Source organism: Myotis nattereri (genome assembly GCF_964212035.1).
Source record: "Myotis nattereri genome assembly, chromosome: 4".
NCBI lineage: Eukaryota > Metazoa > Chordata > Mammalia > Chiroptera > Vespertilionidae > Myotis > Myotis nattereri.
The window spans coordinates 74,263,392-74,407,570 of record NC_138079.1 but is presented as its reverse complement, the minus strand read 5'-3'; the positions used below and the strand labels follow the sequence as shown (position 1 = coordinate 74,407,570).

Genomic DNA, 144,179 nt, shown 5'->3' with positions numbered 1-144,179 from the left:
GCTGGCCTCTGAGCTTGCAGTTTGAAACATTATTACAAATATAGAAGCTAAACAAAGCCCCAGAAACCTGCTTTCAGCCAGCCAGGATCTCAGAGCTGGAGTTGAAACAGTGTTTCGATTATAGAACCCAAATAAACCAGATACCTGCTTTCAGCAGCCGAGGCCTAAGAGCTGGAGCCAAGCCTCAGAGCTAAAGCTGGCCCAGAATTAAAAAAAGAAAAAGAAAAAAAGGAGCGGTTGGGAGCTTCAGTCACCCGCCAGCCTGAAAACAGCCCTCAGCCCCTCACCCAGACTGGCCAGGCACCCCAGTGGGGACCCCCACCCTGAAGGGGGAGTGACCTGATGCAAACAGCCATTATCTCCTCACCCAGGCTGGCCAGGCACCCAAGCGGGACCCCCACCCTGATCCAGAACACCCTCAGGGCAAACCAGCCAGCCCCCACCCATGCACTAGGCTTCTATTCTATATAGTAAAAGGGTAATATGCCTCCCAGCACCAGGATCAGCGGAACCTCGAGGCCTCCTGGCACCAGGATCAGCGTGACAGGGGGCAGCGCCCAAACCCCCTGATCGCCCTGCAGCTCTGTGTGTGACAGGGGGCGAGGCCACAACCTCCCTATCCGCCCTGCTCTGTTTGTGACAGGGGAATGAGCCCCAAACCCCTGATCAGCCCTGCTCTGTGCCTGATAGGGGGGAGCTCCCCAACCCCCTGATTGTCCTGCGGCTCTGTGTATGACAGGGTGCGGCACCCCAACCCCCTGATCGACCCTGCTCTGTGTGTGACAGGGTGCGGCGCCCCAACCCCCTGATCCGCCCTGCTCTGTATGTGACAGGGGGTGGTGCCCCAACTCCCCTATCAGCCCTACTCTGTGACAGGGGGGAGCTCCTCAAACCCCTGATCAACCCTGCTCTATGCATGACAGGGTATGGAGCCCCAACCCCCCTGATGGGCCCTGCTCCGTGAGTGACAGGAGGCAGTGCCCCAACCCCCTGATTGGCCCTATGCGTGACAGGGGGTGGCGCCCCAACCTCCCCATCGACCCTGCCTTGAGTGTGACAGGGGGTGGTGCCCCAACCCCCCAATCGGCCCTACCCTGAGCGTAACTGAGGGTGGCATCTCAACCTCCTGATCCGCCCTGCTCTGTGCATGACAGGGGGCGGCGCCCCAACTCCCCCATTGGCCCTGCTCTGAGCCCGACCAGGGGCTGCACCTAGGGATTGGGCCTGCCCTCTGCCACCCAGGAGCAGGCCTAAGCCAGCAGATCGTTATCTCCCGAGGGGTCCCAGGCTGTGAGAGGGCACTAATTTTTGTGCACCAGGCCTCTAGTCTATATATATAAAAGCCTAAGTGACTAAACGACCAAACAACCGGTTGACCAATTGCTATGATGTGCACTGACCACCATGGGGGAGATGCTCAATGCAAGAGCTGCCTACTGGTGGTTAGTGTGCTCCCACAGAGGGAGCACCACTCAGCTGACCAACAGGCACCAGATGTAGGACTCACAGCTGGCAAGTGCTGCTGCAGTGAGAGCCTCTTCTAATCAGGTCTGACTAGACACGAGTCTGCGGCAGGCGCAGCAGGGCTGGGATGAGCAGGAATGGCAGACAGGAGCAGCAGGCAGCATTGGACTGCCAGTTTCAGCCCAATCTCCACAGGCCACGCCAGGGACCCCACCAGTGCACGACCAACCTCCCACAGCCAGCCAACCTCCACAGCCAACCTCCACAGCCAACCTCCCATGGCCGACCAACCTCCCGCAGTCCTTCCCCGCGGCCAGCCAGCCCCAATCAGCCCCAATCACCAGCCATTCAAAGGACCCCACCTATGCACAAATTCATGCATTAGGCCTCTAGTAGCTGAAAAATAATCAGGGGGAAAAAATCAGCTGAGGTATATAAAGAAGATAGTTCCAAAAACCTAAAGAAAAGAATAGGGCGAGTAGAGGGCAGATTTAAAAAAAAAAAAAAATTCACAAGTCTACAACATAAATCAGACCAAAAAAAAAATAAATTACTATTTAAATAAAAGGAATTTTAAAAATTACAACCCTTGAAAACAAGAGTTCAGACAAGACATAGTAAGACACAAGGAAAAAATCAGAAAATAAACATAATAAAAAGTGATGTATCAGAGTTAAAGGATAGAAGAGAAAAATGAAACTATTATATAAATGAAGGTTACATTAGAGCCATCAATGGGGGGAAGGGAGGAGGGGAAGCAAGCCATTTATGAAAAGAAAGAAAAAAAAACAGAAGTATAGAAGAACAAAGATTTGTAAAGTAGTTGAAAGAAAATTATTGTTATGAAGCCAAAGGACATCCAACATTTGTATAATTGACATTGCTAAATAAGAAACATAAGAATATTCAAAGATGGAATAAAAGAAATTTTCCCTGAAATAAAGGAAGAATCACATGTACAGATAAAATGAGTACAATGCAGAGCAGGAAAAAGTTGTTATAGAATGATCAGCATATAACCTGAGAAACTCACTGGAGATTAATGATAGAGTACTCAGTGTGGGACAAGAAAGAATCAATTCCCCTACAACAAAGAATAAAATTTGGCTGACCTCAGACTTTTATAAAAAGCACTGTAGAAAGCAATAAAGCAATATCTACCAAGTCTTCAGGGAAGAAAAATATAAACCAAGGATGTTCAATCTGAACAAGTTATCATCTTATCTAATAAAAGAGAAACATGCAAATTGACCATACCTCTGCTACACTCACAAGCCACACAAACCAGCCAATCAGAGTGACTATATACAAATTAACCAAACCAAGATGGTGGCCGGCAGCCATGGAGCTGGAGCAAGCAGGAGGCTTGGTTGCCCCGGCGATGGAGGAAGCCAAGCTTCCCACCTGCCCTGGCCTGCTGTGGCCTCCACTCAAGGCAACAAAGTTTCAATTATAGAAGATAAATAAATCCCAGATGCCTGCTTCCAGCCAGCCTCCACTGGGAACTTGAGTAGCTGGGAGCTGTGGCCAGCCTGCAAACAGCCATCAGCCCCTCACCCAGGTTGGCCAGGCACCCCAGCAGGACTCCCCTCCTGAAAGGGGTGTGGCCAGCCTGAAAATGGCCCTCAGCCCCTCACCCAGGCTGGCCAGGCACTTCTGCGGGGTTCCCCACCTGAAGGGGGTGTGGCCAATCTGAAAACGGCCTTTAGCCCCTCACCCAGGCTGGCCAGGCATCCAAGCAGGACCCCCACCGTGATCCAGGACACCCTTCAGAGCAAACCAGCCAGCCCCCACCCATGCACCAGGCCTCTATCCTATATAATAAAAGGATAATATGCAAATTGACCCTAACAGCAGAATGACTGGGAATGACTGGTCCCTATGACTCACACTGACCACCAGGGGACAGATGCTCAATGCAGGAGCTGCCCCCTGCTGGTCAGTGCGCTCCCACAGGGGGAGTTCTGCTCAGCCACAAGCCAGGCTAATGGCTGCCAGTACAGCAGTGGTGGTGGGAGCCTCTCCCGCCTCCTCAGCAGTGCTAAGGATGTCCGACTGCAGCTTAGGCCTGCTCCCTGCTGGCAAGTGGACATTCCCCGAGGGCTGCCAGGGTGCCAGAGGGATGTCTAACTGCCAGCTTAGGCCCAATCCCCTGGGGAGTGGGCTAAGCCAGCAGGTGGACATCCCCCGAGGGGTCCCAGACTGTGAGAGGGCACAGACCAGGCTGAGGGATCCCCGCCCCCCCCCCCCCCCCCCCCCCGCCGAGTGCACAAATTTTTGTGCACAGGGCCTCTAGTTGCAAGTATAAAAGTAATTGATGGATAATATAAAACTTGCTACATAATATGAAACACTAGAGACCTGGTGCACGAAATACGTGCACTCAGTGGGGGAGGGGTCCCTCGTCCTGGCTTGCACCCTCTCGCTGTCCAAGAGCCCTTGGGGGGATGGCTGACATCCTTAGTGCTGCTAAGGAGGCGAGAGACTCTCCCACCACTGCCTCTGCACTTGCCAGCTATGAACCCAGCTTCTGGCTGAGTGTGCTCCTCCTGTGGGAACACACTGACCACCAGGGGGCAGCTTCTGCATCAAGCATCTGCCCCCTAGTGGTCAGTGCACATCATAGCAACCAGTCATTCCACTGTTCCATTGATTTGCATATTAGTCTTATATTATACTAGGGGCCCAGTGCACAAATTTGTGCACCTTAAAAGGAACTGTGGGCTTCCAGGCTGTGGTGGGCACAGGAGCGGGTCTCGGCCCATGCTCTGCACCTCTGCCTGGCCCCTCCTGCCACAGCCCAGTCCTCTGTCTGCTGGCAGCCCGCTCTTGCCACTGCCGCCACAGCTTCCACACACTGATGGTGCCAGCCCTGTCGTGCAGAGCAATTGGGACTGGTGCTGGGCCCTGGCAGCGGGTGTGAGCAGCGGCTCCAGCGCCAGCAGCGGGTGCAAGCGGGCCATCACCGGCAGCGGGTACAAGAGGCAGCTGCCGGCACTGATTGTCCCTTAGGACCAGGGGGAGGTGGAAAAACCCTGAGGGGCAATCGAGGCCAGCAGCTGCCACTCACACCCACTGACAGTGCCAAGCAATCGGGGCCTGTGCCAAGCGCCAGCAGTGGATGTGAGCGGGATTGGCACTGGCAGCAGGTGTAAGCACCCAGTGGGACCACAGTGCATGGGAGCAAAGAATTTTCAGTAACCACCAGAGGCTCACCCTGATGACAGCAACCATCGCCCTGCCTTGGCCTTGCGCCCCCACTCACCTGCTCCACCATCCCACCACGGCAGATGCCTACCATGTTCCACGCTCTGCCACCTGCTGCCAACGTCCACCATGTTCCGCATGCACCCCCTGGTGGTCAGTGCACGTCATAGCGACCAGTTGTTCGGTTGTTCCACCACTCGGTCTATTTGCATATTAGGGTTTTATATATATAGATAGGATAGTTCCTTTGAGCTCTTCTTTGAAACAACTATTGTGGTAGGATATCCCATACACTTAGAGATGAATGGAGAAATCACTGTAAAGACACTGCTCAATTGTGGCATTATAAGTAGAACAGTGCACAAATGTTGTAGATCACAGCAATTTAGAAATAATAATATAATCTGCCTCTGGTGATGAGAGGAAGTAGGATAAAAAAAGCATATTTCTCTCTACTGCTCTTTTTTCTTTTTTTACAGAGAGGAAGGGAGAGAGATAGAGAGTTAGAAACATCGATCAGCTGCCTCCTGCACACCTCCTACTGGGGATGTGCCTGCAATCAAGGTACATGCCCTTGACCAGAATCGAACCTGGGACCCTTCAGCCCGCAGGTCGATGCTCTATCCACTGAGCCAAACCGGTTAGGGCTCTCTACCTCTCTTAGAAAAAAAGTCAAATAGACATTGAGCATTAAAGTGATAATTCATTAAATCATGATTTAAATATATAAATACATGGAAAAATATAAACATCTCAGGCCACATAGCAAATAAAAATGACTAAAAACTAAAAGCATATTATAAAAAATGGCAATTTTAAAATTAAAAAATGCTTGTTAAAACACTAAATGCAAATGAGCAAAAAATTTACATTTAATCCCCTCAAATTAGATCAAAAAGAGAAAATCATCTGTTCTATAAGTATGATTCCAAAAGGCTTAAAGAAAAAAGATAAGCCAGTAAACAAACAGACCTGAAACTGCTGATCGAGGAAGAGCCGGGAACTCAACAAATGTCCCTGTGGAGATGGGAGACTGCTCTGTTCTTCCCTCATCCGCGGTGAGGGTGATGAAGCCCACGTCTGCCTGTAGGAGGTACACTTTCTAAAACAGGAAACCAAAATTCAACAAACAGTTATAATAAATCATAGCCCAATTTCAACACCTCTCACTGCCTCATTCACCATTTATTCAACAGCACCAGCAATTTTTTAAAATAAATTTTCATGGTGTTTCTATTAATAAGTCATTTGAAACTGAGAATGAGCCTATTCTGAATTTTTTTGAAGATTACTTCTTTCAATAGCAGTGCTTCAGGGCTGCTTTTGGAAAAACATTACTTCCCTTTTTTTCATTTTTTAAAAGCTATCTTTCACATGACTGGCTCAAGGGTAAAGAGAGGAAAGGGGAGTTCACCTAAGAGATGATGGCAACCCATTGAGTTTGATATGCTTCCTTTCACGTTTGCATAACTTCCACAATATGCTTCAATGCTTCTTCAAACGTGATTTGATGACCCCCAAAAGCTGTACTATAGTCCTCTAGGAAAAAGTACTCCATTTTATTCCAAGAGGCTTAGAAGAACTGTGAGACTCCTGGAAACTATGAGCTGTTCCTAACATTAAGAGAATCAAAAGACAACCAGAGACATCATTTTCCACTAACTTGGGTGTGACAGGTCTTCCTATTGAGGAGGTGATGACTAGAGGGGACAATCTAGGTCCTAACTTAGAGCGAAAACAGGAAGCCACCAGGAAACAGGCCGGGAAACTTTTCACAGAGATGGCAAGTTCAAGAGAGACCCTGAATGTCACAAAACTGGACAAAGAAAAAAAACCTTGGCAGAATATGCCAATATGGCCCTGACTGGTTTGGCTCAGTGGATAGAGCATCAGCCTGCGGACTGAAGGGTCCCAGGTTCAATTCCTGTCAAGGGCATGTACCCTGGTTGTGGGCACATCCCCAGTGGGGGGTGTGCAGGAGGCAGATGATCGATGTTTCTCTCTCATCGATGTTTCTAATTCTCTCTCCCTTCCTCTCTGTAAAAAATCAATAAAATATGTTAAAAAAAAAAAAAGAATATGCCAATATGCACAATGCTCAAAGAGAGGAACAAGTGATCTTGGTCGATTTACCTAAATAAATAGGTAAGTATTAAAGTTACCTAAATAAATAGGTGAGTATTAAAGTTATAGATACTTAATCATGAGTTCTGAAAATTACCATTTGAAAATAAATTCACTTTTAACCTTTCCACTAAAGTAGGTCCACCAGATTTGGGGTGAGTGCTTGAGCCAATAAAATAAGGATAACTCACCAAGAAAAGCTGTTATTTTAAGTCTCTCTAATAAAGTGGTTACACGATATTCACACCATTATGAGTTGATTGATCATATCTAAAAGAACTTTCAAAATGCGTATGTTGGCTGTTCCCATGGGTGAGATTAGCTGAGAACATTATGTCCCTTTTTCCTCTAGAACAACTGACACAAATGGTGTATGTGGAGGAGGAGGCGGCTACTTAAAGGGTAAGGCAGAGATGTCCCAGCACAAAAAGCTGAACACTGCATTTACAATACACTTTTCCTTATGGTCTAGATGTGAATGGGGCCAACAATTCAACCTTTATTGAACACTTAGTATATAAAGGCACTCTAATTAATCCTGTGAGGAGTAGGAATTATTATTTCCCCTATCTTCACCTTGGGAAATGGGTACAGAGAGCCTTAGTATCTTGTCCACTGTCACCAAGTGAAGGTAGCCATGATTCATATTCAAGTAATTTGGTGCTACAGTCTGTGCATTTAGTTTTTATATCCACACCTTTGAATGTGAATTAAATTGCTTGAATATGCTTAATCTGAAAAATTCCTAGTAACTTTAACACATTTTTATGTGTTCACTTAGGTAATCTAATAGGTTCATCATAAAACTGAACATACATCTGCTACCTACTTACCTTTAAGCAAATTAAGGTTTTTATCTAGACAACTACTACTAAAGAATACCTATTTGATCATTTGATTTCTTCTTTTAAAAAAAAATTGGAAATGTTTTCAGTTAACTAATTGAGGAAAACCAAACCAGCGATTATTCTGGGTCCTTTGAAGATGTTTTGCTTCACATAAAGCTGCTCTGAAGGAAAACTTTTCAATAAATAGAAAAGTTTACTATATTTTGATGCATTCACATTATTTCATTTTTAAATACATTTAAGTCCTAGGTATGCTTCTTCCTTCTGTTGATTTGTTAGCACTGACATATCAATTTCAAATAGTTAGAGAACCGACCAGGTCTCCGTTGGTTCACTCTTCCTTTGGAGCACAGCCTCCTGGTGTTTGGGTCTCTGACACATGACCATCATCTTCACACCCTTTTCTCTTCTTTGTAATTAAGTGCAAGCCCAGCAGAGTGACATCTCCCCAATATATGTGTGTGTGTGTGTGTGTGTGTGTGTATAAATATATATATAACCAAATTTCTCATGCTTCTCATTATATCTAGTTACTGTGACAAGCAAGTTCTGTTTTCTTTCAGTATTAGACTTTCTGATAAATAACTTTTCCTAGTAACTCCTGCTCTGGATGCACTAAATATAATGTCCGTCAGGGCAATCTGAGAAGGTGTGTAGCAAAGGTAAGCATCCGTCAACCGCAACTCTATTAAGAAAGTCATCAGCTGTTTTCCTCAAAATCTCTGGATTCCCCAAAATGCGATAGCAGGTCTTTAAATCGATGAGAAAGCCCTCAAAAGATCAGTAAGGATTGTGAGCAAAAAGGAGGAAATTAAGTTGCTGCGTACAAATCAGTTCATATTCCCAAACCTGCCCAAGAGGACTCTCCCGAAGGTTTCCAACAGTTTGTGGACTGGGTACATGGCATTCATCTACTTTGCAGGCCACAAATGTTTTATTTTCCAGGGGTGATGTTCCATTACTGAGTTAGTCAGATAAACACGCTTGGAATGCATGCAAGCTGGGCCCTCAACAAACCTTGGCATCGCTGGCTTAAACACTGAACAAAGTTCCAATCATCTTTCCTCAGGGAACCTGCAGAGGGTCCTTCTTCATGAGGCTCAAGAAAGACTGGATTGCCCTCCCGTGGTCGGCAAAGCACAGCTCGTGAGCCACATGCGGCTCTTTGGCCCCTTGAATGTGGCTCTTCCACAAAATACCACGTGCAGGCGCGCACATACAGTGCAACTGAAACTTTGTGGCCCATGCGCAGAAGTTGGTATTTTGTGGAAGAGCCACACTCAAGGGGCCAAAGAGCCTCATGTGGCTCACGAGCCGCGGTTTGCCGAGCCACAGTTTGCCGACCACTTCCCTACCCGGTTTGGCTCAATGGACAGAGCATCGGCCTGCAGACTCAAGGGTCCCGGGTTCGATTCCAGTCAAGGGCATGTACCTTGGTTGCGGGCACATACCCAGTGGGGAGTGTGCAGGAGGCAGCTGATCGATGTTTCTCTCTCATCAAAGTTTCTAACTCTCTAAACCTCTCCCTTCCTCTCTGTAAGAAATCAATAAAATATATTAAAAAGAAAGACTGGATCATTTGGAAGAAGCTTCCTGTGCCCCACTGCTCTGCAATTGAATTTGCCGTTGGCCGGAGGTGGTGCCAGCTGATACTCACTGGCCAAAGCCCAGGGCCACTTCTGGCTATTGTTGTGGAACATTCTTAAGTCCAAGACAAGGAAGTCTGGGAAAAATACCTCAAACGCCACAACACTGTGGTGTAAAGCAGCCAAGGTAGGGCAGCTGCGGGCATCAGGTTGGCCTAATTGGATTGAGTGGAATCAGCTGGTCGCTCACCACCTCAGCATTCCCATAGGACTCTGAATTGTAACTGGTCTGCCGGCTTGTTCCCCAGGCCCACCCTCTCTAAACAGCCCGGAAGGCGGTAACTATGCTTCATTTATCTCTACATCTCTAGAAGTGTAGCTGGCATATAGTTTGGGTTCAATAAATATTTATTAATGTAAGGATTAAGTAAATACAAAATTCCGCAAAGGGTGAGAGTTACTTGATGGCTGGTCCACCAGCCCAGATGTGATTTTAGAAATCTTCTGGTCCTGGTATAGGTTCTCATGGCCCCAGCCAGTCTTCTCACTGAGCAACAAAAGCCTAGATAATATACCTCAAAATTCAAGAATGAGGCAGGAGAGTAAAAAAAGAAAAAAAATAAGTCTCTGATTCTTACCACCACCAGTTGTTTTTAGCTAATACTGTGGTTTAAAATTATATAAATTTGTCCTAAACTATCCCATAAAATCTTTGGTGTTTATGTAAGGGAAAATATAACCATTTCTATATAAAGTACGTATGCTATTTTTTTTTACAACCTACCTTGTTGATAATGTTTCTAGTCATTAATTTCAGATTCAGGAAGAGGGAATTCAGTCATTTTTCATAGTCCTGCAGAAGTCAGGCACACTTCTGCCGAATCAAGCACAAGATGATGCTACAAGACCCGCTCATCAGAAACACATCACACCAGCCGCCGTACGGTAATATTAAAACAAAATGGGAATCCGTTTCCATCCCAATAGTTTACCTAGAAGTCTCTCTTCGGCAGGTTTGACCTTCACATTATGAATTTCATTTTGCTGTAAGCACTTAATTTATATTACTGCTTAACATGTACTCTCATAGAAATCTTCCCTAACAATTTCTAACTGCATTTATTCAAGCTGAGCATTCACTTAACTACTTGCCTAAAATGCAGTACAGTTACCAGAGAAATATTTCCTGTTATTTCAGAACTGTGAAGGTCAGACCAGTTTTATGCAAAGGGAAATGAAATGTTTTGTGTCTTTAGGCTGCGTAGTACAATTTCTATAATTTTCTTGCTGTTTATGTTGGGGCCTTTGACTCTTCCTCATGCTGCGTTCCCCGTTGTTCTCTCCTGCCTTCTCTCTCATGCCTTTTTAACTGAGCAAGGTGATTGCTAATGCTCTACCACCTATAGGAATTATACATCATGCACAGCATTGAAAATTTAAGGTAAAAACAGCCTTTGTTACTAGAAAGCAAGAATTATATTCATGAAGTAGTTCTACAAAACTGTTTAGTCAAGTAGTTAATACCTTGGATAAAATGATTTTTCATTCTCTATACTATTTTGAAGAGTCAGATGGTCTCACAGAGATTGCCTACTGTTAGGTTCCTATTAAAGTTGCACACAGTGGTGACATAAGCCCATCCTTGGTGTAAGTGGCTCTTTTCCAATGAAGCCTTACAGCATAGTGGCTAAATGCATGGGCTCTGAAGTCAGAAAGACCTGGACCTAAAACTTAGCTCCTACCAGTTATTTGCTGTGTGAACCAAGGCAGGTTGTATAACCTCCTTTGTTCTATATTCAACAAACTTAGTGCATATTGTCCTATTATTATTATTCCTTGCTTATGGAACTGCAGCAACATGAGCCTAGATACAGTTGCAGAAATTGCAGATATTTTCTTCACTGAAAACGCAGTGTGATGGAAATCACCCCCATGAAATGGCTGAGCGTGGGAGGGGAAGTTCTACAAGAACAGGCAGTGTGTTAAGAATTTGTGCCCACATAGGGTCAGCAAAATGAACTGCAAAAAGAACAAAGTGAACTTAGAAGGGGTTGGGACAAGTGAGCCCAATCTTGTGGGTGAGGCACAGCAACAGATAAAATAATGGCTGCTTCAAAGACAGCCATTAAGTGGCCTTAAAACCATCCATTGGTATTTTTCAACCACCACTGCATTGGTTCATTGTTGTGTTGGAGATCAGTGGGCAAGAAGGAGGTGAAGTTGTAGTTAATTCCTCAAAAATGTTATATAAGTCCCAGCTTATGACCTTCCTGTATATCACCTTATTAATGATGGATGTGTATGTGTTTCCTACATGAGAATGTTCTCTAATATGTGTTTTGCAAGTATAGTGGGTTGAATGGTGGCCCCCAAAATATACAGGGTGTCCCCAAAAATGTATATACATCTGAATAATGATTAACTCCAACAGGTTAAATCTGAAAAGAAACATCAATTGAGCTATCAGCTATTAAAGTATGTATACATTTTTTGAGACACCCTATATATCCACCCAGAACCTATGAATGTGACCTTATTTGAAAAAAGGGTATTTCTAGATATAATTAAGGATCTCAAGATGACATCATCCTGATTAAGCTGAACATGAGCCTAGATACAATTGCAGAATTGGTACCAGGTAGGTCCTAAATCCAGTGACAGTGTCCTTGTTACAGACATAAGACAGAGGCAGAGTGGAGACCACATGAGGACAGGGCACAATGGCAGGGGCCAGATAAGTAGTCAGATTTGAAGCCCGGCTCTAGTACTAGAAGGGAACTAAAGCATTCATTCATTCATTATTTTATGAAGGGCCAGGATTTGATGGGTATGGTCCAATAACATAAGGAAGGTGGGTACTAGGAAGGCATTTCTGTGATTTGTCACCTAACTACCTTGGGGTTACCCTTGATCTGACAGCACTGCTAATTCCAGGTCTTTACCAACCAATGGACCGGGACTGTTCACATCTTCCCTTGTCCAGGATGGTCTCAGAAACCAAGGAAGTTCAGTCATTCAGAAAAAAAACACCAATGGCCATCTCTGTGAGAATCAGTGTCTGGGGCAACATGGCAATACTTCTTCCCCCTTCAGCTTTTCCCCCCTGTAGGCAGCCCCTGCCGCTCATGCTTCCCTGGCACTATTCCATCACCTTCAAAATGTGATAGAGATAAATTCAGGTTCCAGTGTTTCTGACTTAAGTGTAATCATATCATTGACTCAGTATCTCCAGACTAAAAGGTGACTGACAGCGAGGGAGCAATGCTTAGTCTGAAGGAATGGCCTTCTCACACAATCATCACGCAACAGTCTAGCTCTATGGCAGGGCTTAGAATACCTTCTTTGAAACCAACACAAAACTATGAGGTGAAGAGAAATCAGAGATAGGAAATATGAATGTATTTGTGTATGCAGCCACAATGATGAACCACACTTTAAGAAGTTTGCGAAGGACAGTGAGTACTAGATCTCACTGACGGAGAAAGCTGAGCGCAGCCACAGGATGATGCAGATCTCCAGCCTGACAGACAAGTGAACAGATGAGCAGTGAAGTCAACAACTCCTTACTTGCAAAGCAAAGTCTAGATTCCTGGCAGAGCACTTGAGGGTCCTTATACCTATTTTACAACCTACTGTGGCAAAGGTGATAGAGCTAAGTAGTGAAAAACTGACAAATTGAAAGAAAAATTACCTTTTGGGGTGAGAGAAGAGAGGTGGAGGACAGTAACCTGTTATTAACATCAGAAGTAAATTCTGTGACATAGAAATTTTCAATGTGACCCAGAAAGTTCTATAAGACTAGAGACTTGGTGCTTGAAATTCATGCACTCGGGGGGAGGGAGGGGTCCCTCAGCCTGACCTGCACCCTCTCGCAGTTCGGGAGTCCTCAGGGGAGGTCCGAATGACAGCAGTTGGACATCCTTAGTGCTGCCGTGGAGGGGGGAGAGGCTCCCAATACCGCCACTGCACTCACCAGCCATGAGTCTGGCTCAGGGCTTCTGGCTGAGCGGAGCTCCCCCTGTGGGAGCGTACTGACCACCGGGGGCAGCACCTGTGTTGAGCATCTACCCCCTGGTGGTCAGTGCGCATCATAGCAACCAGTCACCTGCTGTTCAGTTGATTTGCATATTAGCCTTTTATTATCTACATATATAAAAGCCTAAGCAACCATTATGACTGGTCGGTCAAATGACCAATAATTGACCAGTCACTATGATGTACACTGACCACCAAGGGGCAGACGTTCAACTCAGGAGTTGCCCCTTGGTGGTCAGTGCACTCCCACAGCCAAATCCCACGGTCTCTCCCCACCCAGCCAGCTGAGTGGTCAGTGCGCTCCCACAGCCAATCTCCTACAGCCAGCCAACCTCCCACAGTTCCTCTCCAGGCTGGCCGGCCCAAATGACCCCGACAGAGACAGGGCTAGACAGCCCTGATTAGCCCAATTGCCGGCCAGGCCAAGGGACCCCATCTGTGCATGAATTTGTGCACCGGGCCTCTAGTATAGGATAATAGCAGACTCCAACCCACAAATGAGGTTTTTCTTTAATTTGTAATACCTGCAGACATTTAATTAATCCAGCTCAGTCTTACGGCCCTTCCACTATACTTCATCTTCAAAAAAATAACTGTCCCACTAAAAGATGGTGCCCAAGCCTGTTCTATTCACAAATTCTGTTTTCATGCAGTCTATTCTATTCTTTAAAGCATCCAATGTATTGACTTCGACTTAGGGCAGTGGTTCTCAACCTTGGCTGCACATTAGAATCACCTGAGAATCTTTAAAATCCTGATTTCTGGGCCTCATCCTCCAGAAATGCTGTTTCTTTGTTATGGGGTGGGGCCACAACATTAGTAACAAAGAAACAGAATTTCCGGAGGATGAGGCCCAGAAATCAGGATTTTAAAAAGATTCCCAGGTGATTCTAATGTGCAGCCAAGGTTGAGAACCACTGCCTTAGGGTTTTATTTTTCTCTCCATTTCTTTTTGAGCTCCACCAGTTCACTCTTTATCTCGTTCAGCTGTTTCATCATTTGCCCTTTGTGCTTTCTTTGTCTCTTCTCAATGCTCTAATTTCAAAGCTTTCCCTCCCCTTTTTTCAAAAGCCTTAGTTCTACAATGAGTAACAACTAGAAATGAACCAGCATGAAATATGTAAAGAGATACTCCAAGAAAAATAAAACCACCAAAATATATAAAGAAATACTTTAAGAAAAAAGTTTAAAGGACATCCAAATACTACACCAGAGAAACCATGCCACAAAGCAAATAAAGACAGTAGATGAAGGTCATAGAGAGATTTTATATAAAATTAGTAAGATAAAATAAGCAGAAAAAAATAAAGTGATTTCAATGTATGAAACGTTAGAAGCAAGTCATGATTAGGGAGTACCACAATGATAAAACTGAGCAAAATAAAATGAAAAAGAGAATTCTTCACAAATAATAGATAAAAAATGAAACAATTTGACAAACACACAAGAGTTCTAAAATAGCTATAACTGATGCTGCTGAAAAAGGAAACCCTGAAATACAAGATTCAAAAGGTACATTTTGTACCTCCAAGACTGATATAAAACAATCAACCCCAAGGTTTCAAAGATGGACTTCAAAATACTATGAGCATCCAGACAAAAACAAACAAAAAAACACAAGAAATCTCAAGTCACTGATGGGGGCAGTGTGCATAAAGAACTAAGTTCACTTCCCATGAGAACTTTTATTGCCAACAGATAGTGAAGTGGGTCTAGCAGGTCCAGGAGACAAAAGGGTGATGCAGAGATTTTATTTCCAGCCAAGCTATTTTACAAAAATAAAGGCAAATAACATATTCTCAACATGAGGGGACTCAAGAATAATTGAAAAAATAATAGTTAAATGGCTGGTGAAGTAAATTGATTTCACTCGGATATAAAAACTCTCATAAATATGTTGAAAAACAATCTAATTAATAAATATTGACAGGAAGAATTAAGGAAAGATTATGGTATCAGAAATGTAAACACATTGATTTTTCTAATTTTGTAAGCAGATATTGTTTAAGTTAATAAACAAAACAAGAGATCATCTTATTTTATAATATAAAGGGAAAATCTTAAAAGATATACAAATAATAACACAATCAGGTAAATTAAAATAATATGCATGTCCTGTTATTACATAAGAATACTCTTTACTGATTTTAATTCTCCATAAATCAATCCATAGATGGAGTCCAGAAAAATGTTTTTGTACACTAAAAAACATGAATTTTAAAAATTAGGTAAAGAATAGACAAAAATAGGTGAGTAGCCTAATCTTATATTAAAAGATATTACAAAGCTATGGTAATTAAAAAGCTGAATAGATTAGCTGACTGGACAGAAGTAACTATATAGAGGATTTAATACATATGGGATTTATATGTGGAATATGCACATGGAGTTTAGTATAAGATATATACTATGGGACAGTGAAGAGAAAATTCCCCAACAAAGAGTGCTGGGGAAAACCATCAGCCAACTGGAAATGGATCAAGCTAAACTTCTACCTCACTATTATCAAAATAAATTCCAAGTAAATAAAAAGTTTTTAAAAGTTGTAAATACACGTACTCTTTGACTCAGCAATTCCAATTTTAGGAATATACCCAATTGATATATTTCCTAATAAGTAATACTTGTGTCAATATTGAATAATTTCTACATCCATTTTTAAACAAAAAAGCAAGGTACAAAACAGTATGTGCAGTATGTTTGTAACGTCTATGTGTATTTGTGTATAACACATACATATAATACACATATATATACACACAAAGTTTACTCATCATAAAACATTTTTAGACAGGATTTGCAGGAAATTTAACAAAGGTTGCCTCTGAGGAGGAGGTCTGGTCAACTGCATACCTGGCATCAGAAGGAGACTTTCCTCTTGCCTTGTACAACCATCTGCACTATTTGGATTTCTATCATTGGCATAAATTATTCCTTGGATTAATGAAAAGGTACTTAAAAGCTCCAGTTAGCAGAAGTAACAACAACTGGGTGCTGGGCTGCACTTCCTGGGACTCTGGGACCCCAATAATGATGGACTTACTGCACAGGCAACAGGCGATGTCAATGAACCTTCTAAAATACTTGATTAATTAAAAGCATGAACTCAAAAGATACATGGAGTTATAGAGATACTAGAGGCCTGGTACATGGAAATTCATACACTGCGGGGGGGGGGGGGGAGGGGGCAGTCCTTCAACCCGGCCTGCCCCCTCTCACAGTCCGGGAGCCCTCAGGGGTGGGAGGTGATACGGCAATCAGGGGAAGGTGACACCCCCATCACATCTCTGCTGCTGCCACTGCCGGCAGTGCAAGCCTCAGCCGGACCTGGTTACCTGAGCCTTGGGCAGGCCTGGGTGGCTGGGGGGCTAAGGAGACTGGGGGACTCTGGAGGCAGGTGCGCAGAGCAGCCATGGCCACCTGGGGGCAGGCCCAGCCTTGCCGCACGCCTGCCACCCTGGTGGGGCTGAGGGGACTGGGCACCATCATCTTGTGGCTGTGGGTGCTGCCATCTTTGAGGGTGTGGCAGTAAATGAGCATATTCCCTCCTTATTGGCTGTGGGCACCATCTTTGCGATGGTGTGAGGGTCAATTAGCATATTCCCTTTTTATTAGATAGGATTACACTGCTGTAATATATTTATGCAAAAAGTGAGTTCTAGAGTCACGGGCCTAATACCTTAATACCAGGATGTGAAGATAGAAGAATTATACTCATTATATATATTCTAAAACACACACACACACACACACACACACACACACACACACAATATGGTTTAGGAAATTATGGACTTTACTTCAGCATCAAATATTGTCTCTTTTCCTTGAGGGCAGATGCTTTGATTTCAACGCACAATTAGAATAAACTGTGAAAACTATCTGGTGATGTCTGAGGCTCCCAAATACAAGGATCACAGTGAAAATCATTTCACCAAGTTTAAGTGAGAGCCAGACTCATTTGCTTTACTTCTAACTCCCCTATGTGCTGTGGTAAACATTTATCTATGGTAAGTAGTGTTCTTTTTAATACTGTCACAGTTGAATATGAAAATTTTATTTTCCTCATCAATTTACAGATACTTCATGGAACTCGAACTCAGTTACAGGACAGAGCCTGGTCATATTCTTGGTGATGATTCCTTGTTTCAGCATTCCAAGAGTGACTGGAAGCCATAATTGCACATGAACTTTAGTTAGGCCAGAAAGAAATTAAGGCTTACAGTGTAGTTCACATGAAAATGACATGTCCACTCACTCATGCCTTTTTGCTCTGAAAACATTTTGCAGCTGAAGGGCACATTTTTAAGACATATGATGAGAGCATATTCAACTTGGTGAGAGATAATTAAATAGGAGTTTGGGGCATCACTGTAATTTAGTTGTAGTTTAGCCATCAGGAAGGCTCTTGAAAACCTCACAAGTTAAAGACCTGTCATTTTCTAACTGGACTACAGGTTTCCTTTTCTATCCTTATAAAATGGAAGAGTCACTAGTTTCAGAAACATATTTAGTGTAGAGATTCTAGGGGTTAGAGGCTATAAAAATCTACAGAAATTTTAAAGCATTTCACTAAATAGTACTAGGTCTGCTCTTGATGTTATTTAAAATGTTTACAATATATATATTTTTAGTTACAGATATAATACAGAATATAAGTTCATTAAATTATAAGAGGAACATATTAGAGTCTAATTTAGCATCTGCTTTTTATTAGCCCAGCTCAACCTTATTATTAATACAAAAATCTTATTTCCTGTTTAACAGTCTTATATCAGTCTTATATGCTTTTCTTCCTCCCATATCCTGACAAAATAACTTGTCTCAGTTCTCACAAGTTAAGGAGTTAAGAATCAAATAAGTTTGTCTGATCCCTCATTCATGCTCTCTCCAAGATCATGCATTGCTTCAGCATCGAAGTTTAAGTGAGAGCCAGACTCATTCACTTTACTTCTAACTCCCCTATGTGCTGTGATACATTTTCTTTTACCACTGTCACAATTCTTGATGCTATTTCAAAACAGCCCTTCCATTTATAAAAGGAAGAAAAGTTATCTATGGTAAGTAGTGTTCATTCGGTACAAAATAATAATAATTTACCTCAAACATCCAAATCTTTCCAATGTCCAGAACAAAGTTTGGCAAACTATGGTCTGCAAGCAAATCTAGCCCACTTCCTATTTTTATTTGACTTACAAGCTAAGAATGATATTTATATTTATAAAATGTTTTTAAAAAAACTAAAGTATTTCATGATACATAAAAATGATATGAAATTCAAATTCCAGTGTCCATAAATAAAATTTCATTGGGACACGGCCATGCCCATTCATTTACATACTATCTCTGGCTGCTTTCATGCTACAAGGGCAGCGTGGAAGAGCTGTGACAGAGACCATCTGCAGTACACTCATCTTCACACTGCTGTGCAACATACTACAAGGCTCAGTGATGCAGGCATAATTCAACAGCATTTCAAGTGGCACACATATTGCCAAACATTTTATTATTCTATTACTCATGCATACTGACCTTGTAAAAACAAGAAAAGTGATTTTTGAGTGTTGCACTTATAAGGCACAGTGGCCTATGGATTATTTTGTTATACAATTGTATGGCAAAGTATCGTGTTTACTAGGCAACCACACATTAGCTGTGCTAGTACAGTTTTGACACTGCCACACTCAACACTCATCACAATATCTCCAACACACAGGAAAGCACCCTGGAACAATTAGAAAACTTAACACGGAATATCTCATTGGAGTAGAATTTATTCACACACAAACAGGGTGCAACCAACTACTTGCCAACTGGCTCGTTTGTTAGACAAGCAAAGACAGCTATTTATTGATGGAGAGTTGACGTTAATTGTGTGTCCAGAGAAAATAAATTTGTTTAAGCCTACTAGTTTTTTTAGCAAGGGCAGTTACTTGAAGACACCAATAGTCAACTAAATAGCAAGGCAAATGACTTCAAGTAGTTTCCCTTGCCTTTTGATGAGCCAGTAAATGCAGATGTAAACAACAAAACAAATGGAGCCACTTTAAAGTAGAGCAGGAGCTGTCATGCCAGAGGAACTGCTTCGCAGTCCTTTGCCTTAAATCTTTGGAATGTTAAAACAGGGCAAAATAACCTTTGGACTAAGTAAGCTTGTGTCCCAAAAACTGTTTGCAAAGGTAACAAAAAAGAGGTTATTAGGACTACTGGACTAATTACCATTGAACTTAAATTTAAAAACATTGTTTAGAATTATCACTAGGTTGTCTGCACCAATAGAAATGCCTTCCTTCTGTTGATATACTGTTTCCCTTCCCTTTCTCATAATTACCCATTTTTGCTTTCGTCTTATAATCAGAACATTATTTGGGCTTCTGCATGAATTAATGATACCTGAATAGCTATTCTTATTGATCTCAATAAAAACGTGTTGCTTCTCACTTTTTAGAGGCCTTTTATTTTTAGGTTAACATTGCCAATACTGCCCTGTTATTTTACTAGAGAAGTCAATGCTGAGTTTGAAGGGACTCATGAGTTAGCTCTGTGAATAGTCTTCATGCAACACTACAAGGAAGAGTGCTTTTAAAGAACTTGAGAAAACACCAATTCAGTGCAAACTGAAGTGGAATCTGCTACAATGTGAGGGTGGTAAAAATGTGTGTGAGCAGGAAAAGGTTTACTGGGCAAATTTACAAAACTTCTGAAAATGTAAGATGATTAAAGTCAATATTTATATTTTATATCATTCAACAGCAGCTATTTTGTGTAAAATGCTTAAATCTGTCATGTTATTGAACTGGTAAATTTCATTTACTCTTTTAGGCTTACCCATCATCACTTCCATTAAGCTTTATCAGAAATAGAAACTAAATGTGCTGACTTGTCCAACTACACAGCAGTTTGATGGCAACAAGACTAAAATTTTTCTGAATGAGGAATCACACACACCTTTTATTAACAAAAAGGTGAATAGAATAGCTTTGGAAATTAGCTTCTGCTACAGATTTGATGTTTCTTAATAAATTCAACTTAAAATTGTAAGGCAAAACACTTATATGTGAAACTTATTCTGCACTGGTCAATATGGTGACAACTAATGCTCTTTTACCTACTTCCCATGCTGGCAAGTTAAAATGAGCAGCAAGATCTCCATTTTCCACACGAATTTGCAGTGGATATATTTTCCAAACACAACTACATTTTTAGTTGTATTTTTGGATTTCAATTCAAGTGCAAAAGAAATTTCCTTATTTCAAAATCTAATCATACAATGGTGGAGCATGTAACTATCCTTTAATAGGAAGTGATTAATCTGCAATGGGATGATTTGCCAAAAGGCAAATACCTAGTAGAATTCTCTAACTACCTTCCAAATTATGAATATGCTCAATTAAAATCATACCCTAAGGATTGCTAACAGTATTTAGTAGTATCTATCTATCTGAAGACATTTTCAAGGATGAGATATGTAAAATTACATCACAGACCAGCAAAACAGACACATTTGCAATTGATTTTGAAACCCAATTAAGTGAAATATTATCCCCTCAAAAATAATTCAATTCTTATCAGTAGATTGCATTACAAAAAAACTTGTATTCAAGGATTAATATATATTTTAAATTTTGTCCATTCAAAATTAATGGAAATTTGTTTTCTTTCTCATTACACAAGTATATAAAAGCCTCAATTTTGCCTTTGGCCCAGTCTAAACTTTACCAAAAAAAGTTTGCCAACTCCAAGTCTAGAGCACTGTGGTAGTGTTTTTCTATTTAAGTAAAATCACAGTATGATAAACATCCCTATAATCACTCTAACAAAACCTTTTTCATATCCCAGAAATATTACCTGGTAATTTTTCTATATGTAGTCCTTTCTTTGGTTATGATCCATGTAGTCTTAGAAGTACATTTCCTAAGAAAATAACATGTGGCCCTGTATTAGAGCTGGGCAGAGAAAAAACCAGTTATCCTGAACATCAGCAAAGCTTTATAATTCAATTTATTTCTACTCTAGAAAAGTTAGCTTTAATTTAACTCTACTAATCCAATCCTACCACAAAATCCTTAAAAACTAAACAAGAGCAAAAATACATCAAATAAGGTACTTATGACCTCCATTTTTACCTGATTCCAAAATATTTTTCAAATGTACTGATTATAAGTGTACAGATTATATAATATATTCAGATTAATAAAAGCCTCAATAATAAGGTTTGCTAATTCAAAACAATTAGGTTTGGCTCTATGCTGTATTTTTTTTTTCTCATGATAGCAGGTATCTATTGATTTTGCCTGTGCAGTATCCATTCACTCACTTTCTGATAATACTGTTCTCATTTCCTTTTGGGTAACACTCCTTCTAAGCATTTCTCAGTCCAATGTGTCCTCTGAAAGTGGGAGAACAGCTTTCCTTTGGCCATAGCAACTGGCTCGGGGATGGGCATGTGCACCAATGAAGGAATAAATGTTAGTCTTAGGATTTTGTTGGAACTGATGAGAGAAACTGTATAGCTACAGGGGTCTGAAGCTGCTGGGTGGCTACTTTACATCACACATGAAAAATCCCCCTGACAATGAAAACAGCAAAACTGAGACGAACAGATTCCTGACTACACGGGGATCAAGCATGTCTGAAGCCAATTCTACCACTCGACTGTCCAGCTAACTGTGCTACTGCATCAGCCACGTCAGGTTTTTATCACTTGCAATCCAAAGGGTGCTCACTAATGCAACTTGCACTCATTCAGATTTAACCCCCTCTTAAATCAGATTCTCCTGCACGGGGCCTTTTATCTCCAGATCTTCTCGTTGTTCCTGAACGCTGGTGCTCAGTGTTGCTTTGCCTTATCTTGACCTGTAGCATCTTTCAGTAAACAGAGCACCATTAAACCCACTTTGTGAAACTCCTTAAAGCACACAGAACACGGATAAGCTGTGAGATATATGCCCCCCACCCATGAGGGCAAAGTTTTTCACCTAAAGTTGGAGTAATAATTTCATTTATGTGGACATAATAGAACTTCATTCTTAAAAAGGAGTAAAATGATTCAGTTTATTTTCCTTGGTTTACTAGTGGCATTCACTTTAATTGCTCCATTAAGTAGGTCATAGAAGTGTAAAAAAATTGTTTAAACTTTCATTAAAGAAAGCTTAGATACTTCCTGGTATGTGCTCCCTTGCAGGGGGTTCAAACAAAGCAAAACAAAACCAAAAGCATATTCCTATAGCTCTGTTTCTCCCATATACTAAACTCAGTGAGCTGTACTTTAAAAATTTCTATCTCAAATTAGTGAGTGGCATCATCTTACCCATGATGAGAGGAAAGGGTTAAGAGCAAGTTTAAAAAAACTACCTTTATTTTTTATTTCGTTTTCAGTTACATACTTTTAAACAGGGATGTGTTTCATTATTCAGACATTCAGGCAATGTTGACTCATTAGTGTTGACAGAAAAGAAGCATAAAAATGCAAAACGTTGTTGGCTTAACCTGAACATACCTGCATTACCTATTACTGACCAGTCTGTGTTGCCAAAAGATTTATTCCTTGGCATTAAAATGGAGCAATTAAAAATATTGCTAAAAAGCAAATGTGTACACACTGGTCTTTGCAGCAAATAAGGGTATTTATACTTTAAAATATTTTAAGTCCATAATTGGATTAATATACACACCTTCTTATGTATAAGGAGTTCAGATCATATAAACACTGTACAGTCCAAAAACCCTACTAAGAATAAAACTAAATAGGCTTATGATAAGAAATACAGATATCGCATGTATTTACAAATATCAGAGACACACATATTTGGTCAAATACTGTAAAGAAAGAAGTGGTTTCACATTATAATGGCCAAAACATCCATCTACCTTGCTCAAAGCAAACAAAAATAACAACTTAGTATGTGACTCCTGCAGTTTAAGACAACATGACAGTATACAAATAGATACGATGGAAACTGATGACCAAATTATACAGCAAATATTTCCTAGGCTGAGTGTAGGTCTTTAAAATCAACAACTTAAAAAGATCTTCATAGGATTCAGAGCAACAATAAACAACATCCAGATTTGCAGTATTTGTATGGGTGCCTAATTCATCAAAAACAATGCATTGAACTTTTGGCTAACGAGAAAAATAAATTACAAAGTACAATTAAATCCCTGTAAATGCAATAATGAAGTCAAAAATGTAGATTTATTTACTTTAATTACACATTTTAAATGTTACCTTGAGACAATAAAAATAAATAAGCGTGCCTGGAGGCTCGAACTTAAAGACGAAGGAGGGGCTGCAAGGAAGGAGGAAGTAACAATTTGATAAACAAAAAATGAGTATGAGATTTGAACAACGTAATTCTTCCTAGCCAGTCTTTTTGTTTTAACTCTTCTTGAAAATCCTGGCTGGAAAGATGTGACAAAAGAATACCTGCCTTTATGGCTTAAAACAAAGCATACTTGAAAAATGGAATGGGTTTCCTTTTTTACAGAACCGTAACTTTGTTCATATGCAGGCACTTTAACAGACTATGGAGGCAAAGCACCTGACCCATCCTCTCCAAACTAGTTTTCAATCATCAAAATTAGGCTAAAACGTCGGAAAACTCCAGAGAGCCAGCAAAGTGGAATACAAGAGACTAATGTGCACAGAGGGCAATAAAGTGACCCAGTTTTTATTGCTGGGGATCTTTTTTATCAAAAAGCAAATAATTAACAAATAGACACCATCGAGTGGCACATCCAAAGTTTTCTGCTCAAGGGAGAATGTAATCATTCAGCAGTGGGTTTCAATGGGATCCCCTTTGACTTCAACCTTATACATTGCAATGAGATTCACATTTATTTCTTCTCCTTAGTGTATTTAAAAAAAAAACAAAAAAAAAAACTCCCACATTTCTCATTTCTCAAAGTATTCATCTCTTGCTGTCTAACACACATTATCTGGAAGCATAAAGTTACATTATACAAATGTTGCATTTTTTTTAAGTAAGTGCTTTTGCCACTTCAGCAACACTGTACTTCACATAGTGGTGCCACGAAAGCTGAGCTTAACCCTGGCCGGGTAGCTCAGCTGGTTAGAGCATTGTCACGATATGTGAAGGTTGCAGGTTCGATCCCCAGTCAGGGCACAAACAAGAATCAACCAATGAATGCACAAATAAGTGGAACAAGTCAATGTTTCTTTCTCTCTCTCTCAAAGCAATAAATAATTTTAAAAATTTTAAAAAAGCAGAACTCATAATTACCACATTACTTGTTATTCATTTTACCACTACCATCTGCCAAACACATAGAGCTTTTTCCTCAGTACCTCTGGGCAGTGACTGTACCATGATTTCAGAGAGAATTTTAGTATGACTCACAAATAGCAGTACCATCAGTAACACTGGTATCAATGCAGATGTCACACCAAAAATGAACTTCTCAAGAATTACCTTCTTCAAATATTTGGGCAACTCTGTTTCCTTTGTTGTGTTACCATTGGGGAGAAAATTCCTGTTTGATTATGCTCTTACGGGAGTTATAAAAGACTAGATCAGGTATATTAACTGGCTGACATTTAAGATACTGTACTGCTTTCCGTGGCAGGAGGAGAGCTTCTGAAAATGTTCTCTAGGACTATTTTGACCAGTCCTACCTCATTGGTCCATTCCATTCACTGATGGGCAAAGCACTCATGTTTTGACAAAACGTTAAAGCTTCCATAATAGTTAAATTAGAAAAAAAAATGTGCATGTAAGACAACCACACAATGAAGTATGAAAGTATAACATTTTTGTTTCTAAGAGTGAGTCCTTGAAAACATATGTGGTCACTACAGAGATGATTTTCATCACAAGACAGAAGATGAACACGCAAGTAACTCCCCATGATCTGCCTGTCTCCAGAGTCACTTGTGGCGCTGTATGGTTTTCCTTTTCCTTCGTTTGAAAAAACAGCAGCACCTGCAGATGGAAGGAAACACTTTTTAATTATAAAAGTGCTAAAATGTCACAAAGTAAAGCTGACTCTAATCATATTACTTTAAATGGTCATAAAAAGCAATAGGCTAGTGCAAGATGAACAGTGAACATGCCAGTGAAGCATAGATATTAGTGAACTATAGCAGAATTATTGCTGTTGTTTTATCAACGTGTCTTTTAGAAAGAGCAAGACAATTCTAAGCAACAGTAAAAGGAGTCACTAAACTGAAAAGGCTTTGTACAAAGCTAAGGGGATCTGAATCCTAACTGCCCCACCATATTATTATTTGGGATATTCGTTAATCTCTGGCTATGGCATGCTTTTATAAAATTCATCTTGTGGATTCTCTCCCATTCTTCCTGGTATTTATACATGCTTGTTGAAACCATTGTTAGAAAAGCAATAATGATCCTCATATTGGGGATTTTGTTTTCACTAAGAATGTGTTTCAATCGCTAAAAACAAAAAGAAAAATCTAAAATACACTCTTCAGCAAACATTTCCCATCACACAAACTGGAAGAGAGAAAACATACAAAACAGAGTAAGAATGTCACTGGCACTTTTTAATTCTTTAAGGGTTAAAGGTCAAGTGTATCGTGTTATTTGAATTAAGGTAAGAATTATAGTTAACACTTAAAATAGCACAATCAATGTGATTCAGTTTTGTATTTGAAAACTGATTGTTTTGTAGTCTATGAAGGAAATATTGTACTGTTTTTTATTCCTAGGCAAAAAAATCTAGAGATGATCCCTGAGAGAACTACCTTTTCTGAGGGTGAATTTTCCTAGTCATGAGAAGATGAAACACATGCAACCCATGTAGGGCAACACTAGGCTGGTAGAAACTGAAGGTCCATGAGAATGAGAATCACTGGTCAGCAATCAATAAAACAATATATATATACATGAATATATGTATATATGTATATATATATATATATATATATATATATATATATATATATACACACAGTGTCTCCAAAAATGTATACACAATCTTTGAGTAATTATAAAAACAGTGTTTTTATTAAAATACATTTCATTTTCAAAATTGAGCTAACAGCTGGTAAAGTGTGTACACACACACACACACACACACACATACACTCATATCCCCAAAAAGTCTGGCATTTCTTTCAAATAAAGGTCTAGTTTTCCTCTCCCACACTTAAAAGAAATTCAACCTATCCAATCTATGGGAATATAAAGATGACAGGCACTACATAAAAAAGGGCTCTTTTTGTTTCCCCACTGAAGTTATGTGTGTGTGTGTAAATCACATTTTGTAATAAAAGTAAGACACTGGTATATATACATGGTGATTCCATCAGCAAAATGCTGCCAATTCAAAGCTACATTATGGTGACCTTACAGAGATATTCCTGTAATTCTTACCAGCCCACCTTCCTAAAGAGATATTAACTCAATATTTTCAAGCAACACATAACAGAGACCATGTAGCTTTATCTGTTCTACCTGGCAAAAGATTATGAAAGAGGAAATAATTGCTAGATATTTTTTATATTTTTTGGTGAAATAAATGTAAATAGAAATCTACCCTATCCAGTTATATTATACAATATCTCTACCCACATCATAAAAATTAATTTCAGAAGAGCGGGCATGGGAGGTCATGGTTTGCTTCCTGGTCAGGTCACATGGCCCTGTTGTGGGCTTGATCCTCAGTAGGCAGTGTGCAAGAGACAGCCAATTAATGATTCGCATTATTGATGTTTCTATCTCTCTCTCCCTCTCCCTTCCTCTCTGAAATCAATTTAAAAAGCCTATCTAATAAAAGAGAAACATGGTAATTAGCGTACGTCCGCTACTCTTCCCATTGGCTAATCAGCGAGATATGCAAATTAACTGCCAGCCAAGATGGCGGCCGGCAGCCAGGCAGCTTGAAGCTAACATGAGACTCGCTTGCTTCAGTGACGGAGGACTCCAACGTTACCCGCCTGCCTTGCGGGCCTCTGAGCTTGCAGTTTTAGAAACATTGTTACAAATATAGAAGCTAAAAAAAACCCCAGAAACCTGCTTTCAGCCCTCCGGGACCTCAGAGCTGGAGTCGATACAGTGTTTCGATTATAGAACCCAAACAAACCAGATACCTGCTTTCAGCAGCAGAGGCCTCAGAGCTAGAGCCAGAGCTAAAGCTGGCCCAGAATATAAAAAAAAAAAAAGAAAACAAGGAGTGGTTGGGAGCTTCAGTCACCCACCAGCCTGAAAACAGCCCTCAGCCCCTCACCCAGGCTGGCCAGGAATCCCAGTGGGGACCCCCACCCTGAAGGGTGTGTGACCAGCTGCAAACAGCCATCATCCCCTCACCCAGGCTGGCCAGGCACCCCAGTGGGGACCCCAACCCTGAAGGGTGTGTGACCAGCTGCAAACAGCCATCATCCCCTCACCCAGGCTGGCCAGGCACCCCAGTGGGGACCCCTACCCTGATCCAGGACACTCTTCAGGGCAAACCAGCCAGCCCCCACCCATGCACTAGGCCTCTATCCTATATAGTAAAGGGGTAATATGCCTCCCAGCACCGGGATCAGCGGAGCTGCAAGGCCTCCCAGCACCAGGATCAGTGTGACAGGGGGCAGCGCCCAAACCCCTTGAAGGCCTGCGGCTGTGTGTGTGACAGGGGGCGGGGCCACAACCTCCCTATCTGCCCTGCTCTGTTCGTGACAGGGGAAGGCTCCCCAACCCCCTGATCAGCCCAGCTCTGTGCCTGATAGGGGGGAGCTCTCCAACCTCCTGATCGCCCTGCAGCTCTGTGTGTGACAGGGTGCGGCGCCCCAACTCCTCCCCCTCCACGGGCCCTGCTCTGTGTGTGATGGGGTAGAGCCATAACCTCCCCATCGGCCCTGCCCTGAGTGCGACAGTGGCGGCGCCCCAACCCCCTGATCGGCCCTGCTCTGTGGGTGATAGAGGGCGGCACCCCAACCCCCTGATCTGCCCTGCTCTGTGTGTGACAGGGGGGAGCTCCCCAACTCCCTGATGGGCCCTGCTCTGTGCATGACAGGGTACGGAGCCCAACCCCCCTGATGGGCCCTGCTCTGTGCGTGACAGGGGGCAGCGCCCCAATCCCCTGATTGGCCCTGCTCTGTGCATGACAGGTTACGGAGCCCCAACCCCCCTGATGGGCCCTGCTCTGTGCGTGACAGGGGGCAGCGCCCCAACCCCCTGATTGGCCCTGCTCTGTGTGTGACAGGGGGGAGTTCCCCAACCCCTTGATGGGCCTTGTTCTGTGCGTGACAGGGGGGAGTTCCCCAACCCCCCTGAAGGGCCCTGCTCTGTGCATGACAGGGGGGAGCTCCCCAACCCCCTGATCGACCCTGCTCTGTGCGTGACAGGGTAAGGAGCCCCAACCCCCCTGATGGGCCCTGCTCTGTGAGTGACAGGGGGTGGTGCCGCAACCTCCCCATCGACCCTGCCTTGAGTGTGACGGGGGCGGTGCCCCAACCCCCCAATCGGCCCTACCCTGAGCATGACTGAGGGTGGCATCGCAACCTCCCAATCTGCCCTGCTCTGTGCATGACAGGAGGCGGCGCCCCAACTCCCCAATCGGCCCTGCTCTGAGCCTGACCAGGGGCTGCACCTAGGGATTGGGCCTGCCCTCTGCCACCCGGGAGCAGGCCTAAGCCAGCAGGTCGTTATCTCCCCAGGGGTCCCAGACTGCGAGAGGGCACAGGCTGGGCTGAGGGACCCCCCCCTCCCCACTAAGTACACGAATTTTTGTGCACCGGGCCTCTAGTATATTATAAAAAGTGTTTAAAAAATTAATGTCAGACCCTTTATTGTGATTTATGCCATGATTATGAAATCACTATGGGGCACAATCACACAATTGCATTTTTTAAGTATACTCAAACAGCACATAATGACTAGACCATAAAATGTGAATAATTCAAAATTGTATGTATCACCTGGTAAAGATTCAACTACAAATATGTGCAGTCATTAATCTTTATGATTTTTACTTTTATTGAAGTGAAATAAATTACCCAATCAAGGGCCTTAAAAAGAGCTACCACCATAAAAAAAGAATATGGGTACATTAGATTTTTCATGGACTTAGAAAAATAAGTCAAATTTATTTGTAACTGTTAGCTACCTAATACCTTCTCAAATTGGTTATATAAATTTTCAAAAATAAAAAGCAAAACAAAAAATCATTCAAGTCAAATTACTCTCTATAAAATAAAAATCATTATTCCAAAAAGAACCTTTCAATTAAAAACTTAAGAGTCAGAACATGTCCATACTTTAAAAAACAAAATATTAAAAAATTGAGAGTTAGAAGAAACAAACCAAATATTTAGGATATTAAAGAATATGGTCATATTTCAATGGAAATTTATTCATTGTTTAATATAAAGTCTACTAATAATGTTCACTGTTTCTAAATACTGTCACTGGCTACTGAAATTCAAAAATACATTCTTTTAAAAAATTTCCACTAAAAGGTGTCTTAAGCCTTTTGGAATAGGGAACTTAATGTAATACATGTTTTAATGAATAAGTCCAAGTCATAGATTTTCATGCTTATATTAGCAATTCACCTTGCTTGCTTTATTTTTCCAGTACCATTAATCACCTTTCAGTTCTGAGAGTTGAGTTCTTCCTACCTCTTAGGTATCCTTTCCTTCAACTGTGTAAGAATTATGGATCAAAAAAAAAAAAAAATTCCCAAATTTATTTCAGATTAAATAAGATTTTCAAATGAATTATAATTTTACAAAAACTTTAAATTCAAAAGCAATCTAAAGATGACATCTATTTTTCAGGAAGAAATCCCATTAAATAGAGTACTGTAAATCCTGAAATACATTTGCAAAAAGAAAGCTGGAATGCCATTAAACTTACTACCACCAGAGGGCAGCATTGCTTTATATAATATGAATACATTCCAAATAGAAACAGAAGAAAATTGCTATTTAACTTGTGGCTGATTTCTTAAAGTCATTACCAAAACAGCTGATTTATAGTCTTTGTGATTAAGAAATTAGGTATCATCTCAATTATCTCCTGTCCCTGAGCACTGAACCTAAAACACAGTGCCCATACCATCACTCTATCACATGACTGTTTTATTTTCCTGTCAGTACTTAGTACTAATAATCTACATGTATTTCATGTCTTTATTATCTGCCTCCACATCAGATAAAAGCTTCGTAAGATCTTGCTCACAGGTACATCTCACAAATGGGCACAAAACTGTTACTCATGAAATATTACTGAATAAATAAAGGATATGCCTCATAAATGCAACTCCTAGAGTAAGAATCTGGTCAATTATAGCATCTTCTAAAGCTAGAGTTTTTACCCATGGGCTGCGTACCCCAGTGAGAACTCATACAATGCAGATTTTAGTGCCTGTGGAAGTTTTTCTGGGAAAAGAATGGCTTGCACCATATTCTTAAAGGAGTCTGAATCTCAAGAAGCACTGTTCTCTAGAAGCAACTGCCCAGACCCCACTCCTGCTTCTCCATTTCCAATGAGGCCTTGGCCTGGGTGCTCAGGGCTGACCACTGGAGATACTGAGTGGACACCATGCCATCAGTTTATGAGTGCAGGCAAAGGAGTAAAAAGAGACAATGTTATTTTAACACTTGGTACAGCGGAAAGGGGGGGGGGAGCTATTGGTAATAACAACTGTATATAATAGCAGATTCTAGGATTTAGCACATACATTAGTTCTCACAGACGATGTGAGCAAGTTATTTTTATCAATAAATTCAATTATCTGTTCTTAGAAAATTATTTACATCTTTAAAATGTTAAAATATCTTTTCTGTCCTTGCTGCTCAGTGGCTACAATTTCTTATACATTAGTTTATACCTCACTTGGAGTCTTTTCTGATCTAGACTACGGACAACACCTAGGGGAAGCTGATTAAGCTAACCAGACATTTAAATCATGTTTTGTCAATGCTTCCCTTTTTCTTGGCTCTTTCTTGATTATTCCTTATGCTGTTCCAGTAAGACAATATAGTCTCACAAGTCAGATCCGTGCTTCGGACACGGTAATTTGGTAGCCAATCTAAAAGCTTTGCAGTCACATCTCCACTCTTAAATCCTTTGCAGATAAATGTTAAGTCCTGCTCCTAATGAATTCAAAGGTTGTTGTTTTAAATACTGTTTGGGTAGGAAACAGGGGACTATCATGACTCAAAGTCCTAAAATATGTAGAAAACATACTGGTAAGGGCCAAGGCTTTGCTACTAACATTACACCACCACTTCCTCTTTAGTCACTGCCTTTTCCTTCATCTAGAATTGGGCTTGTTTTCTTAGATTATGTCATATACTTCTTTCTCACAGATATACCAGAAACTGAAGCATGCTTCTCTGTTTGTATAAGTTCTTATTGGTCCCTTCTACAGTGACTCACTGGCTCATCCTTTGGCTGAGAGACTGTTGGCAACCTACCATACAGTTAGGACTCTGGAACCTGACCTCTGCTCATCGGGCGGAGCTGATGAGAATACAGAAAATACCTTTTATAGCATAATTCTTTGACAAAGGATTTTCCCCCTAAAATGTATACCTGATACATTTTAGTACCTCTGAATCTCTTGATTTTTAAATTATAAACTGTTTAGTTAGCCAAGAGGAGTTTAGATCAGAGGGCAAGACCATCCACAAACTATTCTAACTAGGAACCTGTACACCTATCCTCATCTTTAATTTCTTCCTCTCCATCTACATGCAATTAGTCCCTCAAGTCTGAAATGACTTTCAAAAACGTCCCATTCTCTTCTGCTGGCTAGTCTGGAACACTGTGTTCCCATCATTGCTAAGAGCCTTTTAACTGACTTCCCAGTCTGTCTCCCTCTCTCCAGTACGCCATCGTAGGTTTATAGTTGTGAGTACGCAAAACAGAGTTTGTTCTTGTATTATTATTTATTAATGACTGTATTATTTTCCATACGAACAGCTGTAAGCCTACTTTTGCCCACCATGTATGGCACCCTTTCCTTTGAAATCTCAGCAATGTCTCTACACAATCTATGGCATTAAGTCCACACAGCTCTTAGGTTTGGTTCCAACCTATTTCCACTCTCCTCTCAGTCTCATCATCCATCAGGCTTCCTTTCCAGGCAGCCTACACTGTGCGAGGAAGGAAGGTTTTCTACAATCTTATGAATCCCAGGAAGTGACATAAGCCTCAAAACTGTTGCCAAAAATTATTTCCTAAGGTTCAATCTGATTATACCATTTCTTGGCTTAAAACACACAGCTTTCATTGCTGTGCTGAGAAAGATAATGTTCAATTTTTTTTAACCTGGCCACTAAGTCCCTTTGAGACTGGACACTTAGCCTATCCATCCCAGTTCCCATTAAAGCACTCACGCATTATATAGCCTCGTGGGTTGCTCCTTGCTCAACCTCTTCTCTCTGACAACCACCCATCAACTTTGCCAAACCATACTTATCTTTGAGAACCAGTGCAAGTATATCTTTACCGCTGAAGACTTCTACATCTTCCCAGCTAGAAGTGAGTACCCAGTCTCTGAACTCCAACAACACTGTATCCTACATAGTGCTAATCCTCTAACACCTGTACTAGACCAATGATTCTCAATGCTGGCTGTTCCTTAGAATCAGTTTAGAAGCTTTTTAAAAATACTGGTAACCAGACCCCACCACAGAGCAATTAAATCAGAAATGCTGACAGTGCAGCCTAAGTATTATCTTATTGTTGAAACTCCCCAGAAGATTGTGAAATGAAGCCAGAGTATGGAACCACCATGTAAAAGTAACTGGGATAGTCTAACTTCTCTAATGGAATGTAAAGGCCTTGATTTCTCCTCATAATCATATTACCAAATCACAGTAACTGCTAAGTAAATGTTAGAAAGGGGAAAGAGGAACAAAGGAATAGGTGATTTCATACTACTTATAAATTTGATAACTAAACTATTGGAAGCCTTGTTTTAATTCCTGGAAGGAATGATGAGAGTGCTATTCTTTATTTCACCTGCCTTGAAAAAAAATTCTCAGCTACAGTAAAAAAGGCAAAACCTTGTTACTAATGAAGGAGTCACTTTATATTGGGGGAATAGAATACTTTCCATCATTCAGAAATCATATATTTATCCCATGAGGTACTATTCTAGGAAACTTGAGACTCTAAAATGTCCAACGTAAAATACATTCTAGTGGGATGCAATGAGAGGGATCTCTATCAATCACAGGTAAGAAGAAAGAGAGGAAGTCAGAAACAAATTCTGAAAAAGAATTTTAAGTAAGTTCCTAGCTACCTACACAATGGTGGAAGAAGCGTAAGATGCAATTTAGAAAAAAAAATCATGCTTACATTTCTGAATCACAAACTAAAAATATGAGGAATGCAATAGTAAACTTGTAGAAATGTAAGAATAATCCTGATGAAAGGAAAGGCAAAGTTTTATGTGTTTAGTTTTCAACTAGTGAAGGGTTAGGAAAGTTCTAAAGCTTTCTGTAACCTATCCGGAAAAAAGCTTAACTGAAATGATGGATTGATATTCATTTTTTAAAAATAACTGATTAAGATATAATTCACATATTATAAAATTCACCCTTTTAAAGTGTACGATTCAGTGGTTTTTATAGTACAGCAATAATCACCACTATCTAACTTCAAAACATTTTCATCACCCTAAAGGAAACCACACTGCCTATTAGCAGCCACTCCTCAACTCCTCTTCCCTGCCCTAGGCAACCACTGTCTGCTTCATGTCTCTATATACCTGCCTATTCTGGAAATTTCATCTAAAAGGAATTATATAATATGTGGTCTTTGTGTCTACTTCTTTCACTTATCATGTTTCCAATTTTAGTTTTTATACTGTTAACTAATAGTCCATTGTATGGATATACCACATTATTTATAGTCAGTTGTCCTATATAATAAAAGCCCAGAGACTGAATGGCCGAATGACCAGAACAAGCGGTCGACCGGTTGCTATGATGCGCACTGACCACCAGGGGGCAGACACTCAACACAGGAGCTGCCCCCTGGTGGTCAGTGTGCTCCCACAGTGGGCCAATCCCCAAGGCCACACCCTCCACCTGTGCACGAATCCTGTGCACCGGGCCTCTAGTTTAGTAATAATTTATTAAGGCATACTGTTTTAGACATTGGGATCTAGAGATGAAAAAATCCTTGTTTATAAGAAATTCAAGAAGTTTCAAGAAGTGGGAAATGGATAAAGAGAATAGTATATTGATGGCAGTATGGAACCAATAGAATATAAGCTTCAGAATGGAAAATGGAGCTGGGAAAGCCAGGCAGGGGCCAGACTATGAAAGGTGTGACAGGCCTTGGCGCCATGAAGTTCCAAGCACCAGAGAACCTTTCCTTTAGGAATAACCTTCCCACCATTTACTTCCTTTTTCTCTCATCTTCCAACACCTACATAAAGAAACCCAAACCCATAAACATCCACACCATCTCAACTAATTCAATTACAATGTCATTCTTCAAAGCCCCTTCCATAAAGCATTCTCTGATCATTCTGTCAGTAAGTAATCTTTCTCTTTATACCTTTTCCATAGCATTTAGTCATATACTGATGTATGCTAATACAACTACAATCTTCCTGACTGGTGTGTACTCTACTTAAGGGTAAAGGTGGTACCAGATATTTCTGAAATCCAAGCAGTGTAATTGTTGAAGGAATAAATGAAAAAATATATATAATAGCTTTGGTTGATAGCAGGTATCTAGGAAGATGTGAACACAGAAAGAGCCAGTTTCAGTGAAGAGATGTGAGTATGGAAGTAAAAATATGGGACAAGGAGGACAGAAGAAGCACAGCCTGGAAAAAGTACAGACGAGAAAGGTCACAGGCAACTGGAAGAGAAGAGATAAACCGGGGTGATAACTACAGAGTGCCTGCCATCTGCCAGAAAAAATACCAGTTTTATCACATTTAACTTTCTCAATCCTATGAGGTAGGTATTATTAGCCTCATTTGACAGAAAAAGAAATAAGCCTGAAGAAGGTAACAAAGAGGCAGAAGTAGGATTCTACAACCTAATTGCAAAGGACTTGTGCATTCTAATCGGCCACACTACCACCCTACTTCTATAACTGTATTTAGGATTGCACACATGAGCAAAACTGTTGTTTTTATTTCTGACATAAAAATGCACAAGGATGCAGTTGACTAATTATATCCCGCAATCCACTAAACCAAGTCATACCATCAATAAACCCCATAGCCCAAAGTGATTAAAATTGGATACTTAATCATTTTTCTTTAAAAAGAAGTATCTACAGCCACGGCCAGTGTGGCTCAGTTGGTTGGGCGTTGTTCCCAGCACCAAACGATGCCAATTTGATTCCCTGTCAGGGCACATGCCCGGGTTGCAGATTTGTTCCCTGGGGGCGGGGGGGGGGGCGGGGCATGCTGGAGGCAGCCAATCAATGTTGTGCTCTCACTACATTTCTCTCCCTTCCTCTCTCTAAAAATTAATAAACATTCTTTAAAAAAAAAAGAAATATCCACATAAATTTCCTCATCTTGTGGCCAGCAAAGGAGAATTATTTTGGAAATTATGTAAGGTTCGCTTTGGATATGAATAGAACTTTCCAAAATTTATTAATCTAAGAAGCAACTTTCTTTATTCACTCCAAGGCTGACTCAAAAATTGTCCTGAAACTGAGAGGGGCATTTTAACACAGCATAACAACTAAAGGCAAAGGTCAGCAACAGTTAAATTCAACATGACCTCAACTGATAGAAACATTACCTTTTATAATATCTGAAATTAGTAGAAAATATTTATATGAGGATTTTTCGTAACACTCTATCAACTATAGTTTATCATGAAATTTATCAATGCATACCATATGTTACCAATAGCAATATTATTAGTTAGTAAGTGAAATACTGTTTTAGTAATAGCATTGTGGTTGGGGTAGGGGGTTTACTATTTGTATTTAATAATCACAAACAGGAAAAAAGAAAGCGTATCTCAAAAGCCTGTCTTTCTATCTAAAATAGCAAATGAAGCCTCTGTGTTGTAAAACAAGTACACAAGCACAAGCAGGGTTGGTATATCTACTCAATTAAAAAGTGCACCCAAATCTATGTTACTTGAAGCAAAAGTTGCAGCAGGCAAAAGAGCTCCTCAAACAATGGTTTCTTGCTTTTCAGAGCTAATGTAAATGATATCAAATACTTTTGAACAACTTTTACAAATTATAATGTCTATGTTGAAAGGTATGTTTTTAAAAAACAAACATGGTGCTAAAAATCTTTGAAATTACAGACAACGGAGCTATTTCTGCCTGCCTACACTTGGGAACTCACCACATGTTCAACACTTTCTGGCAGCTATACACACACATAAAAAAAAAAATACAAGGAAAAAAGAGAGAGAGAGAGATCATCAGAAACAGCCCACATTGAAATTATCACATTGTTTTTCATGCTTAATTTTTTCCCCAAGCAGCATTATAATTTAAACTCACAAAAAACTAAATTAAAACTAATATCAATGCATGCAGCATACTATAAAATTTTTATTCTTATGCTTAAATAAAAATGAGAATCTATAATATAGCAATAATTTTCATGCATCAGCACTCGTAAAAATATGCTATTGATTATAAATAAGAATTTGAGCATAGTTCTTAAATAACTATTTTGTATTATTAAAATACTTACTGAAATAGTACAATTCTAAAGTGATTAAAATAAACATATCACTTATTTTATAGGCACCTATTCCTTGAAAAAATATTCCTGAAATAATTGTACATGACTATCAATGTCAGACATGCATAGTTTTAGAACAAAAAGTTACTTAAACAAGCAAAACGAACACATACTTGGTTTCATCCATCACTTCTACTTCCGTAGGGGCTGTGATGGGTGCATTTGAACGTCCTGCAGTAGGGTCATCTGTGTTTAACTCTCCATTTGTAGAACTTACAACCTGCAAAAACAAACAAAACAAAATTATATATGCGCAAAGTAATAGGTTATACGATGATAAATATAATTATGCTTAAAATAAATTAGAAAGTTAATATGAGGAACATAAAACAATATGTAGTTGTTCATAACTGAACACAGTAATAGGCCTAGCATTTTATTAAAGGTCAAGGTTTTCCAATATTTGCCTTTCAACTTCTTTTTTATCTTGAAATTTCTGTCTTCTGTCTCCTTCCTTCTGAATCCTACATTTATCTCTTCCTTCTTGTATGCTCACTCTTTGGTACCTTGCTTCATCATGAATTATTTCCCTTGCAAACTTCAATATTGCTTCTTTCAATAACTCCTTCATTTCAATGTAATCATGCTCAGGTCTCCCTCTCATATTGCCCATTCATTCACCCAGTTGTTGAAGCCCCAAATCCAGGAAACATTATGATGCCTCTCTTTAACTGAAAGACGTATCTAATTCATCAGACAGTCTTATTGTATCCTCCCCAGAAACACATTCAAAATCTATTCAGTTCTCCCCCCTTTATTACTAACTTCAGTCCAAGCCACAATATCTCTTGTGTGAATAAGGGCAGAAACCTATTAGCCAGTCTTCCGCTTTTACTTGTATCCCCTCCCCCATTAATGTATTTTCCACACAAAAGACAGAATGTACCTTTTAAGATGTAAATTAGGTCATGTACAATTACCTGCTTAATATTCTTTAAGCACCTGACATCCCACTTCATTTAGAATAAAGATCCATATTCTTTACATCAATTTACATAGCCCTATAATAAAAGATATGAACCATGCCTACCTCTGATAGCATACCACTTTCCCCTTTGCTCAATAGCCTCCATCTAATATTGTCAAGCTTATTCGTACTTTAAGGCCTGGGCATTATCTGTTCTCACTGCCTAAATTCCCTCCCTGGTTACTGGCTATCTTATCTTTTAGATCCTCAGATAATGGCTCTAAAACAGGTCTTTCTATCATACAATCTAAAACTTCCATGCAGACACTCTCTTACATATTATATTCTATTTTTAACTCTCTGTATAACATTTATACATGTTGATGTTTTTCTGATTGATTTTGTTTCTTGACAACCACATCCACCTCCATAAAAATTAAACTCTGTAACAGCAAGAAACCAGTGTTACTTCCTATTATATCTCTTTAATCTACCTGGCATAGAGTAGGCACTCAATAAATATTTGTTGAAATAAATGCAAATCCAAAAATAAGATAAAAACTGTAACAAAACTCCCAAATTTACTTGGTCCTACAAATTCACCATACTGTACTACTTTTTGCCTTCCCCCAAATTTCTTGAAAACAAGTCTTAAATTTCCATTTCCATTTTTAGAAAATTTTCCCGTTCACTCATTCCTTAACTCCTTGCAATATGGATTCCGCCCCTACACCAGAACTCTGTTTTCTTGCACAACGATTCCTAGAAAATATATTCAGTGGTCTTTGCTCAATCCTCATTTTCCTGTACATTTTTATCACTTGGCACTAGCTAGAGACTTTGGAATAAGATGGGTCTAGATTCAAAACCTAGCTCTACCACTTACCAGCTACGTGACCCCTGGGAAGATATCCTATCTTGCTAAACCTCAGTGTCCTCAACTATGAAATTAGAAACAGTAGTATCTATTTAGCAAGGCAAACTGAGGATGAAATGAAATCAGTATATAAAGTACAGTGACTGGCATGTAGTAGAGCTCAATAATTGGTGGCCATCATAATTACTGTCAGTTTCACCTATAATGATGGTTTCAACTATCACCTTTATATAAAGGATTCCCTGAGCCTAAAAAAGCTTGCCACTTCAAATTCAGTATTTCCAAAACCAAATTTATCATAATCTCTTGAATTTGCTATTCTTCCTATGTTTCCATCTTCCCAAACCTCCAGGCTCAAAATCTAAGAATCAGCTTTGATGCTTCCCTTACCTGATCTCTTTACGAGAAAAAAAATGTGAACATATCAAAGGCCTGGGTGCCAGAGTTGCAGCTGATGACTAGACTTAAAGTACTTTTTACAGAACCCCATATTTCTGAAATCTATTTCAAAAGTTCTCACTCAGAGGCTACAATATGCCAGGCACTGTTCTAAGAAATTGGAATAACATAGTTAACAAAACAGACACCCCAGCTCTTGTGGAACTCATTTTCTAGTGTAAAGAACAGGTCCCTCTCTCCCCAACTTTAAATAACTAGAAATCAACCAATATACCTGGATTAATTCAGGAATTATGGAAGTTCAATTTCCTGTATCCTATGTGGAACATGTACTTAGAAATGAACTCTGCAGCAGCAGTCGCCAACTGGTGGTCCGTGAGGTCCAAAAGGCTGGCGACCGCTGTTTTGCAGCATTTGCATCTACAGCTGCAAACACACAAAACTTGCTTGGTCATCTTTAGAGGCAGCCCAAGGATGGAAAGCCCTATGGGAAAGTCTGCCTCTCTGCTTCTGGGCACCTGCTTCCTCCTTTCTGTCATTCTACTGAGTTCTGTGTTGATTTTTTTTCTCTTTATTTTTCCCTCCTTCTGAAAATATTTTAAAATAATTACTTGCTCCAATTCTCGAGCACAATTTGCTTCTTTATTCTTAATTTTTAAATGTCAGAGCCCCTACACTGAATTGGAAAGGAGCTAGAAAATAGAATTCTTATACTTTTTGGATTCCCTGTATCTTTAACTAGCAGAGTGCCTTGCATGCACTAGATAATCAAGACAGTTCACTAAACAATTTCCATTGCTCTTCCCCTCAACATAATACTCAACAGGTTTATTTTCTTCCTTTCGCTCATTGGCCTTAGAGCAGTGGTTCTCAACCTTGGCTGCACATTAGAATCACCTGGGAATCTTTTTAAAATCCTGGTTTCTGGGCCTCATCCTCCGGAAATTCTGTTTCTTTGTTACTAATGTTGTGGCCCCACCCCATAACAAAGAAACAAAATTTCTGGAGGATAAGGCCCAGAAATCAGGATTTTAAAAAGATTCCCAGGTGATTCTAATGTGAAGCCAAGGTTGAGAACCACTGCCTTAGAGGGACCCAACCTCAAATTATAAATAGCTCTTCTAACATGCCTTCCCTTACTTTACCAGTAAGCAGCATAACTGAACATTTAAAACTCAGGTGTTCTAAATTTCCAGCAAACAGCAACTACATATGTACTATACTGACCAGAAGACCAGAACGACCAGAACAACAGAAGAGCTGGTCACTATGATGCACACTGCAGTGGCCAACCAGCCTGATGGGGGCCCTGATTGGCTCCCCCAACCTCCCACAGCTCCTCCACCCAGCCAACCCCACCCCTGATCGCCCCCCCCCCACCCCACCCAGGGGCAGGGCCGGCTGGACAACTGCCCACAGCCCCTCCCCCTGGCTGGCCCTGCCCCTGATTGCCCCCCCACCCTGAGCAGGGGCGCAGCTGGCCGGCCAATTGCCTGCGGCCCCTCCCCCAGGCAAGCCCTGCCTCCAATCGGTCCCCCAACCCTGACTGGGGGCAGGACCGGCAAGCCAACCTCTTGTGTCCCCTCCCCTCACCTGCCCGGCCCAAATAGGCCCCCATCGGGGCGGGCTGGCTGGGGCCCACCTGTGCATGAATTCATGCACCAGGCCTCTAGTAATTATATAATCTGATTTGCTTCAGTTCACACAAAGTCATGCCTAACTTTAATAAACTATATTTTACTGAAATGTTTCAAATCCCATTTCACCCGACTAATCAGAACCAGACATAAAGGAAGTAACATCTTCCTTTATGTAATTTTTTAATGTAAATATTCTTGGGCTTCCCAGATACCTTAACCCCCTGAATGAAGGCCACTATCCCAGGGTCAGAACAGAATCAATGTGGTAACAAAGTCCTATAAAATAACACCAGTGACTTGTGAGTGTATCATAGCATCAAAATTGTTTTCACTTAAGAAAACTAGTGGTCTTTTGGCAAATGGATTTATGAAAAAGAAACAAAGACAATATTATAAACTAGATACCCAGTGCACAAAATTCGTGCACTCAGAGTGGGGGGTCGCTCAGTCTGGCCTGCACCCTCTTGCAGTCTGGGAGCCCTTAGAGAATGTCTGACTGATGGCTTAGGCCTGCTCCTCCCGCCACTGCCACTGATGAGCCCAGCTTCTGGCTGAGTGGTGCTCCCCATGTGAGAGTGCACTGAACACCAGGGGGAAGCTCCTGCATTGAGCGTCAGTATGCGTCATAGCAACCGATCATTCCACCGGTCGTTGTGCCATTCGGTCGATTTGCATATTAGGGTTTTATTATATCAGATAATAAAACCCTAATATGCAAATCGACCAAATGGCAAATGACCAGTCACTATGACAAGCACCGAACACCAGGGACCAGGCGCTCAACGCAAGAGCTGCCCCCAGCCCACAGACCCCAGGCCAGCCAAGGCAGGTGCCAGTGGGGGGACCCCCATCACCCTGCCGGTTGCCCCACAGATCAGCCCTGATCGCCCGCCAGACCTAGGGACCCTACCCTGCTTGAATTTTGTGCACTGGGCCTCTAGTATAGGATAATGTGTCATCATATTCCTAGAAACCTAAATAAAACAAGCAATCAAACAAATATATACAAATTATTTTTATAAGCCAAATTCAAAAATATGATTCCAGTTAAGTGACATTTCTAGAATTTTAACTCAAACTAGAACATAAGTCTCTAAAATATTAGTGTTCATCAGGCTGATTTCCTTAATGAAAGTTTGTATAAAAATGACAGAAGCTTTGGGGTTTGACATTTGAAAAAATGATTCAGGTATTTTACAGGGTTTTTTGTTCTTGTTCTCAAAATAAATTTTCTCTGATATTCCCACTCTGATAAGAAACTTAGTGCAGTTCTTATTTTAAGAGATTTTAAAAAAAAAAAAAAGGCAACCAGACTTCCCTTAAACTCTACTATTAGAACATCAGAGTTTAAGGGAAGGGGGTGGGGAAACAGCCTGCAGCTAAGTGTGGGTGATAAATGATGATTCACTTAAATGGCTGTCTGCCCAATCAATCTATTTCCAAAAGAACTCATTCTCACAGACTGTGATATAATCAAAGATAACACATGGTATCTTTGTAGTCAATGAATGGAAAAGGCCAACTAATATACTTTCCAAATATAATAAATTCATACAAATTATTATAGTATCTTCCTAATTCTATTTGAGTTCTTGTAAGCATGTTATTACCAAGTGATCAGTAGAGGCTCAATATATTATTTAACCAGACCTCCATCTATCCAAAAATATATATTAGAAATATTAAAACATTATATATTTTACTTATGAACTCAGCTTTTTCTAAAAGTCATCTATCACCCTAGCCCAGCCGTAGGCAAACTATGGCCCGCGGGCCATACCCGGCCCGTTTGAAATGAATAAAACTAAAAAAAAAAAAAAGACCATACCCTTTTCTGTAATGATGTTTACTTTGAATTTATATTAGTTCACACAAACACTCCATCCATGCTTTTGTTCCAGCCCTCCGGTCCAGTTTAAGAACCCATTGTGGCCCTCAAGTCAAAAAGTCTGCCCACCCGTGCCCTAGCCATTTGGCTCAGTGGATAGAGTGTCAGCCTGCTTACTGAAGAGTCCCAGGTTCGATTCCAGTAAGGGGCATATGCCCGGGTTGCAGGTTCGATCCCCAGTAGGGGGCGTGCAGGAGGCAGCCAATCAATGATTCTCGCTGACCAGTGATGTTTCTATCTCTCTCTCCCTCTCCCTTCCTCTCTGAAATCAATAAAAATATATTTAATAAATAAATAAATAAAAATCATCTATCTATAAACTAGCTGGTTGAAGAAGCAATGAGCTAGCAAATCTGTCTGAGGTAGGGAGTGTCAGATAAAATATAGGACACCCAGTTAAATTTGCATTTCTGGTAAACTAGAGAAATTTCCAGAGTTTATCAAACCTGAGCTAGGGTGCACATGTACTATACAAAACCAACTTTCTTATATATCTTAAAAACTATAGCTAGAGTTATAATTGAAATTCTTCATATTCCAACTTATGACCCAAAGGCATAGGACATTCTCACTGTTTCTCAACAAATATAAACTAAAACAGATTTCCAGTCTAATTTTCACTTATGGAAGAATTAAGCAGAACACAATATTCTTTTAGTATTCCTGCTTTTCAAGATGTTACTGTAAATGTTACTATAAAAAATATCAAAATAAATTGGTAATGCTGATTTATCCCAATGATAACTAGACAAGAAATTTCCTAACCTAAACCTAATAGAGATGAGTTAGAAATTACTTATGTAATAAAAGCTATAACTACAGTAGTCTCTCCTTAGCCTTGGTTTTGTTTTCCATCATTTCAGTTACCAAGGTCTGAAAATATTAAATGGAAAATTCCAGAAATAAACTATTCAGAGTTTCAAATTGCTTGCCATTCTGAGTAGCATATAATCTTGTGCTATCCTGTACTGTCTACCTGGGCAATGAATCACCCTTTTACCAGCGTATCCACACTGTATACATTACCCATATACAGTAGCCGTCGTAATATCCCAATGCTTGTGTTAAAGTAACCCTTATTTTACTTAATAATGGATGCTGGCAATTTGGACATGCCAAAGAGAAGTTGTAAAGTGTTTGCTTCTTTTAAGTGAAAAGGTGAGTATAGTACAATACAATATTCTGAGAGATGACATTCACATGACATTTTATTACAGTATGATTGTTCTATTTTATTAATTTCTTGCTGTGCCTATTATAAATTAAACTTTATCATAGGTCTTTATGTATAGAAAAAAATAGTATATATAGGGTTCAGTAGTACCTCAGTTTTAAACATCCCCTGGGGTTTTGGAATGTTTCCCCCTCAATAATGGGTACTACTATTCTCCCCTACCACAATCTCTTTTGAAGATTTTAGTACCCCAGAAAACTATGAACAGAAAGATATGATTTTACTAATCACTCAATTTTTTCCTTGTTATTACCTTTTCAAAGATTTGATAGAGAAAACTGAAAATGTTTATTTGAAGTTTATTTAGAAAGCTCACTATTAACAATTAGCATAATAAAGAACTGAGATAAAACATCTAGTACTCCTCTGACTTTTAACTACATATGTTTTCTTACCATTTCAAGATACATTTTGCTCTTACCATCACCTGTTTTTGTTTCTGAAGATATACTGATTAAAATATCAAACTGCTTATTCATGTTATTCTTTTCTTTTCATCAACAGTGCCTGGCTGCCCAACACACTGGCACCATTATCTCAGTTTTTCCCCTAATGCTCAGAGTCACACTACCTTAAATGCAAATCAAAGGCTGTACAACTACAGAGTTCCAAACAATCAGGAAGTATATCATACCATGTAAAGGAGGTAGTGTCCTTAATATTTGTCTTCTTCCCTCTGCTTGCAATTACCTCTCAGCTTTATAGGATCAGGTTTTCAGTTAGCTTTGAGCTCAGTGGAGTTGTGCTACAGTGGAATTAGAGATTAGCAATATCTGCTGCCAGCTGTACCCTTTTCAAACCTAATTTTGGAGATCCTGATTTGCCAGGTAGAAACATATCAAAAAGGGATAACTGAGCCCTCCCTCTCCCCCAGCCTCCATATCCAACTGCATGCTATCTTCTAGTTATCTTTCATGTGCTTTTATTTCTTCTCATCTCCACCACCCTTTGTTTTCCCTCAGCTACAGACTTGATAGCTGTGTCCCTGCCTTACACGTCTGTCCCTTCAATCTAGTAAAAGAAATCTTTAGAGAACACTATATAATCAAGTTAGTTCCCTAATTCTCCTATGGCTACTCAATATCCTCAGAATAAAGTCCAAATTAAATAACAAGACCTGTTAGGAGCCTTCATGACTTGTCTCCTGCCTACTTCTCAGTCTCCTTTCTCAATATACACCAGCTTGACTGAATTTTATTTAGTTCTTCAATTTCTCTCTCTCCCCCCCCGCAAGTTTTCTCCACTTATCACAATGCTTATTTATTAGCCTCCCCCACTGACTAAAAGTTCCAGGGACAGGCACTATATATGTCATTCCTCCTTTTATTCAAAGAATCTAGCACAGTGCCTAGCCCCTAGTAGACATTTATATGTAGATATTTGTTAAATAATGAATGGACAGAAACTGAAAGTGGTAGGTCTAATTTTTCAGCCATATTAATTACCCATGATTCTAAGGAGAGCAGAGAGGGACACATTTGATTCCTCTAGGAGCTTCTCCATAACACATACAAGCCAAGAGCAGATTCATACATATTAAAGTCTTCAGATATCTGAATAGTATTCTTAGTCTCTTGAGTGGAAAAAATTATTAGATATATAGCTGTATCCCTGGTCAGTGAGTTAGCATGGCCTCACTGAAGAGACAGCATTTGACAATGCTTTCTTTTGGCTGTACCTCTACATTTTGCTTCCCAGAGATGAATAAAAATACTAGTCAAGTTTCTAAATTTGTAAAAGCAATAGATTATTCTACTCTTTAGCACTGCCTAAGCCCCTGCCTCTATGCTAAATACTTTTTAAAAATAATCTAAGGCACAGAATTTGAACTCAAATCTGACTCCAGAACTTGTGCTCTGAACCACAATGAGATCAACTTGGTAAGCTATGTCTGATCCATACTACACAGGGTGTACCAAAAGTAGGTTTACAGTTGTGAGTATGCAAAGAGTTTATTCTTGTTTTATTACTTATTAATTATTGTACTATTTTCCACAGGAACAACTGTAAACCTATTTTTACCCCACCCTTTATATGATAATTCTGGAAAGACAAGGAGCTCAAATTTAGACTCCATGATTCAGTTTCTATGAAAAGCACATCTGTAATAAAGAATATCTGAGGATCTTTCTGTAGGTCAAAATGACAAGAGGTTTAATCTTGCATGTCAACTGGAACCACCTTAGTGGTGCCACATTGAGAGCAACTCAATACATTGAGGAAGTTAATGAAAACAGTGTAAAATTTATGGTTTTACCTATATGTTACTAAAATTCCTGCAAGTAAAACTGATCACTTATTCAATATTAGAATGAAGCCAGATGTAGGCTCTACAGGCAGAACAGTTTTAAAGAGATGATGAGAAATGAGCAGAGTTCAAATATGTCTTTGAAAACATGTGAAAAAATAGAACATAAGTTACTGAAAAGATGAGCCAATATAATCAAACTCATTCACCCTCTGTGGCAGACTTCCCTGAGCATTCAGCAAGACACTTACTATAACATACAACACTTAGAGACATGCAAATGTATACAGGTACATACACAACCTAGCTTGTGTTATGCAAATTAAATATAAATTTTTCAATAACTTTTCCAATTATATGAATTGATCATTAAAAATTTTACAATTCAGGCATCCTTGCCTCTGAGTCCCTCTTTCTAAAGTTTTATAGAACTACTCAAATACTTCTATTACACGTAACTAAAAATTCCATAGATTATAAAGTCCTATAAAAATACTGATTATATAATTTAAATTACCTCTAAAATTTAATGATGAGAAAAACATGAGAACTTATACGATTTAATCAAGAACTAAATTTTAAATTCAAATCAAGAAAGAATAGTCCGTCACATAAATTCAGTAGGATGTGTGTGTGTGTGTGTGTGTGTGTGTGTATTTCAAATGGAAGTATGTAGAGGAAAAAATTCAAAAAATTTTAAAAGGTTCTATATTAAAATAGATTGAAATAACATTTATGATCTCAATTACTTTCAACCAGCATTTAGATTAGCTTAAGCCAACATTTTAAAAGCACTAAGAGGCTCAGTAATCTTTCCCCATTTCCATAATACACATAAAAGACTAAAACGTGGGGGGCATGAGAGGACAGAACACAGCAGCTATCTCTAAGTTTATAGAAAAGGGAAAGGAAACACATTAAAAAAAATGAGACTGCTTTAAATTTTCATAAATATCCAGAAAATTGAGGAGAATATTTAATAAATACTTGTCCTTGAAATTATTTTCTCCATCTGATATTTTCTACAAGCACAAAGAAAATATACCATTATAAAAAAAAATAGGGCATGTTTATTTGACTAATTAATCAGCAAGTACATTCTGAATATTAGGATGAAAAAAATTAGAAATCTAGTTAACTAGATTTTGAAGGAGGTATGTCAATAAAAGGAAAAAGATAAAAAATGTTCTATTACTTAAAGCTACTTAAAAAGACTGAGCTTATTGTTGAAAACTCAAGTTTAGCATATATTTCAAGTAATGCAGTTTGTTTTTCTAACCTGTAGTATGTACTTACAAAAAAAAACAAAGGCAAAATCTCAGTATCTCTGTTGGTCTTCCTAGATCATGTTAATTTTGCTTTTTGGTTAAATACAAAGGAATAGAATTATGGAGAGTTCAGCAACAAGTTTTTCATTAGGATATGAAATCATGCCACGAGCTCCAAAAAAGGGTTAGTGGTATAAATTTGGGAAATAATCACTCATGCAAAAATCAGAAAATACCTGTACCGAGCCACCATGTCTGTCTGCTGCAAGGTGAGCTCTCAAATGGTGGGGATTTGCCTGCTGGGAGTCCCAAGCTGCCCTGTGGTCTGCCGACTGCCATTTATTTAATGCATGTGGCATGGATGGAAGAAGAAAAACCCAATATGTTAAACATCTCATCCTTATAATATGGAAAACAAACGTATAAAAGGAAATTTTAAAATACCCTTACTATTCTGAGTCACAGATGCAATGATACTGCATGTGGAGAGATTTTAATTAAATTGCTACAATTATGTCATGATCAACCATAAAAATAAAATACAACCATAGAATTTTAGAAGTGAAAAGAATTTAGATGTCACAGACTCCACCCTTTAACTTTATAAATGAAATTAACAAAGAACAGGGAGGTAAAAATGATGTGCCCAAGAAAGCACACCGAATCAAGCATTAGCGACCTAAAAAACCATTCACTATATTTTCTATAGTAGCGGTTCTCATTAGTTTTCTGATGAGGAACAACTTCTAGCAAGGTAAAAAAAAAATAGTACTTAAATAGTTGTTCCTAATATTCTAGAAAACTTTTCTCTCCTGTTTCTGATTGTGTTGATAATATGAGAAAACAGAGAAGTTCTTTGAAAAGTAAAAAGGGCTATATAGAAGACTATGAGAATACGACAATTTTTTAAAGTAATAATCCTACATAAGCTTCCTTAATCTTCTTTTATCTGGTTCAAATTAAGGAACCCATTTCCCTGAAATAGACTGATAATTCTTGATGCTTTTAGATGATTTTGACAAATTTGCATGGCAATAACTTACAGACTAATAATCTACTAGCAGAATTAGAAGGGTTCGAGTCTATGTGTTCAGGAAAATGTGGACAGCACTAATAAAAAAAAGGGGGGGAGAAATAAATACAATATTTTAAGTTTCTATGACATGTTGGTTCTGCATGAGGTGCTTTATATATGTTATCTCATTTTGAGATAAATAGTATTATCCTTATTTTACTGATGAAGACGCTGAGATGTGAAACACTTCCCTAAATCACAGAGGTAGCAAGGAGTACAGCAAGATTCAAACTCAGAGCCTACTGCTTCTCCAATAACCCTACCTAGCTCCTTAACACAATTAGGTCACGTTCTAAAGCCTTTGGTGCTCTTTACTTTCTTTTTCAAAGTCAAGAAAATCTTGCCATAGAGGGCCAAGCACTTTAGTTTATAGGGAGCTGAAGAATATCAGTGGTGAGAGAAACCCTTTGGGAGGAGAAGAGATATTAAAATTCAAGTAGACACAATGAATAAAAGTTCAGGCACTAAGTTCCCTAAATTAAATTGCACAGTTCAAAATTACATACTTTGTGGCATGAAGTATGTAATCATAAAATAATGATGATAATTTTATAATATCTTTTCATTAAACCCTCCAAACTCATCAGCAGAATTTAGCAGATGTGTAGCTTAATTAAATAAATTAGATGAGATAAAAATCTGAACAGAATGGGAGAATGAAAATGATGTTAAAGTTGAGACAAATATCTAAACGTTGCCTCGGGACAAAAGGCAACATTTGGGGGTCACGGACCTCTTTAAGAAGATAGTAGAATAAACATTTACATGCACCTAACACTTTCTATAAAATATAGGATCCACTAAACTTCAAACATTGACTCTAGGTTACAAATTGTTTACCTTGGGACATAGCAAAGGTTTTAGCCATTTAAAGAATGAATTTTTCTTCTTTTGGGATTGTGAACTACGTGTTTCTCATACAACTTAAAACTATTTACTGCTTCACAGATATCTAAGAATTTTTTTCTAGATAAACAACTTCTATTATAATGACAGTCTGCATATCCAGGTTTCAAGTTCAATATGTAAGCTATATTAAAGGATTTCCAGGAAAGAAAAAAATCACTGACTCCCTACATTTAGCTGAACAAGGACAACATGAATAACATCTGGTTCCCACCCGCAGTGAGCTAACAATCTAGCTAGTAAGACATGTCTGAAAGTCAACCTCTAAAATATTTAAATTAAAATTTAATTCAACAACAAAAGAAGAGCCTCACTTACTATAATACCTAACAGTTCAAGTGGAAATATTCAGAGAATATGAATTATTAATTTTCTTCCAAAGTACATTTTAGAAATTAACTGATTTATTAAATACAAACTCTGAGTCTTGACTTCTGAGCCATTTCTTTCTATACACAGCATCTACCAGAGCACTTAAGCTATCAACAAGGTGTAATTTATATTTTGAATTAATTCACATGCAAGACCCTTTATTGTCCCAATTTTTCTAAGGCTAAAACTGAACTTTTTAAATTGGCTATACTTTAAAGAATACTGTTAAATATCCCCTAAAAATAGCATTTTATTTTGTGATGATTCTTAACAAGTTGTGTTTTTTCCTTTGATTTTTTTATCTCTTGTTTAACCCTCACTAGAACTCTGATGGGATGAAAGATGTGAAGGATAAACCATTATCCTTCTCTAAAAAGGGTTACAATCGAAAATACTAAACACACTTTTTAACTCAGAGAAATAACAAAATTTCTTATGCTAAAGGTGGCTCCAATAAAACTTTTTACAAAAAAGAGAAAGTGAAAACATTGCTCAAAAATTTCAACAGCTCTCAATCACCTTAACTCAGAAAATCCATCTTCTATGCATTATCTTGAACCTACTCCCTGCTCCAAGCAAACTGAACTGCTTGCTGTTCCTCAAAGTCTACATTTGTAAACTTCTGCTTCATATTTTATACTGCTCACTCTCTCTAGAGTGTTTTTATTCCTTTATCTGCCTTTGAAAATGTCATTCATTCTTGAAGTTCATCTCAAAAACCACATTCTCCTAAAATCTTTATAGTTCTTACATAGTTCCTTTATATTTCCTAATGATCTTCCATGGCACTTCATTAATATACTTAATGCAATGGAACTTATTCTGCTTTATAATGTAGTTATTTGTGAATTTATTGTAATAATCATGCTAACAATAACACCAAGCATGTGAGTTGAAATTTATTGAAGGCTTACTATATGCTAGGAATTAACATGCATTATTTCTCTTTTATCGATGACAGAACTGAGGTTTTGAGAGATTAAGTAATTTACCCAGGGTTAAACCATATCCAGGTATGAATGATTCCAGAGACTGAGTAAAATCTTAGCCACTCATTACAAAATATTTCTTATAGGTTATATTGTTTTACTTACTTCTGCATTTCTGCAACATGTAAAATAGTAACTTTCAAATACTAGAAACTTAGTAAATAATTTATTACACTAGACTATAGACAGAAAGATCAACTGCTATTACAATTCATTCCAATAAGATGCCCAAATACTTCTATTCTAACAGAATGTCAAATGTTGCTCAAAATTATATTAATTTATACCACTAAATTATATTATAATTAAATTAACAGTGAATATTAGGGGAAATATATATTTTTAATTCTTAGCACGTGTGTATGTAATATTTTATCTGTTGAAGAAGAAACATGCATTTCATTCTTTCAATATGTATATACATGTGTATATATACACTCACACACACAAATACACACACACACACACACACACACACACACACACACACAAAGCAGTCACCTGGACATGATAAAACACCAAATGCATTTATAAACTGTCAGAAGGTAATACAGAAGCAAACTAAGACATTTTTATCTAAAGGGGAAGCAAACCTGATTTTTGGATTGTTGCATCTTATCTCTGTGTTGATGTGCTTCTCTGTTTGATGATAGAGCAGGATCTTGCTGAACTGCCCCCACTGGAGTAGGCTACAACACAATAGCAATTAGCATCAATACAACCTACTTCAGAAGTTTTACTTAATATGATTCAGCTGTTTAAAAGACTCAAGGAAGAAAGTAAGGCCTTAAAAGACATCATTCTCAAAATATATTAAAGCTAACGAAGACAACACAGCTACTCTTTAAAATGTTTTGAGAATATTTAAATGCTTTATCAAGTATTTATTTTTACTGGTATAACAACAAAAGGTCTTCTAATGCTGTCATTTCTTTTAAATTACTTTTTCATATAAAAAAATATAGTCCTAACTGGTTTGGCTCAGCGGATAGAGCGTCAGCCTGCGGACTGAAAGGTTCCAGGTTTGATTCCGGTAAAGGGCATGTACCTTGGTTTCGGGCACATCCCCACTAGGGGGTGTGCAGGAGGCAGCTGATTGATGTTTCTCTCTCATCAATGTTTCTAACTCTCTATCACTCTCCCTTCCTCTCTGTAAAAATCAATAAAATATATATTTTAAAAAATATGAAAGTATATCTGTTCATTGTTTCTCATTTTCAAAGCTAATGTATAAACAGAATAAATTATTTTTAAGGGAATAAAAAAATTAAGGGAACAACTTTTTAAATAAACTAATAAAAATGCATACTATCACTCAGAAGAGGCTTATAAAAAATTTTCAAGTACAATCCAAAATATAAATCTGTAATCAAAGTTTATTTAGATTTCCACCATAGATAACATGTATATTCAAATCACTTTGCATTTAAGAAAAATATACATTAAACACTTAGTAAGTCAACTGTTCAAAAATACTTGAACTTGAAAGGTCAGTGGTTCCAAATATGGATAAAAACTTGCTAACAGTGAGCCACAAATAAAGAAAATTTTGTAGAACATTCTTACTTATTAAAAAAAGATTAGTGAGAATAAATATTTGATCTTTCAGAAATCGCCTCTTCAAAGAAAGAATATAACGACATCTCTTTAAGTGCTAAGCACCAATCCTACAGTTAAAATAATTTTTTTTAAGTTATGAAAACTTAGGTACAGTTTTAAAAACTTACTCCAAGTATCAACCTATTCCAAGAGATAACTTAGAACTGCTAGAATAATTAAAGCATTTTTAAATTACAAAGATTTTAAAAGATGGCTAAAGTAAACAGAAAACAAAACTAGCTAGCTGATCATTTAAAGTAATCACTAGAATATTAGACCAAAAATAGTATATTTGACACTAAGAATTAAATCAGGGATGAAAAGTTTGAAAAATCACTCGAAAAAGCAGAGTTCAAATGTAGGGTATTTATAAAATTCAAAGGATAATATATTAGTATGTTGTTACCTAAACTATCCCTAAAAAGGAAATAAAATGAACCCTTTTTCAAACGTATTTGTTTTCAACTCTTTTCACTTGAAGGAAAAAAAACAATAAAATATTTTATTATATAGTGGAGAAACTCACCAATTGTTTACCCATCCAGTCATATTCATAATCAAACAGATATCCCTTTCGATCAAACAAGTCAGTAAAAAGCTTTCTTAGGTAGTCATAGTCTGGTTTTTCAAAAAAATCTAGCCTTCTTACATAACGAAGATATGTTGCCATTTCTTCTAGAAAGGAAATAAAAATTATTTTGAATATACTTATCTACATACTCATTAATAAAATTATTTAAGTGTGTAAAAAGCATACAGTATTACAAAAACAGAAAAAATAAAATTCTATATTCAATTTAAATTTTTATAAATTTAATTACAATGACTTTTTTTTTTAAAGGGAGAAAATTCCTAACCTTGTTTATAAGCAGTATTTGAACCAACTGACCTAGCAAAATAATCCTCAGAAATATAACACAGAAGCTGCTTAATTCTTCTTTTAATTTCTGGTCATATAATTAACAATCATGCATTCCGTTAAAATTCTAAAATGTATTAGAGATTTGTACATGTTTAAAAGGTCATGCTCTTCAGGATGAAAAAGACATAAAAATCAATAGGCAAAATGGTAAGCAAAACCATGTTTCACCATGGAAGCACAAAAAAATCACTGTAGTAAGAGATAGTAGGTTGCACCTAGTTGCTTTTCTGATTTAATTCATTCCTGGTAGCCAATAAGAACAGGATCACGCTAAGCTCAATGGGCAGTGAAAGTGGCACCCAGTGACCTTGATCACATGGTGAAGCTCACTATCCCACTTTCTAGCTAATTATCTAGTTAATTTACTTTGGCACCACCATTTCATTTTTCTTGCAGAAATTTATATAGGCTTCTTAACTTACAGTCAATCTGCCTACACCTAAACTGCTAGTACTAGCAACGAATATTTTTTTTAACCCTCTAGTTTTAGATTTAAAAAGAAAAACATATAAAGTTTGCTGACAATGAATAAAATAGCAAACTTGGGAAAGAGCTACCAGAGATTATACTGCTGATATTATTAGAATAATAATGTCAGCATTGTACAGGCAAAGTTGTGAATATCAAAGTGAGATTGAATTCAGCCTTCTATCTTCAAGTTTGGTTCTGTTTTCTCAATGTTATTGCACATATCTCAGCAGGTATTTGAATACATTAGCAACACATTATTCTTATCTCTTTTTTATTCTTATTTCTTAATTGATTTAGAAATCTTAAGTTTCTGTTGGTTTGAGTTGCCTGTTGGTTTGAGTTGCCATAAATCTACATGAAAGCTAAACTATTTTCATAAAGCTCCTTAATATAAAATTAGCCTAAAGGTAATAAAGGTAGTAAGGTTTTACTGCACTTTGAAAACTGGACTAAATCATACATCATATACCTACGTTGAGTTGAACAATGAGACTCAAATGACTAACATTACACTGAAACTTTATAGTTGGTATTTCTTAGCAAATATTTTTTAATTCTTTATTGTTTAAAGTATTACATATGAATCCTTTTTCCTTCATTGACCTCTCCCTACTCGCTTTCCCCCGCCCCCCACACATGCCCTCACCGCCCCTACTGACTGTGTCCATGGGTTATGCTTATATGCATGCATACAAGTCCTTTGGTTGATCTCTCTCCCCGCTTCCCCCCGACCCCCCTTCCAAATATTTTAACTTCTTAAAAGTATTTTATTTAAGAAAATATTACTTCAGCTGGTATTGGTCAGCATTACTAAAGATGGGATTTTCTTCTTCTAATACCATCTTAACAAAGCAAATATGGAAACTGACCCTGTGGTCTGTGCATCAAATGCTGACATCTTTTAAATAATATTTTTAGTTCATTTTTTTAAAACATGAAAAAAGGTATTTATACACTTAAACAATGATTAACAGTCTGGTCTTCTGTGTATGAGTATATGGTTCAATGTGGCATTATTCATTACCTGGAAAATTTTCACATAACACTTCTATGGGTGTGGCTCGTTTTGTATCTCCAATTTTCTGATACCTCTCTTTTAATGTGTCAGCCTAAAACAGGGGAAGAAAAAAATCTTGAGAAAGTGGTAATTTTAAAATTAAATACTTGGAAGACCGGATTGTAATATATTAACAATTTCTAAAATACAATAAGGAAACATAAAAATGTTTACCTTTAAACCTTGCCAAGGAAGACTGCCTCTAAGAAAATACATGAACATATGACCTAAAGCTTCTAAGTCATCTCTTCTACTTTGTTCTGAAATATAAGAAGAACATAAATTACACTTGCCTCTTCCAGTTAAGAATGCAAGAATGAAGAACTAATTCTTCTGTTATATACCGATTAATTGCTAGAAGTTTAGTATATAAATACATAATATAGATCTAGTGCTTTATATATGACAAGGTCTTATTTAGTTAAACAATAATGTTTTTACATTAAATTTATTATACATATTTAAAATATGCTATACTTCCTGAGAATCTATTGATGATTTTTTTCTCTCCTGAGATATCTATTCATAGAAACATAAGGCAAGGGGGAAAAGGTTCCATGGTCAAATAGAATCCCTGTATACTAAAGCTCTGTCTTAAAGATTCAGAATGTAATATATGAAAGATTCTGGAAAAAGAACTAGAGTTTTTCCCTAAAAGATTAATCCTAATATTAACCTTAAACGTTATACCGTAAGAGTGTCTAACCCTGCATTTCCTAAATTTATAAGCACAAACTTCCATCCCACAAACATCATTGATTTTAAAAACAATTAGTATTCTCTGTAATGTGTTTTTTAAAAAACACTTGTGTTTGACACATTCCAACATGCATAACCCCTCCAAAAATATACTGCTAAAACAAATTGTCATTTTCAAATTGCTATTATTGTTTTAGTAATAAACTGTTGTATAGCACATAACCGAGTGACAATCAGGGACTGACTAAGGGAGGTATCTACAAATATTTGCTGAGTGCATTTTTTTCAGTTTTTTTTTTATCACTGAAGTTAAATGCTTAATATAAAAAATGCTGACTAACAAAAGAAAAAAATAATACTTTAATAATAAAAAGATGTTCATGTGCAAGATGTTTTATAAAAATGAATAAGCAGTACTAAATGCTTTTGAAAAGGCAAATGAGCATTAAAGCTTCAGAAAAGGTTTTAATTTTTGCTACATAATTTCATAACATTCTATAATTGTCTCCTGTAACATGTGCTACAGTTTAAAAATATATGTTTGTGTTATTTTTTAATCAATATCTATGCTCCCACCAAATAGCAAGTCCCAGGAGGCCAGATGTCTGTCTCTTTGGCTCATTATTCTCAGATCTGGTATAATGGCTGCCACAGAGCAGGCACTCAACACCAACTATTTAAATACATAAATGAATATTTGGAAATATATACTACCAGATATATGTCCCTTTTCTATAAGTACAGGAAAATATCTAAAAGAATATGCTTTAAATCATTAGTAATCAGGGGTATGAGACTGGAGAACAAGACAAGACATTTCAATTTCTCATTTCATATACTAAAAAATGTGGTATAATAGGAAATTTTTCTTCTATTTTGTATTATAATAATGTAAGCATATGCTATTGAAAACAGCAAACTTTCAAAATAAGTAAAATAGATTTAAAGTTCTTTGTAAAGCCATTAATGAATGTGGGATGTGAATAACAAAAAAAAATCATGCCTTTTATTAATAAAATTATATTTTATTAGGTACTGGAAGTATTAAGAATAAAAAGTCATGCCAAAAAAATTCTGAAGTCTTGCTGAGAATCGGAATCAACTCCAGAATCTTTTAAAAACCTTAAGTAAGCAAGCCTAATGCCAGAGATTGATTCATTGGGTACAACATGGAGTAGAAGAATGTACATTTTACATATATTTTTTAATTAATTTCAGAGAGGAAGGGAGAGAGAGTTAGAAACATCAATGAGAGAGAATCATTGATCAGCTGCCTCCTGCACACCCCGCACTGCGGATCGAGCCCACAAGCCAGGCATGTGCCCTTGACCGGAACTGAGCCAGGGACCCTTCAATCCGCAGGCCAATGCTCTATCCACTGAACCAAACCAGCTAGAATGTACATTTTAAAAGTTTAGCAGATAATTCTAAAGTAGACTCAGATTTGATAAGCTCTAAAAAGGAAACTTCTTTCATTGAAGTATTTAATTATTTAACATATAATAAAATACATACATTATAGGGGTACAGTTTGATAAACTTTAACGACACACACACCTAAGTACCATCTATTAAAGGACCTTTGTGTAACTTCCAGTTTGAGGCCATTGTGAATAAAACTGTTATGAACATTCTTATACAAGTCTTTTTGTGACATATGCTTTCATTTCTCTTGGGTAAATATCTAGGAGTGGGTTTCTGTGTCATATGGAAAGTATAGGTTTAACATTACAAGAAACTTCTACACTATTCTCCAAAGGGGTTGTGCCATCTTGTATTTCCACCAGCGATGTAGGAGAGTTCCAGTTGCTCCAGAGCTTGTTCAACATTCGCAAGTAGTATAGCCAATCTTTTAAATTTTAGCCATGCTAGTGGCCATGAAGTATGTGCTCACTGTGATTAAATTTGAATTTCACTAGTAACCAATATTTTTTAACATCATTTCATGTGTTACTGGTCATTCACACATCCTTTTGTTAAGTGTCTGTTCAAATATTTAACACATTTTTTAAGTTTTATTTTTTGTCTTATTCTAAAGTTGTAAGAATTGTTTGTATATTATTTTATGTCATTTTCAGATATAAATTTTACAAATACTTTCTCCCTCATCGATGTTTCTATCTCTCTATCCTTCTCCCTTCATCTATCTAAAATAAATTTTTTAAAAACCCACAAAACTAGAGAATTTCTTGAAGAAAAATTAGGAGAAAAGTCTTTGTGATCTTAGGGTAGTCAAAGATTTCCTACTAAATTGGGCTTTTTTTCAAAGAACAGAAGTGTGCATTTTGACACTGACCTCACTCCCTTCAAAAAATTAACCAAAATGGATCACATACCTAAGTGTTAAACACAAAATTATAAAATTCCTAGAAAATAACACAAGATGGCCTTGGTTTTGGCAAAGATATTTTACATATAATAACGTAAGTATAATCCATGAAAGAAATAATAATGAGCTATACTTCATTTAAATTAGTAACTTTAGCTCTGCAAAGACACCATCAAAAGAATGAAAAGATAAGCCACAGACTGGGAGAAGATATTTGCAGAAGATACATCACATAAAGGACTGTTATCCACAATACTAAAGAACTCTTAAAATTCAAAAATAAGAAAATAACCTGATTACAAGTGGGCCAAGACCTTAACAGATACCTCAAAAAAGAAGATATACAGTTGACAAATAAGTATATGAAAATCCCACATCATGTAATCAAAAAGTGCAAATTTCCATCCCTTAGAATGGTGTCTACAACACTGACAACAGCTAATGATGCCAAGAATGTGGAACAGAAACTCTCATTCATGGTTGGTGGAATTGCAAAATGGTATACCCACATTGAAAGACAGTTTGAGGGTTTCTTACAAAACTAAATATATTTTTACCATACAATCCAGCATTAAGATCCTCGGTATTTGGAGGAAACCAAGATGGCGGCATAGATAAACACCTGAAATTGCTGCCTCACACAACCACTTCAAAAATACAACTAAAAGACAAAACAGACATCATCCAGAACCACAGGAAGGCTGGCTGAGTGGAAATTCTACAACTAGAAGGAAAGAGAAAAGAACATTGAGACTCAGAGGAGGTGCAGAAGTAAAGTGCAGAGGTATGGAGGCGCGTGCGGAAAGGGCTGGTAACTGAGGACACGGCTGTCTTTTTCAATCGGGAAGGAGTCTCAAGCTCCCAGCTGATCTGAACTCCAGTTCCAGACAAGTCTCTGGGGACCCAGACTCCTATGGGGAGAAACTGGACTGTCTGGCATCGGTCAGAACTCAAGGTCGGCTTTCTCTCAGAGATGCTTGCAGCGATTACCACGGGACACTGAGACCCAGGGCCACTTAGGGCAGGACTGAGGACCAGCCATAGCTGTTTGCTCCGCCCTGTTGATTCCCTGAGACCCCGCCCCACCCAAGCTGTGTACAGAGGCTTTTGCATATGAATGGCATGGCCCTTTGCAATCTAAAATTACCTAACAAACTGCAGCTGGGTCAGAGAGACCCAGAACATCCAAAACAAGGCCCAAGACCCCACAGCAGCTTGCACTGATACACAGCTGGGCCTCATCAGGGCACCTCCAAACCCCAAACAAAGGAGAGGAATCTGCAGATCTCTCCGTAGCTCCTGCTGGGTAGCCTCAGGAAGAAGCTAAATTAGCACCTCCTTAGAGATACAAGTGCCAGTGTACCCAGTGGTCAGAGTCGGACCATCCAGATTACAACTCCTCAGATCCATAAGGGAAACACTCAGGGGGCAGAAGCGGTGAGCATCAAAGCCCCACTGAAGCAAGTCTTGCCCCAGAAGGGTGTCTCCAGCACAGAAGTTCTCCCACTGCAAACACAGCTGATTCTCACAGCCAATTGGTCTGGAGGTCAATTCCTTGCAGTGATACCTACAACAATCAAGACTTAACTACAAGACTGTGCACAAAGCCCACAAAGGGGTGCACCAAGAGTGTCCTCCTCAGGTAATTGGGGAGGCTGAGCCACTGGGCCCTACAGGACACCTAGCACACAAAGCCACTCTATCAACACAGGGAAGCAGCCAAAATGTGGAGACAAAGAAACAGGTCACAAATGACAGAAATGGAGGAAAGCAAACTACTGGATATAGAGTTCAAAACCACACTTTTAAGGTTTTTCAAGAATTTTCTAGAAATCGCCAATAAATTTAGTGAAACCCTCGATAAATCTAGCAAGACCCTCGAGGATATGAAAAAGGACCAACTAGAAATTCAGCATACACTGACTGAAATAAAGAATATTATACAGAGTTCCAACAGCAGACTAGAGGATCGCAAGAATCAAGTCAAAGATTTGAAATACGAAGAAGCAAAAAACACCCAACCGGAAAAACAAAATGAAAAAAGACTCCAAAAATATGAAGATAGTGTAACGAGCCTCTGGGACAACTTCAAGCATACCAACATCCAAATTATGGGGGTGCAAGAAGAAGAGAGAGAGCTAAATATTAAAAACCTATTTGAAGAAATAATGACAGAAAACTTCCCCTACCTGGTGAAAGAAATAGACTTACAAGTCCAGGAAGCGCAGAGAACCCCAAACAAAAGGAATCCAAAGAGGACCAGACCAAGACACGTCATAATTAAAATGCCAAGAACAAAAGACAGAGAGAATCTTAAAAGCAGCAACAGAAAAACAATTGTATGGGAATACCCATACAATTGTCAGCTGATTTCTCAATAGAAACTATGCAGGCCAGAAGGGAGTGGCAAGAAATATTCAAAGTGATGATTACCAAGAACCTACAACCAAGATTACTTTACCCAACCCAGCAAAGCTATCATTCAGAATTGAAGGTCAGCTAAAGAGCTTCACAGACAAGAAAAAGCTAAAGGAGTTCATCACCACCAAACCAGTATTATATGAAATGCTGAAAGGTATCCTTTAAGAAGAGGAAGAAGAAGAAAAAGTCATGGATAGTAATGATGACCCAGATGAAGACAATCTTACAAGTTATGATATTCAGCTCAGTATTCAAGAATCCATTGAAGCCAGCAAGACTGAATTTTATCCTGAAAGGTAACAATCAACTTGACTGTCCTCAACAAATTTCTTTATGACAGTCATTTGGTTGTAAGATGAAATAAATGCTGTTTCCTAACTCTTAGAAAAAAATTTCAAAATCCTTAGTATTTACCCAAAAGAGTTGAAAACTTATGCCCACACAAAAACACACACATGGATGTTTACAGCAGCATTAGTCCTAATTGCCAAAACTTGGAAGCAATGAAGCTGTCCACCAGTAGGTGGATAAATAATCTACAGTACTTCCAGACAATAGAATATTATTCAGCACTAAAAAGAAATGAGCTATCAAGCCATGAAAAAACATGGAGTCTTAAATGCTTATTACTACGTGAACTATACCAGTCTGAAAAGGCTGCATACTGTACAATTCCAACTACACGTCATCTGAAAAAGGAAAAACTATGGAAACAGTAAAAAGACCAGTGGTTACCAGGCATTGGAGGGAGAGAGGATTAGGTAGAGCATAGAGCAGTGATGGCAAAATTGTCCAAAACCACAGAATATACAACACCAAGAATAAACCCTAAAGTAAACTATGAACTCTAGGTGACAATGATGTATCAATGTATGTACTAGTATATCAATTATAACAATTGTTCCCTTCTGGTAGGGAATGTAGCTAATGCATGTTTGAGGACATGGGATATAAGAAAAATCTCTGTACCTTCCACCTAATTTTGCTGTGAATCTAAAACTGCTCTAAAAAAAAAGTCTATCTTAAAAAATACAATTTAAATTCATTTTCTCTAAACTTACTTAAAGTTATACATCCTAGCACTCTCCAACTGAAGTGTCACTATATAAAATAGTAACCATACAAAAATTATGACCCTGGCCTGGCCAGTGTGGCTCAGTTTGTCGACCCATGCATCAAGAGGTCGCCCATCCAATTCCGGGTCAGGGCACATGTCCCAGTTGCAGGTTCCATCCCCATTGGGAGCATGCAGGAGGCAGCGGACCGATACTTTTGCTCTCAGATCAATGTTTCTTTCTCTCTCTCTCTCTCTCTCTCTCTCTCTCTCTCTCTCTCTCTCTCAAAATCAATTTAAAAAACCATCTTTAAAAAAACTAACACTGAGCCATTGGGAAGTTATGAGTTCATGTCTCACAATAAAATGGTGATGAATCTCTGTTGGTTGTTATAAAGCAGCCTGTTATGGAAATGGAAATTTCTCACAGACACTAAATATAGGTGTGCTGGGTTTTAATAGAAGACACAGTCTTGAAAGTTGAGTATCTATCCAATTATATTTTAAATCTATTGAGAAAATGTGCTACTGAAAGGCACTCCACGCAAGCACTACCTAAACCCAACTTGTGCTTTATAATTTCAGGTGTTTGAAACTTACTTTTCTTAAAGAAGGGCAAATTTACATTTTTCAGGTATTTTCAGACATCTGTAAAGAAAAATACCATGAGCCTACTCTCAGGCCAGCTGTCAGGGAAGATGCCAAGTGCTATTTTGTTCTGAGTGAGCAGAAGTAGAGACATGTAGTGTAGAGCTTGTAAGTCTGAGGAGAACAATTAAACTTGGGCTACACTAGGAGTTGGAAGTTGGATTAGATGACTTATAAGGTCCTATACAAATTATGGTCATACATTGTAGGTACATTTGAGCAGTGGTGATGGATAACATATGTTTCTGTCTATTCTCCCTTAAGAAGATAGAATCTAAAAGCAGAAATTTAAGTTTGGCTTCCTCTGGTATGAAAACCAACCACAGCTTAACAATAACCTATTGTAAATACAATAGATTAGAATTGAATGTTTTTAGAAAGTCACAAATGTAATTCAATGGGAAAGAATATATTATAAAAAGAACCTCGCCCAGCCAGTGTGGCTCAGTGGTTGAACTTGGGCCCATGCACCAAGAGGTCGCTGGTTCGATTCCATGAATCCATACTGATAGAAATCAATAAATGGGGAAGAGAAAGCTTTTGCTTACATCAGAATATCAACTAACTATATAATTGATGGAGTTAGAAAATCAACAATGGATGCTAAATCTAGTGGATAAAAATGTGATGAGGAACAACATGTATACAAAATCTCAAAGATCTACTTACAAAACACTTTTTAATAACAAAGGGAAAATAAGAAACTGTTAAGTGGAGAAAATTAGTAGACACTACCCTAAACAAATGATCAAGATACTTGGAACCAAGTGACATCACGCACCTCTTGACATTTTGCAGTGAGAACATGTCACTTCTATATTTGTGCTAAGAATGCATACCAAAATATAATCATCAAGAAATATCAGATAGACGTAAATGGAGAGCATTCTACAAAACAGTCCATACTTCACCAAAATATTAAGGTCATGAACCATAAAGAGAGGGGAAGAACTGCTCCAGATGAAAAGAAACTAAAGAAATATGACAAATAAATGATAATGTGTGGTCCTGGACTAGAAAAAAAATAAAAGCTGTAAGAAATCCTGTGAGGTTGATATTATTTTATTCTTTTTACAAATAAGGAAACCAAAGTCGTATAGCTAGTAAACAGTACTGCTAAGGTATGTCCTCTTAGCATTAAATATATTAGGCATTTGTTATTTCCTGGCTAATTGTATCAAAGTACCATATTCTCAATCAAAAATATCTGCACAAACTAAATTCAGTTAGAATTAAGTATTCTCTCATATCCTTTTAACAGAAATAATCAAATGCATCACCCTCACTATATCAAAGTTGAACATTTCAAATTATATTAAAAAAAACATATAGTGAATGCAAGGATATCTGTCATTCATTTACTCTAGAACAACTTATTTTAAAAATGTTTTATTAAGCCTGGCCAATGTGGCTCAGTGGTTGAGCGTCAACCCATAAACCAGGAGGTCACAGTTCAATTCCTGGTTGGGGCACAAGCCCCGGTTGTAGATCAATACCCAGTGTGGGGTGTGCAGGAGGCAGCAGATCAATGATTCTCTCTCATCATTGATATTTCTATCTCTTTCTCCCTCTCCTTCCTCTCTGAAATAAACAAAAACTTATTTTTAAAAATAAAATAAATAAAAATGTTTTATTAAATATAAATAAAAGTAAACTGTAACTAGATGTGATAAATAAAATTGTAATAAAAGCAATTGTAACCTGCAAAAACTGAACCATAGTAACAAATATTAAAACTCACACCGTTAGCATAGTTACTGAATTCAAACAAAAGGTACACATACCTTTTCCTAAATGTGTATTTATGCTCATATATCTAGCTGTTCCTGTAAGGCTTTTGTGCTCTCTGTATGGTATGTGTTTCTTTGTCTCTGGATCAATATATTCCTTCGCCAAACCAAAATCTATAATATGAATAACTTGCTGGGTTTTATTTCCTGGTCGTCCTATTAAGAAGTTCTCAGGTTTTACATCTCTGTATATCAAGTTCTTTGAATGAACATATTCCATACGAGAAATCTTGATTTTAAAAAGAGAAGGAAGATAAATTTTATTTTAAGCTTTGACTAGCATAAAAAAGCATGATAGAGGCAAGACAACTTTCATAATAAAAACATAAAAAAATCAGAACTTGTTTCAACCCTTTAAAAGTAACGTATCAAAAGTAACATATAGTTTCTCAAATATACATCTGATTATGATTAAAATTCTTTGCTTTTACTATTAATGTCACTTATAAATGAACATATTTTAATTTTATGAATTCCTTTCAAATCAGTAAGCCTGACTGATTTAATCAACACTTTCAGATGATGCTATATCATAAAATCGAAAAGCTTTACCAATACTAAATCTTGAACTCAAAAATATAAACACATATTCACAAAGTTGCAGTTTATTCTTCCTCATCAGTTAGTTAATCAAGCAACTTTTGCAATTATATTTTAAAAACTTAAAACGTCTAAACTGTTAAATAAAAACAATTAACATAGTACCGTTTAGTAAGTCTTTTTGTAACTTTTTCTTTACATTTTCCTTAGATATGAAACGATTTAAAAGATCTTAAAACTTTAAAATTTTCAAATATACTCTAATAATGATACAGTACATTTTTATTGTTTTACACATTCTCAAATAATGTTCAGTGTACAAACTGTCACAAAATAGAACATTACAAATAAAATAAAATTGCATCATTTAGTGGTAATCATGATTGACAATGCAATATAAAGATACTGTAAACATATTGTAAACTCAGGCCATTTTAGTTGGTCAACAAATTTTGGATCATATAATATAATATATAATGTTCTATAGCCTATACTTTTAGTTAATGATATATTATGAGCATTTTCCACGTCATGAAACTTTCTTTTAATACACACTTTGCATTAAAAGTATGTATTATTTTAAATGCATACTTTACTAGTATATGGCTATTAACAAACTATTTAACTAATCCTGTTATTTCTGTACATTTGGGTTGTTTCCACTTTATTATAAATATTCTTGCACAAAAACCTTTAAGTACAGCTGAATACTTCCATAGGACAAATTTATAGAAGTGGAATTAATGAGTCAATTGAAAAAAACAATTTTAAGACTTCTGCAGCATACTTCTATTGGCATTTATTTCAAAATTGCTTTAAAATCATCCTCTAAATTTGTTTTCCCATAGGTTCACTAAAATTTAAATAATTTAGAAAACTTCCCATTAGTTTGTTTCCTCTATTTTTCAGCCATCAGAATTTATTACCAAGATTAATAATCCATGTTTTTGAGGGTTTTCTTTTCTAAGTATTCATCTTCTAAATGAAAAGTGCTGGAAACAACTTAATTCTCAAACTGAGTATTCTGATCTTAAAGCAATAAAATATTCTTTCATAAAAATAATATACTACACTTGATTCAGTTTTTTAAGTTACATGCATCCTAAAAAGACAATAATATGAAAGCAGAAATATTTGTACTAAGTTGAATGATCTGCAAGATAATGTAGCAAAACTTGAAACTTTTAATATAAATTTGTGACTAGAGAACCACACAATTGTTCAAATGACTTCAAAGCACCCTGCTTTACTTACCAGTTGGATAGCTATCATGAGAACTGTTTTAAGAGAAAATGTTCTATCACACAAATCAAACAAATCTTCCAAACTAGGTCCCAGCAGTTCCAGCACCATAGCGTTGTATTTACCACAAGGGCCAAAATAGTAAACTTGAGGTATACCATCTGGGGGGGTAGAAGAAGAAAGGATTTTAATAATTTCCTCATCTTCAATATCAAACTTTTCTTCCTAGAAAATTCACTTAACAATTAATTTTGCAGTTTCAAGAACTACAGCAGTAGTTTTACATTTCCCATGGATACAATAAACTTTTCCTGACCCAGCCTTCTCTTGCTAGAGTGTAGCCTGGTTACACTTCTACAGCAGCTGCATGACTGAACTACATTACAAACAGTGCTTCATTGTTGGTCTCTACCATCTCATCAAAGACAGGAACTGGGCATTTTAGTCTTATATTTCCATGACCTAGAGAAATGCTTGGCACCTAGGAAAGATTTGATTTTCACTGAACAAAAGAGTCACTGTTCGCTTTAATAACACTGTGGTAGGCATAATGCTAAGATCAGCCTCCAAGAGTCCCATCCTCTGGTGTATACACCCTGCACAATCTCCTCCCTCTAAGTGTGGGCAAAATTCCCAGATTTCACTTGTGATCAGGTTATATTATATGGCAAAGACGATATAATTAATATCCCTATCAGTGGACTTTAAATTAATCAAAAGTATTCTGGTAGGTCTGACCTTCAGATTCAAAGTACAGAAAAGCTTTCCTGTTGACCTTAAAGAAGCAAACTACCATGTTGTGGAGAAAAATCATATGCCAGGAAATGATGGGAAGGCTCTAGGAACTGAAGGACTTGGTCCCACAGCCATGAAAAACTGAATTCTGGGAAGAGCCAGTGAGCTAGGAAGAGGACTGGGCCTCAGGTAAGATTGCAGTCAGGGTTTACATCTTGATTTCAGCCAGACAAGACCCTCAAATGAGGACCCAGCTAAGCCATGCCTGAACTCCTGACCCCTGGAAATTGGCAGATAATAAAATCTACTGTTCTATGCCACCAGTTACTGAATAATTCATTATTCAACAATACAAACTAATCAAACTCCAAATATAAAGTCTAAATGCACAGAAATCACCTCTATTTTTAGAACTATAAGACTCCCAAGTAACAAATATAAATAGGTAATCAATTTATTTTAACACTGCATTTATCTATCCATCATGAGTAAATGAACTTCTCCATCTTAAATGTCTCAGTTTTACTGACAAGTGGTAGGATTTTTTAGAAGGGAAAAAAACTTTTGAATAAATCCCTTTTTTTTTTTTTAAGTAAAGAGCTTGGGAAACATAACTTTATTCTCTGTTTCCTCTATCATTGTGAATATTTATTGCAGGGGCATAACAGAAAACATTCAACTAGAAGCCAGGACTAGTTTCGTAGTTTATCCCAATATTAACCATTTAACCTCTCAAGGAGGCTTGCATTGGCTTATCTATAGTATTACTAGTTTGGATAAGACCAGTGTTTCTCAAATGTGAATCTGAGTGAGGTAGCAGAACATCTGAAGATAAGGAGGTAAGATAATATAATCGGGGCAGGGATGAGGGGAAGGTGACAAGTTCAAATTGCATACATGGCCTCCTCCCCAGAAAGAGAAATTCCTATACATGCCCCTGTGTATAGGTCAGCACCCCCATCTCTCTCTCTCTCTCTCTCTCTCTCTCTCTCTCTCTCTCTCTTTCTCTCTCTCTCTCACACACACACACACACACACACACAGACACACACACACACACACACAGAACTGCCACTGGGAATCACTACCGTAGTATGTATGAACCATTCTTACCAAAGCCACTCTTATATGTGTGTCACCAACCCCTCACATGTATAAAAGTGGATGAGAGGCTCACTAAAGTTTATTCCAACTCTGAAATACTGCTTTTACAAAGCTATATACATTAACAGCCTAGAGTGGCAATTAAGACTTATCAACAGCCCTCATCTACTAAGCTTTTAAAATTATTTCTACAATGACATTTTCCCCTCTATACCATGGGAATTTTTTAATTTTAGCAATCTCTAATAACTCATTTCCACCCTTTAGTTTGTTGCTTCTGATCAGGGTGCAAGGAAACCAGATCATCAAGCTTGTCAGAACTATATTTAGAATATAAAAATAAACAGGTCTGAAGTTCTTCAATGGAAGGACTGTCAAAGGCTTTTTTTTCTACTTCCTCCTGAGTCACCATCTATATTTCTATAGTTAAAGTTGTTGTGTAATGATCACTGAACAAGGTAACAACTTATTTTGGTTTATTCACTGACTAACTTTTTTCAAAGGTTTTCAAAAACGGAAAACCACTTAAGAATTTTGTCTTAATCAATTCAACAAATGCTTTTTGAGCATCTGCTATATCTTTTCAGGACTCAGTTAGACATTAGAGATTATGTGTGAACAAGATGCCATGATCAAGGATGATTCAACCCAGGAAAGCAAGTTTAAGTTACTATTTAGAAATCCATCATTGTCACTCACCATAATGACAAATTAAATGAGAAAAAGCATTAGATCACCCTAATAGATGCTGAAAAAGCATCTGACATAGCTCTAAGCAGATGTGGAATAGAAGGTCCTCAACCTGGTAAAGGCATCTAAAAAAACGCCCAGCTAACATCAGACCTGAAGGTGAAAGACTAGGAACAAGAGAAAGATGTCTGTCCACTTTCACCTCTTCTATTCAACAATGCAATGAAGCAAAAAGAAAAAGAAATAAAAGGCATTTCGAAAATGAACAGATCTGTTAATTTAAGAAAACCTAAAATACTTGTTCCTATTTGATAACAACAATAAAGTTCACGCTTTCAAGTAAAACTTAGAATTTTGCAAAATTTATATCTGCCAGGATGAACCTGAAAGCTTCTGCAATACTTAAAGAAACAAACAAACCCTTTCTGATAAAACTGTGATGATACTATTACAATTTAAATTTCGTAATGAAATGTGTCACTATTTGAAATAACTTAGTGAACCAGTATTTTCCAAATCACCAATGTTTATATTTACAAAATCATGCACAAGTAATTGATCTATTAAAAGTATGAACAGGAAACAGAAAAATTTTAGTTCTGAATGAGCAAAACAGGAAAAAATTTTTTTATATGGTTTCTAACTCCACATTGCATGCAACTGACCTTTAAGAAACAATCCCCTACCCTTACAATTTGTACAGTGGTTAGAACAGCAGCCCAAGGACAGAAGGGTCATGGGTTTGATTCCCAGGCTAGAGCATGTGCCTCAGCTGCATGCTCCATCCCACACAGGGCACATGTGGGAGGCAACCAATTCATGTGTCTCTCACACCTCTCTCTTCTCTCTTCTCTCCTCTCTCTCTCTCTCTCTCTCTCTCTCTCTCTCTCTCTCTCTCTCGTACGCGCGCTCTCTCCCTCCCTCCCTCCCTCCCTCTTTCCCTCCCTCCCCTCTCCTTCCTCCTTTCCACTCTGTATAAAAAATCAATGGAAGCCCAGCTGATGTGGCTCAGTGATTGAGCGTGAACCCATGAACCAGGAGGTCATGGTTTGACTCCCCATCAAGGCACAAGCCTGGATTGCAGGCTCAATTGCCAGTAGGGGGCATACAGGAGGCAGCTGGTTGATGAAATTTATCATTGATGTTTCTATCTCTCTCTCCCTCTTCCTTTCCCTCTCTGAAAGCAATAAAAAACATATTTTTAAAAAATAAATAAAAGCCAATGAAAAACCATTCTCAGGTGATTAAAACAAGAAAAACAATCATCTGTGAAGTTTTGGTAGAGTATCAAAAGGATATTAATAATTTAAAAGTTAATGTATTAATCAAGGTTTACAAAGTTTTGAGTTAAAACCTTGTTGACAAGAATATGAACTGGTATATTTTTGGAGGAACTTGCCTTTCCCTTTTCAAAATAAGCAAAAGCATGCATACAGTGATGTTGAAGCTGCACTGCTTGTAACAGTAAAAAACAACAGGAAACTACCTAAACATCCACCAACCCTGGACTAATTAGGCAAAATATGTCATACCCATTTTGGAAGCAAAAGTGATTTCTACTTTCTCTTTTATATTTCTTAAACTTGTTCTGAAACACATGCACTACCTTTATAATCAGGAATAAAATGCACATTTTAAAAATTCTTTTGGGCCGAAACCAGTTTGGCTCAGTGGACAGAGCGTCGGCCTGCGGACTCAAAAGTCCCAGGTTGGATTCCGGTCAAGGGCATGTACCTGGGTTGCGGGCACATCCCCAGTAGGAGATGTGCAGAAGGCAGCTGATCGATGTTTCTCTCTCATCGATGTTTCTAACTCTCTATCTCTCTCCCTTCCTCTCTGTAAAAAATCAATAAAAGTATATTAAAAAAAAAAATTCTTTTGGGACCACAAAGAAAAACTTGAATTGGAAGAAGATTTAGACCACATTTATTTAATCCATACATTAACTGTAACTGAGCTAGTATTTCTCAAATACTCTCCCTAATATTCAAAGTAATATAGTCTTACCTCTCCTCTTAACTATTAACTTCATTTTGGAGTTCTAAGGAATAAAGCAAAGTATACTATTCAGACTATAATATAAATCTAGCTTCTTCTCCCTTCCCACCATAACTTCCTAATAGGAGGAATAAATAGATCCATGCTAAGGCCCACATTTACTCTGCCTCACTTGGTTTGAACACTTCTACGGTTGCATTTCAAAAAATTTCTACCCTAGTTCTGCCATCTAAGTTGTTAAACTTTGGTTTTTATCCAACCTTCAAGTCTCCTCTTTTCAAACTATCTCTGAAGCATGACCCAAATTCATAATTATTCCCACAGAATTTCTCATAGCCAAGGGAAGGTACGCATAAGTAAGTCTTTTCTGCTATACTTCAAGTAAGCCAGCTCACTGCTGGGAGGAGAATGTGTACCTAACATGTACATTCAAACAAGTGATATGCATACCATACCTTTGAGTTTCTAAAATAACACCATGAAAAAGGTCAGCAAAGGGAGAAAAATGAGCTACTTCAATTTTCTCCAAAATTTTCTTTCTTTAATGGTTTCAAAGTGTCTCAGAATTACGTATCGCTACATTATCCAAAATGACTAAGTCCCATAAATAGCATTATATTTCAGTGAGTAAATTTAAACAGACATGGAGACTCCAATATGAATGAAAATACCTCAGCTTTATCATGCAATGTGTTTTTACCTTAAAATATGACTCAGTACAAATCATTGGTGAAAAAAAAAGATGACCTAGCTCTGAATGACTCCTTGAGATACATACTGTTCTGTGAGTCAATGAATATATAAACTTTATAGATAACTATTGATAATGTATTTCAACACAAATTTTATGTCATTGAAATATAAAATCAAGAGTTATACATTTTTTTTAAATGACAAATATAAAGCAAGCACTGTAAAGATCAAACTAGAATTTCATTTCCAAGGACAGGTCTGGATTGTTTTCTAACAAACGGGCTAGGGAGTATGCTAAGCAAAAACAAAACAAAATAATCATAACAATACAAATATGGTAGTCAAGACCACAAGTGAGTGTTTTTGGAAGTGGGAGAGGTAAGGGAAAAGAGGGTAATAGAGAAGAAAAAGGCTCAGAAAGAAGGCTTAGCAGGAAGAGTAATGAAGGTGTTAAGTTACTAGCTGTCTCTTGATCAAAGTATTTGGCTACTGAATTGCATGGACGCATTCCAACTCATGGGCAAAAGCAAGCTTTTGTATTTGTTCTTATATTTAGTGAAATTTCAACTATAAACTTTTACTCCACCCAATTCCTATTATTCTAAAATTATTTTCTGAAACTACTATAAAAAGCCACCCATTGTGAATTCATCAAAGTTCTGATAATGTCCAACATCAGTATTTTTCAGGGATGCTTATTAGCATCTCCACTTTTCAAGACAAGTGTATTTTATTTTTCCCTAGCAAAGCTCAACAATGGGCAAGAACGCAAAAATCACATATTATTTTAAAATACAATCTTACACTTACTCTACCCAAATTAATTTTACTAAACATTTCATTTTATATTTCAGCATTCCATTTAAGCGACGAATAACCATAATTTATGTCACAAAACAACATAAGGAGGTCTAATACTCTTAAAGAGTACTTAGTACTGTGAGCCAAGTATTAAAGTACTTCAGTTCCTTATAAGTGAGAGTTAAGCATATCATTAAAAGAAATAATACCAGGATGTTTCTTTCCATTTTCAGGTTCAGTAGTATTCATATTGGAGAAAAAAAAACAAAAAATTAATATTCTTGTTTGAAAATTTAAAATTTACAGATCTAGTTAAGAAAACTTAGAATCTGATTACAAATACTAAGTACAGAATTATCACACAGGCTATGTTCCTTTCCAAAGCAGTTTTACTTTAAGGCATTCTTAACCTTTAGCATAAATGTTTATACTCCTAGCTCAGCAGTTCTCAACATATGGTCTGGAAATACTTGGGGACAGATGTGGATGGTCCATGAGACCCTTTCAGGAGGTCACTGACATCAAATTACTTTTATAATAACACTAAGATGTTATTTACCTTTTTAACTCTGTTCTTTCACAAGTGAATAGTCAGTTTTCCAGAGGCTATATGACATAATTTGGCAATGGACTAAATGAATGAAGAAGATATGAGAACCTGGCTGTTTTCTATTAAGCCAGATATTAAAGAGATGTCCAAAATATGTAAAACAAGGCCACTTTTCTCACTTTTTCTTATTTGGAATATATAGTCAGTTGTGATTTTAAAATATTGTTATTTTAAAATGAATTAATGTGGCAATATTTTTATATTTCTATTTTAATTTCTCAAATGGTAACTATCAACAGCTATAACCCACAACAGGAAAAGTTCTCTGGGATCCTCAAAAAGTTTTAGGAGTATAAAAGGACCCAAAAATTTTAAGCTCTGTTATGAACAAACAGGTGCAATGAGTTCCAAACTTGGTAAAAGTTACTCCATTAAAATACCACAGCACCCACATTTAGTAGTAAAACTCTACCATTTAACCTCAAATAAAAGGAATAAAGCCACCCAAACTGTAAAAAAGAAGCAATAGTTCTTTCTGTGATAATTCTATGTATACATTAGATATTACTCTAAATTTTAAAGAACATTAAAAAATAACATCACAAGAATTATTTATTATATTAAATATTCAATAAATATATGAATATGATATATTATTCATTATTCAGTTATTATACTCTTTGGGCCTAAATAATTAAAAAAATGGATTGTATCATTTTTACCCCAAGTTTTAAGATTACAAACTTTTTCTTCTAACAATGTGCTACTTTATATTTAAATCTAAAATAAAACATGAAATATAAAATCAACATAGTGTTTTACATGGCTTTTTGCTTTCTTTCTTTTTACTATTAAATAGGAAATAACAAAAATGCTGCTGTATTTTAGAAAATTAAATCTTTTATCTCCATGTAGTCATATCCTATTCAAAAAGTATGGTTTCTTTTTTAAGATTCTTATGTGATTAATTAATCTCTAAAAATACAGTAATTACCACATAATATACAACAATCCTAATACCTATACCATACAAACCAAACATATTTCAAGAATTCATAGCATAGCATTCTTTAAATGTGCACATTCTCCATAAACTATAACAAAAAAACTTCGTACACTTCCATCTATTAGTACCAATGCACACATATATTCACATATAAATTAGTAAAAGTTTAGCAATGCATAACTTACAGAAATTCTCATACAGAAGAGTCCTCTATAAAGAATTAGAATTATTGCCCTAACCAGTTTGGCTCAGTAGATAGAGCGTCAGCCTGGGGACTGAAGGGTCCCAGGTTCGATTCCGGTCAAGGATATGTACCTTGATTGTGGGCACATCCCCAGTAGGGGGTGTGCAGGAGGCAGCTGATCCATGTTTCTCTCTCATCAATGTTTCTAACTCTATCCCTCTCCCTTCCTCTCTGTAAAAAATCAATAAAATATATTTTTTAAAAGAATTAAAATTATTAAATATACTTAAGATGTCTTCTAAAAGCCATTAATCTAAGATAGAAAAAAGAAAACTCTAAGAATCTGCTACATAAACTGTTGGTTATCTGAGCTGAGATTAAGTCTGCACTAACCACCCATTCACATAGTATTCTTCATTATTTTTGTTGATACCAAAATACTGTAGGTAATATTCTAATTAGTTTATTCACTTAACTTTCCTGGTTTTTACAGTATTTTCTCTCAGTTTTCTCAAACAGACACTTCTATATAAAAATAGCAGAACTTCTTAAATTTAAGACATGATCAGAGGAAAATCTAATCTGGCAACTCAGTGAATAGAAGGAATTTTAGATATTACTGAATGTGTACACTCATGTTTAAAAGACTAAAACTATTACACACACTGTTTCTCAACAGTGAGTAGTATGATAAAATTTCCATCCAATATGGAATTACCAACACTCATTTAGCTAGCAGACAGAGCTAAATAATATTGAAAAAAATGTGAAAATGTATCTATAAACCAGAGCAAAACACACAGGAAACACATCAATCCTGACTTTAAACAAGGCACAAACTGAGAAGGCAAAGGAGTCAGTATAAAGAGAGAAGAGAAGCTCTTTTAACAGCTCTAAGAAGGCAATACTACACAGAAGTATAATTTTAGAAACAGCTACTGCTGCTATTATCAAATTGCATATTGTTTAGAACATCATAGCTCAGGAAACATAGTATCAAGCCACTCGCTTGAGAAACAATGATATAAAAAATGCATGGTTTCAAACCGTATGTTTAATGTCAGTTCTATACTTAGCGATTTGCCATGGACAAGTAATTTATGACAGAAAAGATTATTTTACTTACTTTGATAAGTAACAATTTATGACAGAAAAAAGTTATTTTACTTTCTGTGATAAAGATATCAGCTTGATAAAGAAATTTCATCAAATAATTTAATTGCAAAGTTTCCCCAGTATTGGCTATTTATTTAAAATCATCTGATGTCAAAGAAGTAATTTAACATAAAAAAGCATTACTCATAATCACAGGTTCTCAAAAAAAAAAATTCCCTATAAATTTCAAAATATGTTCCAAGCATTTTCATAAAGTTTCAACAATTCAACTAAACTTTTTCAAAGTATATAAAAAAATAAATTAAACCTAATCATTAAAACCAATCCTACTCTAAAAAGTGACTTATTTCTGATGACTGAGTTGTATAATTCAGTACATTAAATAAGCATTTGCATATCTCCTTGCTTTATCATTTCCATTAATTTAAAAAATATTACTGATTTTTCCTTTAGATATTACTGAATGTGTACAATCATATTTCTAGATCTCTAAAATGAAAAATTAAATTTACCTAATCACTAGATAATAAATTAAATAAAAAAATTTGAAATTATATGACTGTCAGAAATAAAATAAAACTCAAAATTTAAGAATAATAATTTTGTAAAATATTAAAATACCAAACTTTAAACATATAATCACAGAACTTAAAGAGGAAATTTTGGAGACTTTGTATCACAACTTTATATCTAATAAAACTGTCTATTATTCTCATTTAAGAATTTATCACTTCAATCATTTATCAAGGACCTACTTTATTGATCATTCTCAGTTTCAAGGATAAAAAGATGAATATATTATTTCCCTGCCCTCAAAGAGTTCAAATTTTAGTGGAAGAGACAGACATAAGGAAATAATAATATAATATAATATGATATGGTAAAAGAAAAATAAAGATACATTCACAAAAATTTCAGGTCCAAGAAAAAGTGTTTTGGGAGAGAACAAACAGATGTAAGAAAATGCACTGCAAAAGAGGTGACATTTAGGTGGGCTTAAAGAAAGAAGGAATTCATTGAAAAAGAAAGACATTCCCAAAAAATAAAAAATACAGACATATGAAAATAGTAAGATCTATTCAAGGAATAGTAAGTTTAGGGCAACTAAAAAGTAAGTTAGTAGAAAGAGAAAGCAATGTGGACTTTATGCTAAATAATAACCTTCTAGGAGGAATAGAAAGTAAGAAGGAGGTGAGATGCACAACAGGAGACCCAATTCAAAGAAGAGTGACAAGGAGACCGGGAGAAGAGACAGAACTGACAGAATTCTCTGATTATGCCAAGAGGCCAAAATCAAAGGTGACTAACATTTTCAGCTTTAATGTGTGTGCCACTAACGGAACAAGGTAATTCAGAAAAGAAAACAGGTTTTTTGGAAGAGAGAAAAAAATTATTGGAAAAGTAAGTAGAAAAGAAGGTAAGGAGCATAATTCTAGGTATATTAGAATTCTGATTCCAGTAAGGACATATATGTATATCTAGATTTTAAGAATGGAGACAGGAGATAAAGAATTGGAAGTTATCTCTATATAGATCACGGGTGGGGAACATACGGCCAGAGGGCTGTATAACACCCACAAAATCATTTGGTCTGACCTTGCCAAAGCAACTGCAGGTGGGTCTCAAAATTCAATAAATATAGGCTCTTTTCTCATAGCAACATAAATTTATTTCAAGTGGATTATATTAAGTGAACGATGTTATAAATATCCAAATGGACCTTGAGAGGAAAGAGGTTCCCCAACCCTGATAGAGATAGTAATTTCATCTTTTCCTCCCCTCCCTCCTGGTACAAACTATCCAGGATCATAAAGATGAAAGCCACATACTAAAAATAGGAGCAGGAAGTTAGAGAGTGCCTGATTCCTTACTTTTGAGTAGCTATCTCAACTTTACATTGTCCACTTCAGAACTCCTTGTTTATTTTTCCTCACATAACATCCCCTCACTTATTTAAGATACTGTTGCATGACTTCGGTTACTGACAAATTCATTCCTATCCAACGCAGTAGTCAGCATAGTTCTGCCGATACCTCTTCCCTCATCATTCTCTGTATTTCCCCTGGTAGATCTCATCCATTCCCTTGGCTTGAAAACCACCTATGTACTGATTACTCCCAAATCTAGATCTTTAGTTTACTCAATAAAGGTTGGGTGGATGTGACAAGACTAATCAATATATTAAATTTTTGCATCATAGAAAGTGACAGTGGTATAAAACAATATTCCAGTCCTCATACAAAGGGCCAGACCCTCATAATCACACTGCAGTAAAATTGGACAATTCTATTGTATGTATATAACAGTTTCAGTGAACAAAATAAGAAAGACATTGTCAGGGAAGTTAAAGAGAGAGATATGCGGACTTTATAGGAGGATCAAAACCCACACAGGCAGGCTTCCTCTCGGCGTCCAACCTAGTTCACATGACATGGCTAGTGACATGGCTAAACGCACCAAGAAGGTCGGAATCGTCGGTAAATACGGACCCGTTATGGCACCTCCCTCAGAAAAATGGTGAAGAAAATTGAAATCAGCCAGCACGCCAAGTACACCTGCTCCTTCTGTAGCAAAACCAAGATGAAGAGGCAAGCCATGGGGATCTGGCACTGTGGTTCCTGCATGAAAACCGTTGCTGGTGGTGCCTGGACCTACAACACCACTTCTGCCGTCACAGTAAAGTCAGCCATCAGAAGACTGAAGGAATTGAAAGACCAGTAGAAGCTCCACAATTTGAAACATTGCGAGCTTATAATAAATGGGTTAATTTATATAACAAAATTAAAAAAAAAAACCACACACACACAGGCAGAACTAGATAAATCATATATTTTTTCAAAAATATCTCATTAAATAATTGAAAATAAATCTTTTTAATTTATGTTTTTATTGTGGTAAATATACAATAAATAAAATTATCATTTTAATCATTTTTAAGTCTACAGTTCAGTGACATTAGGTATATTCATACTGTTGCGCAACCACCACCACTACCCATCCCATCCTATATAATAAAAGCCTAATGTGCAAATTGTCAGGCGGTTGTTCTACCAGAAGTTCGACCACTCGCTATGATGTGCGCTGACCACCAGGGGGCAGCGCGGAACATGGCAGGTGTTGGCAATGCACTGTGACCTCTCGCCAGCTACCTTGGGGAGGGGGTGACGGGGATGGAGGTGTGGTGAGAATGCAGGGTGTCCACCAAGCTCGCTCTCACTCCTCCTATTATCCTCCCCCAGGATGCCAGGGCTTGCAGTAGGGGAAGCCCCCACACACTCAGGTGCCGGGTGCCCGTGAGGAGCCCGACCTGCACCCGTGTGGCATCTTCTAGGTGTGCTGGGCCACAGCTGCCGGGACTGCAGGGGCCGGTCGGGCTCTCCGTGGGTTCGTGCAGGAGCCAGTCTGCGAGGCCAGCAGGGAGAGAATCCGCTACCCGCCTAGCTTTCATGTGGCGCCATAGGGTGGCCCAGAGGCCCACACTGTGCCCCGGCCCACGGCGTCCAGCCGCACTCACCGCATCTTCACGTGGGGACTCAGGCGTGAGGGAGCACATGGGGGCCCGGGGGCCCAGAGGTCAGCTGGGACCTGCCCTTCCACACCAGACACTCACACTTCAATCACTGGGCAGGCCTAGAAACCGTGCCTGTGCACAAATTTCATGCACCGGGCCTCTAGTCTATATATATAAAAGCCTAATATGCAAAGTGTCCCCTCGAACGACCGGGAGTTCTATCACTCACTATGATGTGCGCTGACCACCAGGGGGCAGCGCGGAATGAAGGAAGGCCCTAGCCAGCAGCTGGCAGCCACTAGGCACCGTACCTTTGCAAGAAATTCATGAACTGGGCCTCTAGTTAAACAATATTTTCCATTCACCTCTCCCCTTAACCCAGCGGTTCTCAACCTGTGGGTCGCCAACCTGTGGGTCGCGACCCCTTTGGGGGTCGAACGACCCTTTCACAGGGGTCGCCTAAGGCCATTGGAAAACACATACATAACTACATATTGTTTTTGTGATTAATCACTATGCTTTAATTATGTTCAATTTTTAACAATGAAAACACATCCTGAATATCAGATATTTACATTATGATTCATAACAGTAGCTAAATTACAGTTATGAAGTAGCAACGAAAATAATTTTATGGTTGGGGGTCACCACAACATGAGGAACTGTATTAAAGAGTCGCGGCAATAGAAAGGTTGAGAACCACTGCCTTAACCCATGGCAAATAGCATCCTGCTTTCTATCTATATGAATCTATTTTGGGTACCTGAAATAAGTGGAATCACAGAGTATTTGTCCTTTTGCGATTAGCTTATTTCATTTAGCATAATGTCCTCAAGGTATATCGTACTATGTGTAAGAATTTCCTTCCTTTTTAAGGCTCAATAATATTAAATTGTGTATGTATCACATTCTGTTTATTCATTCAGCCATCAATAGACACTGGTTGGTTTTGATCTTTTGGCTATTGCAAATAATGCAGCTATGAATAGATGTACAAATATCTGCTTGTACATGTGTGTATGACCAGAAGTGAAACTGCTAGATCAAATAATAATTCTATGTTTAAATTTCTGAGGAACAGTCACACTGCTTTCTTTTCCCAGCTGCTATGCCATTTTACATTCCCACCAGCAATGCACAAAAATCCCAACTTTTACACATTCACACCAACACCTATTAACTAGTTTCTGGTTTGTTTTTTGTTTGATAATAGAGATTTTAATTGCTGTGAAGTGGCATGTTTTTGTGGTTTTTATTTACATTTCAATAATGATTAGTGATATTGAGCATCTTTCCATGTGCTTATTGACCATTTGTATATCTTCCTTGGAAAAATGTCTATGCAAGTTCCTCTGCCCATTTTTGAATTGAATTATTTGTATTTTTGCTGTTGAGTTTTAGGAATTCTTTATATATTCTGGATATTGATTAAGTTGCTACTTAAATTGATACCTAAAATACAATAAGGGAATTATAGGTTAAATTATCTTAGTGGCCCATTTAATACTAAAAGCAGTCTGAAAATAAAATCCTTTCAAATATCAATTCCAAAATCAAATTATTTTAAAATCAGCAGTCTTTCCTCAAAGTTCACATGGATAATAAAAAATGTTTTAAAAATTAATTATTGATAACAACACTAACAAGTAACCAAAATTCACATGATGCATATGGAATATTTGACAATATCTACACTTGTCAGTGTTTCAGAGTCATCACAATGCATACTTTTGGGCAATACCATTCATATCCAATCTACATAAATGCTATGCCATGGAGCACAGGGGAACACCCTTGTACATATAGACTACCCTATAAGTGGTGGTCCCTGGAGTTGTGCAATACTGAAACCTTATGGCATTCAAGCAGTAAAAAGATGTATGTTTAATTTTTAAAGTTAAAAATGGCAAAGAAAATAATAAAAGTGAGTGCACCTTTGGAATTCAATTCAATGACTCCATAAGTTCTCAATTGACTTACTCATTCTTATCTAATTAAAGTATTCATTGCAATTCTTCTACAGTAGTTTTCCTACTTAAGTAGACAGAACTATTGTCATTATTTCCCAGCATCCAATCTTCCTTCTTCTGATAACACCTCAGTTTCTCATTGGGCAACTACCACTCCCCATTCACAGTGCCTGAGTTTCAGGTAGTTCTTGGGATAAGCACAGGAACTGAATCTGGCAATCAAATTCATAGTGATTAAGTCAAGGAAAGACATGGAGCACAAAATAAGATAGTAAGATTCAGTTCAAGAATTTTTGCTGGTTTTTTTAGGAAAGAGGTGTTTTTATAATTGCTAAGCTACTGGTAACCACCTCTGACATCTCTCATAAGAAGAGCTAATCAAAGAATGAAGCTTACACACACACACACACACACACACACACACACACACAGCAGAGCACAGAGACAAATTTAAGCATTTGAAGTCCTGGATACAATGTCTTAAACATAGGTACTCTCCAAATTTCTCGTGCATGAGCCAATAACCTTTATTTTTCACTTAGCTTTTTTGGGCTTTCTGTCATTCATGGCTTCACATACAATTAGTTTTATCCCCCTATACTTTAAAAATAATAAAACCCACAAAATTTTCTCACAATTCTGGAGGCCATAAATCTGAAATCAGTTGCACTAGGTTGAATCAAGGTGTGGGCACAGTCACAGTCCCTCTGGAGGTTCTAATAGATAATCTGGATGAAGCTACTAGTGGTTGCCAGCATTCCGTGGCTTAGGGCTATATCACTCCTATTTCTGCCTCAGTAGCCACTTTGCCTTCTCCTCTCCTGTAAATGTAAAATGTCCCTCTGCCTCTCTTTACAAGGATGTTTGTGATTACATTTAGGGGCTACCCAATAAGCTACACTAATAAAAGACAAACATGCAAACTGGCCATACCTATGCTATGCCTTAAGCCACGCCCACCAGCCAATCAGAGTGACTATAGGCAAATTAACCCAACCAAGATGGCGGCTGGCGGCCACAGAGCTGGAGCAAGCAGGAGACTTGGTTGCCTCAATGATGGAGGAAGCCAAGCTTCCCGCCTGCTGCCTGCTGCGGCTGGCTCTGAGCTCCACTCAAAGCAACAAAGTTTCAGTTATAGAAGATAAATAAACCCCCAACACCTGATTTCAGCCAGCCGTGGCCACAGAGCTGGAGCAAGCAGGAGGCGTGGGTTGCCCCTGGCGATGGAGGAAGCCAAGCTTCCCTCCCGCCCGCCCTGGCCGGCTCTGAGCTCCTCACAAGGCTACAAAGTTTCAATTATAGAAGGTAAAATAAATCCCAGAATAAACAAAGAAAAAAAAAAAGGAGAGGTTGGGAGCTTCTATCGCTGGGGGGCTTGGCCAGCCTGAAAACGGCCCTCAGCCCCTCACCCAGACTGGCCAGACACCCCAGTGGGGACCCCCCCACCCCAAAAGGGGTATGGCCAGCCTGCAAACAGCCATCAGCCCATCACCCAGGCTGGCCAGGCACCCCTGTGAGGACCACCACCCTGAAGGGGGTGTGACCAGCTGCAAATAGCCATCAGCCTCTCACCCAGGCTGACCAGGCACCCCAGTGGGGACCCCTACCCTGAAGGGGGTGTGACCAGCCTGCAAACACCCAACAGTCCCTCACCCAGGCTGGCCAGGCACCCCAGCGGGACCCCCACCCTGATCAGGGATACCCTTCAGGGCAAACAACCCGGCCCCACCCATGCACCAGGCCTCTATCCTATATAATAAAAGGGTAATATGCAAATTGACCCTAACAGCAGAACAACTGGGAATGCCTGGTCACTATGACATACACTGACCACCAGGGGGCAGACGCTCATTGCAGGAGCTGCCCCCTGGTGGTCAGTGCGCTCCCTCAGGGGAGCTCTGCTCAGCCACAAGCCAGGCTGATGGCTGCCAGTACAGCGGTGGTGGTGGGAGCTGCTCCCGCCTCCTCAGCAGCACTAAGGATGTCAGACTGCAGCTTAGGCCTGCTCCCCGCTGGCAAGTGGACATCCCCCAAGGGCTGCCAGGGTGCCAGAGGGATGTCTAACTGCCAGCTTGGGCCCGATCCCCCCAGGGAGCAGGCCTAAGCCAGGTGGTGGCCATCCTCCGAGGTTTCCCAGCCTGCAAGAGGGCATAGGCCGGGCTGAGGGACTCCCCCGAGTGCACAAATTTTTGTACACTGGGCCTCTAGTATATAATAAAAGCCTAATATGCGAATCAACCAAATGGCAGAACAACCGGTTGCTATGATGCATACTGACCACCAGGGGGAAGACACTCGACACAGGAGCTGCCCCCAGCCCACAGGCCCCAGGCCAGCCAAGTCAGGTGCCAGTCCGCCCCCCCCCCCCCCCCATCACCCCGCCGGTCGCCCCACAGATTGGTCCTGATCCCCTGCCAGGCCTAGGGACCCTACCCATGCATGAATTTCATGTATGGGGCCTTTAGTTTAAAATAAAGAAGGGAATGTTAAGACTACAGCAAGAAAATGTCTGGTAAGTAACTCCTTAAGAAGTGATTCACTTTAACTCAATTTAAATAGTATTCTTTGAAACCAAAGAGTTATCATGACAATCCATTTCATTACAAATGTTAAAATATAAAATTTTACCTCCAGATCCTAACTGCTTGTAGAATCTATATTCCAAATGTAGCTGTGGTGCTCTGGATTTCATGGGTTCCTAATTAAAAAACAAACAACAACAAGTTATTAAAAGATCATTAGGCCCCAATTCCAAATGTTATTAATCTTGGTGTCAACTCTTAGATAATTAATATTTTAGTAGGCATCTTTGTCTCTCTAAGGTTAGATCAACTGTACATGTATTTCAATGTAAAATTAATGTCAAAAACGTACATAAGATTATGTGGCTATTAGATCAATCACTAGGGAAATTTATGTTTGACTCTTTGACCCTGAAGAAAAGTATATATATGACTAGGGGAATGGTGACCCTTACTCTATTTCAGCGGTTCTCAACCTGTGGGTCACGACCCCTTTGGGGATCAAACAACCCTTTCACAGGGGTTGCCTAAGACCATCAGAAAACACATATATAATTACATATTGTTTTTGTGATTAATCACTATGCTTTAATTATGTTCAATTTGTAACAATGAAATTGGGGGTCACCACAACATGAGGAACTATATTAAAGGGTCACGGCATTAGGAAGGTTGAGAACCACTGCTCTATTTCTTTTGTTTCTAGGAATTCATCTTGAACTGTGTATTTCTTATGTAAAAGTTCTAGGTTAAAGTGAAATCACAGAAAATAGGAAAGAACAAATATGAAGACAAATTTTTGACAGTAACAACAATGTATTTTTTAAATTTTTTACTTGGGATAAAGCTTAAATAAAACACACAGTCATAAGCATTAGGTCCATGAGCTTTTTTAACTGCATATACCCCAGCAACTAGCACCTCAAAAAATCTTTAGAACATTTTATCATCCTTCCCTCCAAGTAATCACTTTTTGACTTCTATCACCTTTGGGTTGGTTTTGTCTGTTATTGTATTAATATTAAAGATATTACACAGTATATGTTTTACATGTGTTTAGTAAACTAAATACCAAACTATGATGTGGTATTTGCAGATTTTTAATATTTCCTACAACTTTTGTGATATTATACTATGTTAATACAGTTTTGGTAATATTATTATATTTAAAATCTTTTTTCTTGAAATATTGTTTATTGCATGTAACATTAAAATTGCTTTTCTTGAACTATTTTTTAAAAGAGATTAAAAAAAATTTCTATCCTGTCAATATATTTTTGAATTTGAGGTGAACATGTCTCCATACTATACTTCAACCTCAGAATACCAAACATAGCTACAAAAATATTCCCAGTTCCTCTAAAGAACACTGCATAACCAAAATTATTATATGTCATACTCTGATCACTGTTTAAAAAGGTAAACAGAAGAAGAATGTAAAAGAAAAAGTAAGGAAAATAATTAAGGGGATAGTAACATAGTAGGAAGATGCACTAAAAAGATGGCATGTGTGTATATATAAAGAAGGACAAAAGATGACATAATAAATGTTTACTAATAAATCAATGGTGTCAAGAGGGTAAAAAGGTCCCAAATCTGAAATAACAGGACCTAACGGATACCACTTTATGACTAAAATAGACTAGGAAACGTCAGCCTAGTGCAGTGGCTCCTGTTTTGACACAATGGTTTATTTCCCTTAGTATATCAGTTAAATATCATTCACAAGCTTCCTTGAGTGGACCTGCTCACTACAGGCTGCTGCATCATTAACACAGCATATGGATGTTACTACACTTCTATTCTTGTGCACCACCCCCACTCCCAACACCATACAATGTTTACACCCTAGACCACTGGAATAGAACATGGAAAAAGAACCCCAAATAAACAAAAGTCGGCAATGCCGATTCAAACACTGTCCAGTCCCTGCATCCTGTATCTCCTTATTGTGATTCATACACACTAACTCCTCCTGTACAGATTTCATGATCAGGAGGGAAGCTTGTCATTTTAACTTGGCTTTCTATGCAATCGGTCTATAGAAAGTAAACATTATTTATACTGATTTGGGCATTCTGAACCTGTATTAGTAAAATATTTCATTATAAAATTAGAAATTATCTCTTCTTAAATATTTCTGAGAGCTTGATTGATTGCATGAATTTATTAAATCTACCTCTGATTAACAGTGACGATGGTAAAGAGATGACCTAACCAGATTTTCCGACATAAAGCCAAGGACCAGACCTTAAAACCAAGGTGAACCCCTCCAGGTAAATGCCAGTCCAAACTCACAAGTCAGCCAGCCAGTCTTAGAAGTACCACACCCTACCATACATCTTATTTCCCAGTGAAAATAAACATTTGTTGCAATGAAACTTGGCCTATACTCACAAACACACTTTAAGTACAGTTTTCTAGCTCATCCCAAAAGATTTTCTATTTCCCCCCACTTACCTCTTCTCTAATCATCATCTTACATTACCTTAATACAGTGGTTATATTGGCAAGCACAAGATTGAGAATGGCAGGCAGACTGGAAAAACCCAGGCATGGAAACATGGCTGGCAAACCAGATAGAATAGCTGTGCCAAAGAAAAGTTATGTCTTATAAAAACTCCCAGATCCCAACTCTTCCAAAAAAAAAGAGATGCCTTACAGCTGTCAAACTGGGCACATTTAGGAATTCAGAACAGTTCCATGGGAGTTTGCTTTCCTTGCTGTTTTCCACCCACATCAAGAATTTCTGAATCCCCAAAAGTCAAGCAATAGCCAGCTTTACCATATATAAAATATCAATAGAAGAAGAGATTTTAAAGCTACCTGGAAATACTTTCATAGATTATAATCCTAAATATTAAGAAAACTTTTGTTCAAATACTTGAATCAGAAAGAGAAATCTTGCTTTCTAATTTTGATCTAAATAAAATGTCAATATGCCAGCTTCCTTAACTGAAAAATAGTGCCGAAATTCAAAAATTCAATTCTGTGATGTTACCAAAGTAGAGGGATTGAGTTTCCATGGCACAGAAAGATAGAGACATCCTATACATTGCTATATACTTAAATACTCAAGTTATAAATATGAAAATAAAAAAGTAACTAAAATATTAAGTTAATCATTAAAGAAATAGGAATTAAGGAAAAATAAGACACATGAACTTACCAGTTTAATTGCCACATATTCATTTGTATATAAATTTTTCCCTTAAAAAAGAAGGAAAAAAAATGTCAAATTCTACCAGTAATTAATTCTTAAAGCTATTATTATATAAACCTGTATTGGGGGGGGAGGGGGAAGCACAAATATATTTAGAGGAACCACAGGTTTCTTCCAACTACTTAGGAAAAACCTCAATGATGATTAAATACTACAACTCAATGACACATTTACAATTTCATATGAATTCAGAGTAGAAAGTGATACTAATAAATACTTCAGCCCACTTACAAAAATGAAGTTACAATGGTTGTAATATTGTACACAACTCATAAGGTAATCAATAGTCAAACACATGCTAAACTAATTTTCAAAACCAGAACTCCTATATAAAAACAGGAATACAAAATCCCTCTCCTAATCACCACCTCATTTTAAATCCATTATTATCTAATGTAATCTTATTGGGGTTCATATGTAATACAAGTAAATAGAATACCTGGAAAAAAAATCTGTAATATATTAAAAATAGAATAAAAAAGTATTATCCAATAATTAGCTCCAATAAATTAGCTAACTACTTTGAGTGAAAAAAGTTATTAGGACCTTACTGTACAACCAAATTAAATTCCAATATTTTAAGAGTTAGATATAAGGCACAAAACAAGAAAAAATATTTTTTATTTTTTAAATTTTTCAATTGCAGTTGACATACAATATTGTATTTGTTTCAATTGTACAACATAGTGATTATACACTTACATACCTTAGGAAGTGATCCCTCCCTAAGTCTAGTACCCATCTGAGACCATACATAGGTATTATATTATTAACTATATTCCCTTTGCTGTACTTTTATCCCCATTAATTGGCAGTTACTATTTTTATAACTGCCAATTAATACTTCCTAATCCCTTCACCTTTTTTCAACCATCACCCAACTCCCTAATCTGGCAACCATCAATTTGTTCTCTGTATCTATGAGTTTGTTTCTGTTTTGTTTATTTTGTTTTTTTCCCACATGTAACTGAAATCATATGGTATTTGTCTTAATTTGACTTCTTTCACTTAGCATAATGCTTGGTCCATCCATGTTGTTGCAAATGGCAAAATTTCATTCCTTTTTATGGCTGAGTAATAATTCATAGAATATATATGTTCCATATCTTCTTTATCCATTCTTCTATCAATGGACACTGAGGTTGTTTCCATATCTTGGCTATTGTAAATAATGCTGTAATGAACACAGGGGTGCATATATCTAAAATTATGTTTATTAGCCCAATATATGGAAGTTTCCAAAGTACTAAAAAATGGAAAAAAGTAAAAGGTCTGAAGATTTTTATACAGATTTGATTACGTAAAATATTTTACATTTCTGAATGTTAAAAAAAAAAAAACTACCATATACAAGTAACAAGCCACAATAAAGATTTAATATTATTATTGTGATGTAAAGAATTCAAATAAATTATAGTAATCTTTGCAATGGTGTACTGAAAATAATCTAAAAAGGCCCAATGGGTAAGCATCCGTAGCCCAAGTAAAATACTACGGAGAATTTTAAAAACAATAAGTACATGAAGACAATTTGGTATATAAATTAATGTTTCTTTGCAAGTACAGAAAAAATAAGAAAAAGAATATGTGATTTCTGAATTTCTAGTGTTTTTTTCAATAAGCATGTAGTATTAAATTTACGGCAAAAAAATGTTATTTTTCTTATATTATTTTTAAAGGACAGTGTTGGGTTTTTTTACAACTGTTACAGTAAATAGCCCTGATCACATTGGCTACAGAACACAGAACAAGCAAGCATCAACTTTCACACATGATTTTCCAGCATTAACACACCTAACTACTTTTTATAAAGCAGCTGACAAATGGCAGTAAACTTCTAAGCAAAATTTCAGTCTCAGATATATTGCTGCTATTGTACAGTGGTGTTTGTTCATACAAATAGTATAATACTTTTCTGAGTTTTTATACCTATTTTATAAAAATATATCATAAAAAAACATTCATACTAAGTAATATGCCTCATAAACCCATTACAGTTTTCAGAAAGATGGAACTTAATAGGAATACCAAAAGTGGCGAACATTAAGCTGTATTCAGATACTTATTGAGCCCATAAGTATTTAAAACATATACTAGAAAGCATGTTTTTAGTCAATACGTTTAGCATTTATAAGCTGTGACTTCATATACATTTTCAAGAATATATTACATGCATACAATTGTAGGCTTCCCCTAGTAAGTGTCCAGTGAATAATTTAATGGTACACTAACTTAATCTTGAGGAACTGATGTCTATCAAAGGAACACTTCTATTTTAAGTTCAAAGATGGAATTTGTATTTTCTCAAAACATTATAATCTTTTCATAACTATTTTATATATAATATTTACTCATATATACATGAAAGGTAAATATTCATAAGAAATTAGATTAAATACAGATTCCATAGAACTTAACTTTACCAAAAACTTCTAGAAGTAGTTTGTGTTGCATTTACATAGTCAACTGTCTTTTATATCACAGCAAAAAGGACTAAATCCTGAAAACATCGTCTTTTCTAGAACATTAGAGATTTTGCTGAATTTTGAGGGTTATATTTATAAACATCAACAATAATTAAACAATACTACCAATGCATTTTTGTCACCTAGCATAGACATAGGTCTCACATATTTAGCTTTTAATCAGTATTTGTTGTATGCGTTAACAAACAAATGATGCACAAATTGTTTTTGTGTGTACAGTATGAGTAAGAGAGAAGTGTGTATATGTAGAGGGAATACCCTTAAGAGAAGGCTCCAAGTAGCAGACTGGTTCCAGCTAACTGGTTTTAATCCAATTTTAAAAGATATTCCCAATAGAACTTTGTGTCATATTAAACTTGAAAAGGTGCTGTTACCAATTTTATGGTTTGTAAGTAGTAATTATAAAAAAATATGTTCTACAAAAACAATGTATATGTTTGTACCAGAAACTACTAGTTACCCACCAATATCCATGTGCCCTCTTCTATAATAGAATGCCCTCATTTTAAAATGGTTGTCCAGACACAGTACTGGAAGTATTAGCCATTGCTATTAGACAAGAAGAAATAAAAGGCATCCAAATTGGAAAAGAAGAAGTAAAACTGTCCTTATTCGCAGATGACATGATATTGTACATAAAAAACCCTAAACACTCCATAAAAAAACTATTAGACTTAATAAATGAATTCAGCAATGTAGCAGGATAAAAAATTAATGCCAAGAAATCTATGGCATTTCTATACAACAGTGAACTTACAGAAAGAGAGACTAAAAAAGCAATCCCATTTACCATCACACCAAAAAAATTAAGCTACTTAGGAATAAATTTAACTAAAGAGGTAAAAGACCTCTACTCAGAAAACTACAGGACATTGAAAAAAGAGATAGAGGAAGACACAAACAGATGGAAGAACATACCATGTTCATGGATTGGTAGAATCAACATCATTAAAATGTCCATACTACCCAAAGGAATCTATATATTCAACGCACTCCCCATTAAATTACCAACGGCATATTTTACAGACCTAGAACGAACTCTCCAAAAATTCATCTGGACTAAAAAAAGACCCCGAATAGCTGCAGCAATCCTGAGAAAGAAGAACAAAGTAGGTGGGATCTCAATACCAGATATCAAGCTGTATTACAAAGCCACGGTTCTCAAAACTGCCTGGTACTGGCACAAGAACAGACATATAGATCAATGGAATAGAATAGAAATCCCAGAAATCGACCCAAACCAATATGCTCAATTAATATTTGACAAAGGAGGCAAGAACATACAATGGAGTCAAGACAGTCTCTTCAATAAATGGTGTTGGAAAAATTGGACAGATATATGCAAGAAAATGAAACTAGACCACCAACTTACACCATACACAAAAATAAACTCAAAATGGATAAAGGACTTAAATGTATGACAGGAAACCATAAAAATTCCAGAAGAATCCAAAGGCAACAAAATCTCAGACATATGCCGAAGCAATTTCTTCACTGATACAGCTCCTAGGGCACTTGAAACTAAAGAGAAAACAAACAAATGGGACTGCATCAAAATAAAAAGCTTCTGCACAGCAAAAGAAACCATCAACAAAACAACGAGAAAACCCACTGTGTGGGAAAACATATTTGCCAATGTCATATCTGATAAGGGCCTAATCTCCAAAATTTATAGGGAACTCATACAACTTAACAAAAGGAAGATAAACAATCCAATCAAAAAATGGGCAAAGGACCTAAATAGACACTTTTCAAAAGAGGACATTCAGAAAGCCAAGAGACATATGAAAACATGCTCAAAGTCACTAATCATCCGAGAGATGCAAATCAAAACGACAATGAGGTACCTTCTCACACCTGTCAGAATGGCTATCATCAACAAATCAACAAACGACAAGTGCTGGAGAGGATGTGGAGAAAAAGGAACACTCATGCACTGCTGGTGGGAATGCAGACTGGTGCAGCCACTTTGGAAGACAGTATGGAGTTTCCTCAAAAAGTTAAAAATGGAACTCCCATTTGACCCAGTGATCCCACTTCTAGGAATATACCCCAAGAAAACAGAAACACCAATCAGAAAGGATACAGGCACCCCTATGTTCATAGCAGCACAATTTACCATAGCAAAGATCTGGAAACAGCCTAAGTGCCCATCAGCAGATGAATGGATTAGAAAACTGTGGTACATCTACAAGATGGAATACTATGCTGCTGTAAAAAAGAAGGAATTCTTACCATTTCAACAGCATGGATGGACTTGGAGAGCATTATGCTAAGTGAAATAAGCCAGTCAATGAAAGAAAAATACCACATGATCTCACTCATTTCTGGATAATTAAGGCCATTATAAACTGATGAACAAAAATAGATACAGAGGCAGAGCAGCATAGAATAGATTGTCAAACTACAATGGGAAGGCCAGGGAGTGTTTGGGGGGAGGCGGGTAAGAGATGAACCAAAGGACTTGTAAGCATGCATATAAGCATAACCAATGGACACAAGACACTGGGGGGTATGGGAGGCCAGAGGAAGGTCAAGGACAGAAAAAAAAGGAGACATATATAATACTTTTTATAATACTTTAAGCAATAAAACAACATTTAAAAAGTAAATAAAAAATAAAATGGCTGACCAGCTAGAGACTACATTTTCAGCCTCTCTTTCACCTTGTGTGGCCAAGTGATAAAGTTCTGGATATGAGGATATGAGGTTTATCACTCCCCACTACCAAGAATAAATGTTTGCTCTCCTGGTCCTTTTTCTTCTTCATGCCTGTTGGGAGGTGGCAACAACTGGAGCAATCACAATTCCAGAGATACTGAAGCCATATATTGAGGAAGAGGTACCCAGACGGCCCTGGGTGCTCTCCCTCTGGTTTGTGTTATTGAAAGAAAAAGAAACTATTTTGCTTAACACCATTTTGCTATAGCATCATAGTCTATTCCTTATTATTACATTTTTTCAGATAAGTTTTATAATACACTTCATTTAAGAGCAGTAGAAAAATCAATAAACATAAAAATGATGAAACTGAATGTTTATTTGATATATAATATTAGAGGATCGGTGCATGGATTCGTGCACTGGTGAGGTCCCTTGGCCTGGCCTGCTCCTTCTCGCAATCTGGGACCCCTCAGGGGATGTCAGAGGCCCAGTGCACAGATTACACCCAATCTCCACAGGCCAGGCCAAGGGACCTCACTGGTGCACGAATCCATGCACCAGACCTCTAATATGCATATAAAATCTGTGGTTAATCTCTTCCCGCCCTCCCCTCTCCCCACTTCCCCCTGAGATTCATTAGTCTGTTCCACGTTTCCATGCCTGTGCGTTCAAAGTCTGCCCCGATGGTCAGTGCATGTCATAGCTCATGGTCAAACAGTCGAATGGTCGCTTAGGCTTTTATATATATAGATATATAGATATGGATATGGATATGGATATGGATATGGATATGGATATGGATATAGAATAGATATATAGATATATAGACATAGAAGATAATTTTCAACAGTTCTTAAATATGAACACAATAAGTTATGAGATATCTACACTAATAAAAGAGAAAAATGGTAATTGGCATACGACGATACCCTTTTCATTGGCTAATCAGGGCTATATGCAAATTAACTGCCAACTTAGATTGGCAGTTAACTGCCAACAAGATGGCGGTTAATTTGCATATGTAGGCACAATGCAGGGAGGCACAAAGGGAAAGCAGGAAGAAGCCCCCTGCCACTGACAGTGATCGGAAACCCAGGGGGGAGCTAAGAGCTGGGGGGCAGGGCAAAGGCGGCCCTGGGGCCGCCTTTGCCCTGCCCCCCAGCCATGATCGGAGAATCAGGTGCCTTTTCAGCCCTGGCCAGTGATAGCAGGAAGTAGGGGTGGAGCCAGCGATGGGAGCTGGGCACGGTCGAAGCTGGCAGTCCCAGGAGCTAGGGGACCCTTGCCTGGGCCTAAAGCGAAGCCCACGATCGCGGGGCCGCTGCAGCTGTGGGTCCCCGCTGCCCGGGCCGGACACCTCAGCCAGAGGCATCCTGCAGAGGCAGGGGCGGAGCCCACTCGATCGCGGAGCCCACTCGATCGCGGCCCCACCCCCACCCCCCGCTGCCACTGCAGGTCCCCGCTGCCCAGGCCGGACGCCTAGGCCAGAGGCATCAGGCCTGGACAAGGGGCCGATCCAGTGATTGGAGGGTGAACGGGGTCAACGCCTGAGGGCTCCCAGTATGTGAGAGGGGGCAGGCTGGGCTGAGGGACACTCCCCACCCCCCCCCCCCCCACACACACACACACACACACACACCCAGTGCACGAATTTCGTGCACCGGGCCCCTAGTGTATATATATATATGTACGTGTGTGTGTGTATATATATATATGCCTAAGTGACCGTCTGACCGGTAGCTATGACACGCAGTGACTACCAGGGAGCAGATGCTCAACGCAGGAGCTGCCGAGCTGCAGTGACTTGGCAGCTGTAGTTCTCAGGTGACGCACCCGGAACCAGAGAGGAGGAAGCCCAATTCTGAGGTGCGTCACCCAAGAACCACCCTCTCACAATCTGGGATCCCTCAGGGGATGTCAATGAACCAGTTTCAGCCCGATCACCACAGGCCAGGCTGAGGGACCCCACCAGTGCATGAATCGGTGCACCAGGTTTCTAGTAGAGAAATAAGAGAAAAAACAAAAAAAAAGAAGTTATGAAAACTCCAGTGGCATACTTACTTATGTCAAAAGTTATAATACAGACAGTCCTCGGGTTATGTCGGACTCGACGTACGACGTTTCGTGGTTACGTCGCCATCTCCCATTTATTTATAAAAAAAAAAAAAATTCCATCATTTTGACGTATGTACATGTGCTTTATGTTTATTATTTATTTACTACAAGGTCAGGAATTGTTATCTTTCTTTTAAATTTTTTTACTCTTCATTTCTGCTGTGTATGTGCTCCATGTGAGTGACGTAGGTGCTTATGTAGGTGGGTTCCGACTTTTGGCAAAAATTGCGTTACATCAGGCCGGAGGAATGAATCTCCGACGTAACCCGAGGACCTACTGTATCTTTTAGATATGGTAATTCATAAACCAATATATATAACGCCCATGTGCTGTGTTCTTTTATGTGATGGTTAGTCAGCTGTAGCCACAAGAGAGGACAAAGAAGAGGCTCAGAAAAATAAAGTTTATTATGCTCAAGGGTCCTAGTACATAAGGGTTATGGGAGGCATCATGGTTTGGTCAGGAGGAAAAAGACAGGAGCAGGGAGAGAGCTTAGGCCTTTCATTTCCAAGGGAAGGGCAAGGCAAGGCAGGATAAATAGTTTAGAATTGGCTAATTTAAATAATCATGCCAAAAAATTCCAGTGGCCTCTGGGCTATATAGGTGGTCTCCAGCTGTCTTGTACCTGGCCATGGAATGATTAAGAAGATTGCTTCCTGAAGTATATAAGCCAAATAGAGAAGGTATGGCTCTGGACTGTTTAGTTTGCAGGTCAAAGACTTGCTCCCAACTGAAAATTTACTAGCTCCAGGAAAAGCAATCCCTCCCCAGCCAGAAAGGTTTGGCAAGATGTCAAAACATCTTAACTCATATACAGAATGTATAAAACGAATGCAGAATATATAAAATATATACAAAAAATAACAAACATATGTCCAATACAACCCCATATTTTGGCTAGCTATATTTCGTTTCATTCAATGCCTGTTAAAAACACTTCTAAGGGTTTTAGTTAACTGCCTAAGCGAGAAATACATCTACACAGAATGCAAGCCTTACCACCAATACATATAAATAAAAAATAAAACCAAAATATATTAACTCATCATTTTACAATAAAAAATAGATTAAAATGACAGTAAAAACATCTAAAATTAATATTTAGAGTATTCTTTAAAATATTTACCTGGTTTTATTTTAAAACTAGTAGCCCTGAGCACGAATCCATGCGCCAGTAGTTCTCTATGGGGCCTGGCCGCTCTGCGCCCGCTGCCCAGAGGCTCTTCACCGCCCACAGGCCCATCTGCAGCCGGGTGCGAACACTTGCGTTGTTGCCACGGCAACAAAGCAAGCATTCGGCCAGGCCGCTCACGCTTTCAGCGGCCACCCCTCCAGGACTAGGGGACTCCGGCAGGGCTGAGAGGACTGGACGCTGCCATCTTGTGGCTATGGACGCCACCATCTTTGTGACAGTGTAACAGTTAATGTGAGTATTACCCTTTTATTAGATAGGATGTCAAGGCCAATTTTTTTATGTTCAACCTTTTTTTTTAAAAATAATTACCAAGAAGAGTAGTTTCAACAGTGAGTAATACTGTTTCTTCTTAGAGTTCTTGGGGCTGTGCAAGTGCAACTCCTAGTTAGTGCCCGACAGTTTGAACACCAGGAAGTGTGTGGAACAGTCATCACAAAAAAAACAAAAAACAAAAAAAAACACCTGTCCAGCCCCAAATGCAAACGGCACCTTTGTTGAAAGCCACTTACCTAAAATATGTATACCTTATACATTTTCTTACCCAATATTAATCACAAAAGTTTTAGTGCCTGTAATCAGATGTGTGAGATGTCTCTATTAATGTGGTTTTTATTTTTTATTTATCTTTATTGTTGACTACAGGCCCAGTGCACAGATTTGTGCACCCGTGGGGCCCCTCAGCCTGGCCTATAGGGATCGGGCCAAAACCAGCTCTCCAACATCCCCTGAGGGATCCCAGATTGTGAGAGGGCAGTTCTCGGGTGATGCAACCCAGAATCGGGCTCCCTCCTCTCATGCCTGGTCAGACCACTCATGCCTCTGCACTTCCTACTAGTCCCTATGTGGTTTCCACTTTATGTCCTTAGTTACAAGGGTTCTCTCCAGCTAGTCTTCAGTTGATTTTCCAGATGGTATTTCTATATTTTAATTCCAGTTTGGGAGAGTGTCAGTGTAGCTTCCGCTTAATCCACCACAATTATGGAAAAAACTAATGTGGTTTTTTAAAAAGCACTTTATAAACCAGCCCCTGCCAGTGCTTCTCATTGGTCAGAATGTCAGCCAGCTCACCAAAGGGTCGTGGGCTCAATTCCAATCAAGGGCATGTACCTAGCTTGCAGATTCAAATCCCCAAGACAACCAATCAATTTGTCTCTCTCACATTGATATTTTTCTCTCTGTCTCTTTCCTCTCCCCCACCCAAAGAAAAATCAATAGAAAAATATCCCTGGGTGAAGATTAACAAAACAAAACTAAACTAGCTTTTAACATTAGCATGTTATTCCAGGTACAGAAAGAATTATACTAATAATAATTTTTTCTGTACCAAGAACTCTTTTGGGGCCTTCAAATATGGAATAAAATGTTCCTTTATTTAATAGTTTTTCAAGGGTCAACTGAATATTATAAATATACATAAAACACAGGTACATATAAAGATATAGATAATATATTTAAATAAACATATACAAATTTTCAATAAACATCCACAGGAAGAATAGATACAGATAAAAAAAATAGGTAAGTAGATAATAGATGAATGGATAGATGGTTGAATTAATAAATCATCTTATTCCTCTGCCTGCTTATAGACTGCAAAAGAAAGGGGTATTTAACAACTTTTTCATTTTATAGCATACATAGATTCAGTATATGGTACATATAGTTTCTCATATTGCCCTGGTTAAAATGGTTCACTAGATATTTTTTGTGTATATGTATACACACACACATATACATACACACACATATATAATACTACAGATATGTATATACATGTAGTTATTTAGAAATGAATTCTATGAAACCAGTTTTGAATAAAAATGGCCAAGGTGCTATAGTATTATAGTCATATACACAATAAATAGATATAATATAAATATATATAACAACATACATCTGTATAGCTAATTTATATGTTTAAATATACATATAACATGCCATAATTTTAATTTTTAAAAAGAACAAATATCTTGAAATCGCCTTTTAAAGGAGCAGAATCACTGCTTTCCTAAAATATGCAGGCAAAATGCTGGTCCCTTCATATTGTCATCTAAATTTAATCTTCACAATAACCTAGAAAGTGGAAATAATCCCATTTTAAAGTTAAGGAATTTGATGCCTCAAATGGTTAAATGACTTATGTGTTCCATAATGGCAAGGACAATTTTTATATTTTTCCAGTGTATTATCAGTGCCTTATCATGTCTCATACATGATAAACATGCAATGAATTTTGAATGGATGGATGACGATGCTCAAAGGTAGACAAGTAAATAAACTGATTTTTCCAAGTCCAAAGTCAGAAACAGTTTAAGAACTTCAAAATATCTAATTCAATATCCTTTTTAAAAAAGTCAAACATGCACCCTTTAAAACATTTGAGTACCTACTAAAATGCAAGAGTCCACCAGTCACATCATATTACAGCTATGTACAAAGTATGTCATTACCTTTTACTAGCTTGCCTAATTTAAGATTTAAAATACATTAACAAAAAAACACACTAATAAAATGAAAAGGTAAGTACGAATTAGGGTATTTTACAGGATGAAAAGGAAAAGTAGTTGAAAAACACACAACTGAACTTATTTCTAACAAGTAGGGTTGGATCTAAAAAAATTTATGAACAAGTTTTTGTTATTGTTGTTGTTTTTCCTAAAATTTCCACTATTTGTGGTCCATTGTCCAGAGCCCTCAAGGAACCTCAATACTGACTCCCATATAACCATGTTGCCCTCCTCCTTGTTACTCTTGTTTAGTAAACACAGCCACATCTCCAATATGAGTTAAAAACCTACGTTATGGTCCTGAGTTTGTCCTGAAATTGCTGTGTTACATCTGGCAGGTAAACTTCCCTGACTTTCAATTTCCTTAAATGTACATAGGAAATTTAAATACACCAGTGTTTCTCAAACATGCCTGATTATAAGAATACTAGAGGCCCAGAGCACAAAAATTTGTGCACTCAGGGCGGTGGGGGGGGGGGGGGTCCCTCAGTCCGGCCTGTGCCCTCTGGCAGTCTGGGACCCTTCAGGGGATGTCCACCTGCTGGCTCAGGCCCGCTCCCTGGGGGATTTGGGCCTAAGCTGGCAGTCAGACATCCCTCGGGCAGCCCAGGAGCCCTCGGGGGTTGTCCACTTGCCAGCGGGGAGTAGGCCTAAGCTGCAGTCAGACATCCTTAGCACTGCTGAGGAGGCGGGAGGGGCTCCCACCACAAACCGCTGTGCTGGCAGCCATCAGCCTGGCTTGTGGCTGAGCAGACCTCCCCCTGTGGGAGTGCACTAACCACCAGGGGGCAGCTCCTGCAATGAGCGTCTGCCCCATGGTGGTCAGTGTGTGTCATAGTGACCGTGATTCCCAGTCATTCTGCTGTTAGGGTCAATTTGCATATTACCCTTTTATTATATAGGCTAGAGGCCTGGTGCATGGGTGGGAGCCGGCTGGTTTGCCCTGAAGGGTATCCCGGATCAGGGTGGGGGTCCTGCTGGGGTGCCTGGCCAGCCGGGGTGAGAGGCTGAGGGCTGTTTTCAGGCTGGCCACACCCCCTTTTAGGGAGGGGAGTCCTGCTGGGGTGCCTTGCCAGCCTGGGTGAGTGGCTGATGGCAGTTTGCAGGCTGGCCACAGACCCTTCAGGGCGGAGGGTCCTGCTGGGGTCCCTGGCCAATCTGGGTGAGGGGCTGATGGCTGTTTGTAGGCTGGCCAAGCCTCCCAGCCACCCAAGCTCCCAGTGGAGGCTGGCTGGAAGCAGGTATCTGGGATTTATTTAGCTTCTATAATTGAAACTTTGTTGCCTTTTTCAGAGGCCACAGCCGGCCAGAGCAGGTGGGAAGCTTGGCTTCCTCGACGCCGGGGCAACCAAGCCTCCTGCTTGCTCCAGCTCAGTGACTGCCAGCCGCCATCTTGGTTGGGTTAATTTGCATATAGTCACTATGATTGGTTGGTGGGCGTGGCTTGGGCATAGCAAAGTTACGGTCAATTAGCATCTTTGTCTTTTAATTAGTGTAGATAGAGGCCTGGTGCACAGGTGGGGGCTGGGTGGTTTTCCCTGAAGGGTGTCCTGGATCAGGGTGGGGGTCCCGCTGGGGTGTCTGGCCAGCCTGGGTGAGGGGATGATGACCCAGGCTGGCCATGCCCGTGGGCTGGAAGCACGTATCTGGGGTTTACTCATTGTCTATAATTGAAACTTTGTAGCCTTGAGCAGAGCTCAGGGCTGGCCAGGGCTGGCCAGGGCAGGCGGGAAGCTTGGCTTCCTCCATCTCCAGAGCAACAACCCAAGCCTCCTGCTCGCTCCCCGTGGCCGCCGCCATCTTTGTGACAGTGTGAGGGAGTGACAGTTAATTTGCATATTACTCTTTTATTAGATAGGATACTGCAAACAGTATTTTGTGTCCCCCACCCTGAGCCCCACCCTGGATATACTTGGGGGAGTGAAAGTGAATAAATTACCATGTAAATTTTACTGATTTTTATAGTGTCGATATATTACCTTGACTTTAAGCCATACATATCCTCCCAAAGTGATCAGTTACTAAATGTTTTCAAATCTGAAAAAGTAGCCTAAATATCATTCCTAAGGAATACACTGAAACGGCTTTCCTGGCACCTATTTCAGCCTGCTGGGACTTTATCATTTACTTCCTTTTCTTCTCCTATGTTGAATGGCAAATCTTAAGTAAATTAATATTCATACATTAGGGAATTCCTTACAAATAAATATTCAAGTACATAAAAAATTTACAATATTCATATTCTTTAAAATTACTGCAATAAATTAAACAAATAACTAAATCATTTTCATTAGAAAGTGTCTTTCATTTTTTTAAAAATGCTTGCAACAGAAAGGAATAAACAAAAGTGTCTTACCTAATCGTAATTCTCCAAAATTGCCACATCCAATTTTTTTTCCAACTCTAAAGTTAGGTCCAACCATTAAAACTCCAGAGGAGGAAGACCCAGGTCCTCGAGTGTTATGTCCCGACCGACCACTAGGTCGTGCCATTCTATCATCTGATTTGTCCTTGTCTTTCTTTTTATTATCCATATCAAGTTTGCGGTACTCCACTTTGAATTCTTTAATCAAGACAAGCACACTGAAGTAGGGTATTGTGAGAATAGGTACATCACTAGGTAACTGTACCAGGCAGGTAATGTTAACATTCAAATTGCAGTAGGTAGTCAATTAACTGGTGCGTGTTCATCCCATTCGTAAGATGTTTCTCAGTTTTCTTTTCAGCAAAACATGTCTTCAAAATTTTCTTTTCAATGATGTGCACTGATCTTGATAGAGAACTAAAATAATTAGAAAATAAAATTAGTCAACTTATAGAATTAAAAAATATATGTTTGGGAAGTTAATACAAGTTCAGGCAATGGATTATTGCTATTTACTGATGCCCACTATAAACCAAACCACAGTTGACTCTTAAATTAACCATTATTCCTTAGTTCTATAAAGGATATACAGAGAGTTCACAAAAACAAAACAAAGGAATTAGGGATCCAGTTACTTCTTAAAATTAAAAAAGTAACAAAAATGTATTGAGTATTTCATAAGCCAATATACATTCACTAACCTAGACTTTCCAACTTAAAATTACTTCAATTAAAAAAAAACACACTATAAAAATTCCAATAAGTTACTATAAGATTTTCAATTTAAAAGCAGAAAAAAGAGAATACTTTGCAAATTGGTGAAAGGTCTTAATAAAAATATCTTTCGCATGTTCAGACACTTAATTTCCAAAGTCTTCATCAAATACACATTCTCATTTGATCTTCATTTATCCAAATATTTATTACCCACCAGGTGTACAAGGAAATGGTATTCAGAATTGATAATTCAAAGATCACTCTTGCTACCTATCAAGAAAAAGAATTAATTCTTATGTAACATCTGAACTAGGCCTTAAAAAAATAAGTATAATTTGGCAAGGTTAAGAATTGTTGGCAGTCATCAACCTAATGAGGTAGAGAAGGAAGGTTTTTAATTTTCTAATATACTGATGAAAACACTAAAGCTCAAAGAAAAATCTCAAAGCTTTTAGGGACTTCTGCCCTACTCATGTTCTCTAGGAATTTCACCCATCAACCATATCTCGATTCTGCAGTAAATCTGCAAGCTTAAATGTGCCTATTTTTGCTTGAACAATTTGATTCCTATTATTTGAAATTAAAGACACTTCGACTTCAATAGATACTCACTAATATAGAAACTAGGATCAATAGCAAGGCCTTTTTATTCCTATTTATTCCTATTTTGTTATATAATGCAATTGTTAACAAGGGTTTAAACAAAAAATATTTTCTGATTTTTAGCAATCCCCACCCAAATATGCAATTAGTCCTAACATCCAATCTATTAAAAAAAAATTATTATATTTACCATACTCTATTTTGCAGGTGAAACTATAAGCATCTGTTTGGTATATATAAAACAGAATTGAGTTTTACATATATATACTGTTTATTTTGTTTTCTGCTATAATGAAGTAACTGGATACTGAACATCCCTTCCTGCTATAATTATAAAACTGGACAAAAACATATGAAGCACTTGCTTTCAAGCATTGGATACTAGGCAGGGAAGACTGGTCTTTGAAAAAAGAGAAATAGGAAAGGTGGGTCTCACCTTCGGCCAAGCTCTGTAAGGCAGTGGTTCTCAACCTTCCTAATGCTGCGAGCCTTTAATACAGTTGTTCATGTTGTGGTGACCCCCAATTTGATTGTTACAAATTGAACATAATTAAAGCAGTGATTAATCACAAAAACAATATGTAATTATATATGTGTTTTCCGATGGTCTTAGGCGACCCCTGTGAAAGGGTCGTTCGACCCCCAAAGGGGTCGCGACCCACAGGTTGAGAACCGCTGGTCTAAGGACAATTACCTGACTACAGCCCAGGCAGGTGAAGCTCAGGCAGCAAACAGTGATCATAGATCAGTGTTCGGGGATGTTGAAGTAAGTGGAATTTGTAGGACATGATGCTGAAGATGAGGCAGTTGTGCCATTTCGGGGCTAGGGAATGGTAAGGCAGATGGATAGGCTACATATGTGAGGGACAATATTCTGAAATACCTAGGAGGCAATGGCTACTAAAGGGACAAATGAATAACAGAGACACTAACGGCTGCACAGTGCTGGAAGACCTTAAAGTTCCTGTCTAGTCATGGAGGAACCTCATTAATATCCCAGGAATTCAGATGAGACACCACAAAGACCAGGTCTTAAGAGTAAAGACCATAACCCAGAGGAGTGATTTTCACCCTTTTTATCTCATGGCACACATAAACTTAATTACTAAAATTCTGCGGCACACCAAAAAATATGTTTTTTGCCGATCTGACAAAAAAAAGGTTATAATTTTGATTTTCATTCACACCAGATGGTTACTGTTGTGTTGGCTATTGTCATTTTTTTATTTGACAATCTAAGGGAAAAGAGGTCAGTGCCCCTGACTAAATAGTCAAGTATTAAATGTTTTAAAAATTCTTGTGCACACCGGCTGAAAATTGCTGACCTGGAGAAAGAACTACTATAGACTGTTCCAACAGAAGCCTAAAAGCAAGCCTAGACAAGATTAAGAATAGCTCCAATTAAATTAACTGCATTCAAAACATAATTCAACATACTTTTTAAAAATGTTATTTTCCTTTTTACTGAACTTAATGTAGTTCTATTAGTTAACAAAATTATATAGGTTTCTGGTACACAATTCCACAACACATCATCTGTATACTGTATTGTGTGTTCAGCACCCCAAGTCAAGTCTCCTTCCATCTCATTCATCCCCTTCTATACACTCCTCTTCCTCCACCTCCCTCTATCTCCTTCCACCCTCTTCCCCTGCCCCCAGCAATCACCACACTGTTATTTGTGCCCAAGAGCTTTTCCTTTTTTTCTGAATTCCTCCACCCCACAACCCACCCCACCCCTCAGAGTTGTCAGCCTGCTATCTGTGAGTCTGTCTTTATTTGGCTTGTTAGTTCATTTTGTGCATCAGAATCAGAACATACTTCAACATACTTGAAAAGACAAAAAATCAAGACTCTAAACCATGTTGAATTCATAATGTCCACATACAGTTAAAAGGTACCAGACATGCAAATAAGCAGTGAGTAGTACTCACAACTGGGAAACAAAGAAAACAGATTCCAAGATGACTCTGATACTAAAATTAGAAAACAGGATTTTAAAACTATTAAACAGTTGTTAAAGTCCTATTAAACTGAAAAAATGGAATGGGGCAGAACTCATTAGGATATCATCTATGAGTGAAGAATAATCAAAGTATATACTGTTGTCCCTTGAAGAACATGAGTGGTTGGGGGTGCCAAATATCTCTGAATAACTACAGTCAGCCCTCCACCTGTGCAGAGAAATTGAACTACAAGAGTCAATTGAAAAAAAACCCACCTGCATTATTCAAGGGGTCAACTGTACTAATTAGTGAGAAATGAAGCTGTTTCCTACTTCACTCCATCTAGTTCACCACATTCAGGAAACTGTCCATAAGCTCTAATAAAAGATTTTTCGTTTTTTAAATATTTTTAACAAATTATATTTTTATTAAAATATTTTCTTAAGAATCTCAAATAATGCTAATACTTTCCTTATGATAGTACCTTCAAATAATATTAGAATTGCCTAGACCTGGAGAGCATTATGCTGAGCAAAATAAGTCAATCAGAGAAAGATAAGTATCACATGATCTCACTCAAATGTGGAATCTAATGAAAAAAATAAACTAATTATCAAAAATAGACCCAGTGTCACAGAAGCATGAAAAGAACCTCAGAGGGAAGGCAGGGTAAGGTGGGTGGGAAGAGATCAACTAATGAACTTGTATGCATATATGCATAACCCACGGACACAGACAATGGGGTGGTGAGGGCCTGGGGGAGGGGAGAGCAGGCTGGAAGAGGTTAATGGAGGAAAAAGGAGGACCTATGTAATACTTTCAACAATAAAGATTTAAAAAAGAAAAAACACACACAGAATTGCCTTCAAGTTTGTCTACAGCCATGGTCAGCAAACTCCAGCCAAACTTCAGGCTAAATCCAGCCTGTTGCCTATTTTGTACAAGCTGCAAACTAAGAATGGTCTTTGCATTTTCATATGGTTGGGGAAATAAAAGGATTATAACATTTTGCAACACATGAAAATTATATAAAATTCAAAATTTTAGTGTTCATAGATAAATTTTTATGAAGATGAATCCATGCTAATTTGTTTAGGTATTGTAATGGCTGCATTATGCTATAAGAGAACAGTTGAGTAGTTGCGAGAGATCCTATGTGGCACTCATCATTTCACACTGCTGCCCAGCATACCACAAACTGCCGTGACTATCATGCTTTTAAATGGAGTGATTATGTATTTCAAATTAGATGGCAAAGTGTTGTGTTTATTATATAATGACACTACACTAAAACATACAATATACTTGGACTCAAAAGTATTAGTATTCTATTGTTGCATAACAAATTATCAAAAACTTAGCAGCAATACACATTTATTATCTCACAGTTTCCATGGATCAGAAGTCTGGATAGGGCTCAGCTGAGTCATTTGCTTGAGTTTTCACAGGCTTCATTCATGGTATCAGCTAGGCTAGGCTGCATTCTCATCTGGGGACTAAAGTTGGAAAGAATCCTCTTGCATGTTCCTTCAGATTGTGGGCAGAATTCCTAACCTTGCTGTGTAAGGCTGAGGGGCTCAGCTTTTTGCTAGCTCTCCAGATGGAAGCCACCCTCAGGTCCTACAGGGCACCTACAGTGGCTAGCAGCTGCCTACAGTTCCTTGCCACAAGGGTTTCTCTGACATGGACACTTACTTCTTCAAGCCCCCTTATATAAGGTAACATAACCTTCCCTCATACCTAAGTCCCAATCTTTGAACCCTTCTCCCAGATCTTGGGATCTTTGCTATCCAGACCTCTTTAATGCTGCCTAATACTAGAAAGAGCACAGGATTAGGAAAAAAGGAGTCTTGGAATCCCAAATAGTTATAAAACTTTAGACAAGGTTTAATCTGTCTAACCTTATTTTAGTGGTTGTAAAACAGGAGGATTAGACCAGGAGATTTCTAAAGATATTCTTATATTATGCACAGTATGATAATTACTTATAGTATCTAATGACAAGGGCTCTTATTTTATGTAACTGTGATCTTTGAACCTAGCAAACTGCTGGGCACTTAGGTCAGTCAACAGCTATTGTAGATTCATAAATGAGTTATTTCCATATCTAAACATTTCTAGGCTTCAGCTGCATGATTTCTATCTAAAACCCTCCCGGTTACATATCATCAGACCCCATTAACAGGCTCTTCATTCACCTGGAGCACATCACCAAACCTCACATATGCCAACCAAAGTGCTACAAGCGTTCCTAAGTCACCTTCTGGATGAGATGGCACTCCCTTGCCTGAATTATTCTTCTAATACTGTCTGTATTTCTGCCTTCTGTATTGATTCATCCTAATGCCAAAGAAAACCCAGTTCTAAAAACTAGATATTCTTTTAGCTATAGCTGAAACCAGTAACCTCAGAGTCACAAATCCAAATGCAAAGCAGATAATATAAATGAATGAAACAAGCAAAGTGTAAGACAATAAGGAATATTGGACCCTAGCCAGTTTTGCTCAGTGGATAGAGCTACGGCCTGCAGACCGAAGAGTCCCAGGTTCTATTCTGGTAAAGGGCACATGTCCAGGTTGTGGGCTCTATCCCCAATGGGGGTGGGGGGGGGGGGGCAGGCGTATAGGAGGCAGCCAATCAATGATTCTCTCACATCATTGATGTTTCTATCACTCTCTCCCTCTCCCTTCCTCTCTAAAATCAATAAAAATATATTTTTAAGAATAAAAAGGAATATTGGGAGCTATGGCAAGCTGGAAAGCAATTACCCCATTTTAAAAGGGGCAAACACTACTCAGCCGTAAACAACTGTTACCATTCAAGAATACTAGATATTCTAATTTTTCAATAAAATCCAGTAACCTAGATTTTTTATTTAAATTCTCTTCAGTTGCCCTTTGCTGAGCACTTACTCTGCTAAGTACTTAAACAAATTAGATCAATTCTCACAATTATAAGATACTATTACAATCCCTAATTTTACCAATAAAAATCCTAAAATTTAGAGAATTACACTATTTGACCAGCATCATAAAATTAGGAAGTGCTGTAGAAAGAATATAACTACAAAGAATCGTATTCCTGAGGTCATATTCTTATCCACTTTACCTTTATTATTTTTCTTGCTAATTCTGTGACCTCCCAAAGTCTGGTCTGTGCTTGTCTATCCAGATCTGCAGTGTAGGTTAGCTCGCCCTTGTCAGCCTATACAGTAAGTATACACAACACCTCAATGATGCCAGCCTACACTATAAGTGTATACAATACCTCAATGCTGCCTAATTTGAAGAACCTGAGGGTGGAGTGGGGGGACCCACCAGTCAATAACCCCCATTCATGTACACAGGTTTCAAGACATGTATGGACAGAAAGACTATATATAGACACAGCAAAAAAGACAAATCATTAATCTACAAAATTGCAAGGTGTTCTTACTATGATATACTCTTCTGTGGCAATATTCGATTTTTATCAGTAACTTGGTATATCTATTATCAAGAGGAGACTTAGAGGGAGATAAGAAATATTAACAAACTGTAGGAAGATGGAAGAAAAGAAGCATGTACTGACAGATAAAACAATGAAGGAAATTAATGCCCAAACTAAGTGCCAGAGAAGACCCCAGCTGAGTAAGCCAGACAGAAGTCCAGAAAGGCTTCCTAAGGAAATAGATGAAATGGTAAGCAGCAGTGAAAAGTGGAAGGGAAGCTATGTAAAAGAAAAAAACAAAAACAAATCTCTAAAGAAACCAAAGGAAGTTCCAAAGGGAAATGGGGAGGAGGAGAGGAGTGGGGAAAGAGAATATATTGGCATCAGAAAGTAAAACCTGTCCCGATCTGGCATTTTGAAAAACTCCTTGCTTAAAGACTGGTTCCCTGAGTGATTACCTTATGGACTGACTGGTCAATAAGCACCATCATGTACACAGGATTCCAAGAGATTAATAAAAAAAAGATAGCAAGAAAATCAAAACCACTTACCCAGAAATATTAACCTAACCCATCATTCACAAACATGAACTGACAATCAAGAATCCATTCACAAACATGAACTGACAATCAAGAATCACTAGATGAGTGGAAAAAGCTAATAATGAAAGAAAAATAACAAAAAAAGTAAAAAAGAATCTGAAGGAAGCAGATCATTCAAAAATCAGAAGAGAACAAAAATGAAAACCATTAGATCTTCAGAGGCTTTGCAGAAGAACAATAATAAATACATAGGCTAAAAAAGATAATGCCTTAAGTGATAACCAAAAATAAAATGGGGCAACAATCCTAAAACGTAAAGTAAAAATACAAGAAACAAAAAAATAAAGGAAAAAAGACAGAAAGAAGACATTCAATACCTCCAACTTTCAACTAATAATAGAAATTAATAGAGAGGACAAAGAAAATTTAGGTAAAGAAATTTTCCTGAGCTAGAGAAAAAGGGGCCCAGAGACTGCTAATCAAGAAAGAAGAGTAACACAAAAATACTACTTAATTCTACTACAAATCCTAATAGTGAAAGAATGGTTAATTGATTTTTAGCTTTTAGAATCCTTATTACACCCCACAAATGCAAGATATATGTGATTGAAGAGAACATAATTTTTTTCAACCTTGACAGTGTTAAAATAACACTACAATTGACAGACACTCAGCTGATAAGGGGGAATAGAAGAGGTAGAAGGAAGAATAGAGAGGGATAAGAATATCTGTACCTTACAAAGTACAAAGTAAAGAGATAACATAAAATTTGCTAGAATGAAAAATAGAGATGTAAGAACATTATTTAAAGTGTCAAAACTAAGCAACAGATGAAGTGAACATAACTACCCAAACATTTAAAGACTGAAGGGGAAGTGGGAGTGAGTTAAAATCTCAGTACTCTTAGGTATAGAATTAAAATATAATGCATCTGCAAACAAAGAAAATTTTTACTTCTCCCTTTCCAATTTGGATACCTTTTATTTCTTTTTCTTGTCTAACTGAACTGGCTAGAACTCCAGTACTGTGATGAAAGTGGTGAGAATGGGAATCCTTGTCTTATTCCTGATTTTAGAGGAAAAGCTTTCAATTTTTGCCATTGAGTATGATGTTAGCTGTGAGCTTGTCATAGATGGCCTTTATTTTGTTGAGATACATTACTTCCATAGTTAATATGTTGAGAGTTTTATCATGAAAAGATGTTTTTATCTTTCAAGAAATACAAAGACTGGAGATATGAGAGAAGAGGCCATTACTTATATATATTTCAGTATTATTTTAATATTTTACTTTATATAGGCATTAATTTAATAAAATTACTAATTTTATTAACAAACTAATTTTTATCCTAAAATAAATTTAAATAAGCAAGTTCAAGCCTTGGTAAGAATATTTCAAATGATTAAAAAATAAAATAAGTGACTACAAATCACAGTTTTTGTTTTGGTTTGCTTTGTTTTGCTTTGCATTGCTTTGCTTTGCTTGGAATGAAAATAAAGAGTCACCAATATTGGAGACAGTTGTGGAGTTCTTAAGCTGATCCATCGATCTCCTGAGCATTTTTCTTAAGAGAAAATCCAACTCCTACCAGGTAGCTCAAGTAGCTCAGTTGGTTAGAGCATCTTAAATTGTGGGTTCAATCACTGTTCAGGGCATATACAAGAAAACCAATGAATGCATAAATAAGTGGAACAACAAATCGATGTTTCTGTTCTCTCTCTTCTCTCTTCCTCTCTCTCTCTCTCTCTCTCTCTCTCTCTCTCTCTCTCTCTCTCTCTCCCTTCTCCATCTCTTTTTAAAGATTAATAAACTACAAAAAAAAATTTTAAGAGAAAATCCATAGCTTTCAACCAATTACCAAAATATGACCCTAAAAAAGTTAAGAACTACTGAAATGCATATTGTTATTTTATTTTCTCACTGAATTACTTTGAAACAATCTAAGTACACGATCTATTCTAAAAATTAAATAATAGCTGTACTTCACTTAAAAGCCAACAATGTTATAGAAAAGTATTTAGGGCAGCTTATAATAGGCGTGCGCGCGCGCACACATACACACACTACAAAAGGACTGAGGAATCAGAAAGAAAGTAAAATGTTAGAAATAAACTATGTAATACTAACTTACAAAATGCAGTTCAATACCTATACTTAATAAATTTATTTTTCTGCTTTCTAATAGTCAAGCAAAAAAACAGCCAGAAATATAAGTAGATACAAGATTTAGTGTCTATTAAAATACCAGTTGCTAAAAAGCTCACAAATAATCCTAGTATTTATTGTATTATACCTACAGTTGCATTCAATAGAAATTATTACAAATTTTTCAGAAGCTTTAAATTCAAAACTTAAAAAAAAAGAAAATGACAAAATACAGCTTTAAAACTTAAAAATCAGGCATCCATAGAAATAAAAACTATTGAGAGAATAAAGTTTCATAGAAATATGCCAGGCTTATAATTTCTTATAACACAAAAAAATTACTTATATGGCTTAAAGAAACTTGACTTTTACAAAACATACTACAAGTTAACTGAAATTTTAGGCCTTCCACAATAAAAAAAAAAAAAAGAATGGCTATGCAATTAGTTAATGTGCATAAAGCTACATGAACATGCATAAATAAATGTTAACAAAACATTTGTAAATTGTTTGATTCAATAATTATTCTCAGCATATTGACTTACTCAAGTATATATTAGACTAAATTTATCAAACAGATGCATTTTCAAATTGTCCTCAAGAATAGATGAATATAAATAATTGCTTTGCTTTCATAAACAATTACAATTTTGCTGTAGTAACATCCACTAATAAAGATAAAAATGAGCTGCTAAATACAAAAAACATTAGATATAATCTGATTATATGAGAAGAAATATAGGCCACTGGCATACTTCTAATTTGATGATCACTAATGAATCTTCAAAACATACAATCACATTTTCTAATCTGCATGGCCCAATAATTTAGGATATTACAGAGCCAAATGACCTCCTTTAGGTTGCAGCTACATCAAACAGAATAAGTAGTGTGAGAACATATCAGTATAGTATGTTCTGCCTCTTGTAAAACCACCCAGAGCTAGCTAAATGAGCTAGTTCTACCTAGCTTCTAAACTAATTTTGCAATAAATATAGAATTGTCCTATGTACCTGTAACATTTAGTAAAAGTTTCTGTAGGTATCTTTTCATATTCAGCATGTTATTCAATGTTCTTTAAAATACAAAATTATAAGGAATGAACATTTTAAAAATTAATTTCTTCACGTTACTTGTCAAAGCATTGATTTCTCACTGCTTTATCCTAAGTGAAAAAAATCCACATTTACTATATGAAATGACCCATTCACTGTTTCAAATGCCTTATTCAGTCTTTATAAAAATTACAATACATGTCCCTAGGATTCTCCTAAATCTAAATAAGTAAGGATATTTGTGATGTGAGGGCTAGCTGTTACATCATATGCTTCTATTAGCAGCAAGTGTCCCAGATACTGGTTTCTGGCATAAGCTCAACTGTGGTTGTCTTAGAAAAGACTAAACACTTATTTTTAAAAGCTAAATCATTAACTGTAATGTCAAAAATGGAGATCGACATATAGAAGCAGAGAGGTAGGCTCAACTCTCTCCTTAAGAGCCAAACATAGCGCCCAAAAGCCAGCTAACCCCAAAGAGCCGAGCCAAGGCAAGCCCAGAAGGGCCAAGCCGAGCCCTAAGAGCTGAAGCTAGTAAAAAAAAAAAGGGGGGGGGGCGGGGGGGAGGGAGGGATCAATTTTAATTACATACTACAGAAACTTATTTTGTCTCAGATATATTTAGTAACTATCATCTACAACACTTTACATTTTTGAAACCTGATTTGAATGATGTCCCTTGTATATTCCTATTAAAAGCAAGGATATTCTCGCCTTTAAAAATCACCAGTTCAATTAGAGCAGTGTTCTCCAAACTGTGGACCATGAACCTTTAGTGGGTTGTTAAACCAATTTAATAGGTTCTAAGCAGCAGTTTTGTGTTTTTTTTTTTTCAGAAATAATTTCAAATACAAAAGAAAATGGAGCGCACATATGTAATACGAACACTTGTGTTTAATGAAATTTCTTTGTTTTTTTTTATATGAATAGATATGTATCACTGAGTCACAAGGTAAAATAAATTTCTATAGGTTGTGGCGAATTTATTTCCATGAGTTGTAGTCTAAGTTTGGAAGCAACTTAAGAGAAAAGTATCAAAACATACTATATTATAATCAGTTATAAGTAAATCAAATTTTAAATGAGAACTTTTATTGAAATATAAGTTTTCTTAATATGCATAAGTATTACTGAAAGTCTAATTAAATAAATTTTCTAATTATCCAGGTCTGACTGTTCTTCAGTAATTAGGATGATTATTTCATAGGTCTGCAAAATGTCTTTTGTGCCTCATCTTTTCAATTTCACAGGTGAATTTATATTCCCATTGACATACCCCTTATCATAGCTAATGAGTCTCAATAGTTGAAAGAACGCTTAATTTGAAAATGTCCAGCCAGGTAAGCCTTTATTATACCATATACACCCAAAAAACCATGGATCACCCTCACCTCCTATCCCTTTAAGCATGATGGGAATCAAAAATCATGAAGAGGTCATACTAAATTTATATTACTGAAATATTCACCATCTCAATCACTATCTATAAATATAAACTTGATTACAAGCCCCAATCACAGGAATGCTATTAAATTTTAAAATCCAAGCCACAAAGGAAAGTCATGTTCTTTTGCGGGGCACTTACTTTCATTCAACAAATACTGAGTATTTACCTTGTACCAGACACAGTCTAAGGTGCTGGGAATAGAGCAATAAACTTGCCCCAGAAAAAGTCTCACCAACCCTCTTAATGACTATCTACTTCCTGAATTCCAACTTTCTACAGCATATTTTAATATCAATTTTTAAAAAAGGATATTCTTCTGTCCTTAGCAAAACTAAAAATAGTTGATGCACTGTAGTTAGGTTCCATAAAGTTATTGCAAACACTGAAACAGCCAACACTGAGCCGTCACTCCTAGGAAAAATACAGGCTTAGGGTCCTGCAAGCCTCTAGTCACATTTTCATAAGCTAATCAATACGTAACCTTGTTTTAATGTGTGTTTCTGTTTAAAAATACCTTATTTTTGCTGAGTCATTAACATTGAACTCACATCCAACAGCACTATAACCAATGCCTGTACTAAGCTCATCTAACACATGTTATAAAGCACATCATAGTTTCTTTGAACTTAGGAACTCTAACCAGTATTTCAGCACTATGCTAGTGGGCCATTATAAAAAGCAAAATCACCCCCCAAAAAAGCATTAAATAAGCACCCATAGTAAAACAATAAGGTAGAACTTCATCACCTTGTTCAACTTTACCTGGAAATGTGCACATGAAGTAACTCAAATTTTTTGCTATTCTGTGTATGCACATCACTATGAATGATTGGTAAAGCATCCGGAACATAAATTTTAGCAAGTAGAAAGTATGTAAATAGGAATTTGGGAATAATGAAGATCAATTCTATTAAGGGGAATTTTCTCTTTAAAAGTATTCCATCTAATAAGTAAGAAATTATAGAATTCAAAGATAATCATTCTGCAACTCCTAATGAATTACTGGAACTAGGCAAGGATCCTCAATTGCTGCTAACATCACAAAAAGAGAGGCAAACTTTGATCTTCCTGATGGTAGAAAAAAAAACTGAAACTGAATCTGATCAAATATCTACATCTCACTACCAATTTGTAACAAAGATAGGGGACAATATTTTAATTCTTTAACTTTAAAATAGCCCATACGTTAATCTGATGTCCTCAAGGTCAGAAAGCATATTTTATTCAATTCTGTGCCCCCATTATCTATTATAATCCATAGTACACAACAGACATTGGTTAAAAGTTTGCTGAATCAATGAGCAAATGAATGAACAAATGAACTACCTCTTGTAAGTTTAGGAATGTCTATTTACATGATCATCCCTTTTTCAAATAGAGGAAAGAAAAAGGTATGGGCAGGCAGCCAATTCATAGCTCTAAGAGATACTACTATAAGAATTGGAGCAACAGACATAAATAGACACTTTTCAAAAGAGGACATTCAGAAAGCCAAGAGACATATGAAAACATGCTCAAAGTCACTAATCATCTAAGAGATGCAAATCAAAACGACAATGAGGTACCATCTCACACCTGTCAGAATGGCTATCATCAACAAATCAACAAACAACAAGTGCTGGAGAGGATGCGGAGAAAAAGGAACCCCCCTTCACTGCTGGTGGGAATGCAGAATGGTGCAGCCACTATGGAAGACAATATGAAGTTTCCTCAAGAAGTTAAAAATGGCCCTAGCTGGTTTGGCTCACTGGATAGAGCGTCGGCCTGGGGACTGAAGGGTCCCGGGTTCGATTCCAGTCACGTGCATGTACCTTGGTTGCAGGCACATCCCCGGTAGGGGGTGTGCAGGAGGCAGCTGATCGATGGTTCTCTCTCGTCGATGTTTCTAACGCTCTATCCCTCTCCCTTCCTCTCTGTAAAAAATCAATAAAATGTATTTAAATTAAAAAAAAAAAGAAGTTAAAAATGGAACCCCCATTTGACCCAGTGATCCCACTTCTAGGAATATACCCCAAGAAAACAGAAACACCAATCAGAAAGAATACATGCACCCCTATGTTCATAGCAGCACAATTTACCATAGCGAAGATCTGGAAACAGCCTAAGTGCCCATCAGCAGATGAATGGATTAGAAAACTGTGGTACATCTACACAATGGAATACTATGCTGCTGTAAAAAAGAAGGAATTCTTATCATTTCCAACAGCATGGATGGAACTGGAGAGCATTATGATTATGCTAAGTGAAATAAGCCAGTCTATGAAAGAAAAATACCACATGATCTCACTCATTTATGGATAATTAAGACCATTATAAACTGATGAACAAAAAATAGATACAGAGGCAGAGCAGCATCTGACTGTCAAACTACAGCGGGAAGGCCGGGGAGGGTTGGAGAGGAGAGGGGTTAAGAGATTACAGAAAAAAAAAAAAAGAATTGGAATAACACCTCACCAGTCAAAGTCAAAGGCATTTATTCTATAACTAGTAGCCCGGTGCACAAAAATTTGTGCAGTCAGGGAGGGGAGCCCTCAGTTAGTAAACATTTATCGGCACAACACTGACCACATTGGTGGTGGTGGAGGTCTTGTCAGAATGTGTTATATTATGCAAATGAAACTCTATTTAAACAGATTTGATGTAGATATTTTCAAAGATGGAAGAATTGTCCCTGTCAACTATTTTAGTTGATTCATATCTCCACTAATTGTCATCATTGCCAAGTTTTCAGTCCCCATATGGATTGCTGGATATAATAGGTCATGCGCTGTCCCTGTCCTTTGTAGCCTTTGTTACGTTAAGGACTCTAGTTTTCCATTTATATGTTTAAGTACCAACCTTACCGGCTTACAAATGTAAGCTTTTAACACTGCTCTCTCTGTTCCATATCCTTCCAATGAAAAGTGGAGTTGGGTTGCAGCACAGGAGAGAAATTCAGAAGGGGAATATTGAAGTAAGGACTGCAGTAGGAGAAGAGGGAACCTATTTCCCTGGCCACAGGCACTGGCGCCCTGGACCACAGGGCTGGCAGCTTCTCCGGGTGGCTGCAGCCTGGGACCTCGGGCGGGTGGCTTGTCTGTCTCCTGGGCTGCAGCCAGCCGCAGGCACTGGCGCCTGGACCAAAGGTGGGCAGCTTCTTCTTCTGGTGGCTTCTTCTTCTGTGCTTCCAGGGAGGGCAGTCAGTTATGTGTATATGTGTGTGCATGCAAACATAGGCGTGTACACGTGTGTATGTGGAAATCTGGTGGGCAAGTCAAAACCATAGAAGAGTTGCCCCTATCTCTTGAATCTTCCAGAGATATCCCCCACTTTTTTATTCTATCACTACTGGAGAGTCAGAATTTGCAGCCAGGCAGCCAGTGACTCTCTCTGTGTCTATTTCTGACTTCTTCTTTCCCTGTCTGTCTTCCAACCGCTAATCATATTTCCACCTGGATGCATCATTTTTACCCAATATGCTGTATAGAGAAGGAGTCAGGATGCTGTCTTCCCATGAATAGTACTCAGTAACAAACCAATTACATTTTAGTTGGGCAATGCCACTACCCACCCTTCAAATCGCTTCCACCATGCATTTCTATTTCCCTTTTTGTTTGTTGGATTGTTCTGCTCCTTTTCCTCACCCCACCACCTTTGGATCATAATGTAAAATTCTTTTACCATGTCAAGAAATTATTAAAAATACAGGTATTTTGAAAAAAAAAAAAATACAGGTAAAAGTACTTCTCCAAACACCGGCCGGGGGGGGGGGGGTGGGGGGGGGGCAAAGGCAGCCCCGGTTCTCCAAACACGGGCCGGGGGGGCAGGGCAAAGGCCGCCTTTGCCCTGCCACCCAGCTCTTGCCTGCCGCTTGGGTTTCCCATCACCGTCAGCGGCAGGCAGCTTCTTCCATCCTTCTCCTTTCGCCTCCCAGCATTGCGCCTACATATGCAAATTAACCACCATCTTTGTTGGCGGGTAACCTCCATCTTTGTTGGCAGCCAATTTGCACATCACCCTGATTAGTCAATGGGAAGCATAGCGAAGGTACGGTCAATTACCATGTTTGTCTATTATTAGGTAGGATTTCAACTCTCCAAAACATAGCTATGAACCAGAAGAAAAGAATTTACTAAAGAAGGACAAAAAGTGCATATTCTGTTCACTAAACAATAAGAGCCCCTAAACTCCACTTTAATTTTGAAATAACTCTAATAAGTTTATACTAGAAATCAAACTTAAAATGGAAAAATTGAGGTCAATATTAAAAATGACAGAGAACAAGGAAGACAAACAATCTTATATACCTCAATAAATTCAGACATCTATGCAGAACAGTGCTTTATCACTGTTGTTCAGAATGAGAGCCCTGCATCAGCAAGAAAAGACCAGAATGTGCTGGTCTTTTCAGAGAAAATAATATAAACTTATGAAGTTTATCATTTAAAAAATATTTCAATATAAATTCAATCTTCTAATTTATCTGGTAGGCCATTCCCTGATAATGCCAGATTAAATGAGAAAGTATCTCTCTCAGAAGTCAATACTGTTTCACACATGGTTCTTATTTTAAAAAGTTACATTTTTTCCTCCTAACTATAATGCTAATTTCCTAATTTAAAAATAAATAATTATAAGTAATAGTGTAGTGTATGCAAAGGTCACAAATGTAAAAGGTTCATGAAGGTTATTAACATTTGGGAATTATACATATGTTAATATTGTCAAATCTCATCATAAAAGGACTAAATAGTATAACTGAGAGTAAATCATAAGTAACCAAGATGCCTTCTACAAATATTCTAAAATGAAACATGAAACAAGAAGTGACAGAAACAAGCTGAAAGTACAACCATTTCTCCAGAGGAAGGATTTCCTTCTGCCCAGTATAAACCAACAGAATCCTTCCCAAATTAAGTGCTGTAGCTTGAAGACAGAGACACAGAATTTGTCCAAAGGCACCCTAATCCCCAAAATTAGCACCAGGGTTAAAGGCTTAGTCTGTGTTTTTTTATATATAGCAATTAAATTAGGGTTGCATTACCCAAGCAAGAAAGAATACTTTCAAAGCATTCTGAAGTCTGCATACCCTGTAAAGTGAGGCTCCCCTAAATCACCACCTCCACCTAATAGACCTCCAGCAATAAAAGCATCATGTTCAGAATTGATGTTACTGTCATGATATTCTGGTGTGCAAACTAACAAACTAATTACTAAAAAGTCATTCCATATAGCCAATTTAAATTTTAGGAATGGCTTATTACTGGAACTCTTCAACATTGCTGGTGGAAGTGCAAAATGGCACAGCTGCTTTGAAAAACAGTTTAGCAGTTTCTTATAAAGTTAAACATACACCTGCCATATGACCTGATAATTCCAATACTCGATATGAACACTTAGATTCAACAAACAAATAACAAAACAAAAAAATTTTGTTTTCTGACAGCTTTATTCAAAATCACCAAAAACTGGGGGAAAAAAGCTTCAAACTTGTGAATGGATAAACATGCTGAGGTACATCCATATACCAGAATACTGCTCAGCAGCAAAAAAAAAAAACAACACACACACATACACACACACAAAAAAAAAAAAACCTGATATACACTACAACATGAATGAATCTCACACGCATTCTGCAAAGTGGAATAAGCTGGATTCAAAAGGCTACATACCACACGATTCAAGTTATACACTATTCTGGCAAGGGCAAAATTATAGGACAAAGAACAGATCAGTGATTGCTAAGGACTGGGAGTAGGAGAAGGGGTTGACTACAAAGGAGAAGCATGGGGAAATATTTTGGAGTGATGGACTTGCTTGTATCTTGATTGTAGAGGGAGTAATTTTTAGTGTGTGAAAATTTTTAAAGAGAAAAACTTTAAGTTCATAAACTATCAACTTCTACATTAAAAAAAACTTTCTATAACTGCATCTTTACTAGAGGCCCATTGCACGAAGAGATTCATGCAATAGGCCTTCCTTGCCCTGGCTGCTGGCACCGGTTTTCCTCCTGCACCCGGGACCCAGGCCTTCACTCCGAACGCAGCAGAGAAGGCAAGCCTCGAGGTTTCTCCAGCGGAGAAGCCAAGCCTCTTCAGTCTTCAGTCATCTTCAATCTTCGATCCGCACCAGCATATGCAAATTAACCGCCATCTTTGTTGGGTTAATTTGCATACTCATCCTGATTGGCTGGTGGGTATAGCGGACTGCCACCAATTTGATGTTTCTCTTTTATTAGTGTAGATTTTTAAGCCTAGGTAACTATGTCAGATGCTTGTGTTTATTATTTTATTTAAATAAGCACCAATTTATTTGTTTGAAATTTATCTCATACAACTGTGATGATGCAAACTAAACTGGTTTAGGTGAGCATGGTGCTCAGAGAAATTTAATCAAGATTGCTCCATGTCAAAGTTTTCCCTGATAAAAAATGATTAATCCGCCGAAACCGGTTTGGCTCAGTGGATAGAGCGTCGGCCTGCGGACTGAAAGGTCCCGGGTTCGATTCCGGTCAAGGGCATGTACCTGGGTTGCGGGCACATCCCCAGTGGGAGATGTGCAGGAGGCGGCTGATCGATGTTTCTCTCCCATCGATGTTTCTAATTCTCTATCTCTCTCTCCCTTCCTCTCTGTAAAAAATCAATAAAATTTATAAAAAAAAAAAATAAAAAAAAAATGATTAATCCATGCATTCAGCAAACAAATAATCAGTAGTGGCCTATTATGTGCCAATCACAGGAAATATAAATGGCAAAGAAGACAATCACAATCCCTGATATCACATAGCCTAAACAATAATATAAAGTGTGACTAGAGGCCCAGTGCATGAAATTCATGCACGGGTAGGGTCTCTAGGCCTGGCCAACAATCAGGGCCGATATGTGGGGCAACTGGCGGGGCGATCGGGGGGTCCCTGCCGGCACCCGCCTTCGCTGGCCTGGAACCTGAGGGCAGGGGGCAGCTCCTGAGTTGAGCATCTGGCCCCTGGTGATCAGTACACGTCATAGCAACCGGTCTTTCCACCATTCGGTCGATTTGCATATTAGGCTTTTATCATACTAGAGGCCCAGTGCACAAAACTTTGTGCACTCAGGGGAGGGGGGGGGTATCCCTCAGCCCGGCCTGTCCCCTCTCGCAGTCTGGGTCCCCTCGGGGAATGACCACCTGCTGGCTTAAGTCCGCTCCCCAGGGAAATGGGCCTAAGCTGGCAATGAGACATCCCTCTGGCAGCCGGGGAGCCCTTGGGGGATGTCCACTTGCCAGCAGGGAGCAGGCAACAAGCTGCAGTCTGACATCCTTAGTGCTGCTGAGGAGGCGGGAGAGGCTCCCACCACCACCACTGTACTGGCAGCCGTCAGCCTGGCTTGTGGCTGAGCAGAGCTCCCCTGAGGGAGCGCACTGACCACCAGGGGGCAGCTCCTGCAATGAGCGTCTGCCCCCTGGTGGTCAGTGTATGTCATAGTGACCAGGCATTCTCAGTTGTTCTGCTGTTAGGGTCAATTTGCATACTGCCCTTTTATTATATAAGATAGAGGCCTGGTGCATGGGTGGGGGCCGGCTGGTTTGCCCTGAAGGGTGTCCCGGATCAGGGTGGGGGTTCCCGCTGGGGTGCCTGGCCAGCCTGGGTGAGGGGCTGATGGGTGTCTGCAGGCTGGTCAGACCCCTTTCAGGGTGGGGGTCCCCACTGGGGTGCCTGGCCAGCCTGGGTTAGGGGCTGATGACTGTTTTCAGGCTGGCCACACCCCCTTTGGGGTGTTGGGGTCCCCACTGGGGTGCCTGGCCAGTCTGGGTGAGGGGCTGAGGGCCGTTTTCAGGCTGGTCAAGCTCCCCAGCGACGGAAGCTCCCAGCCTCTCCTTTTTTTTTTTTTCATTCTGGGATTTATTTACCTTCTATAATTGAAACTTTGTTGCCTTCAGTGGAGATCAGAGCCAGCCGGGAAGCTTGGCTTCCTCCATCACTGGAGCAACCAAGCCTCCTGCTAGCTCCATCTCCATGGCTGCCAGCCACCATGGTTGGGTTAATTTGCATATAGTTGCTCTGGTTGGCTGGTGGGCGTGGCTTAAGGCATAGCAAAGGTACAGTCAATTTGCGTGTTTGTCTTTTATTAGATTAGATAGGATATGTACTACAAGAGAATGACAGTGCTTTCAGAGCACATAGCAAGTGTACATAAACAATTTAAGTTCTATATTTCCATTACGATTTATACCTTGTAGTGCCTGGAATCTTGGTGAACTCAAAGATAGTTTAAAGTCAACAAAGAAACATCAATCCTAAATGACTCACTAGATCAAATGGACTTAATTGACATCTTCAGAACATTTCACCCCAAAGCTACAGAATATACATTCTTCTCAAGTGCACATGGAACATTTTCAAAGATAGACCACATACTGGATCACAGGCAAAGTCTCTTCAAATTCAAGAAGACTGAAATTATATCAAGCATCTTCTCAGATCACAATGGCATAATATTAGAAATCAACTACAATAAAAACAATCAAAAACATTCAAACAAAAATACAACTTAAAATCTGTGCATGCACCACAGTACTCACCACCCCCATTACCTTCAGTGTTTAAGGATGGAAAGAAAGCAAAGACCACATATATGGAACACTACATGAATAAGCAGAACAATGATCACTCCCCTATAGGGAGGTCATCTTTAGGAAAATACCTATGCAGATTTATTTCTATCACCTTTTCAACAAGCAACACTTTTTAACAATATAGAATACTGTAGTTATGAACTTCTGTCTTTGAGGAATATTATTTTAAAGGAGGGGAAACAAGAAAGAAAAGAAGAAAAAAACAAAACACAGACAGAGGATGGGGGGAGGAAAACCAAAGTAGGTATAAAGATTTTTGCAGTAAAGTCTTTAAAACAAATTAAGGAAGTTTAAGGAAACTAAAACAGAAGCACTGAACCACACCCCTACTTCTTTCTGTTATGAAAAAGGAAGCCAAGATATGTAAAAAGAGGGCGGCCTGCAGGTGCTTTGGCATGAAGTTATCATGTACAGAGGTAAGCTTACATAACCCCAAGAACTAAAGTGTGTGTGATGAATACTCAGCTATGCCAAAGTTACCCAAAACATTTTCCATCTCAAGCATCCTAATTACACAATGCTCCTGGGACCCCAATGGGGCTCACAAGTACCAGGCTTAACACTTGATGTCAAAAAAACAGAAAAGCTTTCAATAGCTATTAAAGACACAAACACAGATTAAAATCAATTGCTTCTTGGTATGTATATATTTACAAGGGAAAAAAGCAAAAGAAATTTACCAGCATTTTACTGAAACTCCATCTTGGAGGAGTAAGATGCTGAGTAGTTTCCATCAAGAAAAAAGGGATAGAAGCAAAATAATGTGTTCCACAATTCCTTTTTCAAAGTTCTTGCAGTCAAACATGTTTTGGAATTCAGATTTTTAGGGGTTTTGACAAATAATACAATGTGCATACACCAGATATTTTGTAACACCCCTAAAAGAAGGCAGAAGGGCGCACAGAAATCTGGGACAACACACTATAATCAAACATTTACTATTTCTGCAGAGAAATCTACAAATATATTAAATACACATTTCACACAGGTTTTGTGAAAAAAATCAATCTGTGCCAAACATAAAAGTAAAATTTGCTTTTCAGAGCATTTTCAATGATAGAATTGTTGGTAAGAAATTAGGGTCCTGTAAAACTGTACTCATTACTCCATTACTAATTGTATGTGCCAAATGCTTCTGGTAACCTTTTTTTTAAAATTTTATCTTTATCATTCAGAGTATTACAGATGTCCTCCCTTTTCCCCCTTGCCACCCACCCCCAGGTTCCCACCCCACCCCAGGCCTTCACTACCCTATTGTCTGTGTCATGGGCAATGCATTTATGCATATAAATTCTTTGGTTAATCTCTTCCCACCCCATTCTTCCCTCTGAGGTATGCTAGTCTTATCATGATACTAACATTATTGCAGTATTGAAGTATTTTGGTAAATTCAAAATACTTCTAAGTCTTCCATAGGTTCACACACAACATGTCCTCTAAACTCTAACCCAGTGGTTCTCAACCTTCCTAATGCCGCGACCCTGGCTATTGATGGGGAAGCATAAGGGAAGAAATTTCAATACAACTTTTAGATTTCAGCTTTTTACTGTGCCTGTTTTCCTTCTACTTTCTTACTATGCTTTAGAAATAAAGGCAGGTTGTATAAAATATCAAACTGAATTTAAATTTCTATTGTTAAATTTTTAAAAATCACGCAACAAATATATTATTTGTCTGAAATATGTGAACTCCAGCTTTTCACTGTGACAATGAATTTCAGGGCCAAAAAAAAACAATTGTCTTTAAAAGTGCAAAGCATCCTCAGACTTCAACAATAAGGTAAAAGTTAAAACATTTTTTAAGTAGAAAAATAGTCATTCCCAATGCAACATAATGTAAAAATACATTGTAATTTTGAGATTAAATTAGGAAAGGCAAGAGTGGGTGGGTAGGAAGAGATAACCCACTTGTTTGCATTTATGCATAACCCATGGACACAGACAACAGGGTGGTGGAGGGTGGGGCAGGTTAGGAGGTCAATGGGGTGAAAAAGGGGACATATGTAATACTTTCAACAATAAAGTTTAAAAAAATTCTGAATTTAAAATTGTCAGGCTAAACAGAGGAGAGGGAAATATTCACCAGTCTGAGTAAATATTGCAGTACTGTAGCAACACAGACTCTTAACTTTGTGAGGGTATAATGGGTATCAGAAAGCTAAAGAGCAAACTAGGATACAGTTCCCACAGGTCATGAAAGATCAGAGAAAAAATGATATGAAAAGATAAGGTTATAACTAATGAGAATAAAAAGCAAAGCTAAGATCAATTTTGCAAAATGCATTACCCTTGTGCTGCTATAAAAGGCACACTTTCACTGTAAGTTTGACGCCAACACTGTTCACCATTAGAACCTAAAAAGCGAGTTTTTTCTGAAGATAAGATGTTTGAAAGCTGGATTCTAGCGATTCCCAGAAGTAAATCTTTACTCATTTTATCCTTGTGCCATAATTCAATCAGCAATGGAATCCTGAGGAAGAGAGACACATATATTCATACCTATCAGCTCTGAACAAAGTCTTTTTTGGACTAAAATCTTTGAATTTCCTTAATATAGTCAAAGATTACAGTGTTTGTTACTAGAATGTAAATGCTCAGTTCCATACATAACAATCAGAAAATTCAATTACATCTTCTACACCTCTTTCTATGCAATAAAGAAACTCTTTATACCAGTGGTTCTCAATCTTCCTAATGCCGCAACCCTTTAATACAGTTCCTCATGTTGTGGTGGTCCCCAATTTCATTGTTACAAATTGAACATAATTAAAGCATAGCGATTAATCACAAAAACAATATGTAATTATATATGTATTCTCCGATGGTCTTAGGCGACCCCCAAAGGGGTCGCGACCCACAGGTTGAGAACCACTGCTCTAACCACTCTTAAATGTCTCTACCACAAAATCTCCTACTAAGGAAATTTGCAGAAATATGACCCTTGAAATTTATAGAATTGCCCAATCTAATTTTGCCACTATGCAAAAACTGTTCATTGAATAAATTTAACATAGTGAACTCACAAAATGACTTGGTCTCACTTTATCACAAGAAAAATGCTTTAAGTAGTAAAGGTGTTCTTGATTTATGAAGCAAAATCAAGTGAGTCACAAAAAGGACCCTGACTTGTCATACGTGACAAGATACAATAACCGTAAACCCTAGTATCAATGTTTACATAGGTAAACATTCACTGACTATGTACAATATACACAATATACTATGTATGCAATACACTATAAGTAAACTATTTTCACTGAGGGGAAAAACAGATGTAGTTATTTGTTAAGAATGATACAAAGAGCCCTGACTGGTTTGGCTCAGTGGATAGAGCATCGGCCTGCGGACTGAAAGGTCCCAGGTTCGATTCCAGTCAGGGCCATGTACCTTGGTTGCGGGCACATCCCCAGTAGGGTATGTAGGAGGCAGCTGATCGATGTTTCTCTCTCATCGATGTTTCTGACTCTCTACCTCTCTCCCTTCCTCTCTGTAACAAATCAATAAAAATATATTTTAAAAAAAGAATGGTACAAAGAGAATAAAGCAGAAGTGCAGTTAAACTAAAAAACCATTAAGGTCCCTTCAGTCCTTATGTTACATGAAAATTACAATTCAACAATACTGTAAATATGATAAATATAACCTAAACTAAAAACTTTTGAAGAGCAACAATTCTTCTTGCCTTTTTATAACTTAAATTTTAAAGATATATTTTTTACCACTGAAGTTTTTTAAGATTTCCAGGGTAATCCAAATTGAGGCCTTAATTTATTCTTGATACATATTTCCCTTTAACAAATTTTCCAAATGTCAAAAAATTCTCTAATTGTGGTGCTATGCTTATCAAAAATTACTAACGAGAACCCTAGCTGGTTTGGCTCAGTGGATAGAGCGTCGGCCTGAGGATTGTAAGGGTGCAGGTTCGATTACAGTCAAGGGCACATGTCTGGGTTGTGGGCTCAATCCCCAGCAGGGGGCATTCAGGAGGCAACCAATCAATGATTCTCTCTCATCATTGATGTTTCTATCTCACTCTTCCTATCCCTTCCTCTCTGAAATCAATAAAGATGTATTTTTTAAAATAAATTGCTAACGAGCAATGAATAGAGTGGCCTCACTAAGGATTCTTAGTATGGAACTATAAAAAGAAATCATTAACCTGATCCTCTTGCAAATATTTTTTAGGCATTTCTTATTTATCTTCATACCTCCATTCCCGAATAAAAAAAGGACATGAAAGTAAAAAGAAGTCATTTTTCAAAAAAGAGCTAACAGATATGTATAAAGAGAAGGATAAATCAGTCATTTTCAATGCTGGAATCACCTGTGAAAATCCTAAAATATATCACTAGTGCCCTGGCCCCATCCTCAGACTCAAATATAAATTAACATGGGTAGCATCCCAATATCTATAATGTTTTTTTAAGTTCCCCAGAAAAATTGTTAATGTGATTTCAGGATTGAGAATCCTTGGTACAAACTGCCTTCTCCATAAACCCTTTTCTCTTACTTTTAGTAAGTGGTAGCACTCTCACCTCCACAACAAGGACTATAAGGAATATATTTAAAATTTGTCCATTTTTCTTCTCTCATTTACTTTGTCTGTCTGTCTCTCTCTCTCTCTCTCTCTCTCTCTCTCTCTCTCTCTCTCTCACACACACACACACACACACACACCCTAAATCCTACATAATAAAAAGATAATATGCAAATTGACCATCACACGCTTGCACAAGATGGCCACCAGAAGATGGCTGGCAGGGGAGGGCAGTTGTGGGCGATCAGGCCAGCAGGGGAGGGCAGTTAGGGGTGACCAGTCCAGCAGGGGAGGACAGTTGGGGGCAATCGGACCAGCAGGGGAGCAGTTAGGCATCAATCAGGCTGGCAAGGGAGTGGTTAGGGGGTGATCAGGCTGGCAGGCAGAAGCAGTTAGGGGCAATCAGGCAGGCAGGCAGGCGAGCATTTGGGAGCCAGCAGTCCCAGGTTGTGAGAAGGATGTCCGACTGCCGGTTTAGGCCGGATCCTTGTGGGATCGGGCCTAAACCGGCAGTCAGACATCCCCCAAAGGGTCCCAGATTGGAGAGGGTGCAGGCTGGGCTGAGGGACCACGCCCCCTTCCCCCAGAGCACTAATTTCATGCACCAGGCCTCTAGTATATATAAAAACTCAAAATACTACCCTGGCCAGGTGGCTCAGTTGGTTGGAGCATTGTCCCATATACCAAAAGGTTGCAGGTTCAATTCCCACTCAGAGCACATACCTAGGCTGGGGATTCAATTCCAGGAAGGACACATACAGGAGGCAACCAATGGATGTTTCTCTCTCACATCGATGTTTCCTCTCTCTCTCTCTCTCTCTCCACCCCCCCCCCCCCCGCCTCTAAAATCAATAAGCATATTCTCTGGTAAGGATCAAAAAAAATTAATTTTTAGTTGGAAAATTTTAAACAAGTGCATATAGTAAAATTTATTTTAGCTTATTTAATTATTTCATTCTCAAAGTTCAAGATTTTATATTTCAGTTTTCAAAAGACAACCTTCATCTGTAGGGTATTTAGATAAACAGCAGAGCATATAATAAGCACACAATATGCATTCCAGTTATCAACTTTCACAGATTGTCGGAAAATACTCAAAAGAATGATTTTAAAAGGCTGATTATATTTTGATATTTTATTAACTACAAGTGTTTTCAGAATCTCAAATATGTTAAAAAAAAATTAGCCACAATATGCCTTGACACTCATATAACAGGAAAAAAGACTCAGTGAATAATGTTCCATATTTAAATGACAATTGGCATAAGATTCCATATCTTTATAATTTACACTTCTTCATAATTTACACTGTTCATATTGTTTTCAGGTCCCTGGAACAAAAGGAAAAAATAAAATGACATCTTATAAAAATATGCATCTACAGCACTGGCCAGTTATAGTGTCGTATTCCAAAAGGTGGTAGTGGGTTCAATTCTCGGTCAGGGCACATACCAGGTTTCGGGTTGGATCCCTGGTCAGGGAGTGTGCAGGAGGCAACCCATCAATGTTTCTCTCTCACATAGATGTTTCTCTCTTTCTTTCTTTTTCTCTCTCTCTCCCTCTCCCTCTCTCTCTTTCTCTCTCTCTATCTCCCTCCCTCCCTTCCTCTAAGATCAATTTTAAAAAATGCATCTACAAACACCAATTGTTATTTAACATCACCAACAACTGATACCTACTAGTTTCACTTCCAACACAACACTAGGCTATTTTTGCATGCCAAATTAGAATTTTATTAAATGGCCTTGTAGCCATGTATCTGTACACAATAAGACTAGTGTAATAACGGGAATTTTCTCTCTTCTCTCCCTGTTCATTACCTACTATATTTGCCTGTCAACTGAAAGTATTCAAAACTAGAATATAAAATAATATTTCACAGAAATAGAAAATAAACATGACACAGACTGAGTGTAAGGGAAAAACCATTTTTCACTTCCTTTTTTACTAAAGGAAACTCTGACTATAACTTTGACTCTAATATACTGTACTCTAATATACTGCCAAGTCAAAACCAAACAAGTTTAAAAAATAGATCATTAATAATTACAAAATATTCAGAACTCCACCACTTTTATAAAGTACACTTGGATCAAAAGGTATCATATGGCCAATTTCAACCTTAAATTTTAAAGTAAATAATTTTAATAAGCCTTATTTTAAAAATAATGACAATTATTAAAGTATGAGTGTATTTGAGGCACACTTTACTCAAGGTAATATATGACAGCAGAATTATATGTTAAAAAAAATAAACTGGAAGAAAACATCCTACATCCCAGGATTCCACTTTCTATACTCAAAATAAAAAAACATTTCCTATTTTTTCTGATGGTAAAAATAATACATAATCATATCTGAAAATTCCAACAATACAGAGAAGTACAAAAAGTATAAAAGCAAAAATCATCCCAAATAACTGTCATTAACATAAATATCCTTCCCAAGGGTGGATGGATTTATTCTGTATATTTACAACAATAATTGCAACCATTACAAAAATTATAACAATTAAGTCTATATATTTATTCAGTTTAAATATATATATGTAAGTATGTATACAAACACATATACTCTTTTACATATACTGAAAGCAGAGAAATCTTTAAGATAGCAACTTTCATGAATATAAATAAATTCCAAGCACTCACACTGTTTCTGCATTTTCATTTAAGCAAGCCATGTTTCAGGTTATTTTGTGTGTATGGTGGGGGGAGGGGAGGTGTTGATGTTGATGATGTTGACTGTTTAGGACAGTGATGGCGAACCTATGACACGCCTGTCAGAGGTGACAAGCGAACTCATTTTTTTGGTTGATTTTTCTTTGTTAAATGGCATTTAAATATATAAAATAAATAACAAAAATATAAGTGTTTTACTATGGTTGTAAATATCAAAAAATTTCTATATGTGACACAGCACCAGAGTTAAGTTAGAGTTTTTCAAAATGCTGACACTCTGAACTCAAAAGGTTCGCCATCACTGGTTTAGGAGATTAAAAGATTTGTCTGTTGTTTTACTTTTAAAGAAATTATAAACCACCTAGCTACAATTTTACATAGCCTGAGAACACAGATATCTGCACTAAAGGTAACCAGTTGACTGGTTAAAAAAAACTAGCCCACAATCCTAAGCAAAAGAGCAAAGTAAACAATAAGTTTTCAAGGCCTTCCACCTCTTCGTCAGAAAGAGCACTGCTCTAGCACTTAAGACATGAGAGGTCTACCTTCCTATTATTAATTCTAAATTCTAAAATTCTGTGATGCCTGCCTCCCCATTCTCCCACCATTCATTCATTCATTCATTTTGCTGCTTTCAAGATATTTAAAAAGTTTACTTTCCCTCCTATTTCACTGGGATTCCACAATTCAAAATAAACCCTTCCTCTGATTGACAACTCCCATTTCCTCATGCACTTATTCTGCTCTAAGGATGAATAAAGAAATTTGATAAGACCAAAGGTGTGTGCAATTTTTGGTGAGAAGGGCCGCAACTCAGAAAAAATATATATAAATAAATTTATCGACAGAAAATTTTAATTTTAAGTTATAACAGCTTTATGAGTTCCATGAAAAAAATACATAATCTTACAACTCAGATAATGGATTTTATTGATTCAAAGTTAGTCATTAAGAAAATTAGTGTTTTTAGCTCCTAAAATATTCATACCTGAGCATATTTAAGATGGTAATATAGGAGCAGCTTTCTAATCTTTCATCTGTTACATTTGTACAATGCTTTAAAGTTCAAAGTGCACTTATATGCATTATTTATTTTCATTCTAAAACAAACAGATGTAGTAGTCACTATTGATTTGTCTCTCAAACATCCATTTCTCCCACATTTTTCTTTACCATTATGTTTTAAATATCCTCTGTCTACCATGTAATTCAGGGAAATGTAATGACACCCCCAATTGCAGGGATATATCCTGATTAGTAAAAACCAACCATGATAGCCCCTTTCCCCTTGTCATACCTGATTAGGAAGTAAATGTATATGACTTAATTCTGGTCAATAAAACATGAAGAGAAAAGTATGCAAGTAGGCTTGTGCAAAAGATTTCCTGGCCAATGCATGTCTAGATGTGATCTTGCTACTGTCTGGGGATGAATCCAACACACAGGGAAGAGGTGAGGCAAGAAAATCATAGAGAGGCAGACCAAAGCTCTGAAAAACTAGCCCTATCTCCATACTTCAGTGTTCCATTGAAGTAGCTACTGCATGTCAGGCATTGTAATGTGGTGACATCAAGATAAATAGTATATCCCATCCATCTTTCCTTTCCCAACCTGGACCTCCTTCTCTCCCTAAAAGTTCTCTTTTGTACTTAGGCCGAGCTAGGTAGGCAAGAAAAGGAGGGTAGCTACTATAATAGTGATGGTGAACCTTTTGAGCTCGGCGTGTCAGCATTTTGAAAAACCCTAACTTAACTCTGGTGCCGTGTCACATATAGAAATTTTTTTGATATTTGCAACCATAGTAAAACAAAGACTTATATTTTTGGTATTTATTTTATACTAGAGGCCTGTTGCACGAAAAGATTCATGCAATAGGCCTTCCCTTCCCACGGCTGCCGCACCAGTTTTCCTCCGGCACCCGGGACCCAGGCCTTCGCTCCGGCTGGAGCTGCCTTCAGTTTTCGCTCCGCTGCTTCGCGCCTATGTATGCAAATTAACCGCCATCCTTGTTGGCGGTTAATTTGCATATCTCACTGATTAGCCCGTGGGAGGCGTAGCAAAGGTACAGTCAATTACCATGTTTGTCTATTATTAGGATATTTAAATGCCATTTAACAAAGAAAAATCAACCAAAACAATGAGTTCGCGTGTCACCTCTGACATGTGTGTCATAGGTTCGCCATCACTGTACTATAACCTGCTAGATCAACATGCTTTGCAACAAGCACAAGTGCTCCTGGCACACATCAGGGTATAGCATTTCCTCTTCCAAGGGACCATTTTCTCTACCAATTCATTCCAGTAGTTCCTACACAGGTTGTGGAGACACTGGAATTATAAAACAACTTCTCTCAAACCCTGATGCTGTATAAAAGCTGAATAAGTAGCTTATGAAATCCGATGAGGGACCATATCAAGAAATATGTGAGAACCACAGACTGATTATATGACTAGATAACTAAGCAATTCACCCTAAAGTATGAATGACTATAGGTTCAAGAATAGCAATATTTCTTTTTTAAAGAGAATGCTATTAAATAAATCTCTAAGAGAGAGTATAAAGTAGGTGATATTTTAGAAACAGATAGTCTCTTTAATACATTTTTATTAACCAACAGCTCTTAAGTTAGTTCAAAAAGGGTATCATTCAAAAATCTACACACGTTAACATTTTTATTGCAACTAAAATATTAAAATGTACATTCTTAAGACAAATCTTTTAATGCAAGACTATCATCTTTTAAGTAAGGGTCTATGAATTGTAGTGCTATTTTACCTTTTTCTAAAAACCATGTCCATAGTACATCACCTGTGATTTCCAATTTCTATTTCTTAAACATGGAAAGACATCTCACAAATGCTTAAAAGCAAGTAGAAGCTTTTTAGATTTTTATAATTTTTTTTCCCTAACCGTTTAAACTTATTTCACCCACACTTATTTCAACTGTTAATTAATTTTAGCTACTCACCTGTTTTCAAAGTGCCCACTGGTTCTCATACAAGCACCTTTTTTGCCTTCACAGTTCACTGAATAATGTTTCATTAAACTATGTAATTACAACATCAGGTACAACTGCCATTAACAATTTGTTGGGTATAAACACAAATAATTCTTGGTAAGTATACAGTAACTGGTTGGAGTATAAGTTCAAGAACAAACTAGAGTCTACTGCCATTTGGTGATGTAGCAAGAGCATCAAGCAGTAAATGAAGTGTACCACTTAATCTTTTGAGGGAGTTAAGCAGAAATGAGTTAAAAGAGATTCATCTATAAAAGGCTGCTCCTAAAGGTCTTTGCTTATTCTATCTACCAATCAACCCTGTAACAACTCATATATATCAGCAACTTCTGAATCTGCTTCTAAGAATCATACAGTGCCAGGCATAACACCCGGGCACTTTATATGAATGTTCTCAATCTCTTTTTAAAGAATTTTTGATTTTTAGAGAGAGAAAGGGAAAGGGAGTAAAAACACCAATGTGAGAGCTAAACATCTATCCGCTGCCTCCTGCACGCCCTCTACCGGAAATTGAGTTTGCAACAGGGCATGTGACCTGACTGGGAATAGAACTGGTAACCTTTTGGTGCACTGGACAATGCCCAACCAACTGAGCCACAATGGCCAGGGGCAATTTTCTCAATCTGAATGAAGAACATAATCACAGAATAACCTCTCCCTTTACTTAATTTTAAAATTTTGTTGGGAGTTTTTTTGTGTGTGCATATGTGTTGATTTTTTTAAAATATATTTTTATTGATTTCAGAGAGGAAAGGAGAAGGAGAGACAGAAACATCAATGATGAGAGAGAATAATTGATCAGCTGCCTAACCCGGTCATGTGCCCTGTGTGGGAATCCAACTGTGACCTCCTGGTTCATAGGTAGAAGCTCAACCACTGAGCCATGCTGGCTGGGCTGATTTGTTTTTGAAATGGCTACACACCACACAGAACAGTATCCTCATAACTAAAGAAAGTAGTTCAACACAAATCAGCTAAATAAATGTAATAATTTTGAATACAGCTAAAATCTGACATTACTTCACTAACGAAAAAAGCAACAGAAGTTTAAGAAAAAGATTATCTATCATGAGATTTTACCTAATACCAATAAATGCTATAAAAAGTGTGGATGTGACTTAGCCAGATGTGGACATAACTTAGCTAGAGATTTTCGTTAAATTAAACTACAACTGTGATATAACATTGTAAAGAAAATGACCAAACTGGGTAGAGTCATATCTATCAAATACATATACTTCAAGTTCACTGTAAAGAATTCTTTCTGACAAAGATGATGACCATGAAATGGCATGAAAGAATATAACCAAGCACTTACTATGGTTTAAGAACAAATCACACATATCTTCCGAAGGTCCCACAATAGGAGGAAACATATTTCTAAATTCTAAATCTTAGCTTTGAGAAAGGAGCTGGAGAAAACACGGCTACAAAGCAGCCTCCACTGTGTCTCTAAAACTTATCTGTCCCCATATATCTCCCATTCCATTTTTTCTGAGTTCAGAGACTCGCTGAAGTCACTCTAGATCAGTGGTTCTCGACCTTCCTAATGCCGCGACCCTTTAATACAGTTCCTCATGTTGTGGTGACCCCAATTTCATTGTTACAAACTGAACATAATTAAAGCATAGTGATTAATCACAAAAACAATATGTAACTATATATGTGTTTTCCGATGGTCTTAGGCGACCCCTGTGAAAGGGTCGCTGCTCTATATGAATGGGTAATACACACTTGATTTCTATACATTAAGAATCCCAAGTATAGTTCTATCCTGCAGATCAACACAAAAGTGATACTCTGAAGTAGCTTAAGTTACTAAAATCATACTGTCTGCTCCTACAGAATCTCTATAGAGAACTTCAGATACCCCCAAACTGCTATTTCCAAAGAAATTACATTTTGACAAACCAACACCCAGACACATATTGATAACACCAATCAATGCCACTAAGTGTTAACTGCTTAAGAAAAGAAAAAAAGAAAAAGAAATAAAGAAAAAAGAAAGGGAGGGTGGGAGGGAGGGAGGAAAGGAGGAAGGAAGGAGGAAGGGGAAGACAGAAGATTAGAAAAAACAGATCACTTCGTGGTTTTAGACTTTGAAGCCAGAAATAAATTTTTTTTAATTTAAATATGTACTGTGCTACTTTCAAGATATAAAACAGATTGCTTAAACTCTAGAAGATTATTTCCTACAGTCAAAGTGAGGGTTTATGCCACTTAACTCATAGAGTTGTCTGAAGAGTAGTATTTACTGTATGGTCCCTATACAAAATAGGCACTTAAATTGTAACAGATATTGTTATTGGGAGGTTCAAAATAACACAATTTCAGTTATAATGTAATTCCTTTTTGAAGATTAAAAGGGAAATAGCAAAAAACTATCAAACAATCTTCCCTATAACATGATTCAACATGAACTTAAACACTGGTGTTGAGAGAGTGATATTTTTCTAAACACTCCTATGACAATAACTTAAATAATTTTAGGGACATCTGATATTTAAGATGACTAAAAACCTTATACATAATTTATCTGGAACTGTGAGTTTCTCATTTTATCATCTCAGTATTAAGTCAATTCTCTTTGGATGTAGACTCCTTACATTTTATTTTAACCATAGTAAATCTCACCTTCAAACGTGTAACAATAATGTAACTATCCAATGAACTGTATTTTGTTTTGTTACTTAACATTTCAGCATGCCCTCTATTTCGTTTGATACATCCTTTTGGCAAGCCCTTTGAAACTAAACAACTACCTGTTCCATTTTTTAAAAAATCTGAACCAGTAACTAACCAGAATAATGGCCCAGTCCCAGCATGGAGGGGATTACAGAGGGGACACAGAGAAGTAAATGGACTGCTGCTTTCCATTTATTCCTGAGTCACATTTTTACAGTCTGGATTTATTTCATGTAAAACCAATTACCAGATTACCAGACACACCCATATTCAAATGCAAGTAAAGAAATATGGTAAGCCCTGTATAAACTGTTTTAAGTTTTATACTTTTCTGTTTTCCTCCATTAGCATAAATGACAAGAAGTTGACTATTCTGTTACATTTTACTTCCTTCAATATACTGTCCCTTATTTGCCTTACTTATTTCCTATCAGCAAAGACTCTATACACTTGGACCTTCATACCTCAAAATGACTCATTTTTAAATACAAGGAAGGCATGCTGGATTTCCCTGGCCTGATCTCCACCTACTTTCATGGCTTCCTCTCCCACAGAGACCTCCGGGCACAGCAGCCTTTTATGTCCAGCTCAACAGGCCCCGTAACATCCAACCCACATGCCTGTGCTCATGTCGTTCCCTTCACCTGGAAAACTGCCCCATACACACACAGCCCTCAATTTGCCCATTAAAATATTTTAAGGCCCAAATGGAGTTTACCAGCTGTAAACTCATTCATAATTCCCCAGTCAAAAATTAGTAACACACACACACACACACACACACACACACACACACACACACCATGTTTCCATGCACCTAATAAAGCCCACAGGAGTTTTGTGTTGCAATCATATCTGTGCAAGTCTGCTTCTCCCTTGAAGGCAGCTACTGGGTTTCATTCATCTTCATATTCTACCCACTCTTCCATCCTCACCACACAGTAAAACACCCTTGCACATATTAAAGGTCCAGGCTGAACTATACTATCCTTGATTCTAGTCCCAGTCCTTTCATTTGAGGGAATAAATGACTTTCATGTGTTGAAGATTTTATTAATAGTTAATACCTACAAATACAATAATGAAAACATTAATAACTAGAGAATGCATTGACTTTTTCAAGTTTGTTACTGCAACAGAGGTCAATGAGCACAATAAATCATCCGTAAAGATAATCATTTCCCAAGAGCTCCCCAAAAAGTCTCATACATATCAACATTAAAATTAACTTTTCTGTCCCCCATTTTAAAAAAACTACTTATACCTGATACATACCCAGAAATGCAAACTCCCTGAAAACAAAATTGTCTATACATTCTGCTAAGAATCCATATCAAAGCCATGTAATTTATTTGATAACATCTTTCTTCCAGTGCCCATAAATACAGTTTTCATCTTTTGTGCAACTATAAAGGCTAATGTATACAATGGGGGCAAAGTTTGGGAATAATTGTAAAATACACTAAGTACATCTCTCTCCCCCTTCCTCCAAACAGCTACTAAGAATGCCACAAACCAGATCTAATTTTTGGTGGAAAATGTTTTCTTAAAAGTGGCCTCAGATCTCATTTTAAATCATTCTTATTATAATTGTTGTGATCTTTTTCTCACCCAACTTATTTATAGGAAAAGAAAGGATTCCTCAAAAATATATACAGCGCTTTAAAAATTAGGTATTTATACTGTAAAAAGTATTCCAACTTAGATATAGTTCAACTTATTTTACTATCTGTGGGCAAACGTCATTCCTATCACAAGAACTGCAAAAGCTAAAGCAATAAATACTGACTTATTTTCTTAGCTTATTAAAAATCAGCTGGTCTTAAATTTTCCAAGTCGATGTTCTACAACAATAGGTTAAAAGGGGGCCACTTGCTGACCAGCCTCCGTGCTCCTGACACCAGCGTAAAAACATTCGCACAGTGTAGCAACAGTAGCCATCTCCCACACAGACTCTCTCCCACCCATTCACTTTTCCTCCTTCTCCGGGAGGACCAGGACGGCCATACCCCGACCTCACCCCCCCCCCCCCCCACGCCACCACCACGCACATCGCCATCACCGCCCGCCCGCGGAACAGAGATGTGGGGGCTGCGGACCATGAGAACCGGCGCTTCTGCGGGTCGCTTCCCCTGCGTGTGGGATAAACAAACCCGCACCGAAACAGTAGCCAGCAGAGTAATTCTGTGACTCCGACTAAAGCCTCGGTTAAGTTTCCAGCTAAGTCCGGAGCTCAATCCAAGAGGTAAATCCCTGCCCCCTGCCCGCACACAAATGCCCGGACGGTAAGTTTACCCTGAAATGAATGCGGGCTGGCCCCTGACACCTCCTTCCATCAGACCCATGCCGCCCTCCCTCCGGCCCAAACCCCCGCTCCCCCAAGCCCCCACTCGGAAGGGAATGGTCTGGACACAGTCGAGGAGTGCTGGGAACTGCGCTCCCGACCTCCAAACCCGCCCCAAAGGCGCCCTGCCTGCCCCCAGCTCGCCCACCTCCCCCCAGACCCCGCTCGCGCCGCGCCGCTCGGGCAACTTGTGCAGCCAGCCCGGCCCGCCGCCCGCGGCCCCCTCCCGGCGCCCCGAGCCCTGCGCGCCCTCGCCCCGGCCGCGGCGCCCACCCCCGCCCCCGCCCCGCGCCCCGCGCCCCGCGCCTCCCGCCCGGGGCCTCGCCCACCCCGCTCCGAGGCCCCCGCCCTCTCCGCACCCCACCCCACTCAGCCCGGGACCCCAGCCCACCCAGCCCCACCCGGGAAGAAGGGAGCCGCGGCCGCCGAGCCACACGGCCCGGCGCCGACGCGGAGGGGGCTTTACCTCAGAGGCGCGGCCGCGAGCAGCGGGGTCGGCCCGGGCGCGGGCGGCGCCCCCGGTCCGTCCGTCAGCAGCAGCGGCGGCGGGGGCAGCGGCGGCGGCACATCACACCCGCCGGCGGCCGGAGGAGGAAAGCGAGCCACGCAGGGAGGGCGCGAGGGAGGTAGGGGGGAAGGACCGAGCAAGGGAGGAAACGCAGCTCGGCGCGGACGGGGTGCCTGCACTCCTGCCGGTGCCTCCTACCGCCGCCTCCGGCTGGAGAGTCGCCGCCCGGGCCGCTGCTGCCGCCACCGATGCAGCCGGGAATGAATGCACAGCAGCGCCTCGCTTATCCGGAGGTCAAACATCCTTCTGCCTCGGGCATCCGGATCGGCGCCGGACCCGGAAGTGAACACGCGGAAAAAAAATAAAAAAAGGAAAGCGTCTCTCTGGCGGCGGCGGCGGCGGCCCCCACGCTGCCCGCAACAGCGAAAAGAGCCGAGTGGAGCCGAAGATTACACTGGCTTCCTCGGATTGGTCGGCTCGCCGACCGGAAGAGAGGCAGCACGCTGATTGGCTGGCCAGGCGTATAAAGACCAGACCACTCCTTCCTTCCCACTTCCTTACGAGCGATGCGTAGGGGAGACCCTGGAGGAATTGTGTCCCTCTAGTTGAGAGGCTTGGCTAAGTTTGTGGCGAGGACTGGAAGGAAAACACCCAGGGATTAGAAGAGCTACTAAAATTTCCGAGGCTTGAGTGAGCATAGAGTCTGAGGGCGCCATTGTGCCAACTCAGGGTGCCAAGGCTTCCCCGAGGGTGTCCCGCACAGCCATCCAGGTGCCAAAGAGTTTTAGGACCTGCTCTAAGGGAGGGACATTACTGGCAGGCACGCCCACAGTTTTTGTGACCCAGTGATACACCAGTTTGTGAGTTCAGGGAATCCTTTGAACTATATAATGTGGTGGTTATCACCTCAGTTTTTCAAGTGAACCTCCTGAAGTTCCGAGAGGCCAAACCACTCAAGTCATCAGGTTGTAAAACACTAACTGGAATCCATGTTTCCTGACTCCACTTCTAGTCCTCTCTGACCACAAAGAAACGGCAGATGACATTCTTCCTCTCTCTGACAGTTGGTTAACTGGGATGAAGATGGGTCTCTTTGGAAGACCTCTGTGGACATAGATCCACCATGAGGACATTGTAGAGGACCCTGAAACTTTAATTTTTGAAAAATTGTTATTTTTTAAATATATTTTATTGATTTTTTTACAGAGAGGAAGGGAGAGAGAGAGAGAGTTAGAAACATCGATGAGGGAGAAATATGGATCAGCTGCCTCCTGCACACCCCCCACTGGGTATGTGCCGGCAACCAAGGTACAAGCCCTTGACAGGAATCGAATCCGGGACCCCCCCAGTCCGCAGGCTGATGCTCTATCCACTGAGCCAAACTGGGTAGGGGGAAAAATTGTTATTCTTAATAATACTTTTGTCTAAAACCCTTTTAACTTCAGACATTAAGGTGTGCATGAAGAAAAATCATAGCCTGGAGCTATGTTTAAAGATTCGTTTATCAAATATTTTAATGTTTTGATATATTTCACTTTATCTAGAAAGTTGAATCTTTCTTTTACAGAAAAGGGAAAATGGATAGCTTTACTTTTCGCAGAATGTATCTATCATTCTCTCTAAAGTAAAGAATTTGTAGGACGTGAAAACAAAGCATTTTGTCAAAAGAGAAATTTGCTAAGTGCAAGTTTCCAGTGTACCATAAAAGATTATGAGAGCGATAACATGTAGATTTGTGCTATAATCATTTCTCCCCAGGTTCCTTATTCATAGTATTAAAATACTCTCCTTTGCCAAACTAGTTTTGCACAAATTGATCAAGAAATACGCCCAAAATACAAATAAACACCAAAGATTAATCTTGCACAGTAACTTTCAACTAGTGTGCCACAAGAATTTTTAAAACATGCAATACCTGACTATTTAGTCAGGGGCACTGATCTCTTTTCCCTTAGATTGTCAAATTAAAAAATGCCAACAGACAAAACAACAATAGCTGACTTGTATGAATGAATCAAGATTATACCTATTTTTTTGTCAGACCAGCAAAAAATAATATATTTTCGGTGTGCCACAGAATTTTAGTAATTAGTTTATGTGTGTCATGAGATTATAAAGCTCAAAAATCACTGATCTAACACTCTGCTTTGATGCAGTGTATTAACAATGTGGCCAGTCTGGCTGAGTTAAATACAGGTAGATTTTTCCCAACTAACAATGTAACAACCAACATTTGTATAAACACTATATTATTACCTTTGATTCTGACAACCCTTTAAAATAAATTTCCAGCTATTATTATTTTTCTTCTGTTAGGAATGAGAAATGTTGCCCTCGTAGAGGTTAATTGACTTGCCCAAGATGACGTGATAAGTGAAAACCTGTTAAATATAAAATACAAAATTATGCGATTAAGGTATTTAAAAACTCCACTCTTCGAAACAAAAACAAAGGAAACATTTTCTTCCAAATATTTTGTCTCACCCTAATGGTAAACCTAGCATGGAGACTTCCTGGTTGGCATAGGGTACAGCCTGAAGCATTACCAAATGATTTCTTTCTTTCTCAATATTAGCCTTAAGGTAAACTTGATGGAGGAAAAATATAATTAAGAAAAAGTAAATGGTCAAGTAGAAAGAGAAAGAATGCAAAATGAGACATTGTGATAGTAGACAAAGCCTGGGAGCAGAGCAACGTATTTTACTACAACCAGGAAAATAACTTCTTCCCTAGTCAAGCCTGTAGTCAAGGGGAGGAAAAGGAAGGATCCTGAGAGAAAGCCAGTCAGAATGCAGATACATCAGGTTCAGGGGAAGCTGTCACTTAGCAACCTTTCCTTCACATTGTTACATGACTACAGCTAGAAAAGGTCAAAACACTGGTTTATAAATTTCTGAAAGGATGGTTTTAAGTATTTTGTAGATGGAAAAATGAAAGTACAAGAATCACAAAACTTTTCTGAGAGGCTATTGCACTTTAATAATCTTAAGTAATCTATGCTAATAAAAGGGTAATATGCTAATTAGACCGGACATCTTCCGGGTGACCTTTAGGATGTCCTTCTGGACAAAGCCACGGTGGCAGGGCCAAGGCAGAGGCAGTCAGGGGCAATCAGGCTAGCAAGAAAGAGCAGTTAGGGGGATGAGGCCGGCAGGGGAGAGCAGTTAGGAGGATCAGGCCAGTAGGGGAGAGCAGTTAGGGGAATCAGGCCTGCAGGGGAGAGCAGTTAGGGGGATGAGGCTGGCAGAGGAGAGCAGTTAGGGAATCAGGCCAGCAGGGGAGAGAAGTTAGACAGGTGAGCGGTTAGGAGCCAGCGGTCCCGGATTGCGAGAGGGATCCTGGATTGGAGAGGGCACAGGCTGGGCTAAGGGACACACACGCACACATACACACACACCCATGCACAAATTTCATACACCAGGCCTCTAGTGTTTAATAAAATCATATCTTAAAGAATCCTTTTCTTAGCTCTGCTGAAATAACAAAATACCATTGACTGGTTTAAACAATAGAAGTTTATTTTCTCACAGTTCTGGAGGCTGAAAATCTGAGATCAGAGTGGAGGCATGGTCTTCTTTTGGTGAGACCAATCTTCTAGGCTTTCAGGTGGCCTTTACTGGATGCATGCAATCACTCTCTCTTTCTCTTCTTAAAAGGCACTAATTGCATCATGAGGGCCCCACCCTCATTACTTCTTCTAAACCTAATTATATCTGAAAGGCCTCATTTCTAAATACTGTCACATTAGTGGTTAGGATACCATCATATGAATTTGGGGGGACACAATATGGTCCATAGCACTCTTCAAAGGAATATGTTCTATGTAGAGAGTATATCATCTATAAATAAAAGAGCAGGTAAAGGTTAGAGGAGATATCAATAAAGGAAGATAACTGTGGACAACATAATGTTAAAGCCTCATAGCGGAAAAGAATACATTATTAAGACAAAGTACTTCAATAAAGAAAATTGTTTATAGAGAAAACGTATAAACACCAAGAAAAGTATAAAGGTGTGTTACCAAAAAGAGTGGCTATCTCTTGCTAGGCAATTTAATTTTGTTGTTGTTGTTTGTTCCATTAGCAGGCCTGAATTTTGGCAGCTTTTAAGCAAGCTTGGCTATCTGAAGAATGCTATTTTGGGATAAATGCAGGAGTTAGCTAATGCTGAGATTTTTTTTGTAATGGTTTCAACAACAGCTTGAATTCTGGGTAACATATAGATCTAAGGCTGAGAGACGGTCATCATAATTGTTCTCTGTTTCATTTTTTCCTCCCTTGGTTTTATTTTGCTCCCCGTAGTGATATTTCCCTGATATCGATCTCAGGAGCTCATTGCACAGCTCATGAGCCAGATCTAACCAAGACTACGTGTCTTATCAACCCCCACTCATAGGAATCGCACAGTTCTATGAATGTACGTGCAGGACGCCAAGTAAGAGCTCCGAATTAGAGTGTAGACTTCCAACTGTGCCACTTCCCTGTCCTTTATGCCTGATCATGTTTTCCCTGTCTGCCGCACTGGCCTTCTCCTTTGGTTTCTTTTTCTCATTGAAACTGTATGCTTCCCCAGAACTCCATCCAATGTGAAGAAGTTGTAAGTTTGGTTTAGATAATTTTTCACTAGTCCCAGTTTCTGACTAGACCCTAGGCAACTGACTAGGCTTACAGAATTACTATATTCTTCTTCTGGATAGGCCCACATTGGAGCCAAACCTTGTCTAAGCCATGTCTGAATTTCATGTGCCCTTTGGACAATGAACTGCCTTGTGGGGGTCCGCATCTGTGTTTAATTAGGTTTCTTTAGTCTTGGTCATGCTTGGTCTTCATCCCTCTCTTCACCAACCACGACTGCTAAATTCCAGACATGTCTTTATCCTCCCACCAGTTCCTATTATGCTACTGATGCCCTATCTGGCTAAATAGGATCATAAGGTCAGCAGAATATAAGAGGCAGGCAAATGTCTTAGTTAGAACCCTCACTTCCATTTAGTTCTCATTCTACTAGTACTTCTCCTATAATTAGCATTATACCACATTTCAGTTTCTTTCTGTTTTCCGTTTTTTTGCACAATTTAAGTAATCTGAATCTCAGTTGGCTCATTTGTAAAATGAGTCAGTAACACCTACTTCATATCAATGTCAGGAAGATTAAATGCAATGATGAATCTTTAATGCACTTACCACTGTGCCTGGCATATAGTAAGAATTCAAATATATTCGTTGTTAGCTACCATGTGACTCCTAGGAACTTATATTTCTTAATCCTACAGGAATCGTCATCAAAAGTTGGAAATATCAGGCCCCAAGCTGTTCCCCAGCTTTAAAAGTCCAAGACGTACACAGAACTGGATTTGCGGCCCTGAAGCAAAACATTCTTTAAATTTGCTCCAGGGCCTATTTTTCTTTATTTTACCACGTGTATTTGGACATTTATGGTGTATTGGCTGTTTAGCATCTGTTTACCCTTTCTTAATGGCATCCAGATTTCCTTCTGATGGCTTTTCTTCAACTCATTATATTCTGTGACCAGGGGCTCTGCCTCCCTGTAGGTATGAGGTGAGGGAGGAGTAATGGGGGACACATTGCCTAAGCAATGCCAAATGGATGCTCTCTCCCTACATTTGAATCTTGAGCAGAGGGACACGCAATCTAAAAACAGTGGGAATGGCACTCCGTTCTAAATGCAGCACCCTGACCGCGTAGCTCCTGCCATAGGACAGTGACTACGATTCTACCTTCCAGCCTTTGGAACATTTGGATTCTGCCCAAACCAGGACCTCCAGCTTCCTGTCAATTCTATGAGGCACCCTCCCATCCCCCCTCCAATTGCCTTTCACTCAATTCTGTTTGCTAGCATTCCCCATAGTAAGTTTCTATTGTTTGCAACTGAAAAATCCTGATCGCTTTCATTCCTGGATTTTGGTTCAGCTCACTGTTGTCTCTCCTCCTTTTTTATGTGGCCTGGCTCTGTGTCCACGGGAACATTTGAATTATAAGCTGTAGGTCAGTCCTGCTTCTTCTCTTCATTGGCTTCACCCTAATATAATCTCTGACTATCTCTCACTGTTGTTAGGAGTCTCCCTGGCTTCAGGCTTCTATTCTCTTAATTGACAAAGCTGGCCACACCCTGAAAAAGCTTTGTATTTCAGTGCAGCTGCCTTCAGTCACCAGGCTGCCTGTCCTACCTTAGCTTCTGGCTGAAACCCTGCCAGTTGCAGACCTATCCCTTTGGACTGTTTTCTGCCAGCTTGGGTGAACTGATCTGAGAAGAAACCTCAACCAAATGTCAATACTTGCTGCTTTCTAGAACTGTTACTCTAATAGGTCAGTGTATGTTTGTCAATTTATATTCATAATAATAAAAGCCAATGTCATCCTGTATCTCATTTCCTTTCTATATATTATCTGTGTTCTTCTGATCTTGAGTCATGTCAGCAAAGAGAAAGCAACTTGGTCTGTTTACAATGAAATAGATTCTGTATTGTAAAGTTACTCTAGTTATTTGAGTACTAAGCGATGGGATAGCCCTTATTTTTTTTTTTGCAAATGCTAAACAACTTAGTCCTGATCTTGGAAAATTAAAGAGAATCTAGCTGTGCAGAGTTCAGGGTACAAACAGAAGCTGCAGTCCTCCACTTCCTCCTGCATGCCTTTGAAACAGACATTAACATCTCACTGGAAACCTATCAGTGTTGTTGAACAGGCTACTGAATCCTGACAAAGGCTGCAAAAAAGAGAATAGGAGCTGCCTTTAAAATTCATGTCCAGATATCAGAAAACCCAATTATATGTGACTGTTAAAATAAATGTCAGTTATTATTATTAAACTCAATAGACTTAAACATTGTCCAAAGTAATAAAAATAATTATGCAGCAGATATGGGGATGATGATTGATAAATAGAGGGGAAGAATGATTATTTTTATACTGTACATGTAAAATGAGTTTTTAAAAGATCATAATACCAACTGACTTTAACATATAATAATTTGACTGTATATTCCTCACAGGAATATTCTGTCGACCAAACAACTGCAAAAAATTTTACTTTTTAATAATCACATTGTTGGTAGTAGTGCTAAGGTTGTTTTTCTGAGATCTGGGATAAAGCAAAATGAGTAATTATGGCATATTCTAATTCTGTCATCCCTGATGTTGATACAGATGACACAAGTGGCCATCTAAATAGCCTATAATCCTGAATTTGAAATATTATTATTCACTCATAGGAATTGTATATAGATATTTCTTAGCTCAGGCCACTGAGAAGGCCCAGAAACAAGCCCAACTCAGTTGCAATGGCACCTTCAGCCCCCACACTGGACACATAACAGAGCCTTTAGAAGAAAGACAAGCAGAAAACGGCACATTAGTTTGCTATTGCTGCTGTAACAAATTACTACAAATTTAGTGTTTAATACAACACAAATTTATTATCTTACAGGTCTGGGAGTCAGAGTTCTCACTGAGAGAAAATCTCCATGTTGGCAGGGCTGTGCTCCTCTGGAGCCTGCGGGGGAGGATTCATTTCCTTGTGTTTTCCATATTCCAGAGGCTTTCTGCATTCCCTGTCTGGTGGCCCCTCTCTGCCTTCAAAGACTGCTCCTGTCATCACATGTCCTCTGACTCTCACCCTCCTGCCTTCCTCTTGCACTTATAAGAGTCCTGCAATTGCGCTGAGTCCCCGGAGATAATCTGGGATAATCTCCCATCTCAAAATTTTAAACGTAATCTTAATGCAATGCCTCTTGTGCTGCATAAAATAATATAGTCATAGGATCTGAGGATTAGGGTTTGGACATCTGGTGGGGTGAGGGGTGGGGGGGTGGGGGGGAGAGACATTATTCTGCCTAACACAGGTACCTATTCACAAGGAAGGGTTTGAGGTTTGTTAAAGGGGGTGGAGCCTAATCTCAGTGGCTAAGATAAGGACCCAACACTTAGAAATGTCACTCTGAGAATAATTTCATCAGTGCTGCCTACAAGCCTTATATAATAGTAAATGGAGTAGAGTGAAACTGACAACTACTAAGTGTCAGGCACTTTCTAGAAAACACTTTTTTTTTTAAATATTACAGGTAGGTTTTGTTTTCCTTTTCATGGATGAGGAAAATAACATTCGGAGGGAGTTGAAGTAAAGTGTGCAGGTCGCTCAGCTAGTAAATAGCAGAGCTAGGATTTGAATACAGAAATGTCTGGCTCCAAAATCCATGTATTTATGCTGCTTTTCATGATGTAGTCAGAGAGGTAAGTGAAGACCTGGGCACATACAATCAGATTGCAGGATTACTTACAACTACAATAGCACCCCTCCAAATTGAACCTGTTGAGGCAAAGGAGGAAAGAATGAGGGAAGAAAGAAGAGAGGGAGGAAGAAAGAGGGAAAGAGAGATCCTAAATTAGTGCTTTATACCAAGGTGAATCAGAGCAACTGGAAGTATGTATATGGGATAGGAATGGAGAAGGACAGGCTAAAGGAAAACCTAAAACCTTTTTCTAAGCACAGCTTTGAGGATTACAGCACTCACAGGAAGCAGCACCAGTTAGAGAATTACTGTGGTCTGTAGTCAGGTACTTCTTAATCAACACTTATTCCAAATGTCAAGTCTCAAAGAAGGAGAGGTACTTTAAACCAAAGAACCAATATTTATTTGTATGCAATTTATACACACACATACAGAGTGTCCCAAAAAATGTATACACACTTTAACAGCTGATAGCTCGATTTTGGAAATTAAATGTATTTTAATAATCCCAGCCTTTATAATTATTCAAATTGTGTGCATACATTTTTGGGACACCCTATATATTGGTCTTTTCGGCTACATATATATGTACACAAGTAATTATTGGTAATTAGTTTTAGTAAACATTCTCCAGCTTTTTACTGCTTATTATTCTATGTACCTGGTACTCTTTTCAACTAGTTTATCCTTGAGGAATTCAATAGGAAGTTGCATTTGTTTGAAATTA

At 38.3% G+C, this 144,179-nt stretch overlaps 1 protein-coding gene and 2 pseudogenes across 4 annotated transcripts; 1 reads left to right on the top strand and 2 right to left on the bottom strand.

The window, feature by feature from the left end:
- Positions 1–7,974: 7,974 nt before the first annotated feature.
- On the bottom strand, positions 7,975–8,698 carry LOC308518074 (cyclin-H-like; annotated as a pseudogene). Its single transcript has one exon. The product of its transcript is annotated as a cyclin-H-like (transcript).
- Positions 8,699–22,604: 13,906 nt separating this feature from the next.
- On the bottom strand, positions 22,605–135,530 carry CSNK1G3 (casein kinase 1 gamma 3). Of its 2 annotated transcripts, XM_081088895.1 has the most exons (14): positions 135,163–135,530; positions 98,943–99,368; positions 85,565–85,605; positions 82,502–82,571; positions 65,528–65,676; positions 63,728–63,962; positions 54,967–55,052; positions 54,760–54,844; positions 52,869–53,017; positions 51,337–51,432; positions 47,638–47,733; positions 37,054–37,160; positions 36,533–36,556; positions 22,605–25,209 (listed from the first exon to the last, which is right to left on the bottom strand). In XM_081088895.1, exons 2-14 carry the CDS (start codon positions 99,118–99,120, stop codon positions 25,155–25,157), a joined length of 1,371 nt encoding a protein of 456 aa, XP_080945021.1. In that variant the 5' UTR covers positions 99,121–99,368; positions 135,163–135,530; the 3' UTR covers positions 22,605–25,154. The 2 variants fall into 2 exon arrangements, with proteins under 2 accessions (XP_080945021.1, XP_080945022.1); XM_081088896.1 differs by lacking the exons at positions 36,533–36,556; positions 47,638–47,733 and having other exon boundaries at positions 23,444–25,209.
- LOC308517661 (large ribosomal subunit protein eL43-like) lies at positions 76,836–77,167 on the top strand (annotated as a pseudogene). The gene has a single exon. The product of its transcript is annotated as a large ribosomal subunit protein eL43-like (transcript).
- Positions 135,531–144,179: the final 8,649 nt, after the last annotated feature.

Bases quoted from the DNA above. Each gene is read 5' to 3' on its own strand.
- CSNK1G3 (XM_081088895.1), bottom strand. From the start codon at position 99,120: ATGGATAATAAAAAGAAAGACAAGGACAAATCAGATGATAGAATGGCA. The intron at 63,963-65,527 runs GTAAGTAAAGCA...TTTAAAATCAAG, and splicing joins TCATGATAGCTATCCAACTG to ATTTCTCGTATGGAATATGT. The intron at 37,161-47,637 runs GTATTTTCTGAT...TTGTTTTTGCAG, and splicing joins GACATGGTGGCTCGGTACAG to GTTGTAAGTTCTACAAATGG.